This window comes from Hyperolius riggenbachi, chromosome 1 (assembly GCF_040937935.1).
Source record: "Hyperolius riggenbachi isolate aHypRig1 chromosome 1, aHypRig1.pri, whole genome shotgun sequence".
NCBI lineage: Eukaryota > Metazoa > Chordata > Amphibia > Anura > Hyperoliidae > Hyperolius > Hyperolius riggenbachi.
In genome coordinates this window covers 441,735,419-441,857,314 of record NC_090646.1, presented here as the reverse complement: position 1 = coordinate 441,857,314, position 121,896 = coordinate 441,735,419, and the positions used below count along the sequence as shown (strand labels likewise).

Sequence of the window (121,896 nt, the reverse complement as noted above, 5' to 3'; positions counted from 1 at the left end):
TTTGCATCACTTACAATTCAGCCCTTGTAATATTAGTAGAAAAGGTTTAGCTCAGCAAGACTGGAATTTTATTTTTTTTATAAAATTGGAATCACAGATGAGATCGCAAATTTTGCCTTGCTTTTTCCATAAAAAAAATAGTTTCATTCCCATCATGCTGCCTTTTGGTGGATTTGAAATGCCCAGTCATGTTTCCAATACAGTTTGACCAAGTTTTGTGTTAAAGCGGACCCAAACCAAACATTTTTTTAATTAAAAATATTTAGTTGCACCACTCTGACACATACAAAGATAAATAAACACTCCTATGAGCATTTCAGTGCATGCGTTTCACCCTTCTCTTTTCATAGCTAGGGTTATACTGGGGGCAGCCATTAGCAATTCCTCCATTGCTGGACACCTCCTACTCCACCAGTTTGCCGGAAAAATCCCGGCAATTTGAAAGGAAGGGAGGGGTTCCTCCAATAAATGTAAAATATTTTATATTTGTCATCATGCAGCTGTAAAAAGGCTGCTATTTATTATTGTAAATTAGAAAATAGATTTTATTTCTGAAATCTTGTATTTTTAGTGTGGGTCCACTTTAATGAGCCAATGTGGCCGCTTCCTCTCTCCTCTTATTCCCTGGCTGCTGTTTCTGACCCCCTCCTTTCACCCTGCTCATTCCCCTTTGTTTACATGCATGCACACTTTCCAAGATTTTCTAGCACTTCCACCGAGCACTGTGCTCCAATATGAGGAAATGGAAGTGAAGCTGCATGTTGTTTGGGTTATTTGAACTATTGCTGTGAAAATGACAGCTAGGTTGATAGATTTGGTTTTTTTTTTTAATTTTTAATTTTTTTTACAAGAAAATCAGCAATGGCATCTTCCACATTTTTCCCAGGACGTGACTTCTTTCATTATGCTTTTTAAAATAACCCAGAGTTAAATCATATACCAGTAACTGTATTTGGGAATACTATTTATTCATGGGATAAACAAAAATAACAGTGCACAATAACATAATCTTAATATTTTACAAAGAAGCTGGCAGAGGTTTGTGGAGAGCAGTCCCACAGCACAAGACCACACGGATGTGGTACCTCCACAAATGAAATCCGTAACGGACAGTGAAGGAAATGTTATTCATTTTTCAGCAACCTCCTCTCAGGGCAAGGACCAGATGTAGCACTGAACCTCCTTGGATTTTATAGTCTGAAGCAGTCTTCTCATCATTCCTGTGAGGAAAGCACAGTGAATAATGCAGTTTAGGTATAGTTGTCATAATGGGAGCCAAATATGTTGCAAAGACAGTTAAAAATAAGGAAACTTTTACTATTAACCTTAAAGCAAATATGTGAGATTGTACAGAGAGAAATTCAGATACTTCAGAAAGTGCCGGCTGCTTACCTGGTAGCAGTGATCCGGCAAGTCCTCCAGGACGGCCCTCCTGAGATTGTGTTAGTCTCCCCTCTCAAATTGGAAACACCTTTAAAGAAATTAAACAATTAGCTCAGTATAAAGCCCACCCCCACACAATCTCCCTCAGTTTATTAAAAGAGAAGACTGTACAGTTTATAACCCCTTTATATATATTCCATCAATAGGGCCGGGAACTAGGCGGCCGTCCTGGAGGACTTGCCGGAACACTGCTACCAGGTAAGCAGCCGGCACTTCCTCCCTGCGTCCTCCAGGACGGCCCTCCTGAGATTCAGCGAGAAAAATTTACCTTGGGGTGGGATAACTGCCTGCAGAACCTTACGCCCAAAAGCCTGGTCCTGGCTGGAGAGGAGTTCCACTCTATAATGTTTTATGAACGTTGAGTGTCTGGACCAGGTTGCCGCCGTACAAATCTGTTTCAGTGAGGCTCCTGATCTTTCCGCCCAGGAAGTAGAGAGCGACCTCGTTGAGTGTGCAGTGACCTGAGCTGGCAACTCTATCTGGGCTTCCCTATAAGGTAGATTAATTACTTCCTTAATCCACCTAGAAATAGTGGATTTTGTCACTTGAACTCCCCTATTCGAACCACCAAAGGCTACTAGCAGACTGCTAGACTTCCTCCAGTCCCTGGTTCTATCTAAATAAATTAATACTGCTCGTCTCACATCTAGTGTATTCAATTTCCTTTCCTTCTCATTCTGTGGGTTGGAAACGAACGAGGGCAGGATGATCTCTTGGGACCTATGAAAGGAAGTGGAAACCTTGGGTAGATAGGAAGGGTCTAATCTAAAAACAATCCTATCTGCGTGGATGACCATAAATGGGTCCTTAATTGACAAAGCCTGTATGTCACTCACTCTACGGGCTGATGTTATGGCAATAAGGAACGTTACCTTGAGTGTAAGGAACTTTATTGCCACTGAATCTAATGGTTCGAATTCCCCTGTGGTTAGAAAATCTAAAACCAAAGATAAGTCCCATGGAGGAACCAACTTCTGCCAGACCGGCTGAGAGCATTCCACTGACCTTAAAAAATTTCTTATATGGGTATCTGTTGATAAAGGTCTACCTAGAAATACAGAAAGTGCCCACACCTGAGCTCTTAAAGTACTTGCTGTTAGTCCCAGATGAACTCCTTGCTGCAAAAATTCCAGTATGGAGCAAATATCTGACCGGGAAGCATCCTTTTGCTTCCAGGATGAGAAAGTATACCATACCTTGTTATACTTCCTTCTAGTGCTAGGTTTTCTACAGGCTAATAACGTCTTAACCACTGGATCAGAAAACCCTTTACCCTTTAACATCTGCTCCTCAGGATCCATGCAGTTAGTCTCAGGAATTGAGGATTCGGATGGTACTGCCCACTCTGTATCAAGAGATCCGGCCTGACTTGTAGGTGCCAGGGTCCCCTGACTGCTAGGTATTGAATCAGCGGGAACCATGCCCGCTTCGGCCACCAAGGTGCAATGAATATCACATGAGCCCTCTCCGATTGGATCTTTTTTAGAACCCTCGGAATTAACTTGAACGGGGGGGAACGCATAAAGCAAGCCCTCCGGCCAAGGTACTGACAGCGCATCTAGGCGATTCATTGAACAAGAAGGATCCAGGGTACAGAAAATCGTCCACCTTTGCGTTTTCTGGCGTGGCGAACAGATCCAGAGTGGGAACCCCCCAATTGGATGCTATTTCCTCTAAAACTTCCGGATTAAGTTCCCATTCTGATTCCTGACCCCAATTCCGACTTAGTGCGTCCGCACGGTTATTGCAGATCCCCTGAATGTGGATCGCTGAAATGGATTCCAGATTCAGCTCTGACCATGCTAAAATTTGAGATGTTAGCTCTTGGGAGTTCCTGCACCCTGGTTCCTCCCTGCTTTCTGACATAGCACACAGACACAAAATTGTCCGAAAGCACCAGAACCTCTGAGTTGGCAATGACTGGATGTAATGCCTGCAGTGCTAGAAAGATTGCACTGAGTTCCCTGAAGTTTGACGACTTCTGAGACATCTCCAGATTCCATCTGTCTTGGACCTGATGTCCCAGACAATGAGCCCCCCAACCCCATGCACTGGCATCCGTGTAAAGCTTTAGGGGTAACTCCTGGGCCCACTTGCGACCCAAACTGAGATTGAATGGAAGCATCCACCAATCCAGACTCCCTGATATCTGGACCGGTAGATCTACTCGTGTGTCCAAAGAGTGATGACTCCTGTTCCAAATAGACAGGAACCATGCCTGAAGTTCTCGCGAATGAGCCTGAGCCCATTCTACTGCTGGGAAGGCTGACGACATCAGCCCCAGAAGCGATACTATCTTCCGTAGCGGAATCCGTGAACTGATCCTGACTGAACTGACTTCCGAAATTATCCTTTCTACTTTCACGTCCGGTAAGAAGACACGCCTCACCGTCGTGTCCCACCGGAGCCCCAGGAATACCAGACTTTGTGCTGGGTTCAACTGTGATTTTTCCTTGCTCACAATCCAACCCAGTCTGGATAGTACCTGGAGAGAAAAATTGAGCCACTCGCGTAAAATCTCCAGCGTCTCTCCTACAAACAGAAAATCGTCCAAGTAAGGGAGAACTCTTACATTGTGGAGATGAAGGAAAGACATAACCTCTGCAATTACTTTTGTGAAAATCCGCGGGGCTGACGAAATCCCAAACGGAAGGGCTCGATATTGAAAATGGCATACCGAGTCCCCCGACCGAATCGCAAATCTCAGAAACTGCTGAAAGATCGGATGGATGGGAACATGGAGGTTAGCATCCTCCAAGTCGACCGTCGCTAAAAAACTGCCCGGAAGAAGCAAGTTCCGGACCGAGGCTATGCTTTCCATTCTGAACTTCTTCTCCACAATGTAAGGGTTCAATGGCTTCAGATTCAAAATCATACGAAACTTTCCTGATTGTTTCTGAATCAGGAAAACCCTGGAGTAGAATCCCCTGTTCCGTTCCAGAACTGGAACCGGACAGATTACCTTCTTTTGAAGGAGAGAAGAGACCGAATCCATCAGTGCTCTTGCTCTGATTGGCTCCCTGGGTAAGGTTGTTATTACAAACTGGGAGGGGGGCACGGATAAGAATTCTATCCTGTAACCGTATTGTATTAGATTCAAAATAAAAGGGTTTTGCGTGATCTCCTTCCAAAACTGAAGAAAATAAATTAGTCTCCCCCCTACCGGTATCAACGAGTCATTTTGTGGGCTTAGTTGTGGTGGTAGGTTGGGGCCTATTGAAGAGAAACGGCCGTCCTCTTTCTGCATTATAAGTCCATCTTTTATTTTGTGCTTGTTTTCTGCGGTCCTGACTCGGTCTAAAGAAGGGCTTTTTACTCTGAAAGGGCTGTTTTGCTTTCTTACGTTTATCTGGAAATTTCTTAGCCTTATTTGAAGATCTTTCCAAAACTGTTTCAAGGTCCCTACCAAACAGTAGGTTCCCCTGAAACTCCATGCCACAGAGCTTTTGTTTTGATGTCACATCCCCTTCCCATGTATTAAACCAAACTGCCCTGCGAGCTGAATTTATCAACGCCACAGTTTTAGCTGCTGCTCTTAAAGATTCTGTAGCAGCATCAGCCAAAAAGGCAACAGATTTTAGAATCACCGGTAGGTTCTGTAAAATTTTAATATGTGCTGTGCCTGATTCTAAATGAGTCTGTAGACCTCTGACCCATTTATCCAAATTGCGAGCAATGCACATAGACGATGTCGCCGGTTTAAAAGAGAACGATGTTGAGTCCCAAGCCCGCTTCAACAGAACGTCTACTTTTTTATCCATGGGATCCTTTAGTGCTCCCATGTCTTCAAAGGATAGGTCAGTATCCTTGGAATACTGGGAGAGGGGTGCGTCTAGTCTCGGACATTTGAATAAAGCTTCCTGTTCATCTAAATCAAAAGGGAACCTTCGTTTAAATGATCTAGGAATAAAGAGCTTAGTCTCTGGATCCTTCCATTGAGCAGTTATAATACTTTTAATGGCTCTATGCACCGGAAATACTCTGGGCCCCTGATCCTCTAAACCCCTATAAATCTCATCCTGAGGGGTAGTAGTAGATTTGGGCACCTCAATCTGTTCTGAGTCATAGACTGCTTTAAGAAGCTCTGAGGTGTCTTCGGCACTAAATAAATACCTAGGCACTTTACCCGCAGATTGAGGTACTGATGAATCTGAGTAGACCTCCCCGTCCTCTGATTCATCTGATATTTCCTCCAAGGATAAAGGCGCAGAATCCTCACCCGCACCCACATGGGAGGGACCGTGCAACGGTAAAGGAGGGTCCCTTAATGCACTTGGAGGTACCGACCCCTCTGACGTGCTAGTCTGGGGTACCTGAGCCTGAGTTGTAATTACCTGCTGTATTACAGGAGAAGCGGTTAATTGGGCCTGTGGTTCTAGCTGAACTACCGGGGCAGATTGAACCGGACAACTAGGAAAGGCTGACCTAAGTGCCGTAAATGTAGTAGCCAATTCCTGTTTCATGGATCTCATCAGATCCAATAAAGCCACTGTGGTACTCTTAGGATTAGCTGTGGAAGAGGTTGATCTGCTAGACCTACTAGCCTTATCACAATCCCCACATACTGTCTTACTAGACCCCTCAGGTAGCCTGACACCACACTTAGCACACTTTTTTGATTTTGAGGTGCTCTTAGCTGGTTTCTGTAAAGATAAACAAGATACAGGCCCACTAGTGTATTACTATATATGTAAATATAAAGACTTGCTAAATACAATATAGCAATAATGCCTCTTACCGCTAGTTGAGATCACGGCTGCTCAGGGTTACCAGCTGGAGGCGGCTCCTGTATCTCTGAGGCGGGCTCCATAGACTGCTGCATAGCCCCCTAGAGACTCCGGAGTTAGTGCAAGGCGTGCTGCAAGTGCGTCCAAACTAACCGCACTGCCTCCTTCCGGGATGGCTCTTATCCCCGCCTGCACGCGCTGTACCGTACACGTGACGTTGACGCATGCAAATTCTGCCAATGCGTCACATGATACGCGTCGCTTCCAATGACGCGTACAATACGTCTCATCCGGCGCCACCCGGAAATGTCAGTAGCGTCTATCGGTACAGCCGCCAGAGCCAGAAAAGCGGTGAACCGAGCAGGGTCTCTCCGAACCTCCTCCGATCCACAAGGAGTCCAGGTACCTCTGTCCATACCTCCATGTGCAGGTCGCACCACCATGCTGACCTAAACCGCCTCCCATTACAAACCAAACCAGTACTAACAAACACATGTAGGTGCCAACAGGCTCCCCTACAGCAGTACAATCCAGGTGCTTCCATGGAGTCTGGGAAACAAACTAAAAACGTAGGGAGATTGTGTGGGGGTGGGCTTTATACTGAGCTAATTGTTTAATTTCTTTAAAGGTGTTTCCAATTTGAGAGGGGAGACTAACACAATCTCAAGAGGGCCGTCCTGGAGGACGCAGGGAGGAAAGGAAGTCTAAGGGTCCTCCAGAGTCTTACCCTGCCCCCCACCTCACTTTTCCAGCACTGGGACCCACTGAAACCCGTGGCTATGCTCCCGTACATGAACAGGCGTAGATGCACTGTGCAGAGCAGGATGGCTAACGCCTGCACTGTAGCATGAAGCTGGCGCTCAAGGGAGAAAAGTAACCAGTTTGGCTCCATGCAGCCGTGCTGTTGACAAGGAGTCATTGATGAGTTTCGGAGAGAGGGTCCCAGCGCTTCAAGAGCAAGGGTGACGAGGGAAGTCTCTGGCATCCCTCTGAGGTAAGTACCCCAAATTGGACATTTTTCCCCCTCTCCTCCGGGTACACTTTACACCTTTGCTAAAAAATGGTTATAAACCTGGCAGAGCTGCAAAAATGATTTAGCAATTTAATGTTAGTAAAAATTACATTTCAATGTACAGCTAGCTAATAATTTCCAAACAGTATGGTTAACTCAAGTTGCATTAATTTTCTAGTCAGCAATCTTTGCACTAGTATTCTCTACAGACAGCGTAGGTATTTTTCCTTCATGAATGGGAAGCTGCACAGAGCAGAACTTTTCCCCTTGCTAGTCTTCTTCCATCAAAGTTGTTTTCCACTGTTCATGTATAGGCAATCCCTTCAGCCTTAAATATTGTTAGGATTAATGACTCATTATTTCAGATTGCTCATGTAAAAGGGATACAAATACTCAACTACTCCACTTTGATTATAACAGACTGTTCAGACTGGAAGGGTTGATGATTCCTGTCAGTCACTCATTTTGTGTAGAAAAACAGCCAAAAAAACCTTCAAACTAATTTGCTTTTGCTGTAGGTAGCACTAAAGGTGCCTCACCCATTAACCCCTGTGTTTCCTTCCCTATTGTTTCCTACCCACTACCTTCTAGATCAGGCATGGGCAAACTTGGCCCTCCAGCTGTTAACCATTTAATGGCAATGTATCGTATTAAAATGTCATGCTTTTGCCTGTTAATGGCAACATGACGTTTTAATACGTCGCGGGAACGTGTGCACGCCGCTACCGCCGCCATTACCGTCGGGATCCTGTGCTGAGTGATTGGGGAAGAGGACCGAGTGGTCCTCTACCCAATCACACTGCCTGGAGTGAATGGACGCGACCGCAAACAACGGCCGCGTCCATTCATAAAAACAGGAAATGTTACAGTTTAATAAAGAGTAAAAAAAAAAAAAAAAAAAAAAAAAAAAAAAAAAAAGTGATCACTTCCTATATGGGAGAGTTTTCACTAGCGCCATCTTGTGGCCAAAAAGTATATTACACACACACACACACACACACACACACACACACACACACACACACACACACACACACACACACACACACACACACACACACACACACACACACACACACAATTAATAAAATAACACTTCCAACCCCCCCCCCCCCAAAAAAAAAAAAACACTTGTAAATAAAAATCAGCTTAAAATAAATAAATAGTTGCCTTAGGGACTCAGCTTTTTTTAATCTATATTTTATGGGGGAAAATTAATTTTAATTTATTATATAGGGGCTGATAATTCTGGCCAGAACAAAAAAAACAAAACAGAAAAATAACACCTATATTTCAAAATAATATATTGTCGCCATACATTGTGATAGGGACATAATTTAAGCGGTTTAATAATCGGGACAACTGGGCAAATAAACGGTGTTTGTTTTAACCACACGAGAATGTTTAATTTTAAAACTATAATGTCTGAAAACGGAGAAATAATTATTTTCATTTTTTTTGTTTTTTTCCCATTAAAACGCATTTAGGATAAAAAAATTCTTAGCAAAATGTACTACCCACAGAAAGCCTAATTGGTGGCGAAAAAAACGAGGTATAGATCATTTTCTTGTGATAAGTAGTAATAAAGTTATTAGGGAATAAAAGGGAGGAGCACTGACAAGTGAAAATTGCTCTGGTCCGTTAGAGTAAAAACCCTTGGGGGTGAACTGGTTAAGGAACTACAAGTCCCACAATGCATTGCAGGAGTCTGACAGCCACAGTTATGACTCAAAGGCAAATGCATTGTGGGACTTGTAGTTCCTTAACAGCTGGAGGGCCGAGTTTGCCCACGTCTGTTCTAGATTGTAAGTTCACAAGGGCAGGGACCTCCTCCTAGTGATTCTCATACTGCTGTAAATTACCATATGAACATGCACCAACTTTAGAGATCTCAAACTACCTATTAACTATGTATGTATTTGTACTATTGAATGTCATGACAGTACAGTGTCTTGAATTTCCCCAATATTTGCTTTGTACTATGTACAGCGCTACAGAAGAAGTTGGCGCTATATAAATAATATGTATCTCCAATTTTAAAAATAAGGGGAATACATTGCAGCAGCAAAAGTAACTGGTTTTTGATTGGTTTATTACCGTATTTTTCAAACCATAAGATGCTCCAGACCATAAGACCCCCCCCCTAGGTTTAGAGAAAAAAAACAAAAAAATAAAATCATATACTAACCCTGGTGCAGGGGCATCTTATGTATTTCTTCTTCCCAGTTATCTCCCTCTTGTGTCCTGCTGAGTTCCTCCTGTGTCCCCCCCTTGTACTCATTGTGTCCTCCTGTGCCTCCTGTTGTGCACCCTCATGTATCCCATTTGCCGTGTTGTGCCATTTGTGCAATGACCCTGGCAAGCCTCCCTCCCTCCGATATGCATAGTGCTGCAGTCTGCACTCTCTCCGATATACCCAGTGCTGCTGTCTGCAGCGATCGTTACTTGCTCACTCACGCTCTGTCCGGGAGAGCAGCTGCTCTGCTCGCTATACCCAGAGAGTTCTTCCATACTCTGGCTTAGGGTCCCTTGATAACCTCATCAAGCGAGGAACGCTTCAAGCCAGAGTGCGCAAGAACACTCCGGATATAGCGAGCAGAGCCACTGCTCTCTCGGACAGAGCGTGAATGAGCGAGAAACGCTGGTCGCTGCAGGCAGCAGCACTGGGTATATCAGAGGGAGGGAGAGAGTGCAGACTGCAGCACTATGCACATCGGAGGGAGAGAAAGGAGGCTTGCCGGTGTCATTGCACAAATTGTACAACACAGCAAATGGGACACAACAGGGGACAGAGGATCAACACGACATACACTAGACTACCAGGGATTTAGGGGAGGCAGGTCTGTGGTGGCACATGCAGACCATAAGATGCGCCAACATTTTTCCCCTCTTTTGATGGGGAAAAAGTGCGTCTTATGGCCCAAAAAATATGGTATTTCATTTTTGTGAACTAAGCACTGCTATTTCTGTATATACAAATTATATATGGTGACTATTATCTGAGACAGAGCGTATTTGATAAGATTTTTTTTCTTTTAATTACAGTTAAAATTTTTGTTAGGGTTTGGAACATTTTTTACGACGCCAGGTACCCAAAAATTCCTGCATAGCACTGCTCCGCACTCCTAGAAACCACTCAGGAGAATAATAAAAGGACACTATTATCATGGTGAAACACTATAGTGAGGGAATACTATAAATGGGGGCATTGTATGAGGATGTTATAGTAGTGAAGTTAGAAACAAGAGCGCAATAAAAAAGCATAAAAAAAAAAAAAAAAAAAAAAAAAAAATTACGCACGCACGCACGCACGCACGCACGCACGCACGCACGCACGCACGCACGCACGCACGCACACACACACACACACACACACACACACACACACACACACACACACACACACACACACACACACACACACACACACACACACACACACACACACACACACACACACAATCTTCTCAAAAAATTAGCATATTGTGATGAAGTTCATTATTTTCTGTAATGTACTGATAAACAAAGAGGGACAGGCCCTATAGGTACTAGAAAGCACAGATAAGTCGCTTAATATCTAAAAGAGCTATTTGCTCAAGAGGAGGGAACAAACGTATCAGGTTACTCCTCAGTAGGTTAGAACACTTCTCATAAGTGCAGAGACCAATATATAATGTGGAGGTCTTTGCTAATCCCCCACAAAAACGATTGTGGTGTAGCTATTCCACATAGAGGTCGCATGTAAACCTACTACACTATACAGAATATACACAAGGTAAGCTCAGATGCAGGCTTGATAACCTGCTTAGGGAGCTCCTTAGTAGTATGGTATATGCTGCAAAGTGAAAACACTGGAGAGATTGCAGAGTGGATATGAGGTGCTATTTACAAAAGTGCTGTAATATGGAACTCTAACATGTTTCACCCTACGGCTTTTTCAAAGAGATACATATATACAGTAGTTATTTACAAAGTGCAAGCCCCCCACCAGTAGCAATTCCCCCAGCAACTGCCCAAGTCTTAATAAGATGCATGGCTTGTATCTACCCTGTAACGAGCATGAATGTAATGCGTGCAAACACCCAGTCTGGGCGTTTCCCCCACCAGTCTTCAGTATAAAAACCTGTGCCTCACAAGGCAATTCAGCTCTGACTTGGGCAGTTGCTGGGGGAATTGCTACTGGTGGGGGGCTTGCACTTTGTAAATAACTACTGTATATATGTATAGCACTCTTTGAAAAAGCCGTAGGGTGAAACATGTTAGAGTTCCATATTACAGCACTTTTGTAAATAGCACCTCATATCCACTCTGCAATCTCTCCAGTGTTTTCACTTTGCAGCATATACCATACTACTAAGGAGCTCCCTAAGCAGGTTATCAAGCCTGCATCTGAGCTTACCTTGTGTATATTCTGTATAGTGTAGTAGGTTTACATGCGACCTCTATGTGGAATAGCTACACCACAATCGTTTTTGTGGGGGATTAGCAAAGACCTCCACATTATATATTGGTCTCTGCACTTATGAGAAGTGTTCTAACCTACTGAGGAGTAACCTGATACGTTTGTTCCCTCCTCTTGAGCAAATAGCTCTTTTAGATATTAAGCGACTTATCTGTGCTTTCTAGTACCTATAGGGCCTGTCCCTCTTGGACTTAGTGTTTGTTATATATTTCCTGGTACAAAATTTTCTCGGTCTGTGTTTGAAATGTACTGATAAACATTAGACTTTCATATATTTTAGATTCATTACACACAACTGAAGTAGTTCAAGCCTTTTATTGTTTTTCTTATTGATGATTTTGGCATACAGCTCATGAAAACCCAAATTTCCTATCTCAAAAAATTAGCATATTTCATCCGACCAATAAAAGAAAAGTGTTTTTAAAACAAAAAAAGTAAACTTTCAAATAATTATGTACAGTTATGCACTCAATACTTGGTCGGGAATCCTTTTGCAGAAATGACTGCTTCAATGCGGCGTGGCATGGAGGCAATCAGCCTGTGGCACTGCTCAGGTGTTATGGAGGCCCAGGATGCTTCGATAGCAGCCTTAAGCTCATCCAGAGTGTTGGGTCTTGCGTCTCAACTTTCTCTTCACAATATCCCACCGATTCTCTATGGGGTTCAGGTCAGGAGAGTTGGCAGGCCAATTGAGCACAGTAATACCTTGGTCAGTAAACAATTTACCAGTGGTTTTGGCACTGTGAGCAGGTGCCAAGTCGTGCTGAAAAATGAAATCTTCATCTCCATAAAGCTTTTCAGCAGATGGAAGCATGAAGTGCTCCAAAATCTCCTGATAGCTAGCTGCATTGACCCTGCCCTTGATAAAACACAGTGGACCAACACCAGCAGCTGACATGGCACCCCAGACCATCACTGACTGTGGGTACTTGACACTGGACTTCAGGCATTTTGGCATTTCCCTCTCCCCAGTCTTCCTCCAGACTCTGGCACCTTGATTTCCGAATGACATGCAAAAGTTGCTTTCATCCGAAAAAAGTACTTTGGACCACCGAGCAACAGTCCAGTGCTGCTTCTCTGTAGCCCAGGTTAGGCGCTACTGCCGCTGTTTCTGGTTCAAAAGTGGGTTCATGCTTCCATCTGCTGAAAAGCTTTATGGAGATGAAGATTTCATTTTTCAGCATGACCTGGCACCTGCTCACAGTGCCAAAACCACTGGTAAATGGTTTACTGACCATGGTATTACTGTGCTCAATTGGCCTGCCAACTCTCCTGACCTGAACCCCATAGAGAATCTGTGGAATATTGTGAAGAGAAAGTTGAGAGACGCAAGACCCAACACTCTGGATGAGCTTAATGCTACGTACACACATACGACAACGATCGTTCGTATCACACGACGAACGATGGTTTAATAAGACATAATTAAACGGTCGTTGAAAGAAGGTTTACACGGGAACAACGATAAGATCGTTTGAAAACGAACGATACGGAAATGACGTACGAATTTACATATTGTGAACGATCTCATCATTATTCAGAACGGAACACACGTTTAAATGAATGGCCTGTAGACTGAAGGAAGTAACGTAACTAAAACGAGCGTTCCATACTGTACGCTACAAATTTGCATACTGTACCAACTTGGAAGTTTAATGTCATTTTTATTCAGCACTAACTAAACTTTAAATATCCTATCCTGTTACAATTACAATCATTGTTTAATGTGACACATTATAAAACATGGGACACAATCATTGAACAAACGTTCCATCATGGCAAGTACAGTCATATAGATTTGAAGCGATGTGCGCATGTCCAGCCTAGTACGAACGACCGTTTGCTAACGATGTACTATTTTTTCAAACGATCGTCGTTTAGAAAAATCCGCCACGGCCGAACTTTCGTTTACAACGAACTGGCTCGGGCGTCGGAGTTAATTGTCGTTGGCTTCTTTTTTGTAACGATCGTCGTTTGAAATGATCGGGGAACGATCGTTTCAAACGACTATAGTCGCACGTGTGTACGCACCATAAGGCCGCTATTGAAGCATCCTGGGCCTCCATAACACCTGAGCAGTGCCACAGGCTGATTGCCTCCATGCCACGCCGCATTGAAGCAGTCATTTCTGCAAAAGGATTCCCGACCAAGTATTGAGTGCATACTGAACATAATTATTTGAAGGTTGACTTTTTTTGTTTTAAAAACACTTTTCTTTTATTGGTTGGATGAAATATGCTAATTTTTTGAGATAGGAAATTTGGGTTTTCATGAGCTGTATGCCAAAATCATCAATAAGAAAAATAAAAGGCTTGAACTACTTCAGTTGTGTGTAATGAATCTAAAATATATGAAAGTCTAAAGTTTATCAGTACATTACAGAAAATAATGAACTTCATCACAATATGCTAATTTTTTGAGAAAAAAATAAATAAAAAATAATATATATATATATATATATATATATATAAAGCGGAGTATAACCCTGCATTTCAACTTTGCTCTAAAACATTATTTACAGTATATTATATGCAACCAGCATTTTTCTTTTTACTAGACCAGCATTGGAAGGGTTACACAGGGCTTTAAAGTTCCTGGAGATTTCTGCAGACGCATCCGAAGCTGAAATAGATATATTTTGTTTACATAAATGTATCTGAGGCCTAGTGCACACCAGAGCGGTTCGGCTGCAGTTTGCGATCCGCTTGCGGGTGCGGATCCGCTAGGGTAATGTATTTCAATGGGCTGGTGCACACCAGAGCGGGAGGCGTTTTGCAGAAACGCATACTCCCGGGCTGCTGCAGATTTTGGATTGCGGATGCGTTTCTGCCTCAATGTTAAGTATAGGAAAAACGCAAACCGCTCTGAAAAACGGCACTTCAGAGCGGTTTGCCGGGCGTTTTTGTTACAGTAGCTGTTCAGTAACAGCTTTACTGTAACAATACATGAAATCTACTACACCAAAAACGCTTCACAAAACCGCAAAACGCTAGCTGAAACGCTGCAGAAAAATAAGAAAAAGCGTTTCAAAATCTGCTAGCATTTTGCGGATCTGCTAGCGGTTTTTGGTGTGCACTAGGCCTAAGTGTTGAATGTGACTCACTCTCTCTCTGACTGAGAAGGAACTTGGAGGACAGCCAAAGAGTGTGTAACATTTATCAATAGATACATATAACTAGATAGAATGTAACAATCTGAACTTCTGCATATCTCTCCACAGAACTTTAAACCTCTGTGTTTAACCCTTCCAATGCTGGTCTAGTAAAAAAAATGCTTTTTGCATATAATATGCTGTAAATAATATTTTAGAGCAAAGTTGAAATGTAGGGTTATATTCCGCTTTAAGCCATGCCTGATAACCACTAGCAGTAGTCAATGAGTTGCTAATACTCCAGGGTCGATTCAAATTCTGTGTAAAATGGACCAATCAAATGCAGCATATTGTATCTGCTGATTATACTGTGTTTTATGGGATTACATTTGGTGATACTATTTAAACACAATAAATGTTCATAATTTATCCACTGTCAACTTACTGAGCAGTAGGTGGGTATATCTTGGCTTGTCCTATTCAGTAAGCCAGCACCTATTTAATAAGGCGTTCTTGGGAAAGACTCCCTAACATGGCTACTGTAAAGTACAATATTTCCTTAATCCAAAAAGGTATTTACAGTTAATCATCTTAAACGCAAATCCAAAATTAGGGCATTTACAGTGTGCAGGGAATTTGCTTCTCACATGTTTGGAGAAGTTTCACTCATTTTGCGTTGGAGTGTACCAAGAGGATATTTCAAGCTGGGTCCCTCACTAATAAGCTCTGTACACCTACACCACAACTGTGGTATGTACAAATGAGAAAATCAAATTGAATAGCTTACATTTGCTTCCCACTATAAATCAGCCTTTGCTGTTGTGGTGGAATACCCTCCTTTTCTTCTACACGTTCTTTAATCCTCTCGACCTGTGAAATATTGAAATATATATGAATGTAGATATATTGTAGCATTCACACATATGTACACACAGGCCATGGAACATTAAGCCGACACCGTACCTTGTCAGTTGGCTCAATATCGATTTCTATCTCCTTTCCAGTCAGCGTCTGAAAATGAAAAAACAGAAATAAGATTCACTCGCATTTAAGCTAAACAATTCAAAACTTAGGCCTTGTTCAGATTATAGGCGTTTTTGTAAAAATGTAAGCCTGGGCGATTTTCAAAATCGCCCTGAAACCGCTTGTGCAATGATTCTCTATGAGAGAGTTCATATCTGAACGGTTTGTTTGCGATTCGCTTTTCTAAGCGGTGCTTGAGCCATTTTTGAGGCGATTCGCCTCAATGGAAGGTATAGGAAAAATGCAAACCGTTCACAAAATCGCTTTGGCAAGCGATTGCGTGAGCGGTTTTTATAGAGACACTGAAGCGAGAATAATTCTCGCTTCAGAGCTCATAGTTAGCAGGGGCGCGTGTGCCCCTGCTAAAACGCTGCCATCCCGCGGCTAAACGGGGGTCCCTTCACCCCCAAACCCCCCCCTGCAAAATAAACGACCAAAATGGTCGTAAATTTTGCTTTTCCTGGAGGCAGGGCTAACGGCTGCAGCCCTGCCTCTCAGCGCGTCTATCAGACGCGCATCGCCGCCTCTCCCCCGCCCCTCTCAGTGAAGGAAGACTGAGAGGGGCGGGGGAGAGGCGGAGGTACGCGTCTGATAGACGCGCGGGAGGCAGGGCTGCGGCGGTTAGCCCTGCCCCAATGCGGAAGAGATTCCGTGATGTACGGAGGGGATTTGGGGTGAAGGGACCCCCGTTAAGCCGCGAGATAGCGGCGTTTTAGCAGTGGCACACATGCCCCTGCTAACTATGAGGTCTGAAGCGAGATTTATTCTCGCTTCAGACTCTCTTTAAAAAAAAATACATTTATTGTTTCCAGATTTTTTTCTGGATCAAAAGACGGAAGCGCTCTGCAAAAGCGCTTACAAAAATGCCCACAAAAACAAGCGGACGCGCAGAAAATCGCCGGAAACTGCTTTAAGGCTACTTACACACCAGGACGTTGCGTTTAGGGGACGTTATAGGGCACATAACGTGACCCTAACGCAACGCCTAGTGGTGTTGGAGCAGGACGCTACCAAGAGCCGCGTTACAAGCAGCTCTTGGTGCGCCTGCTCTGCCGGAGGCACTACGGAGACCACGTGAGCGGAGCTCTCCGCATCACGTGGTCCTGCCAGCCAATCCACGGCCGCTCCAGGATATAAACACTGCAAGTGCAGTAAATAATAAGTAGCCATGTGCCTGGCTATGTAGTGGCCTCTCCCCGCCTCCTCTCCGCCCATAAAATGAAAAAAAAAAACCCTACTGAGCATGTGCAAACAGTCTAACGCGGCTTAGCCGCGTGTAAAGTACTGCATGCAGTGCGTTATGTAGACGTGCTGCGTTACAATGTAACGCAACGTGGGCACTGTGAACAGCCCATTAATTTTTCATTGCTGTGCGTTACAGGCTGCTCTAACGTGCTCCTGTAACGTCCCACTGTGAAAGCAGCCTAAAAAAAAAAAAAAAAACGCTGGAAAAAACGGACACGCGAGCCGAACGCAATGTGAACAAGGCCTCAAACAAGTCAGTGTTTTAACACCAGTTGTGCAATTAAGTTGTATACATAATTTCAAAGCAATTTGTGTACCTGGGGAAACAGAGTTCTCCTGCAAAGACAATATACTTGTTCTTTGGGTGGTTATAATATATGATATTCTTGATCTTGCTGACTGCACTTACATGAGTAAATTATTGTTCTTATGTAAGACTTTCACAATGCAATGTTTATGACTGTACTAAGTGAGAGAACAATCTTTTTCTTGTGCTACCGGAATAAAGAATTGTTTGAAAAAAAGAGACATGTTTTTAATGGTGATGTGCACTTCAGAATATCTCTGATTTTCCTCAGTTCTGTCTGCTTGTATGTGAGAATCATTTAGTGTTCATCTTGGCCATTTAAACTACGTTTACATTTTGGCACCATACACAATAAAAGCCCCATATAAAACTTATCCTACATTCCTTTGTCCAAAACTGAATGTGATCAGTGTCATAAGACTCCCTCCCCCCCCTCAGTTCACAGTGCAGGGAGTAACAACCGCATGTGTATGCGATACCCAGTTCGTTCAAGAATCTTGTCTGTGAGAGAAATTAGCACGATTCTGTTTACAATCAGTGAAGCCTACACATATTAATTCTTTGCAGTTTTTGGTTTAGTATTATTATCTTCAACGCCAAACTATGTATGGGAGTACAGTAATCAAATTCACAACTACTTAAGCGGAATCAAGATTCAAGTTGAAGCTTAATGATGTCGCCTGTGGGTTTAGGGGTGGTGGCAGAGCCCGGGGTCCCCTTCTGTCATGCGCACCAGTTAGGTTTTTAACATGGACCTTGGATGTTGGCTGGGGATAGAATCAAACCTTTTTTTTCTATGCTTCAGGACATATTCACAGTGGGACGTTGCGTTGTAATGCAACGTTCAAGTCGCAACACAGCATTACAATGCAATGCAAAAAAGATGTGGTAATGCACATTAACACTGTTACTATGGCATACAGTAGATACAGTGGAACATACAGGTAATGAAAAGTATGCCTCTCTGTAACTGTTTAATGTCTGCGTTTAGAGGTAACGCACTACAAGCAGTGAGTTACCATAACTCAACATTTACAACACATAGGCTTAACATTACATTGCGTTAACCACTTCACAACTGAGGGTTTTATCCCTTGAGCACCAGAGCAATTTTCACCTTTCAGCACTCCTTCCATGCATTCACCAATATCCCTACTTATCACAATGAAATTAACTATATCTTGTTTTTTTTTCACCACCAATTTGGCTTTCCTTAAAGAGAACCTGTACCGAGTAAAAATATTTAAAATAAACGCATGAGGTAACTTCAAATGAACATTGCATAGTTACCTTGTCATCAGTTATTCTCAGAAGCTCACCATTTTCTTCTGACAATATTTCCTTCCAGTTCTGACAATATTTTGTCAGATCTGAAATATATCAGTTGCTGTCAGTAAAATATCAGTTGCTGTCAGTTATATAGCTGAGAGGAAAACTGATGTACCAGGTAATGTCCATGTTTCCCTATGGCTTAAAGGATACCTGAACTGAAAATTAAAAGTCAAAATAAGCATACACAAGTCATACTTACCTTCCATGTAGTCTACTCTGCAATCTCTCTCTCCTGTCCTGCGTCCTGTTTGTTCACTGTGATCAAGGGAATTTTCCGTCCTCCATTTTGAAAATGGCCATTACCCATAACAGCTTTCTGGTCAGCACACAGTTAAACTGTAACATCGCCCACTTGAGCCATAGGGAAACATGGACATTACCTGGTACATCAGTTTCCCTCTCAGCTATAACTGACAGTAGCTGATATATAACTGACAGCAACTGATATATTTCAGTTCTGACAAAATGTTGTCAGAACTGGAAGGGATTATTGTCAGAAGAAAATGGTAAGCTTCTGAGAGGAACTGATGGCGAGGTAACTATGTAATGTTCATTTGAAGTTACCTCGTATGTTTATTTTAAATATTTTTACTCAGTATAGGTTCTCTTTAAGTGGGCGATGTTACATTTTAACTGTGTGCTGACCAGAAAGCCGTTATGGGTAATGGCCATTTTCAAAATGGAGGACGGAAAATTCCCTTGATCACAGTGAACAAATACGACACGAGAAAAGGGAGACCGAGAGCCCAATATAGTGTAGTATGTTGTATAAATAGAGAAAAATGTTAAAAGTAAGTATTATACTTACAAACCTGGGTTGCTCTAAGGCAACCACTGTATACGCAGGTGGGGAGATTAAGCCTGACCCCACTCAGGACTAAGATGTCGCTCTCTGTAGATAGGAAAAGAGGGTATATCACCCTTCCACCAAGGGTGGACAACTTAATATGCAAGGATACAGAGGCGCCAGTAGGATAAAACAAGATAAAAGGTTTAAAACGGTTTAGGTGGCGGTGGTGGACCGTCCACACACAAACAGACGAAAAATCGCTGTTGATTGTAGAAAAAAAATTCACAATTTATTCACATACTCCTACATAAAAGTGCAACGCGTTTCACGGGCAAACATCCCGCTTCATCAGGCAATAAACGAACGGAGTATCTCACAGCTGTGAGCTGTGAGATACTCCGTTCGTTTATTGCCTGATGAAGCGGGATGTTTGCCCGTGAAACGCGTTGCACTTTTATGTAGGAGTATGTGAATAAATTGTGAATTTTTTTTCTACAATCAACAGCGATTTTTTGTCTGTTTGTGTGTGGACGGTCCACCACCGCCACCTAAACCGTTTTAAACCTTTTATCTTGTTTTATCCTACTGGCGCCTCTGTATCCTTGCAAATACGACACGGGACAAGAGAAAGACACTGAGGAGTAGACTACATGGAAGGCAAGTATGACTTGTGTATGTTTATTTTGACTTTTAATTTTCAGTTCAGGTTTTCTTTAAGTGGTACAATATGCCAAGAATTATTTTATTTTACATTTTTTTAATAGCAAAATAAGAAAAAAAATTGAAAACATTTTTCAGGTTTCGGACATTATAGTTATTAAATAATGCATGCTACTGTAATTAAAATCCACATAATTGATTTGCGCATTTGTCCCGGTTATTACACCATTTAAATTATGTCCCTTTCACAATGTCTGGCACCAATATTTTATTTGGAAATAAAAGGTGCATTTTTTATTTACTTTTTGGTTTTGCGTCCATCACTATTCACAATCCCATAATTTATAAGGTAACAATAATATACCCTATTGACATACATCAGTGTTCTCCCCAGGCTCTTTTAGCCGGGTGCTCCACCCGGCTAGATTTGGTGACCACCCGGCTGTCATCGGCTCATCTCTTCACCTCCTCCTATGCTGTAAGCAGAGTTGCCCTGCATTTTCATCTCGACCCACCCGGCTACTTTTTCATGCCACCCGGCTGGAAAAAAATTCTGGGGAGAACACTGTACATATTATTATTATTTATTTATAAAGCGCCAACATATTCCGTGGCGCTGTACAATGTAAGAAAACAAACAAGGGATACATAATGATACAGACAATGATATACATCAAATATGAACACTGATACAAGATACAGCACTGCTGATTACAATTTGATTTAACATGATGACTAAAATGCAGGGCTGTGGAGTCGGTCCAAAAATCCACCGACTCAGACTCCTCAGTTTAGGATTCCACCGACTCCGACTCCACGACTCCGACTCCTCTAATTTGCATATTACAATTTTGTTGATTAAAAGTATGTAACATGAAATTCGTCTCTTAACTGCCAACGCTTAGGAATTTTACAAGACAACTGAAGTTAGAAGGATATGTAGACTACTATATTTATTCCCTTTAGACTAAAACTAGTCCTTGGTAAGAGTACTTGTAAAAAGGTACAAACCGGAACAAAGAACATCTATCAGGCCCTAGGCAATGTAAGTGTGGGTACATGTAAGAATGATGTGCAGGTACTCTGCAGGGGAATGAGGAGATTCTTCCTCTATTACACATTCTTCATGCACAATCTGTACATGGATCAGGCCCTAGGCAATGTAAGTGTGGGTACATGTAAGAGTGGTGTGCAGGTACTCTGCAGGGGAATGAGGAGATGTAAACAGACAACACCTCTGTGTTCAATGTGCACAACATTCTCAGTGGATTCCCTGCAGCTCTGTGGGGAGTGCATATGTAGAGTATAGTACTACTGTGTAACAAAGTAAACCTGAGACAGATGAAATTAAAGTTTTATACATACCTGGGGCTTCCTCCAGCCGCCTTTAGGATAATCAGTCCCTCGTTGTCCTCCTCCACCACCTGGATCTTCTGCTATGAGTCCAGGTACTTGAGCCAGTCAGGCGTAGTGCGCATGCACACACTCCGCCGCCAGGAGCATTCTACACCTGTGCAGCACTATTGCGCAGGTGCAGAATGTTCCTGGCTGTGGGAGCGGCATGTGGCCGGACAGCGCTGACTGGCTGAATTACCAGGACTCATAGCAGAAGATCCGGGTGGTGGAAGACAGTGAGGGACTGATTAGCCTGAAGAAGGCTGGAGGAAGCCCCAGGTATGTATAAAACTTTACTTTTCATCCATCTCAGTTTCCCTTTAATTTGTAGTCACCAAACCAAATTTTAATAACATATCAAATTATTTGATTTCATCAGCAAAGGGAGTGCATACATTTGCATAAATCAGCATCAATGCAGAATTATTTCCATCTCATTGACCATCTCTATTAGTGACATGGTTACACATCAGGCTTTATACTTACAGCATAGATGTTATTTAGTATATATGAGATTCCGGTGTACACATCATATATACAGTCACAATCAGATATGTATATCTGACCTTAAAAATACGGGGACTGCTTTATTGAAGCAGCACAAGTAACTAATTTTGATTGGTTTATTTCATTTTTGTGGACTGAGCACAGCTATTACTGTATATATAGTGTATATATACATTATTTTTAATGACTTATCTGAGAAATAGAACATTTTATCATATTTTCTATTTTAATTACAGTTACAAATTCATTAGGAGTCGGAGTCGGTGCATTTTTTCCCGACTCCGACTCCAGGCACCAAAAATTGCCCGACTCCGACTCCACGACTCCACAGCCCTGCTAAAATGTATAAATGTCTAACAGTGTGCAAGCAATTAAATTAATAACAGTCCATGACACAAAAGGGTGAGAGCCCTGCCCTTGCGAGCTTACAATCTAAAGGAATGGGGTGGAAACAAGAGGTGGGGGAAGTATACAGTATATGTACAGGCAGTGCGTAATTAGGTTATTTAGTGGGTGCATGGCCTAAGCTAGAGAATATGCTTGTCGGAAAAGGTGGGTTTTGAGGGAACGTTTAAAGATTTCGAAGGTGGGAGAGTGGCGGATGTGTTGTGGAAGGGCATTCCAGAGGAGGGGTGAGGCACGTGAGAAGTCTTGTACACGTGAATGTGAGGAGGTAATTGTAGAAGAGGATAGAAGAAGCTCGTGTGCAGATCTGAGATTGCGGTTGGGTTGGTATCTGGAGACTAGTGAGGAGATGTACAGGGGAAAGAGATTGTGGAGAGCTTTGTAGGTTATGGTTAAGAGTTTGAACTGAATCCTCTCAATAATTGGTAGCCAGTGAAGACCTTGACAGAGAGGGTCAGCAGAGGAAGAGCGAGAGGAGAGATGAATGAGTCGAGCAGCAGAGTTCAGTACATATTTAAAAAGTTCAGTCCCTAAGGTAACTACTTATGTATTATTTTTTTTAATTGCCAATTTTTTTTTTAAATTATAAAAAAAAAAATGTTTGGGTAGCTTGGGGAGAGTGTGGGAGGGAAATGGTTAACAGTAAATGTAAAAAATGCTTTAAATGAGAAAAAAAATATTTTTTTATTTTACTATTTGGCCACAAGTTGGCCTCAGTTATTTTTTTGGTAACACGGCCTGAAAGTGTACTATGTACACACTTACAGGAAATGTTCTGAGGATGGGAAACTTTTTCTCATAACAATCGCACGGCTTCTCATACGGGGACTAAAGGTGCGTACACACATGCGACTATAGTCGTTTGAAACGATCGCTCCCCGATCATTTCAAACGACGATCGTTTAAAAAAAAAAAGCAGCCAACGACCATTAAGTCTAACGACGGACAAGCTAGATCGTTAAAAACCAACAATCTAGCTTGGCAGATTTTTGCCAACGACGATCGTTTGCAAAAGTAGTACATCATTCGAAAATGGTCGTTCGTACTAGGCTTGACATGCGCATTTCACTATTTCTCCATGGAACTTTTAGTTTTTATGCGCAAACGCAATAGTTGCTTTACGTGATGTAACGTTCGTTCTAAAGATCAGATCGTTACACACCTTTAAAAGCTATATTTACGTAGGTCGTTCTTTCGTCAATTAAAAGTTCGTTTGTCGTTCACAACGAACGACCATTGTCATATGTGTGTACGTAGCTTTAGATCAATGAATGGGAACTGTGTTCCCATTCACTGATCTCCGGGCGAGCAGAACGAGCTCGGGAGCGGGAGAGCAGACAGCGGCTGTGGAGGTACCTATATCTACGCCCCGGGGGGGGGGGGGGAGTAAAGTTTAGAGGGGCATAGATATAATGTACTGGGGCGGGGAAGTGGTTAAAGGGAACCAGAGATGAAGCATAGCTAAAAAAATGGAAAAAGATTTTATACATACCTGGGGCTTCCTCCAGCCCCATAAGCCTGGATCACTCCCACGCCACCATCCTCCGCTGCCTCTATCGCCGGTACTGGGTCCCGTCACTTCCGCCGGACGCGACCAGTTGTACGCATGTGCAGGGGCTCCCTCCAGCTTTGTACGCATGCGCCTGCGCAATACAGAGGGAGCGCACTGCACTTGCGTCGACTGGCGGAAATTACGGGACTCAGTACCAGCGGACAGAGGCATCAGAGGACAGCGGCGTGGGAGCGATCCAGGCTTATGGAACTGGAGGAACCCCCAGGTATGTATAAATCTATTTCTTCTACGTCTCTGATTCTCTTTAACCTGCGTTATGACTTTATAACGCAGGATACTAATGTCCCACTGTGAATGCGCCCTCTATCCTCTAACCTTGAAACGTGAAAATACTGAAATTCACATTAATTGTAAGTCTTGCGTCTTGTAAAAGTTGCTTTACATGGTCAATAATAAAATGCATCAAAAATAATTTTGTATACAAAGTGTTACAAGTATTGGCAACGTTTATTTTCATTCCATCTGACTTTTTGTTGGGAAGAGCAGTACTTGTGTAAATTTGTTACTTCTGCTACTGCACATACTGCTGCATAACTGTTATTTAGGTGGGCTTGCTGCACAACCATATCATTTGGGTGGGCATGCTGCACAACCGTGTTGTTCGGGTGGGCATGCTGCACAACCGTGTTGTTTGGGTAACTTACAACTGCTACATTTGTTATTTGGGGGAGTTGTCATATGTTCTAATTAGGAAAGGTGGTACTTATCCGTTAGCCGGGCACATCCGGCAGGTGGCGCTAGCTACTATTCCTCCTTCAGGCTGACATGGATAGTAGGGAAAGATGTAACTCTGGTGGAGTTTTGTCGCCACCTGCCGGATGCGCTCGGCTAACGGATAAGTACCAGAAAAGATTATAACTAATGTAGGATTATACTCTTATGACTAACCCAAGCAGATTCTACATTACCTTTACTTTGTCAGCACTTCTGGGGCTCAGAAAAGGTCACCACAGGCTGTTTTAGTAAATGTGCAATTTTCAACTGCACCCCCTTGTTATGGCCACAGCCACTTTTTGCTGGGGGGGGGGCGCAATTTGTGTTTTATACAGGGGCCCACTATTGGCTTTGTCCGCCACTACATCCTAGTCTGTTTTTACAGGAGATGAGATGTGGCAATGGAGGATATAATGAATGAGGCATCATCAGGGTGGCAGGCCTGTCTCAAAGCTCTAAATACTCAATGGGCTCTATTCTCAAAGACTTCCCGCATGCGGTAAAGTACATGCGGGAAGTTTGCACCCAAAATACCGGCAAGTTGGGATTCTCAAAATGTTCCGCATGTTTTTTCCGCATGCGGAAAAAGTGTGATAAAAGTGCGGGATTCATGCGGTAAAATTTCCACAAAAGTCGGTATTTTCCGCAATAAAAGATCAATTCTCAAAGATGTTCAGGCGCATCATTTCTTCGTTAATTACCGAATTTTTATCACCTACAAGTAGTAGGTGATATATTCCGCATCCCATTGACTTTAATGAAGTGTGGAGGCTTAAGGGCTGTGCTTGGTGGACTTTAACTTTTTTTTTTTAAACACTTTTTCATGCGACCTTTTTACCGCATGATTCCCGCATGAATAATGCCTGTTTCCGCATCTTTTTTCCCGCATGCGGAAAACATGCGGAAAATGTTAGTGAATGCTGAAAAAATGCGGAGTTTACCGCTGGCGGGAATTTAGCGCTAAAATTTTGCGGTACTTTTGGCTCTTTGAGAATAGAGCCCATTGATGCATCCATCCATGCTCGCGTACGTGACACACAGTATACTATGCTACGACATATACAGAATATGATACGATAGAGCTTTTCCTATTGCAGCCTTGCTGTAGTGCGGCGCTCTCCGCAATCTATCCCACAATAATGCTTTACGGCAAGCAGAAGCATCGGCATCACATAGTTACGCCAACAGACACGCTGTTATCACCCGGGCGCTGCTCACCTTCACTTTGATAAGCATGCTGTCGGTGTATGCTACTCTCCAGCCCCGGCAAAATGTTCACTGCCTCTCTCCAGCTCCTAGTCACTTCCGGCGCGGCGCTCAGGAAGTAGGAAGCCGCCAGTGACAGGCCGCGTGACGTCACTTCTCTCTTTACCGAACTAGCCTAAGTAAGGTTATTACGTAGAAAAGGTGTGTATGTGTATAGCACGTTGCCATGGCTCGCTTTATAGTCTTCATCTGTTGCTGCCATAGCAGTCTCTGTTGTCCTTCTTCAGCTGCCTTTCTGCTTCATTTTCATCCATTCATCTTGCAGAGGTCATCTGTCTCCTCGGCGTCTCCTGTCATCACTGCTGTCACTTGTCCTCTTCTCTGCCCGGCTGCCTCTGCATAGCTGCACTTGTCATTCTTCTGACTGTCAGTGTCTTCTTCACGCTTTGCTAGTGTTGCAGAAATTTCCTCCTTTTTCTGTCAGTTCCTAGGGCTCATTAGTGCATCTTTTCTGCCTGGAGCATTGCTGGACAGTTTCAAAATAGATTTTTCATGATAACGACCTTCTAAAAGTTGGCCATACAGTATACATAGTTTTATATTCCCCTTTAAAGCCCTATAAGAGCAACATTGATAATTATACATATAAACGAGAAAAGTGGAAACGTGTTTTTTTATGTTGCTGTCCCTGTCTTCATTTTGCATTATTTTATGAGACAATTAAATGACATATATCTCTGGGTGTGGTAACATACAATTACATTACATGCATACATCACCTAGACACCAAGTGGGTCGTCACTTCCACCCCTACTAATTCAGTTTTATGGTTTAATGCAGAGATGTCCAAACGTTTAGGCCAAGGGCCATATCACCATTCTGGACAGTGCTAGGGGGCTGAACTGGCGAAGTTAAACACAATTTTTACTGATTGCCGTGAGATACACTATGCCTGTGACATTTTCACAAATAAAACATTTCCACAGGAAATAACACACATACCGTGTGCTGTTAGCATAGTTGTGGCTGCTAATCAATGGCTGCTACTGCTACAGTAATGGCTGATAACCTACAGGAGGGCAAAGGGGGAGGCATGCGGGCTGCATGGAATAAACAACTGTAGAGAACTTTGGGGGCCACCAGAAAAGGCTTGGCTGGCTGCATTTGGCCCCCGAGCTGGCCTTTGGACATGCCTGGTGTAGTGGATTTTAGCATAAGTAGTGGTCAATATTATGCTAATAATGCTATCTTGCATGTAAATTTAATGACATTTTTTTATTTGGCTTGAAACTGGACCACATAAAGTTTACATTACTATGAAAATCTTATGTGACGGAACTACTGTCCAGTGGATAAGTGTGTGCTGCCAGCCGAGGCTTTATGGCATTATCTGGGGGTATGTGCATGCATGTGTGGTATTGCACAACAGAAACAAAAGCAGTAGTACCCAGGCTCAACCGCTAAAATTCGGTACCAGGGAGTCAACCAGTAAGCACTCTGGTCCACCAAGAGTGCAAGGAAGTACCACAAGGAAAAAAGGATAACTGGGTCTCCAGCTGGATTTATGCAAGAATTGCGTGTATCTTTTATTCCACCATAGTAGCAAAAAAAACAACCCTTCAGCTGAAACGTTGTGTTTTTTGCTTCTATGGTGGAATAAAAGATACAAGCAATTCTTGCATAAATCCAAGTGGAGACCTGGTATGGCACAACACTCTGTATGGGCAATGTGTAGTGGCAAACAAATGCTGGTGTCTATTTTAAAACCTTCATTCTGATCTTCAGTGAGGCCATGGGTCATCATCTATAAAAATGCGAAGGCCAAACGCTCTACTCCAGAGCCTGTGCAGACATGGGCAGGACCATCAAATGAGATACATGGTGCCCTCTTCTCCACATCCACAAAAACAGTGGTAATCTGAGTTACCATAGACATTAGCTAGCCTGGAAGAGACCATGTACAGTACAATCAAGTCAAAACTTTGTATGCCGATCCTAGCGCATAGACATTGGTTGAGCACCTGGCCACCCTGCTCGAACAGTTGATCCAGTGTTTTCTCTCCCTCTGGGCACTCAGTTCACCTTTCCAGCCACGTACATAATTATGTATTAATTATCTATGAATCGCTATGAATCTGACTGCTAGTCTGGACCTGGAGAGTGGTGCCCGAGGCATGATTCTCTTTACTCTTTCTCTTGATCTTCATGGTATTATGACCTGACAACTAAGAATATATATCTCCAGGTAGTTAAATAGATTCTTAGACTAGCCTTCCTTTTATTTCCCTTACAAATGTCTGTGATGTCCCCAATATATGGGTTTCACAACTGCACAATTAGCACAATCCACGTGATTTTAGCAATGCACACATTACCTTTTGTGCTCTGCTATGAATACTCCATTGCAGTCTACTCATTCATTTCTTTCACTTCTCCCGTGTCCTGTTTGCCCACTGTATAGAATTAGAATTCTTCATCCTCCATTTTAAAAATGGCAATGACCTCGAAACAGCTTCCGGGTCAGCACACTGTTAAACTGTAATATCGCCAACTTGAGCCATAGGGAAACATGCACATTACCTTGCACATCAGTTGTCCTTTCAGTTATAGCTGACAGCAACTATATATAACTGACAGCAACTGATATATTTCAGTTCTGACAAAATATAGAAGGAATTGTTGTTAGAAGAAAATGGTGAGCTTCTAAGAGGAACTGACGGCAGGGTAAGTATGTGATATTTATTTGCAGGTACATCATTGTTTATTTTAAATATTTGTACTTGGTTCAGGTTCACTTTAAGACTTCTCAATCTATCCCTGTTAAATCCAAGTGGTGGCTTCCATGATCATAAGTTTATATAGCAGGCAATGCAGCTTTATAACTATTGATTTTATATAGAAGATCTTTCTTTACACTGTGTTGAAGCTAATAAATTTACCGTAATGATCGAGCATGTTTTTCCTTGAGATTTCCTGAGTAAATCTGTCTAGCTCTGTCCTATTAGGATTAATTCTTGTTTCCTGTCAAGACTAATTTTTTTTATGCCTTTGACCCTTTTTCTTTTTTAGGACAGAATGCCTCGGATAGACAATGACATCAAACTTGATTTTAAAGATGTGTTACTTAGACCAAAGAGGAGCACACTTAAATCTCGCAGTGAGGTAAGCATTATCCACGGTGCAACTTCAAGACAGATTTGGGGAATGCTTCACTGCAATACTGCAGCTGTGTGAGGCAGACTTTGCTCTGGGGGTCATTTTAAGAGCAAATAAATCTTGGTTAATATTCGGGTATATGTGGTAACTGACATTTCCCCAAAATTCAAATAAAAGGGGTAAATCATTAGTGCCTTATTTTACATGTAGGCAGTGATACACTTGTTTTAATTTTGGTTCTTTTTTCTGTATTTACAGTGTTGTTGCATAAATATCAGGAAAAACTGCATACAGTATAAATCATGAAGCAGCTTGTACTCTTCCTGCTTACTAACATACCTGTTTTGTGTTGCAGGTGGAACTGATGCGTACATTTACTTTCAGGAACTCTGGGCAGAGCTACCAGGGGATTCCAATAATTGCTGCTAATATGGATACCGTGGGGACTTTTGAGATGGCAAGAGCCTTGTGCAAAGTGAGAAAAAAAATCTTGTGTCACTGAGCAGAGCCTTTTCTTGGTTTTGCTAAATCTAAAAATGAAAAATGAAATGTTTCACTTATCCCAGTGCTCTGACTCCACTTAATTCATACTTAATGCATACAATTTTTTTGTGCAGGACCACCTCCCGTTACAGGAGAATTCTATTTTCCCTCCACACATGATAAGACGTGTGAATCAAACTCATTGGTGTCAGCTGCAGCTGTAATTACTTTAGCCAATCACCTCTGTGAGATTTCAAGGATAGACTGACTTCTGAAGACTTATGAAGTTACTACTCGCTACTAAATCAAAACACCATTTTGCGATTAGCAGTCAAATCAGTTTTACACACAGAGGGATCTACTTATAGAAGACTGAGAATGACTTGTGTCCTTTTATTTCTTTTTTCTTACTTGTCTAATACTTAATACTATTTTTTTAATTCATCAAACCAAGACATTATTGAACCAGATATGTAGCATTACAAATTATGCGATAAAAAGGAATTCAAAATGTAAGCATATTACATAGGTTATATGCGCTTGAGAATAGTACATTAAACTGTCCAAGCAAGTACGGGAAAAGACGTGGTGAGTATTAAAATTGCATTGAAAGTATAAACCATTCACATTCATATGAAGTAGTAAACAGTTCAAGCATTGGAGATCATCATATCTATGATCACCATACAAATAGACAATCTAGAATTCCTGTTTGTTTTTTCGATAAAAAAGCGATCAGTTGAATAGAAAGATTAAGGCTGGTTTCACAGTGGGACGTTACAGGCGCACGTTAGAGCAGCCTGTAACGCACCCCACCGCACAGCAATGAAAAATCAATGGGCTGTTCACAGTGCCCACGTTGCGTTACTTAGTAACGATGCGCCATAAGACAACGTACTGCATGCAGTAGTTTATAAGCGGCAGAGCCGCGTTAGACTGTCTGCACATGCTCAGTAATGTTGGGGAGGAGCGGAGAGCGGCCAGGCACATGGCTAATTAATATTCACTGCACTCAGTGACGTGCATTGTTTACTTCCTGGAGCGGCCGCTCTGTGCGGCGATTGGCCGGACGGGACCACGTGATGCCGCATGCGTCCAAGAGTACGCATCATGGACGTCAGAGTGAGCTGCACAACGCGGCTCACTCTGACGTCCACATCAGAGAGCATCAGGCGTTGCGTTAGGGGCACGTTATGCGACCATAATGTCCCCTAAAACACAACGTCCTACTGTGAAACCAGCCTAAATGTCTTTTTTTTTTTTTTTGATTGAGAAATGTGTTTGAGTTTTTTTCGTTTTTTTTTCGTTTTTTTTTTTTATATATATATTTTTCGCTCGGCTGTGATGTAAATTTCTGAGCATTTTTTCAAAAATTAAATGGTGTAAGATAGATGTGAATTTCTTTATTTATAGACCCAAGTAATTTTGTTTTGTTGTTTTTGATCATTCTTTTCATAATCGGGAAAATATTTAGCACATGAGTGTTATACATTGGGCAAATGTTTCACAGGTGTAAGCCAATTGGAAAAATTGAACGTAATTCTAGAATAAATATCACAGACAGGTCATCATCTGCAAGGAGTTTGTATGTTCTCCCCATGTCTGCGTGGGTTTCCTCCGCGTACTCTGGTTTCCTCCCACATCCCAAAAACATACAGATAAGTTAATTGGCTTCCCACTAAAAAAAAAGTTTCTCTTGCCCACCGCGGGTCAGTTTAGTTTCCTGTCCACGCGTCTCCTTGTACGCGTTCCTGTCGTCAAGCGTTTCCTGTGCAGGCGCAGTAAGTAAACTCTCATACGTCCCAAAATGAAACTAACCTACAGCAGGGGAATGAAAAATAGTCGAGGAACGGCAAGCACACAGGACAGCTGCAGGGGGCTTGGGGTAGCCCCAGGTAAGTTTTAGGACAGTTAGGCCCCGTTCACATCACAAACGCGGATGGCCATGCGTGCGGAACGCAACGCATGCGAACGCACGCCATCCGCGTTTGTGTGCGTTGCGTGGCTGATCCCATCACTGAAAAGTGAATGGGACAGCCACGCGGTTTTACAAAAAATGCATGCAGCATGCGTCCGGAACGCATGCAGTGTGAACATCAGACAGTGCACTCTATGCACTGTCTGATGTCGAGCGTGTCTGCCTCCTGCACGCGTTTCCAAAACGCGGCTGGAAACGCGTGCAGTGTGAACGGGGCCTAAAGGTTCCCTTTAAGTTGTAATAAACAACGTCTCCAGCGAAAACAGTTTGTGTGCAAGTACCTGCTGTTTTAAGAAGGCAAACCACATTGAGAGAACTGTGTAATATATAGCTTTGAATACAGTGGTTAGTGTTACATGAGTTTATCTAACAAAAAGAAAGCAGATTCTAGAAGCAACTAACATTGCACCAGCTGCCCTATGTTCTAGTGATTTCCTGCGTAGATACATTTTTTCCTTGTAGGAGAGAACTGAAGTGGTTTTATCTTTGTGTGAAGTCAGGAGATAACCAATCAAATTGAAGCAGAAAATGAAACGTCATAATTCATTGGATCAGCATAAGTTTTAAAATTAAAAAGGTTTTTTTTAGATTCTAAACTTTAATGTTTGTTTTGTTAACTTACAAACTTTCAAAAATAGAAATTTAAGTATAGATAACAGTATTAAAGTGACGCTGAAGCTAAAAAAAAGGTATGATATAATGAATTGTATGTGTAGTACGGATAATTAAGATAACATTAGTAGCAAAGAAAAGAGTCTCATATTTTTATTTTCAGTTGTATATTTTTTTTATAACATTGCATCATTCTTTAACCACTTTACCTCCCTTGCTACGCTTATCTACTCCCCACAAAACTTTACTTGAATCTCAGGGGAGTAGATAGGCGTACTTGTGGTAAACAGTGTGCTGTATGCCCAATAAGCTATCTGATTATGTATATAGGGTATCATTTTAACCGTGACAAGTGAGAGAATAGATTTTGTGGTGTTTGACAACTGAGGGATAAGTCATGTGATTTTTTTTACCGGAAAACTGAATGAAAAGCAATAAAACTGTTATTTACATGTACTCTATACCCCTAAATAAATACTAGTAAAAAAAAACAAAAGTGACAGCATTGAAAAGAGAATACATAGTTACCCTAGGGACTTAGCTTTTAAAATATGTATGCCATGAGAGTGTATTACTGTTAATCATGAAGATAAGGGCTTTTTAATTACTGATAGAGTACAATGAGAAAACAAAAAACACAAACCAGAAACTAATATATTATCGCCATACATTGTACTAGGAACATTATTTAAATGTTGAGATAACCAGGACAAATTAGCAAATACAATGTGTGGGTTTTACCTATGGTAACATTGTTTATTTGAAAACTATAGTGCATGGAAATGGAGAAATAGTGTATTTTTTCTTTTTTTTCTCATTTTTCCCTTTAAAATGCACAGATAATAGCATAATTACTAAAAGCAAATATCACCCTCACAAAGCATAATTTGTGGCAAAAAAAACAAGATATAGATCATTTACATCTGATGAGTAGCAATAAAGTTATTGGTGAATGAATGGGAGGAGCGCTGAAATGTGAAAATTGCTCTGGATTTTAAGCAAAAAACCCTGTGGAGCTGAAGTGGTTAATATTTGCAGTTTACAAACTACACTCTGCATTTTAAATTATGAATCAGAGCAGAGCTAATGACCTTTTGAACTCCTCTGTAGTAAAATTGTATCTTAGGTTGTCTTTTATTGCTTCTTTAATATATAAGTGCTTCAGAAAACAGCACTGCTCTCTGACTAAATTAGTCAGAGAGCTCAGAGAAGTTCTTTTGCATAGATAACAAATAAAGTTGCTTAACTCTTCCTGTACTGAAAATAATATGATTCTCATATCTGTGCTACTAATGTTCTATTTCTTAGCTGTACTACACATACAATTCATTATATTGTAAGTTTATTTTCAGTTCAGATTCCCTTTAAAGTGGTCTGAAACTCCGACATAACATTCAATAAAAATGTGTTTTCCTACTTTTTATTACTCATACCGTTATCATATTTTGCTTTTGTACATATGGTTTCCAAAGTGTAGTTTATTCATTGTACCCTGAAAGCTGGCATTGCATTTTATTCAAACTGCTTTTTATTACGTTTTAACATCTTCTAATGAGATTTTCTGAACTGTGTGTGTGCCTGAAGCACAGAGAGTTCCTTTTCACTTGTTAGACTGTGTTTACAAACGTAACAACATTGGAATGTAAACAAATATACTGTTATCTACAGTTTGGATGCGGATTGAAGTTGAATAACAGGCGGAAGTGCTTTTGTTTAACCATTTCAGTGATGTTCTGCTACAATTTTTTTCTGGGATAGTAGCTTTCAAGCTGTGAGGAATCTTTTTGAGCAAAGTAGAAATGCTAGCTTTCGGACCACTTTAAGGAATGCTACAACATCTTTGCAGTGTGTTCACATCCTTAGGGCCAAACTAGCTACAGTAGAATCCCTTTGTAGTAAACTCCAAAGGACCAGGAAAAGTAGTTAACTATATCAGAAGTTTACTATATCAGAATTGGTCCTACATAGTATATTTATACAGATGCATTTGCTGAGACTGAGTTTACTATATGAGAGTTTACTATAACGAGATTCTGCTGTATTTTTAATTATAGTTACTCATTTCTCCAATCATGCAATCAGTAATTTAGCATGTTTTTCCTTTCCATCCTGCATTGTGTCATTACATAAGAGACTATGGCCCGTATGCAATTAACTTTTTCTCCTAAGTTATCTCATTGGAGATAATTTTCATCTTCTCTTTAAAATAACTTTTAAGCATTTTACGCTTGAAAAAGTACCACAAAGTAGGTGAAAAAATTACTATGAAAATAATGTTTATTATTTTCTTGCTTGCTGGTGGTTTAAAAGACATTTTATGACAAGGTGTGAAAATATCACATAAGAGAGAAGTCAGGAGAAAAAGTGAATTGCATATGGCCCTATGGATCTGATCCAATTCATTTTTTCTCCTAGGAGAAGTTTTGTCAGTGATATTTTCACATATAAATAAAACTAGCCATTAGGCCCATTCATAAACGGACACTTGGTTGTACAGTGCCTCCTGCCGTACTGTGCATGTGCAGGGTCGCAGTCTCAGCCCCACACACAATCATGGCCCCTGCTCATACGCGGCCCTGCACCTGTGCAGTATGGCGCCAGCACACACGGATGTAGGTGGACGCAGACATCGGTGGTTTTATTAGGTAGGATGCCTTTTTAAGCCACTACCAAGCATGAAAATGCTCAGAATAACTTTGACAGTACTTTTTTCCCCTACGTTTTGGTACTCTTTCAATTACAGAGTGTTGAAAAGTTATTTTAAACAGAAAAAAAAAAATATCTAGTTGGAGAAAAAGTAAATTGGATCAGGCCCTATGGCCTTCATTCAATTCACTTTTTCTCTAAAGTTTTCTCCTACAAGATAATTGTTGTCTTATGTTTAAAATAACTTTTCAGGGGGGGGCGGAGCTAAGCATGGCCGCGTGAGGACGTGAAGAAGAAGAGCTCCCGGCCACATGCAGCTTAATCCGCACTAATACCTCGGATAACTTACCCTATTTCTGCCCGGAATGGTATGGCAAATCGCTCTAAAGGCAGACTATCCCGCAGCAAGACCCCAAGGAGAGCAAAAGAGACGCTAGATAGCTATTTCTCTCCCAGAGCTACCCGCAGCAAGACATCCAAGATGGCGGACACGCCGGCCTCGGGCACTTCCCCGGCAAGCTCTCCTGGCTCAACAGGGAAAGCACGAGCAATGGAGGAACTATGGGCATACTTAAGGGAGATGCCCACTAAGGCCGACATGCAGCAGCAGACGGAACAAATTGTCAGCTCTACAAAAGAAGAGATTTCCGCGCTGAGGGCAGATATAACCTCTGCGACACAGAGGGTAAGCAGCCTGGAGGCAGACGTAGTAGCACTTAAGTCTGAAATCGCAGCGCTAAAAGAAAGCAGAGAGAAGATGGAGCTCCGGCAAAGTCAGACACGCTCTCAGATGGAGGATCTACAAAATAGGAGCCGGAGGAACAATGTGCGGATACGGGGGCTTCCTGAGGCCACCAGAGCAGACGATCTCTCAGCCACTCTACAAGGTATCTTTAATGGGCTGCTTGATAGACCAGTGGGCACTCCAGTGAAGATGGACAGAGCCCACCGCGCGCTGCGCGCAATGCCCAAAGGAACCGAACCCCCGCAGGATGTAATATGCAGGATCCATGACTATCCCCTCAAAGAGGCTATCATGTCCGCAGCCAGATCGGTAGGGTCCTATGATTTCGATGGTGCCACTGTAACCTTCTACCAAGACCTCGCCCCCTCCACACTGGCACAAAGAAGGGCGCTGAAACCAATCCTACAGGCGCTACACCAGGCTGGAGCAGAGTACAAATGGGGCTTTCCGTTCCAACTTTATGTGACACTAGGCTCCAAATCAGCTACCCTCAAGCACCCAAGGGATCTACCTGACTTTTTTAAAACCCTGGGGATCGCAACGGTTGCAGCGCCGGAATGGGAGCCGGATTCGGTGGAGTTTGCCCGCCCTCAGCGAGAAAGAAGGCCGAGAAGCTCCACTTCCAGGGACACCTGAGAGAAGTACTCTTAATACAACTTTATTTTTCCTAAGAGGTGACATTTGACTTTTTCTGAGGCGATCCTGATGTGGCCCCCCCCCCCCTCCCTCCCCACCCTACTTAGCGGTCACTTGAATCCCCCCCCCCCCCCCCGCATGCACATTTCTTATGCATAAAGCAAATCAGGGGGTATGCAGATCACGATCTATTGCTCGAAATGTACTGGGATCCTCATCCCCACAGGACGGCCACCTGAACGTTAATCACTCCCGCCTGAATACAGTGTTGCGGGGGTGGGAATACTATGGGTCTGTTGGGCTGGGTGGGAGTGGGCTGGGTGGCGGGGCTGGTGGGTCATAGGATACAAAACATGTTATGCCTTGGTCAGATGTCATTGTATACTTGCATTATATTAGATTGTATTAGCCTAGCGTTATGGTCCTAAACTACCAACGGGTTAGAAAATGGGGTTGAAATGTTGTTGTTTTCTGATTGAAGTGTGTAATGTAAGAGCCGGGAGTTCTAGGAGGTTACGGTTCATGTTTTGGCTTCTTTCCCTCTCCCTCATGGGCCAGTGCACTGGTAATTTCCCCCTCTCTTCAAGCTTGAATGAGAGGGCTGGCCTAACTGGAGTGGTGTGCCCCGGGGGAGCTTTCCCCCGGGAGTCACACCAATGGAAGTTTGTTCTTCCTTTTCTTTTTCTCTTACTTTGTTTTGTTTTTTCTCTATTTCTCTCTCACTCTCCTCTTTCTTGTTTTCCTCCTACGGGGTCTGGTGTGGGGTGCTGGGCTGAGGGGCTAGGTTCGCCTAGCTTTCACACTATGATAGATGGCATCACTTAATGTCAGAACACTCAACATCAGGGGGCTGAACAAGCCGGAGAAGAGGTCGTCGCTGCTGGCTGAGCTAAAAAGATCTAATGTGCATGTAGCGCTCCTTCAGGAAACCCACCTTAAGGGAGCTGACCACCCCAGAATGGATAATAAGCACTTTCCCATAGCATATTATAGTAATGCTCCAGATTCAAAAACAAAGGGGGTTGCTATCTTGTTTTCTAAGAGGGTGCACATGACCCAAATTCAGCATATGTCTGATACAGAAGGACGCTATCTCCTTGTTAAAGGTCTGATTAATAATCAAATGTACACTTTCGGTACTTACTACGCACCTAATATGGGCCAGCACACCTTCCTTGAAAAATTCTTAAACGAATTAGACGCCTTTGCAGAAGGGTCATTGATCCTGGGTGGTGACCTGAATGTGGCACTCGAGCCTCCTCTCGACACCTCTTCAGGTAGATCAGCAATTCCCCACAGAATCCTCCTGAAATGCAAATTGGCACTGAGAGCTAGGCAGCTTGTGGATATCTGGCGGATACGTGATCCGACAGGCAGAGAGTACACATACTTTTCAGCAGTACACGGAAATTATTCCCGCATCGACCATATCTTCATTTCGCATAACTTGATCCCACGAACATCTAGAGCTGAGATACACCCGGGTGTGCTATCAGACCACTCTGCGGTCTCTGCATCCCTTGAGATATTGGAGGGCAGGCGGGGTCCCTTCTCATGGCGGCTAAACACCTCTCTACTAAAGGACAAGGTGGTGGAGGGAAGGGTGAGGAGGGCGCTGGAAAACTATTTTGAGGACAATGAGGTTGAGGGGGTCTCCCCAATGTCTATATGGGCTGCCCACAAGTGTGTCATCCGAGGGGTTCTGATTAAAGAAGGTAGCAGAATTAAACGAGAGCGAAATGAGGCCATTGAGAATTCACTAAGCGAGATACATAGACTACAACTATTACATAAGGGTACACTGCTGGATTCGGACCTCGTGGGACTTACTGCTGAGCGTGAAAAACTCAAAGCTCTGCTGTTCTTTAAAGCTCGCTATGCAGCCTCTAGATGCCAGCGCCATTATTATGAATATGGCAATAAGTGTGGACGCCTCTTGGCACGAGCACTTCGAGTTCAGCAGGCTACAAATTATATCCCATATATTAATGATACCAGCGCTAGGAAACACTATGATACTCCAGCAATAGCACGCATATTCAAGAGCTTCTATGAAAAGCTATATGACGTACATAATCACTCCCATAAACAAGCAGACCCCTCTCTACCCCAATGTATAAGGGAGTACATTCAAAAATCAGGAATGCCCACTATTCCTGAGGCAGAGCTGGAGAAGCTGGGTGAGCCTATTTCATTGTCTGAATTACAATTAGCCTTCTCGCAGATGCCCACTGGCAAGGCCCCGGGGCCTGACGGTTTTACTCTTGACTACTATAAATTATACCTACCGACACTTCAAACTCCCCTGCTTAAGGCACTGAATTCTATTGCGGACCCTGACAACCCAACGACTTTCCCAGACGACATGCTGTCCTCTCATGTCTCTGTACTTCCAAAACCTGGAAAGGACATCTCCTCCTGTGCAAACTATAGACCCATCTCACTGCTTAACATTGATCTTAAGGCCTATGCTAAAATACTGGCGAATCGTTTATCCCCCTTCATTTCTCAATTAGTACACTACGATCAAGTAGGCTTTATTCCAACGAGAGAGGCCAGGGACAATACCCTGAGGACTCTGATGGCAATCCACTGGGCACGGTCGAAGGCCTCACCGATGATGCTATTATCTACAGATGCAGAGAAGGCCTTTGATCGTGTCCGGTGGGAATTCATAGAGGGCACACTATGGCCTCAATTCACTAAACTTATCTCCTGTCTTTAATAACTCTTCTAGAGTTGTTACCATGGTGATAAGGCATGTAGTATTCAGGAAACATTTTACCTCAGGCAAGCCTAAAGTTAACTCTTCTGTCTTTAAATTAACTCTTCAATCCTTAAAATAACTCCAGAGTTAAAGACAGGCTGTTAATTAGCTGCATGTGAAAATAACTACAGAGGAGGTAAATTAACTACAGAGGAGGTAAATTAACTACAGAGGAGGTAAATTAACTACAGGAGAGGTAACTTAAGGAATGAAGAGGTAAGATAACTCTCTCACGTGTGGAGGTAAATTTTCTCTTGCCTTATTATCTCTAGCATGATCTTAGTGAATTGAGGCCAATGTCATGTCGGGCTCCCCCGATGCCTACTAACTCACATCATGGCATTATACGGGGCACCAACTGCCAAGATTAAGATAAATGGGGAACTTTCTGAGCCTTTACGCATCTATAATGGCACACGTCAGGGGTGCCCTCTGTCCCCATTTATATTCGCCCTCTCGTTGGAGCCACTTTTATGCACCATCCGGGCCAACCCAGACATCATGGGCCTACAATTACCTACATCACAGCATAAGATTGCAGCTTATGCTGATGACCTTCTTTTCTTTATCACCAATCCCCATATTACGGTCCCTAACCTAGTGCAAGATTTTGCTACATATGGTGATCTGGCTGGCCTTAAGATCAACTATGAGAAATGTGAGGCGCTGAACGTAGGTCTGACCCCCCTTCAACAATCATTAATAGAAAATAACTTTGCATTTAAGTGGGCCCCTAAGGCTATCACATACTTAGGAACTAAGATCTCAAGTGACCCGGCGGAACTCTTCTCCCTCAACTATACCCCCCTACTAACTAAGATTAAATTGGACCTCAAAAGGTGGGATGTGGCCAAATTTACTTGGTTTGGTAGAGTCAATATTATCAAAATGAATGTGCTCCCCCGGCTCCTCTATATCTTCCAAACACTACCTATCCTAGCCCCCGCATCTTACTTTAAGAAAATAAGATCATGCTTCAGGAGGTTCATTTGGCGAGGCAAGCCGCCTAGGCTTAAACATGCCCTGATAATACAACCAAAGAATTTGGGGGGTATGGCAGTGCCGGACATGGCATTATATCATGCTGCTGCGGTACTATTACGAATAGTGGATTGGCACCGTCATGTCCAATACAAAAGGTGGGTGGAAATGGAGGGAGACTTGGTTGGCTCTCAATTAATGCACTTGCCATGGGCTGGGAAACCAACTGCTCCCCAGGGTACAGTGCATCCTATGATTGGTGATACTCTAAAACTTTTTCATAGACTTAATGGGTCCCTCCACCTCTCCCCATGGCCCTCTCCAATGACTCCACTATTAGATAATCCCGGATTTCCCCCAGGAACACGAAAAGAGGCATACAGTCAGTGGAGGAAATCCCCCCCATTAAGGGCATACCATCTACTAAATAACGGCGAGTGGAAGGACATCTCTACTTTACGCACTCTCTTACAAGCCCCAACTCTAGACCACTGGTCGTATTTGCAATTTAAACATTATCTTCTTAGCCTAGCCCCCAGGAGCTCCTTGAGCAGGAACCTAACTCAATCCGAAAAATTATGCAATGGGGAGGGATTTGTATCTAAAGGAATTTCCCAGCTGTACTCTCTGCTTGTTGTTGATCCAGATCTGTCTGACTCCCTAAAGCTTAAGTGGGAGCAGGCTCTGCATAAAACCTTCTCCAACGAACAGTGGCGAAAGATTCTTATATTATCACAAAAAGCCTCTATCTCAGCAAAATTGCAAGAATCTGGCTACAAGATACTCACGCAGTGGTATTACACACCTGACAGGCTACAAAAAATGTTCCCATCTTCCAATCCCAATTGTTGGCGCTGCTCGACACAGAGGGGCACCCTAGTACATGTCCTTTGGGAATGCTCTAAATTGGCCCCTTTTTGGGACAGAATTAAAGCCATAATCTCAAAAATTACGGGTGTGAGTTCCTCTGACGACCCCTCATACTATCTTTTACACAACACTCCAAGACGGCTTGGAAAATATAAGAAGTCTCTCTCTAAACACTTGATTAATGCAGCAAGGTTGCTGATCGCACGTCACTGGAAATCTACCCAGATACCCCCTGTGACTGAATGGATCAGGGAGATCCAACAAATTAAATTGATGGAAAATTTAACCCACACAATGCATAAGAGAGAAGAACAATCCAGCCGTACTTGGGCGCCGTGGCATGAATATGAGGAGTCTGAGGAGTTTAAACAGCTGATGGCCTAGTCTCATAAACATGAGTATTTCCTAGACCTCCCCCCTGATGTGAGTGTAGTGAGGCCATAACACATTGCACCATGGGGAGGACAGTAGTCCTTCCCATGCATTTGCAACCCTCGAGCTCAGTCCCCTGAAGACCGGTCCCAGATCCCTTTCTTTCCTTCCCACCTATTGCTCTTCTACCTGTTTTGTTTCTCTTCTTTCTCTCCCTTTCTGTCTCCTATGCCCTTTTAGGGCACAGTAATCATAATAGGTATCTAGGGAACTAGCGGTTTCTTGGGAACATCCCAGATTAGGTTTTACATAATTGCCCCCAGATTGTACTATAATCTTTTCCATGGCGTTGGAACTCAGGGAAATGATCCCTCTGGGCCCTAAATCCCCCCTCCTTATCACCACCACCATAGGCTACAATCTGGACTTCAGCACAAGGTCTTAACCTGATCATCTTGAGCCTTCTAATCATACTACTGCAAATAGACTAAAATGCTAATACGCTAACCCATGATTCTGATCATGGGTAAATGGTATGTACAAGATGTCCCAGAGGAACCGCTATTGTCGTCCCTGTAATTAGCTTCACTAGCAGAAATAGACGTTCTTCCACGGTACTGGCTGACCGTGTAATATGTTTATATGCTGTTTGTTCTCTTTGTATATATGGAACGTTTGTAATGTGCAGAAAAGATACTGTAAACAGCTATTACTATTTGTTATCTTTTTGAAAAATTCAAAAATAAAGAATCTTTAAAAAAAAAAAAAAATAACTTTTCAGCACTCTGTAGGTATAAAATATTTGGAGCATTTTCTTGCTTGCTTGTGGCTAAATCCCTGGCGTTCAATTTCTTCTGGATTCCTGTGCATGAAATGTGTGCCTGTAACTTACAAAAATGTGTTAAGCAAGGGTCTAGTATGCTGTATATACTCGCATATAAGCTGACCCGCATATAAGCCGAAGTACCCACTTTTCCTTTGAAAAACTGAAAAAAGTGATTGACTAGCATATAAGCCCCCCTCCCCCAGTATAGCCCCCTCCACGGTATAAATAGAAAGGAAGTTCTGAGTTCAGTACCATTTCAACCCTTCATATGATAAAAACGAGGATCTGGCTAGCAGTATAGGGATAGGGACAACACATCTGGACTGGCAGGCTGGCATGACAAGGACATGGACAACAAGTTCAGACTGGATTGGCTGGCTGGAAAGTTAGGGAGGAAAACACGTGGACTGGCATGGCTGGACTGGTAGGCTGGTATGGCAGGGACAACAATAACAAGAGTGGACTGGAGTGTCTGGCTAGCAGGATAATGGATAAGGACAACACATGTCACTGGACTGACTGACTGACTGGCCGGCTGGCATGACATGTATAACCACCAGCACACGGGGACTGACTTGTATAAGGGATCGTGCAATGATCCCACACATGTGCTGGCCTGCTCCCCCTCTCTCTTATGTCCCTGCACCCCAGCGGCAACATAGAGTGTAACCCAGCACTACAACTGACCTGTGTCCCTGATCATTTGTAGCAGAGAGCAAGACATCGTCACTGCCCCACAGACGCACCTTCAAAACCAAGTTGCGGCTTCCTCCAGGGCTCCCCGCTGTGTCCATTTCCGTGGTAGCTCAGAAGCAGTGTGTGTATCAGAGTCACGTGCAGCTCTGGGGATTCCCTTGCCTCTCTGTCCAGTTCGCTGTGTCTCATATGACGCTATCTAGTGGTGCCTTGAGAAACAGCGAGCGGGGTAGAGAGACAAGGGAATTCCCAGAGCTGCACGTGACTCTGATACACTCACTGCTTCTGAGCTACCATGGACATGGACACAGCGGGGAGCTCTGGAGGAAGCGGCAACTCTGTTTTAAACTGTGCGCCCGTGGAGCAGTGACGATGTCCCTCTCTCTTAGCTACAACTTACCCAGGGGACACAGGTCAGCTTATATGCGAGTATATACGGTACATTTTAAGTATAATAAAAGTTTCAAACACAAAATAACGTAAAAAAATAAATTTAATTTAATTGTCCCTTTCTGCCAGGCCACAATTTCCCCACTCTTCAGCTGTGTGGCTGAAAATGTGCAGTTTTTCTAATTAAAATTTGCGTTTGTGTGCACAATATTGCTTTCAGCATTTACATGCAAATGCAAATTTTAAAGCAAATGAAAAACGCATATAAAATACCAAAACTCTGCCTTAGAACTGCTGGATGAGCCTGACTCGCCCGTACCATTTTCATCTATTGTTCCCTGGACGAGTCAGGCTCATTCATACTGCCAGCGAGGCTATAAGGCATTTTATTGATGCCTTGTAAAAAAAATCAACTAGGAGAAAAAGTGAATTGAATAGGTGCCTGTGTGTATACAGAATGGTAGTAAGAAAATATTACGCAACCTGGTATTACACTGTCGGACACAGAAGGTTTTGAAAAAAAATAAATATATAAAAGAAACTTACCAAACCTGCAAGCCTTGAACAGCCTTTACCATAGAGCAAAGAAGGAACTAGCCTCCTAGTAACCTAAAGATAAAGGATACCTTGTAGAGAGAGGAAGATGAATGTACTCCGATATTTAACCTGAAGTATCACCTCAAAAATGAAATAAGAACATAAAGCAGAAATAAAGCTTGCACCTTCTGACTACCTGCTAGGTATATATGATAGCTGAGAGAAAAAGCTAGTGAAATTTGCTTCATCATTGGGGTCCTGCAAGGGGTTAGGTGGATATGTTGGATGGAACCATTGGTTATCTACCATATCTACACCTTGTCGCCATCACTGGATATTGATGCCTAACACTTCATCTATCTTAGGCCATTCCAGAGTATAGAAAATGGCTGGGTGGCCATTATTTAGCATATTAAAATGGACAAAAGTAGACACTGCATTTTATCACCATTGTTTGTCCCACATCGAACACTGACCATTTCCATGCAGCTTGATGTTCTTGTGACAACAGATGCACATATAAATAATTTTAAGTTCCGTAGGGCTGTAGCATTTCTTCTTGCATGTGGCCACCACAGTAAAACTGAACTCATGAATGGGCAGAAGGGTAGGGAGAATGGTAGACAAAAACATAAGTACAATTTACAAAGGGATACAAGTGAACTTCTTCTTCTTCACTGATATTTTGTTCTAAGCTTTCAATCATGCAGTTGTCCCTCCAATATTGAAGAAATCTTCCATTAACCCCTCAATACTCTCTAGCTATTCACTTTTTTTCACCTGAGTTTTCTCCTAGGTGATCATTTTACACTAGTCAATAAAATGCGTTTTAAGCCACCAGAATGCAAGAAAATACTCAAAATAATTTTGATCGTTCTTTTTCACCTACTTTCTGGTACATTTTTAGTTGAAAAGTGCTGGAAAGTTATTTTAAATCGAAGATGAAAAATTATCTCCTAGGAGAAAACTCAGGTGAAAAAGTGAATTGCGTATGTGCCCTTGTTTACAAAAGACTACCAGAATGTCTCAACTTCAACTAGCTATCTGGGGTTGGCTTTCAACCCGCACAGTCAACTGAAACCACTTTTGAGGTGGCCTGTAACCTCCTCGAAGCCAAGTCAATAGTCAACTTTTTTTCTCCTCCCTCTCTTTTCTCTATTTCTTTTGACTCTGTTGAGCAGATCTGCACTTTGTCACCATTGGTGACTCTGCCTTGTTTTGTTTCCTTTTTTTCCAACCTAGGATTCCAAATCTGTCAGTAGTAATCCTTCCTCTCACACTCCTCTTCTTTTTTGGGGTTCTCCAAGTCTCATTCCTTGAACCTGTACCATCATCTCTCTACACCTTATTCCTTAGTAAATTCATATGCTCATTTAGCCTACAATACCATTTGTATGTAGATGACATCCAGCTTTACCTGTCCACCCATTACTTGTTTACCACTATTCTGGATAAAATTCAGGCTGCTTGTCATTTTGTTTCATGACAAAGAGCTAACAGGTACCTTAAACTCGACTTGTATAAAACAGATCTAATTGCTCCACTGATCATGTCCCACCTATATTTCCATCCTTATACATAAATACACCCACCCTGTCCACTCTTCCAATGACCTCCCAACAAGTCCCTCACTCATTAACTCATGCATTAGGCCTTATTCTACCTCTAACACGTTTAAACAAACCCTTATGTGGTGATATATTGGTGTGCTGATGATGTTAGGGAATACAGGAACATATTTGTGTCATTTTTCTGTCTACTATGTCTGTTAAAAGCTAGTCTGGCTCTTGAAGGTGCCACCTGGCCCCAGGAAACGGTTAATGGGAGCCTGTATGTACATGTAAATTCTGTATGTAAATGTACATTACCTCTGCCCTCATTGTCCAGCAGGGGAAGAGGTGTCTACTGCTAATTAGCTGCCAATTGAGGAAGAATACAGTGATGTGAAAAACTATTTGCCCCCTTCCTGATTTCTTATTCTTTTGCATGTTTGCCACACTTAGGCCCGGTTCACATTAGCGGTGGCCGTCCGGAATCGCCGTGCCGGAGCCGGACCGCTTGCAGAACGGACGGAACGGACGCACGGCAATAGCAATGAAAGCCTATGCGTCCGTTCACATGCGTCCGTTCTGCCGGACCGGAGCCGGACCGGATCCGGACTCCGGCGTCCGTTCCAACATGCGCTATTTTTTGGTCCGGCTCCTCCGGCAGCCGTATCCGGAGCGGAGCCGGACTGCACCATCCGGCCAATACAAAGCAATGAGAGCCGGAGAGCGCACAACACACTGGCTACAAAAACCGGACGTTCTACCCCACTTCCTATGCATTTTGGATGGGGACCACATGGGCCCAGCGAAGAGTGGGGCAGCAGCGATTTCATGCTGGAGCTCTTTTTGCCAGCAACATGTCTGATATGTCTGAAGGAGGCGAACAACAGAGAGAATTCCCAGGTTTACGAGTAAAAAATGCCTGGATCCATGGTCCCAACTGCAGTCTCTGTATCCACGGATGGTCTCCACACGTCCACCTGTCTCCAACAATGACCCCAGACCCTTCTGCTGACCTCCCAGACCCCAGGTATTTACAGGATGGTATCTCCTTAAGAAACCGGATCCGGACCGCAACCGTGTTCACACCGCACGGAAACCGGATGCAAACGGACCGGATCCGGACCGGATCCGGATAGGAACCGTACGGATCAGGTCCGGTCCGGCTCCGGTGCGGTCCGGACATCCGGTGCGGTTTTGACAAAACCGCAAGTGTGAACGGGGCCTTAAATGTTTCTGCTCATCAAAAACCGTTAACTATTAGTCAAAGATAACATAATTGAACACAAAATGCAGTTTTAAATGATGGTATTTATTATTTAGTGAATAAAAAACTGAAAATCTACATGGCCCTGTGTGAAAAAGTGATTGCCCCCCTTGTTAAAAAAATAACTGTGGTTTATCACACCTGACTTCAATTTCTGTAGTCACCCCCAGGCAATCAAGAAATCAGTTAAATAGGAGCTATCTGACACAGAGAAGTAGACCAAAAGCACCTCAAAAGCTAGACATCATGCCAAGATCCAAAGAAATTCAGGAACAAATGAGAACAAAAGTACTGTAATTGAGATCTATCAGTCTGGTAAAGGTTATAAAGCCATTTTAAAAGCTTTGGGACTCCAGCGAACCACAGTGAGAGCCATTATCCACAAATGGCAAAAACATGGAACAGTGATGAACCTTCCCAGGAGTGGCCGGCCGACCAAAATTACCCCAAGAGCGCAGAGAAAACTTATCCGAGAGGCCACAAAAGACCCCAGGACAACATCTAAAGAACTGCAGGCCTCACTTGCCTCGATTAAGGTCAGTGTTCACGACTCCACCATAAGAAAGAGACTGGGCAAAAACGGTCTGCATGGCAGATATCCAAGGCGCAAACCACTTTTAAGCAAAAAGAACATTAAGGCTCGTCTCAATTTTGCTAAAAAAAATCTCAATGATTGCCAAGACTTTTGGGAAAATACCTTGTGTACCGACGAGACAAAAGTTGAACTTTTTGGAAGTTGCGTGTCCCGTTACATCTGGCGTAGAAGTAACACAGCATTTCAGCAAAAGAACATCATACCAACAGTAAAATGTGGTGGTGGTAGTGTGATGGTCTGGGGTTGTTTTGCTGCTTCAGGGCCTGGAAGGCTTGCTGTGATAGATGGAACCATGAATTCTACTGTCTACCAAAAAATCCTAAAGGAGAATGTCCGGCCATCTGTTAGTCAACTCAAGCTGAAGCGATCTTGGGTGCTGCAGCAGGACAATGACCCAAAACACACCAGCAAATCCACCTCTGAATGGCTAACGAAAAACAAAATGAAGACTTTGGAGTGGCCTAGTCAAAGTCCTGACCTGAATCCTATTGAGATGTTGTGGCATGACCTTAAAATGGTGGTTCATGCTAGAAAACCCTCAAATAAAGCTGAATTACAACAATTCTGCAAAGATGAGTAGGCCAAAATTCCTCCAGAGCACTGTAAAAGATTTGTTGCAAGTTATCGCAAACACTTGATTGCAGTTATTGCTGCTAAGGGTGGCCCAACCAGTTATTAGGTTCAGGGGGCAATTTCTTTTTCACACAGGGCCATGTAGGTTTTGAGTTTTTTTTCTCACTAAATAATAAATACCATCATTTAAACTGCATTTTGTGTTAAATCATGTTATCTTTGACTAATAGTTAACAGTTTTTGATGAGCAGAAACATTTAAGTGTGACAAACATGCAAAAGAATAAGAAATCGGGAAGGGGGCAAATAGTTTTTCACACCACTGTAAGCTGGTCGGCCTGGCTTTTGAACTCTAGAGTCAGCCATTTTCTCATTATACAAAGCAAGACTACCAGAGTCTTGGGGACAGGAGAAGTTGACACCTGAAGGTGAAATTTACATGACAGCCGGCTGGAAGGGGTTGGAAATCTCTGTAGACTTTAAAAACAGAGACAGGAAAACTTTGATGCTAGGAAATAATGTTGAGGAAGCCTTTTTATGTCTGTTAGGATTCAATCTTGCCTGTTAAATTTTGCAACCTTCAAAAAGCTAAAACAGGAACCCTTTAAAGTTCGCATATCACAGGAAGACTAGGACAAGCGTTCGGTGATGACACAAACGGGGAAATTGCATTAGTTCCTGGGGGCTGGACATTAAATGCCCCAGGGGACACTTCAGACTATTTAAGTTGGTCCAGGACAGTCACAGGGATCTCCTGGAGGTAGCGCATAGCTAGGGATGATCTCGACTCCTGGTCGAACAAACGGCGTCCTCCCGTCAAACAACGTTCTAACCTAAGCTGGTAATGTTCTCTTTTTCCCCCGTTTATTTTTACGCAAATATCCTTGTGTGTATTTTTGTAACTTTAATCTTGTAACTTTTTTACTTTGTTTTTGTACATCTTTTGTATATATTAAATTCTGCATTGTTCCATGTTTTTTCTGGAATATTAAATTGTTATTTAAATAAGTTTGACTTCTGCTGTACTAAACTAACATAGCCTAGAAGAGACTGAAGTGCAACTGTGTATAAATCCATGCCTAATTGTACATTTGAGCAACCCTACCGTATGAGTTTGTAATTGCATTGTGTGTGGGGGCGTTTGTCATACGTTGGCCTAAAGCGTGCAGCTGACCCAATGTACGAAAACGCCAGTGCGAGTAGCTCGACAGCAGAGTGACTAACAGTATCGTTCGGAACGACTGTTAGTGGTTTTGCTTCACTACAGTGTAAGATTGCAACTGCGCGTGTGTGTGCGTGGTGTTCCCGTATTGGGCCTAAAGCGCAAAGCTGACCCGAATACGAAAACGCGGATTGCGTGCTGAGCACTCGACAGCCGAGTGGACGTGTCTAGCAAACCGCTAGTGGTGGCAGTAAGAAGCTTTTTAGGGGTCACAGCCTTGTTTGTAGCTCGAATAAGGCTGCTCCCCGCTTGACCTGGTCAAACCCGCAGTCGGGAACCGTATACGAAGGCGTGCCGCGGGCCGGTTCCTGACACCTTAAAGAGAATCTGTATTGTTAAAATCGCACAAAAGTAAACATACCAGTGCGTTAGGGGACATCTCCTATTCCCCTCTGTCACAATTTCGCCGCTCCCCGCAGCATTAAAAGTGGTTAAAAACAGTTTTAAAAAGTCTGTTTATAAACAAACAAAATGGCCACCAAAACAGGAAGTAGGTTGATGTACAGTATGTCCACACATAGAAAATACATCCATACACAAGCAGGCTGTATACAGCCTTCCTTTTGAATCTCAAGAGATCATTTGTGTGTTTCTTTCCCCCCTGAGGGGGGAGTGCATAGCAGAACCACAACACTGAAGAACTTGGCAGCCTTCCAGACACAGGCTGACAAGTCTGACAAGGGAAAGATACATTGATTTATTACAGAGACTGTGATAGTACAAAGTGCTGCAGTAAGCCAGAACACATTAGAATAGCTTTTGGAACTTGTAGGATGATAAAAAACAGGATGCAATTTTTGTTACGGAGTCTCTTTAAATCCAACTTCTCTTAACATACCTCTCCATCTTCCTCTCTCTTAACCTCTTATCAGCCACAGTTCCTTTTTTTCCTACCTATTGTATACTATGTTCCCTCCAACTTTTGAAAGCTCAGGTTGGCAGGATAGTGTTCTCTTCTTGTGTCATACTTTGTACTTGTTGTGATGCATGTTAATTATCTGCACCAATTGTACAGGACTGCATAATGTTACTTACTTGTTTTAGGACTTGTTATAGTAGGACATGAATATGTTAAAGTGGACCTGAGCTCTTGCACAGGACAGAAGGATAACATAGAAATGCACCCTGTATGTATTTAGAGAGTTTATCCTGTCTAACCCCCCCTCATCTGTGACTAATCACCACTGTAATTTGATCCCATAGCTGTGTCAGCACAGTTATATCCTAATCCTCTGCCATAACAGAGCAGCTAATTTGTAAACACAGGATGTTAATATATCTGCTTCCATGAAAGCAGGACGTAGCCACACTGCAGATTTATTGCAAGATTTGTATCAACTGTAACAAAGAAATGTTTTCTTTAAAGGTTATTATGCTGTTGTGTATCTTTTAGAGCAGAGAGAAAGTTCTGAGTTCAGGTCCACTTTAAATATTAGTATGTTCTTAACTATTTCATTAATTATAGTAATTTCTGTTTGTTTTGTTAATGTATTTATTTAGCACATATAAACCCCACCTATCTGCAAATGTCAGAATATCCAAAAGTAATTGTGTACTTTCTCTTTTCAGTTTTGTCTTTTTACAGCAATACATAAACATTATTCAGTTCAGGAATGGAAGCAGTTTGCAGCCACATATCCAGAATGTATAGATGTGAGTGACACCTTGTGTTCTCTTTTAGTACTGCGTCTTGCATTGCACCCCTATTCACAATTGTTTCTGATTGCATTACTCTTCATGTTCCTCAGAATGTGGCTGTGAGTTCCGGGACTGGGCAGTCTGATTTCCAGCAAGTGGAGGACATTTTAGCTGCTGTTCCTCAAGTTCGATACATCTGTCTAGATGTGGCTAATGGCTATTCGGAACAGTTTGTACAGTATGTAAAGGATGTAAGAGCTAGGTTTCCCAAGCACACCATCATGGTGAGAAAATATTCTTTTTGTCATGCAGTCTTGCTTTATTTCACTGGGGATATTGTGTATTACTTTTCCCATCCATCTTCTCACTCATGGTGCATTCTATCCTCAGGCTGGAAACGTTGTTACGGGGGAAATGGTGGAGGAATTGATCCTTTCAGGTGCAGATATTATCAAAGTTGGAATAGGGCCAGGTACTACTTACTTTAACTTTATCACCTTTTTAGTTTGCAAGAATATTACAATTGGAAGCATTAAAAGACCACTATTGTGAAAAATTAAAAAATGTAAAATACTTGTAAACACATACAAATCAGAAGTATGTTTCTTCCAGAGTAAATTGAGCAATAAATTACTTTTCTGCTATGTTGCTGTCACTTACAGTAGGTAGTAGAAATGTGACAGACCTAACAGGATTTGAACTAGTCCATCTCTTCATGGGGGTTTCCCAGCAAGGCTTTTATTCTGTATAAAGACATTCCCTGAAAATAATTTATACAAAGATGTTTGCCAGCATCCCTGCTCGCTGCACACTTTTCTGGCAGTTGGACAGAGACACTGCCATTCACTAGTAATTTTGAAACTGAACAAAACCCTGAGAATCCCCCATGAGCAGATGTGCTATTCCAAAACCTGTCGGTTCTGTCAGATTTCTACTACCTACTGTAATTGACAGCAACCTAGGAGAAAAGTACTGTAATTTGTGGCTCATTTTACTCAGGAAGAAATGTACTTCTTATTTGTATGTGTTTACTTATATTTTAAATGTTACTATTTTCGTGATAGTGGTCCTTTAAGGAGGCAAAGAGCCCATAGCAACCAATCAGAATCTTCAGCTCTTGTGTTATGGCTGCACACATGTGGCTGTTTTTAATGGTTTTAATTATTTTGATATTTTTAACACTGGAAGTCATCACTGTCAATATTGTTTTATTGCTTGTTATGAAAATTATCAGAATTATTCCACCCATAATTTTCTGCTCTAATTCAACTAAATACAGTCAGAAATGATGTTTCTTAGCTGTCATATTTGCAAAGACAGGAGTGAAGTAGACTGCTTTCTTTTTTGTTTTGTTTTTCTGTTCCTTTTGGATGGATATAAAGTGATTTAATCCCTCTGCTGATAACAATAATAATCTCCTCAGCTCAGATTTATGCTTAAAAGTTTATCAAAAAACGTACCAGTCACTTGTATTGCAAGTGGCCAGGGCAGGGAAGGATTAATTACTTAGTCATCAAAATGGCAAACAATATACATATATTTGTGAGAAATTGTTGTTTTAAAAAGTGCATTAGCATTTAATTACTATAAACAATACAAATAAAACCATACATTGTGAACTCTTTACTGCACACATTGCAATTATATCAATTCGCTACTTATTATAAGGTAATAGATTAGAAAATCAACTTGACTGGTATTACACATAGTCATGTAGCAGTGGGATGTCGAAACCCTGCTTTGTCCTAAAGCTGGGATGATGCAAGAAGGAGCTACATGATACAGTCAACAATAAAATGTATTTGCTATAATGACAATACGATCATAAAATCAAGCAAATATAATGGAACACTTTTATTGCAGTCTATGCATTGTTTCTTTTGTATATGTGTCTTGCATTTGCAGCCCATACCAATTATCTAATTTACTAGTCTACCAATCTGACTGATTTATACTAAAATCTGATTGCTTGCTGTGGATTGCTATATTTAGTTCTTTGTACCAACTCATTGAATAACTGCCTTTATTCTTGAAATCATTTTAAGGCTCACTGCTAATATTCAGATGCAGGATTCGTTTTATGTATCAGTGATACCTCATGAAACAGCTTAGGTAGCATGTGACAACTTGCATAGATTTTTAAATGTTACATTTCTGTAAAACAGTATCATGTTAAATTGCAGTACTGCAGACTGGTCTCAGCCAATAAAACAAGCACTAATTTGTTCCTGCTTCCTAATAGCTGTATGAGCTTCCATGTTCCCCCCTCCCCTTCTAGCTGCCCATTATTTATCCAGAGGGAAGGTGTGAAGATAGCATCTGTTCCCCCTCCCGCTGATGAAAACTTCTGCTAATGTGTGCAATAAAATAAATACATCAAATACAAATATATCTGCCTGAAATTTCTGCAGTCGGGCAGGCCATGGAAGTTGGGTAAAAAGCCTCTGCTAGACTTTTAAGTGTAAAATGAAGAGGTAAAACTGAAGTTATTTTTAGTACTGAGCCACCTTATTAGCATGCATTTTAATGTGCTATTGTTATTCCCTGGGTGCTAAAAATGGTCTTGGTTCACTTTAACATCACACCCTTCTTTGAATGGGCATGTGCAGTAAACTACTTCACACTCTCCAAAGTCACTTTTCTCATGTCCTTCAGCAGAAAACATTACATTACATTTGTAGCATTGCACCTGAAAAGATTAGAACGTTTACCTAAATCACCAGGATGGGCAAAATTTAATGTTATGTTGTTGGTTTATATGAATTACTGACTTGTTGCATGCCCGGTATCATAACATATAAGACTTATTCCAATTCTGATTCCCTCTTCCCTCCAACATATGCCTCTGTTATTTTGTATTCTGCTTTTATCACTTAGGTTCTGTCTGCACCACCCGAAAGAAGACAGGTGTTGGATATCCACAGCTAAGTGCAGTCATTGAATGTGCAGATGCAGCACACGGACTAAATGGTCATATTATATCAGTCAGTATTACCAGATTTACTTATTATGGACTTTTATCTTTTTTCTTTTTTTCAATTTTTTTTTTTTTTAAAACAAAGGATATGAAAACTTAAAAATGTAAGATCACCCATCATTCTATCCCCTAAAACTAGCCCAAATAGTAAATTGCAAGCCCTACCTAAAATGTGTTCATAAGAAGATACTAAAGACACCTGTTAGGCATTACAGAACACTTCCCCCACACAGCTGCCCCTAGGCATACCATACTAAGCATCATAAGATAAGTGGGGCAGGGGTTGCATCATCAACCTCAGTGGTGCTTTGTGGGGAGACTTTTGGATGGAAACCCTGTCTCTTTGCCAATGGTACGGGATTGGTTGACATGGGTAGAGTACCTGGGATGGTGGAGAAACACAGTAGGCTGATGCCTTCCAATGTTATGAGAATATGTAAATTGTACATTGCAATTTACTTTTTGGCTAATCTCGGGGAGATGGATAGTTGAACTGTTTACTTATCAAGTAAGCTTGCAGCGATCAACTGCAAATTAAATGCGTTCTTTGTTATCAATAATTTTAGTAATATTGATATGTTTTTATATTTTGTTATAAGTATTACTGTTATAAAAATTTCCACTCTCGTGTTTTTTTCAGGATGGTGGATGTACTTGTCCAGGAGATGTAGCAAAAGCATTTGGTAAGTTCTTTATAAACATTGGTCAACATTGTAAGACCTAAAGGACTCCATTAATTCTACACCTGGATTAAATATCAGTACATATCAAACTGACTGAGGTACCTTTCCTGATTAAGCCCTTTAGGACTGGCCGCAGTTAAAACTGCCACCCACTGCCTAATCCTGATGCTGTGTAGTTTCAGCGTGCCCGATCCCATGCACAGGACACAATAGTGCATCCCCACCAGTACAGATCCCTGCTTTGTTATTCGTTACCAGAGTAGTAAAGATTGCTAGTCGCCGCTGCCCCCCGATCCATTTTCACATGGGTACTTAGCTTATATTTGAATGTTGACTGTTACAGCCAGTAACAGTCATCATTCGTGCAAACAAGTAGCAATGCTAGGTAAATAGTAAGGCTTTGTTGAAAAGCGTGTGCGATTCTGAGCATAAAATCACAGCGCTCAAACTATTCCTATAGACTGCTAGCAGGTACTGGTAGTCTGTGGTGGACAACCCATGTGCAACAACGTGCAACGGATGCGAAACATTTTCCATGGGAAAACGCAGGGTTTTTTTTCCACAGAAATAATTGTGGCCACTCTCTAACTGTGCCTCTCTCACAGTAGTTCTGCATTACCTCAGATCTGTGTTCTGAGGTGACAGGAGCTGCTGTGAGGGGTCCTGCAAATTTGGGCGCAGTGTGCGCTGATAAATTTGGGTGCTGCCATAGGCACCCATGTAAAACGCCGCTAATATCGATTATAACAGTATACTTGGATGCCAGAGTCGACCCATAAAAAAAGCGTCCGACTGGACCACCCACTATAGAAATTGCTGCTATAATTATAGCGGCTATAAATATAAAAATAGCTGCAGTTTCCATTGTGGGCGGTCCCGGGGCCAATTATTTTTTCGGGCGACTCCATTCCCAGATTTACTGCTATAGCCTCTATTAGCGGAGATTTACATGGGCACCTATGGCTGCCCCACTGTTGGTTAGGTATAGATTAGGGAGGATTAGTGTTAAGTGTCTGTGGGGTGGCTAGGGCTAGGCAAAGACGGGAGAGTTAGTGTTAAGCATAGATGGGGCATATCTATAACAGCGCTGTAAATAAAATTGGATGCGAAAATGATAGTAATGGGCACAAAATAACGGTAATAGAATATTAGTAATTTTACCGATATTCTATTATACACTATAGTATAATATTGGCAGCACGGTGGCGTAGTGGTTAGCGCTCTCGCCTTGCGCCCGGTTTGAATCCCAGCCAGGTCAACATCTGCAAGGAGTTTGTATGTTCTCCCCGTGTCTGTGTGCATTTCCTCCCACAACCCAAAAACATACAGATACGTTAATTGGCTTCCCCCTAAAATTGGCCCTAGACTACAATACATACAATACATACATAGACGAAAGCAGGGGCGGACTGAACATTAAGGCACTCGGGCACGGACCGAGGGCCCGTGGTCAGGGGGGGGGGGCCCGCCACCCGCCAGAGAACCCTGAGCAGGAGGGGAGACAGCCAGTGAAGGAGGGCGATGGGCATAGCAATGGAGAAGGGGGGAAGTTCCCCCCCCCCTTCTATCACCTTGGGGCCCCCCTTCCTGGCTCTCCCCTCCGTAATCTACAAAGTGTCGGACAGCTGGAAGCGGCTGACAGCGGGCGGAGACTTACCGCTGTTCAGCCACCGGAGGGAGCGCTGATCTGTGTGCCGCTAGTGTGGGCTTGAGAAGCCCGGCTGCATATACTGGGGGCACTTACAGACCTGGCGATACTGGGGAGACCTATACACCTGGCTACATATACTGGGGAGACCTATACACCTGGCTATACTGGGGAGACATATACACCTGGCTGCATATACTGGGGGCACCTATACACCTGGCTGCATATACTGGGGGCACCTATACACCTGGCTGCATATACTGGGGGCACCTATACACCTAGCTGCATATACTGGGGGCACCTATACACCGGGCTACATATACTGGGGAGACCTATACACCTGGCTGCATATACTGGGGGCACTTACAGACCTGGCTATACTGGGAAGACCTATACACCTGGCTGCATATACTGGGGGCACCTATAGACCTGGCTGTATATACTGGGGACACCTATAGACCTGGCTATACTGGGGACACCTTTACACCTGGCTACATATACTGGGGACACCTAAAGACTTGGCTATCTATACAGGAGACACCTATAGACCTGGCTATCTGTACTGGGGACACCTATAGGCCTGGCTACCTATTCTGGAGACACCTGTAGACCTGGCTACCTATACTGGAGACACCTATAGACCTGGCTATCTTAACTGGGGACATCTATAGACCTGGTTATCTATTCTGGGGACACCTGTAGATTAGGCTACTTATACTGGGGACACCTATAGACCTGGACACGTGCACTGGGAAAACCTATAGACTTGGATACTTCCACTGGGGATACCTTTTGACCTGGTTACCTATACTGGGGGCACCTATTTTGGGGAAACTGCTGCCAGATTAACTATTTTTGGGGAACTGCTGCTGCCAGATTAAGTGTATTTTGAGAAACAGCTGCCAGATTATGTGTATTTTTGGGGAACCGCTGCCAGATTGTGTATAATGGGGGGACTGCTGCTTCCAGATTCTGTGTATTTTGGGGGAACCACTGCTGCTACATGTATTTTTGGTGATCCGCTGCCAAAATATGTGTATTTGGGAAACCGCTGCTGCCAGATAACGTCTATTTTGGGGGGAACGACTGCCATATTATCTGTATTTTGGAGGAACCTCTGCCAAATTGCATGGATTTTTGGTGAAATGCTGTCAGATTACATGTATTTTGGGGGGAAACACTATGGCAGAGTTCAAACTTCCCCGGCAGACCTTTTACACCACTGCTAAGGTCATGTATATTTTGCCCCACCCATGACCACGCCCACATTCTGTTGCGTGACCACACCCATTTTTTGGCGCTACGCGCGGCGCAGGGGTTTTTGTCAGTGTACAATATCACAATATAACATATTTACTGTTGTCAATAAATTATTATATCTTAGTCTGTAAAAATATAACGTGAAAGGTGGGAAACACTGGTATGGGGGCCCCATAATCTCCTATTGCCCAGGGGCCCCATGAGTTGTCAGTCTGCCCCTGGACGAAAAACTATGGTAGGGATTAGATTGTGAGCTCCTCCGAGGGACAGTTAGTGACAAGACTATATATACTCTGTACAGCGCTGCGGAAGATGATGGTGCTATATAAATACTAAAATAATAATAATAATATTGGTGATTTAACAGACATTTTACTATAACCCACCATACCCTAACTCACACCTGAACCCTCTGCAAACAATGCCTATCCCTAACCACCTCTCAACTACTCCTAACCACCCACCGCCTACTCTTGACACTAACCAGCGAAGCAGGTTGTTTTGGTGCTCAGCACCGGACGCTTAAACTAGGCACCCCATAGCAGCAATAATATGTTGCTCAGGGCGAGTAAGAGTAATTTGGGGCTCTAGCGATCGCCGGACCCTGAATTACAACTCCCTCCGAGTTGCGACAACTCGTAGGGTAATAGTATTAAATGCCGCAGGGGAGTTTAGTGGCAACAGGGAGAGGCGTCATTCGGCTCGCCAGTGGCCAGAGTATATCTATGCCTAACCAGCCCCTATCTGAATAAACTGCAAAAAAGCCATAGGCACATCTTGAGAATAATACATTGCTTTGCATTCAGTTGTTCTCAAATGATGTATATGCGACCTAATTTTAATCATAATGAGTTGAAAAATAAATGTTGATGTGTCTTATAGCTTGGACCCCTTTCACATAAAAAATAGGTAGGGACAAATTCAATCTATCATGAAATAAAATGTCATTTTTAAAGTTATGATCAAATTTGGGAATGTTTCAGCAAAACTACACGAGTTGGTAGCTTACAAACACCCACTTTTGAATAGCCCTGGTTGTTAGCTTTCCATAATGATGACATTTGTGGCCTTTTTCTGATGTCCTAACTCTTCTGGGGCTATGCAAACAAAGAATAGTGCTGTAATCATTAGTGCAAAAAAAAAAATGGCCTGCAAAAAAAGCCATAGACACACATTTAGAATAATTGATTGCTGTGTATCCAGTTTGTTATCAAATTACATATATGTGACTTCATTTTAATCATAACGAGTTATAGAATACATTTTGATGCATCTTATAGCTTGGACCAGGTCATATAAAAATAGGTTGGGACAAACTCAATTCATCATTCAAAAATAATGTCATTTTCAAAATTATGATCAAACATGGGAAAGTTTCAGCAAAACTACAAGAGTCGTTAGCTTACAAAACACCCACTTTTGAATAGCCCTGGTTGTTAGCTTACCATAATGGTGTAATTTGTGGGTTTTGTTCTGCTGTCCAGACTCTTCTGAGGGTATGCAAACAAAGTATGGCGCTAAAATATTTTGTGGAAAAAAATTGGCCTATACAAAACCATATGCACACTTCAGAGTTAAAGGGCTGCTAGATGCCCTACTAGCTATCAACTGAGAGATATGTGGTATTATGTTAACTATGAAAAGCTGTGGAATAGATTTTTTTGGTGGTTTTAGGGTTGAGGCCTATGTCTTGTGAATTCTTTTTAGTGACAAACTGAATCAAAAGAATAAAATGTTTGTTTTTATATATTTAGTACCAAAGTAAATACATAAACTCTTGGGGACTCAGCTTTTCAAAAATGTATGTCATAAGGGTATAATACTGTTATTTTTGCGAAGAAGTGCTTGCGATTATTGCTAAGGTACAATGAGAAAACGAAAATCACAATATAGAAAAAATACACCTTTATTTCCAAATAATATATTATCCCCATAAATTGCACTAGGGACATAATTTAAATGTTGGGATAACCAGGTCAAATGGTCAAATCAAATGTATGGGTTTTGCTTATGGTGTAATTGTTTATTTTAAATCTGTAGTGAATGGTAAAAGAAAAAAATAGTGCATTTTTTATTTTTTTTATCACCCACAAAAAGCCTAATTTGTGGTGAAACAAAAAATATATATGTACATCATTTAGGTGTGATGAATGAATGGGAGAAGCGCTGAAATGTAAAAATTGCTTACGTCCATAAGGTGACAACAACCGCGCGGTAACTTGAATCTGATGAAAACGTCACTTTCGTTGCATCGTGCCGTACCGTGTCAGTATGAAAGTCTCTATAGACTTTCATTGCCCTGCAGTGATCTGCAGTAAAATTACCACACCACCCCGGTGTGAAAGGGCCCTGAGAGCTAAAGGGGTTAAGGTCCATACCCATGGCAATGTTTCATTTGTAATTTTAACAGATGACCTCTTGCCATGGGTATGGACCCTAACACAAAAAAAAGCTGTAAACGCTGGTTACAGACGGCTGATATACGCCGGTGCTTGTACTTTTTGAAAGATTGTCATGACAGAAAAGATTGGATTAGTTTGTTCAGTGTCCCTTGTGTGTACAGATGTTTAAACGATCTGTCTATAAAATTGTATGGAATTTTCCCCTGCATCCATTCTTGTCTAATGGTCCTATCAGTGACAATCTACTAGCAGTCTATGGCTTTTGTCCACATCCCATAGCTAAAGATTTTTGGTGTAAAGATGGTGGAAACTTTTGAAAGCTATAGGCTTGCTATACACCAGCGGTTCTGGATGCTTGCCTTGCTTACAAGAGCGAAAAGGGATAATTTGCAAAATCAGTAGTGGAGCATTGTGGGTAACCACAAATGTTCACTTATAGCTGAATTATTGCAAATTTCCTTCTGTTTTAAGAAGGCAAATTTCACGAAACTTAGTTTGTCAGCAGTTTCCAGCGATTGAGTTTTCACTTGGGTACTTAGCTTTAGTCTTCCAAATCTGATTAGTCCCATGCTAAGTTCTTGTTCATCCCAGGAAAGGGAACACTCATTGTAGAGCAAAAGTACAAATTCCTTGTTAAAATCCCGAAACTGTCTAAAGGTAGCCATACACTTTTTGATTTTTCCAATCAATATCCACCAAATTTGATCACTTTGATCAAATCTGATAGAAATCCTTGAATAGTGCGATGCTGAGGTTGGATAAATTTTTAATAGATTTCATGATGAAGTTAAAAAGCTATACCTAGTGTGTGGCCACGTTAATGAGAGTGTCCTGCATCATCTGTAGTGTGTAATAATAACAATAATAACATGATCAGAAGAATATTTTGATTTGTTTAAATAATAATCAATTCAATCTCAAATGTAAATGTTCTAAATTATTATAATTACAACCCATAGATAAGTGTTGCCTATCAGGAATAATATGCTATACTGTAGCTCAGTTCTTGGGGTTGTTGCATTTTTATCCTGAATAAAATATAATAATGAAACTCACAAACTTTAAAAAAAACTCTATCAATGTATTTGGTATATGTTTCTGTAGATGTGTACGCGTGGAGGTCAATGTTACCAGGCTTAAAAAAACATAAGACTAGAAAACCATATAAGGCGTAGCTCATTGTGGGAATGTAGTGCATAGATAAAGGATTTTTATTTTAGTTTAGAACACTTGTTTGATCAGCTTTAGTTTGAGTCTTCTAAAATGTCTGCTATTACTTCACACTGGCTTCAAAGAGGTTTGGAGTAAAGCATACAGATTATCTGCCATGATAGGGGGGAAAAATCATCTCCATGTTGAACAAAGAAACAGATACTGATAACATATGAAAAATATTGTGTTTATCCAGTTTTTATTAAGCTTCTATGATTCTAGTCAGACTTTTATCATTCAATACCGTCCAGATTCAATTCATGTGCTGAGAATCGATTCGCCAAAATGTCAGATTTAATGATTTTTTTTTATCGATTTTGACTAAAAATCTATCAAAGTATTGAACGGACAGAATTAAAAATTTGGGGGTGGGGCAAAAGTATTGGCAGGTTGATGGCCTATATCAGCCTTTCTCAACCTTTTTACCCTGGAGGAACCCTGCAAATAACTTTTGGGTCTCAAGGAACCCCTGCAAACAATTTTTTAATCTCGAGGAACCCCTGCATTTATTTTTCCAGAGGCAAGTAAATTTCCCTAACTCCTATTACACTGCCACTCATTCTACTGTGCTCATGATTATGCTGATCCCCAATTGAGTGCATCTTTTTACAGTACCCCCTATTATAATGTGCTCTATCATACTTCCCCCACGATGGGGGAAAATGCCAGGTAACCCCTGCAGAGTCCTCAAGGAACCCTGGGGTTCCAGGGAACCCTGGTTGAGAAAGCCTGCCCTATAGCTTTGCACTTCAATAGTGCAACTCTGCAGGTCGATCAATTTTCAATACATTCCCTGCTGGAATCTATTGAAATTTGATGTGCAGTGTATGGTAGGGATCAGTTCCTTCTAAATTAACTTTTTTGGAATCAATCGTTTTGTAACATTGGGTGGAAATCTATAAGTGAAACCTTTGTGAGAGGGAGATGCCTTCAGCTCTTGTATGTAAAAGTGTTCCCAAGTTCTGTTGCACTTTAATAAGTGCAAGTTCAGTCTTCCCTATTGGCTACATTCTGCATAATTCTTCATTATTCAGTATGTTTCAAGATAAGTTCATTATGAGCTGCCAGTTGCTTGCACGCTTTTTTTTAAATGTGTTATCTAGGACATCATAAGTAATTTCTAATGAATATAGGCAGAAACCCATGAAAGTTGAACTGGTGAAATAAAGTTTGTTTGCCGCAGGTCTGTGTTTGCTACATTATTATCAGTGCAACATTCCTGGACCACCTCTGCTACCCACTGTGTGGAACATTGTCACACATATGTGACAATTAATTTCAAATATTGGTACTGGAAGTGCTTCAGGGTTGAAGACAGCAGGTCTATGCCACAGAAGTGAATGCCCATCTCTCTGCTGAACTTAGACATTAAGATTTTTGCCAAAATCTTGGCTTCAAGGCTGATCCCAATTTTGGAAGAAAGAATCCTACCAGACCAAGTAGGCTTTCTTCCAGGAAGAGAAGCAAGAGATGGGACAATGAGGGCAGTGGGCATCCAGTCCTGGCTTACTCGGCAGTCCGTAGGGGGTTGTTTCCTCTCCACGGACGCCGAGAAGGCCTTCGATAGAGTGGCCTGGGACTTTGTCCAGGCCTCATTCCAACACATGCAGATGGGACAACAAATGCTAGATTGGATCATGCTCCTATATCGAAATCCCTCTGCCCGAATAAAGGCCAATGGGTTGCTTTCAGACCCCTTCAATCTGGCTAATGGGACCAGGCAGGGGTGTCCCCTTTCCCCTTTAATCTTTATCACCATCCTTGAGCCCTTCCTAAACTTAATTAGGACTGATCCCTTGATTAGGGGAGTCACAATTAATGGACACGAGCACAAGGTTTCAGCTTTCGCTGATGACCTTCTGTTCTTCCTAACAGAACCGGAGACATCCCTGCCTGCCCTCATAGAAAAGCTAAAAGACTTTGGTTTTCTTTCATACTACAAAATCAATTTTTCCAAATCAAGCGCCCTTAATATCTCATTAGATACAACCACAGTGACCAAACTTGCCTCCCACTTCCCCTTTGCTTGGGCAGACCAATCGATTTAATATCTTGGGATCAACCTCCCTTTAAACCAAAGCCTGCTCTACCAACTAAACTTCCTGCCATTAATTTCCAGCTTCACTAAAGACACCAAAAATTGGTTACTTAAACCACACCTGTCTTGGTTTGGTAGGTTAGCCTCCATCAAGATGAATCTCCTACCTAGGTTCTTATACATTTCCCAAACCATACCTATATCGCTGCCCAACTCATTCTTCACTAGCATCCAATCCATCCTCTCTAATTTCCTCTGGGGACACAAACATCCAAGAATTAAATCTACCACACTTACCCTACCAAAGGCAGAAGGAGGAATCGCCCTTCCAAGCCTAAAAGCCTACCATCAGTCAGCTTCTCTCAGCAGAATCTTAGACTGGTGCTCCCCCTCCTCAGATAAAAGATGGATACAAGTAGAACAAGCCTTCACAGATACTGAGCTGAGAACTCTCCCATGGTCAACCTCCCTAAGTAAGAAAAGTGAGAACTGTACCCACCCCCTTATAACCGCGTCCCTGAAAACTTTCTCAACATTATGCAAATCGAAAAAACTCTCCTCATCCCCAAGCCCCTTAACACCCTTAATCAATAACCCCCAGTTTCCCCCAGGCAACAACCCCTCCTTCTTACCTAACCTTCGTTCCAGAAACATCACCTTAAAAGAGGTCTCTTCCAAGGGACATTGCAAATCGAGGGATGATCTCTCCCACCTAACTTTAGATGGTAACCTTCCCCTATGGGCATTCTTCCAAATCCGTAGCTTCGTGAACTCGATGTCCAGAAAAACAGACCTGTCTAAACCGCTCTCCCACTTTGAAATGAAGGCCACAGCGCAATCCAAGCATAGACATTCAGTCTCTTTCTTATACAACCTCATCACTTCTTCAAGCGCATCCGCAGAGCCAGAACCCTTTCAACAAAAATGGGAATCTCCTGCAAAAAAGTCTATCACAAGAAACTTGGCAAAAAATCTATCACTTCACACACAAAGCCTCTCTCAATGTGAACATTCAAGAACAAGGATATAAAATCCTTTCCCACTGGTACAGAACCCCAGCTTTCCTCCACAAAGCTAATTTACTCCCTTCCAGCGAGTGCTGGAGATGCCATATCCAAGGGGGAGATCTACTACACATATTTTGGGCCTGCCCGGCTCTAACTGCCTTTTGGCAAAAAGTCCACTCTCTGTCTGAACACCTTTCCTCCATGTCAATCCCCTTTCTACCTGAGCTCTTCTTACTCCATGCAACCCCATCTCCAACTTACATACACAAAAACTCTATACTCCGCCACCTAATAAATGCAGCAAGAAGCACTATTCCAATGCTTTGGAAATCTACTGAACCTCCATCTATCAAAATGTGGCTTTTCAAAATTAACCAGATCTATGACATGGAGGAAATAATTGCTTCAGCTCAGGGCAGATCTACCCAATTTCTCAGTACCTGGATGTCTTGGGTGGATTTTAAGGCTTCCACCACTTATTCCCAACTAGTACAAGCCTCTTAAATTGGACCACCACCTACTTAAACCCCTGTCTCTCGGTACCTCACCCACCGCCAACCAATGCCAACTTCTTATCATCCTGTCTGGCATATTTAACTTACCCTATCTACACTGCCCAACTACAACCCACCTTCCTATTACAGATCAGCTTTTTAAGTGCACACAAGTGCTTCTTGGTTCCCCTAGCTTGATGACTCTGGCTTAAGCTTAATGTGGACAGACTAATTTTGCTTTATATATAACCCGCGTGGTTTATTTATCTTTATCCAATCCCTCCCAACCAATCGGATTTAGCTAAACCTATCCACTCACTATTCGCTCCTTATGTAGTGGATATTTTCATCCGTTTGTTATATTGGAACACTTGTGTTCGTTTTTGCTTGTTTCTATTACTTATACATTCTCTGCTTAATACACTGCCTTTGTATATGTAAGTGCTACCTGTTTATCTAAATAAAAATCTTTTAAAGTGAAAAAAGAAGTGAATGCCATTAATAACCAACAAAGTTAACCACATTTTTGGAGTATTCTTTTTGGCTTTCTCTGACCCCATTGTCTTAAGCTGCAACTGGAAAAAAAATCCTTATCAAGCATTTCATTCTCCATTGGGCCTTTGGGATATGCCAAAAACTTATACACCAGTGCCGTATGTTTCTGCAGTGCTCCTGATCCCTCTGGCAGGGGGAGATCTTGCCCAGCATTCCAGTTTGGTTCTGGTACTACAGACTTTAGAGTAATTGGGAGGAAGGCTGCACCATTTCAATTATTTGTTATCTTTGCTTGACAGGTGTAAGTACCCAGAATACTTGTATTGTTTTCCATTAGCTGTTAAATACAGTAATACGTACCCTTTGCCTGTAATTTTTATATTGGGGGAACTGCTCCAAGAAGTAGCTATACTACCTTCTATGATCCACTTGTTTTGAAAATCAAGACTGCAGAAAGCTGTAAATGGATCTGATTTTTACCTTCTCTGCTTCACTCGTTTTGAAAATCAAGACTGCAGAAAGTTGTAAACAGATCTGATGTTTAGTTTTTAAAACAAGTACAGCAGAGAGAGTGGTTTAGTTGCATTAGAAGATTGCTGATTGCTACGAGGATCTAATGACATGGCTTATCATTGTTTTGATGCAGGAGCTGGAGCGGATTTTGTCATGCTAGGGGGAATGCTAGCTGGGCACACAGAGTCTGGAGGAGAAATTATTGAGAAGGGTGGAAAGAAATATAAGCTGTTCTATGGCATGAGTTCAGAAACTGCCATGAAAAAACATGCTGGTGGAGTTGCAGAATACAGGTGACTATATAAGCCATGTAACACCCTTTTCTGTACGTATGAAATATGTTACAAACTAATTATATAACTTGTTATCTCATAGAGCTTCTGAAGGGAAAACTGTAGAAGTTCCTTATCGGGGTGACGTAGATGAAACCATTAAGGACGTACTTGGAGGAATTCGTTCTACCTGTACATATGTAGGGGCAGGTAAACTGAAGGAGCTGAGTCGCAGAACAACCTTTATTAGAGTGACCCAACAACTTAACCCTGTGTTCACCAATCCTTGATCATCATCATGGTTAAGTGTTCTTAATTTATCCCTGTTAAGCCAAAGTTCAGAAATCCACATAACAGTGACATTCTTTGTACCTCCTCTCACCCCTGCATTCCATTACTCACCTATTGCTCCATTCCATTCAGGCTCTGCCCCTGGCGTAGTGACTAGCAGAAATGTGTTCCAATTACTTGTAACATTCCTGTGCTTGGACCAGTCTCTTCTGGACTATGTTAATTTATGTGCAGATGAACACATTTTCAATAAAAATTTTAACCATAACAGGCTATTTCTTGTTCAAAAAGCAAGCAGAATATCTGAGGTTTGAAATTTGTTCTGTTTTCATTATAGTTACTACACTGGAAAAAATCAGTTTGGAGATTTTAGCAAATATTGTTTGTAGAATATTGCACAGCTGTAAGGAAAGACATAGGGTTGGAATGTCAGAGTAATAAAATTGAGCTAAGATATATGTTAAAGGACCACTATATTGTAACAAGTAAGTAGGTAAAATCTGAAAGAACCGACAGGTTTAAGACTAGTTCATCTCCTTATGGGGGATTCTCAGGCTTTTCTTTGTTTTAAAAAGCATTTCCTGAACAGCAGTTGCTAAGTCTAACTGCCATACTAGTAAGATACCATTCTGCCTACTCGAACACTATTTTGGCAGTTAAACTAAGCAACTGCCATTCAGGGAATTCTTTTGAAAACAAATAAAATCCTGAGAATCCCCCATGTAGGGATAATGGGACCTTTTACCACTGGCTGTCTCCGATGTCTTCTCTCCTGGTGGTGGTCTGGGGATTGTGGCGTCTGGTCTTGCCCGCCCCCTCCGGCGGCGGTTCGGGCGGGGGGGCGGGGCTTGGCGGACGCGCCGTGATGGTTGCCTTTGCGCCGTCTCGGTGTGTCTGCCTGCTCCGCCCCGCTGCCCGGCGTGTGTTTGGGCGGGTGGGCGTGGCCGTGCTGACGCATCGGGTGTGTGGCAGATATGCCGCCCCGCTGTGTCGGCCGGCCCCGCCCTCCCGCCCGTCATTGGCTGCGGGAGGGCAGGGGCAAATCCAGGATTTCCAAGGGGGGGGGTTCCTGAAAGCGGCGTGTGGGCGTGGCCAAAACATGGTGTGGGTGGAGCCAAATACTAGCAGTTTCTAGGCTAAATTGCATCCGGGGTGAGGGTGTAAAATGTGCCCCCAACGTAGAGACAGGTATAGGTGCCCGCAGTATAGGTAGCCAGCTATAGGTCCCCCCCAGAATAGGTAGCCCATATAGTTGCACCCAGTATAGGTTAGATAAGTATATGCCCCCAGTATAGATTAGATAGGTATATGCCCAGTATAGATTAGATAGGTATATGCCCCCAGTATAGATTAGATAAGTATATGTCCGCAGTATAGATTAGACAGGTATATGTCTGCAGTATAGATTAGATAGGTATATGTCCCCCAGTATAGATTAGATAAGTATATGCCCAGTATAGATTAGATAGGTATATGCCCCCACTATAGGTTAGATAGGTATATGCCCTCAGTATAGGCTATAGGTATATGCCCCCAGTATAGATTAGATTGGTATATGCCCCCCAGTATAGATTAGATAGGTATATGCCCCCCAGTATAGATCAGATAGGTATATGCCCAGTATAGATTAGATAGGTATATGCCCCCAGTATAGATTAGATTGGTATATGCCCCCCAGTATAGATTAGATAGGTATAAGCCCCCCAGTATAGATCAGATAGGTATATGCCCAGTATAGATTAGATAGGTATATGCCCCCAGTATAGATTAGATAGGTATATGCCCAGTATAGATTAGATAGGTATATGCCCCCAGTATAGATTAGATAGGTATATGCCCAGTATAGATTAGATAGGTATATGCCCCCAGTATAGATTAGATAGGTATATGTCCGCAGTATAGATTAGACAGGTATATGTCCTCAGTATAGATGAGATAGGTATATGCCCAGTATAGATTAGATAGGTATATGCCCAGTATAGATTAGATAGGTATATGCCCCAGTATAGATTAGATAGGTATATGTCCGCAGTATAGATTCGACAGGTATATGCCCCCAGTATAGATTAGATAGGTATATGCCCAGTATAGATTAGATAGGTATATGCCCCCAGTATAGATTAGATAGGTATATGCCCCCAGTATAGATTAGATAGGTATATGCCTCCAGTATAGATTAGATAGGTATATGCCCCCAGTATAAGTTAGATAGGTTTATGCCCCCAGTACACATTAGATAAGTATATGTCCCCCAGTATAAATTATATAGGTATATGCCCAGTATACATTAGTTAGGTTAGGCGGGGGGAGCGGGAAGAGAGGAGTTTCCACTTACCTGTCTTCATCCTGCACGCAGCTTCTATCTTCATCCTCTCCCGGCGAGCGTCGCATCGGTAAGAGCTCCCCCTGTGATGACATGCGGTTACGTCATCACAGGGGGCGCTGTTACCATAACGACAGACGCCGGCCGGGACAGGATGTAGATAGAAGCTGGCAGGATCGAGGAAGGTAAGTGGAAAGTCTTCTCCCCGCAGCGCTAGTGCCCGTACGCCTGCTCCCCGCCGCCAGCAGCAAGCGAGGCCCCCCGCAGCGTGAGGCCTCGGGTGCCCCTACTCGTGCTGCCAGTCAGATGGTACTATCCACCGCACACACAAACGGCAGCCCCACTTCCGGTCTCGGTGCAGGGGGGTGTTTCAGACACCCAGAACCCCCCCTTCCGTGCGCCACTGGGAGGGGGCGGGCGTGGCTTGGGCCATACTCCCCGCCCGATGGGGGGAATAAATTGGAGACAACACAGTGAACTGACGTGTCTCCAGAGGAAGCCGGAGGTCCGGCGAAACCGGTCGAGGGTACGCATGTGCTGCGTCCCGACCTGAACCTTCCCCCATTGTGGACCTGCCTAACCATTTGGCCTCCATCAAGGCATACCGCTCTCCCAGGAGATCCACAGGGCTGTTAGCCCCACCAGCTGGACACCAGCACTTACCGGACATCCAACTCAGCAGCAGGAGACGTAAGCAGCCCTCTGGGCACAAATTATGAAAGACTTCCGATGCCACACGCACAAAAAGACTGATCATGTGAGATATAATCATGCTGGCTGTATGGATGCTTATGCTGCAATGAGCCATTGAGGTTACGATTACTATGCATAAGGTGGCCACTTTTATGATACTGTGTGGGCTTCATCGCATGGCTTGCTGTACTGCGGGGCTGCTTGGAGAGAGGCTCTCTGCTCTCATATTGGCTGCTGACTAACCGTTAAGCTTTCCTGGCTTGTTGCAATCGCTGAACTGTGTCCATTTCCTCTGAATTGCATGCATCTGTGGAACTTTTTGAATCAGTGCTCATTGAGATCTAATGCTCCTCATGGATCATATTGCATACTGACGAACTGCATACAGTCTGTTGGTCCACTATACATATATATTTTTTCACCCTGAGCTCAGGTGGACGTTAATATCTGCAACTTGTTGCAGAGTGTTATATGCATATGCTATATCCTTCTGTGCAATCCTTTGGGGCCTGGTGGGCAGACAGGGGGTGGAGGGGGGAGTGGGGTGGTCCTTTATTGGTGAGGGAGGCAGGTGGGACAGGGGCACATTTTTAATGTGAATTTTATCTAACAATATTTGATTAATAAAGATTTAGTATAGATATGTTCTGAATAAGGTTGTTGGTGTTTGTCCATTCGGATCATACCCACTTAAGTATATCTCGCAATGTTTACTGGAAAAAATCACTTTGGAGATTTTAGCAAATATTGTTTGTAGATTATAGCACAGCTGTAAGGAAAGACATAGGGTTGGAATGTCAGAGTAATAAAATTGAGCTAAGATATATGTTAAACGACCACTATATTGTAACAAGTAAGTAGGTAAAATCTGAAAGAACTGACAGGTTTTAGACTAGTTCATCTCCTTATGGGGGATTCTCAGGCATTTCTTTGTTTTAAAAAGCATTTCCTGAACAGCAGTTGCTAAGTCTAACTGCCATACTAGTAAGATACCATTCTGCCTACTCGAACACTATTTTGGCAGTTAAACTAAGCAACTGCCATTCAGGGAATTCTTTTGAAAACAAATAAAATCCTGAGAATTCCCCATGAAGAGATGGACTAGTCCAAAACCTGTCTGTTCTATCAGATTTTTAACTGCTTAATTTTTTCGCTGTAGTGGTCCTTTAAGAAAACTGTTTGACATGTTTTCTAAACCAGCCAGCAATGGGATGTTACTGTTGGTGTACAAGTCAAAAAGGGAAAGCAATTATCTAAATACTGTAGTTGCTTTGGGTGGCACTTTTTTTGTCCACATTTTAAGAACTTGGTTTGAATGCTATGTGACACTTACCATAGATTCAATTTAAACTCCAGGGTTGCAAAATAGAATGTTATTCTACATATCACTTCTATTTAGGCACACTCTCCATTTACGGCTTTTAACATCACATTTCCATGGCCTCAAGAACTCTTTAAAAGTGTTGATGATAATGCAGGAGATTGTCTTTCCAAAAGGTTTTGGCAAGAGGACATGCAGAGACACAGCTCAACTAGCATGCAAGTGGTAATCTGAGCCTGAGACTCATAACAGCCCTACAAAAAAAAAACAGCTTTCAAAAGGTCTTATCTTATGTCCATAGCATAGTCTAGGATGAATTTTGTAATGAAGCCAAGGCCTTCTGACACTAAGGCATGGTTGTGTACCATAGTGAAGATGTGTAGTGGATGACCAATTTTGAACGGCACAGTATCTTTTATTGTTCTATGTGCTACGGCACAACACAACCCTGCACATGTTTTCTGTTCTGTGGAAAACTTTGGCATTCAGCAGGATGAACAGCCTGCTTCCACCCGAGACCACAGTGGAATTTGTGCTGGAGACCATTGCATTATGTTCACCATTATATCTCAGGAAAAGGTGGTTAAATGCACTAACCTTTAGGTTTTTAAAAGGCTTTCTGACACTTTTTGGGGGAATTATTTTTAATGTTACTATTTATTTCTGTCAGCCTTTCTGCTGCGTTGATAGGCTTCACAATTCTGCCAGTTTTGTTTTTTTTAAGCCTGAAATTGTTTTATGGCTATGTGTGAAAAAAAGCGTTGGAAAATGGTCATTCAGTCTATGGAACCAATAGTGTACTTGTAAAAATTTGTGTGCATCGGATCTTTAATGGGATTCATCATGATCAAGCAGGACAAGCTTCGTTCCAAAATAGCAATATCACAGAGACCATGGGGTAAACCTCAAATAGCAGTTTTGTAATTCTTATAGTAAATGCTCAGGAGTAGCTGTGTCGAATATCTAATCGATATCTGCCTTAAAGGGACACTATGGCGAATTTTTTTTAAATTTAAAACATGTGCAAACATATACATATAAGAAGTATGTTTTTCTAGAGTAAAATGAGCTATAAATGACTTTTCTCCTATGTTGCTGTCATTTACAGTAGGTAGTAGAAATCTAACAGAAGTGACAGGTTTAGGGCTAGTCCATCTCTTCATAGGAGATTCTCAGGGATTAATTTATTTTCAAAAGCACTTAGTGAATGGCAGTTGCTCTTTCCAACTGCCAAAAAAGTGTGTACGAAGCAGGGAAGCTGGCCAGCATCATTGCTTAAATCCTTTTTAGGGGATATCTTTATAAAGACTCAAAGCCTTGCTGAGAATCCCCTATGAAGAGATGGACTAGTCCAAAACCTGTCACTTCTGTCAGATTTATACCACCTACTGTAAGTGACAGCAACTCTGGAAAATATGAATTTTTATTTATCTATGTTTGCACATATTTTAAATTTTTCGCCGTAGTACCCCTTTAAATGATTATCAACTACTTAAAGGGCAAGCCTATAAAGTCGTCATAATCAAGATTAATTAGTAGTGGGTGCATAGCTCACTATAAACAGAATATTTATAGGATAACAGGTTTACCTCTGGAAAAAAATATGCAACACTCATCTGAATTTTATAAAATTATATTGATATAAAAAAAAATAGATAAAGCATATATACAGGAATATACAGTTCTCCGGTTGTTGTCCATCATCCAAAATACATTGTCAAAGTTCCTTTTAGTGAAACAAGTCCATATCAATATAGCAACTCTTCTGCTGTAGATTTTATCCTCCATCTATAATTGTTATCTCGAGATTGTACAATGTATGGTACACACAAATATAGCTTTAGCCTTAAAAAATGGTATATAGAGTTCTATTCTTGTATAAAGAACTTTAAGTAGATAAATCTTCATCAAGCAAAGCTGGGTAGTTCTCCCTGAGCTTGCAATTGCATTTAAATAGTAATGCTTACTGATTGTTTATGAAATATAGCATAAAAAAAGTTATCTAAAAAACTTAAAACTGCTGAAGTTTGAAATGACAATTCTTTAGCGTCTATATAAGCTATTGTCAATAAATTCACCAAGAATAATGCACATTACCTCTCTTGTGTTCTAGAATCACAGAGGAAGGTAGAGTCTCTAGGCCTCAGTCGATCTCAGTAGAGTTTCAGGCTTAATGATGAAATATGGCAACCTGCCAGGGCTTTTTATTGTAAAGTTTCTAAGATGGCGTCTGTTAGGGGATTTTATGGTGACGCACAAATTTCAAACTTATTTTTAACTGGTACATTCTGACATTTTGTGACATTTTAAACTAGCGGGTTATCTGAGCAGGTGCGTACATGTATGACACTACTTGGCTTATTAACGTAAGCAATCTACGTCTTTTCTAATCAAAATTACATCAATAACATTTCAATGTTTCTATAACATAACATTTTAATTAGATGTTTTGACCCGAGTGATGTCCTTATGACATCTTTCTGGATCTGATGGAGGCCAAGATATATGCGTATGTTCTTAGCTTATTCTAGAAAATTGGCATGTTCTTTGGTACATCATTAACCTCCTTGGCTGTAACCCCGTGTGTGACACGGGGTAAGCCGCCGGAGGGTGCCACTCAGGCCCTGCTGGGCCGATTTACATAATTGTTTTTTCAAACACGCAGCTAGCACTTTGCTAGTTGCTTGTTTGGTCAGTACGCCGCCGCTGATTCGCCGCTACCCGCCGCGATACATGCCTCCCCTGCATACCCCTTGCGCAGCCTGGCCAATCGCCACCAGGCTGCGCTATGGGGTGGATCGGGATTTCCTGTGACATCACGACGTCGATGACGTCACTCCGTTCGTTGCCATGGCAACGGGGGAAGCCCTCAAGGAAATCCCGTTCAGAACAAGATTTGCTTATGGGCAAGCGGCGCCGGCGGCGATCGGTGAGTACGGGGGGATGCCGCAGGGAGGGGGGAAGCATGTAGCTAGCGCTAGGCTAGCTACATGCTAAAAAAAAAGTTGAAAAAACCCTCCCGCGGCCGCGCAGCCGCACATATCATACCGCCAGGGAGGTTAATTAACAGGGATTTCTGAACACCCCCTGTGGTCACAGGTTGTACTGTTGTGATCACATGGCTTATTGTTTTGCTTTTATATTCAGAACAAGCAGCCATCTGTTTCTAATACATGTTAAATTCTATAGAAAGCAAACTTATTTACCTTAATGTATAGGTCTATTATTGATCATTAATTAATAACTCTATAATCTCTATACATGATTAATATATCAGCGTATAGCAGGCTTAGCTTCTGCGGTTTATATCTCTCTGATGGGCAAGCCTTGCTAAGCAGGCATTACAGCCAGATCTGAATAAAATCAGAACATTTCTCTAGTGCTATCTTAATATAAACATAACCTTGTACAGGGAACAGACAGCTTACTGCAGAAAACGACACTAAGGGTTACTCTAACCAACAATCTAACTCTGATTAAAGAATAACTTAATGCAGAGAATAATTTCTCTGCATTAATATGAGTTTTTCTGACAGCTGTGTAACATTAGCCTCACACAGCTCTACAAACGTGTCGGGCATTAGAACACCTTTAGTGTTGGCCTTGCGTTTCAATAAAGACAATCGATCAATCATATGTCTTGTGAAAAATTAAGACAAAAACAGCTTCTCCAAAAAAGTATTAAATAGAAACAGAGTTTAGATTGTAAGCTCACGGGGTTGCTCTACCTGCTGTTTCTTATAGTTTGTTTTTTAAGTCATGTGGCCCAATTCAAATCTCTTTTTGTCTTAGGAGATTTTTTTTATCTTCTGTTTAAAATAACTTTTCAGCACCCTGCAATCGAAAAAGTCCCAAAAAGTAGGGAAAAAAAAGTCCTGTCTGAATTATTCAGAGTATTTTCTTGCTTGCTGGTGGCCTAAAAGGTATTTTATTGATAAAGTGGGAAAATATCACTTAGGAGAAAAAGTAAATTGAAGTAGGGCCATGGCGTGTATTAATCACTAGCCCACTTCTTGTATGTGTTCCTTATTTTGTACAGAACCACGGAAGATATATATCATCATCATCAATAATAACAATAATAGAAATACCACAGTAATTCCTGTTTTCTCTCAATTTTTTGTTGTTTCCATCCTTTTGTTTCAGTTTGGTTAGTTTATCCAAATGAGAAATGAATGCAAGTTACACAACTGAAAGTGCTGTTTTTTAATCGAATCTAATGATATAAAACAATTGTATCACATTAAAAAGTAAAAATGTCAAAAATTGCACCCACCAGAATTCTTTTACAGGTCTAGAAACCCCTATTTTCTTATAAGAATGGCTGAGATTTGAACCCCAGTACACATCCAGCCAGATTAAGGGGAAGACATCTACATATATTTTATTATGATCTGATTGGAATGCTGAAATGTGAAAAATACACAGACTGAAATAGGTGTTTCCATTTCAGCATGTCTATACTGCTTAGCTTTCCAGATAGTAGAATCATATTTGTAAGGGATGTGTTCTTAAGGTCAGACTTGCATGTTAAATCTTTCAGCTGACAAAGAGCCTGCAGAATTCTTTTACATTTATGTGGTATTTATTTACCCTACTTCCACATTTTGTCTATGTTGACCCTGTTTCCATTCCACAGCTTCTTGTTATGTTTACATAATTACCTCCCTAAAATACAGTCCCATTATCTGGAATGGCAAGAATGTTACAACAGATATGAATTATAATGATACCATTTAGTTGTATATAGCAGTGTGTTATCTGTGGATAGTAACCGTACTACGTGTGATGGTGTTCTAGAATCAGCAGGGTTTTATGAAGTAGAACCTCTAGTACAGTATAACTTATTATGATGGGGTGGGGTCAGGGCCATGCAAATAATTGATTTCTCTTTGGGCTCCAGCAAATGCATTCACAACTGCTGTTTTTGTCACACTTGTGGTCCTCAATTACATAGAATCACAAATTCAACTTGCATACAGCTGCATTAAAGTGTACCTGTCAGGCATAAAATCAAAAATCAATTCTTTATTTTTATCTGGTAATTAAATAATGAGGATGCTAACCAGGCAATCCAAAAGTTAAAATCACTATTACTTTTCTTGTTAATAAATGATCATTCCCCAGTTTACCTGACTTATTTGGTACACAAAAAGGAAGTTGCAAGGCATGATGGGTTGTCCTTTTTTGCTTCTGTGCTTCCCCTCAGACTTAACTAATGCAGCCTGATTGGTTGAAGGCTCTTTCCCTCCTGTTTTCCCCTCCCACACCTCTGTTCCTCTCTGACCAATATTTCTCATGCTGAGACAATAGCTTTCTATAGTGAAGGGCGGGCAAATCAGGCAGAGGAGAGAAAGGGAGGAAATTACATCAGGATTGGATTCAAAATAGCCACAATTAAAATGGGAAATGCTGAGAAGGATTTTCTCTTTTTTTACTGTAGAAAAATCACTAAAATCAAACAGTGGACAGTGTAATACATCTGTTATGTAAGTAGAGCAAGTATTTATCTACTTATACTGTATATGTTTTTTTTTCTGAGATAGTATGGCTAACAGCTCCTCTTTAAGGTAAAGTTGGGATTGGAATGGAATTCCACATTTGTGTGGGGATTGGTTTGATAGCAATGTGATTATTTAAGTTGACATTATTGAAATTTCTTAAACAATTGTCATGTATGAGGGCAACATTAAAGTGAATCTGAAGTCAAAATAAACTATTGAGATAAACAATTGAGTCTATATGCCCAATCCTAAATAGGACTTTCCTGTAATCCCATATTCTTACTTTGATAATAAGGGTTAAAATCTTGTTGAAGATTTAAAGGGACCCTGAGCAGTAGATAAAAATGAAATCGGTACTTACCTGGGGCTTCCTCCAGCTCACCGTAGGCCGAGAGGTCCCCCAGCATCGCCCTGCCTCCTCTCCCGGTCCTGCTGGTGACTTCTTTACCAGCGACACCTGGGCTGAGTGTCGGCCCGACACTTCCTGAACGGTGATGCTCCGCGTCATCATGGCGGCCGGCATGACAGTCCTGCACATACGCAGTTTTCTAACTCTGAACCGCACATGCGCAGGACTATCGTAGCGGTCGGCGTAATGAGGCGGAGTGTCACAGTTCAGCAGGTGTTGGGCCGACACTCGGCCCGGGTGTTGCCAGTAATGATGTCGCCAGCGGGACCGGGAGAGGAGCCAGGAGGACGTCGGGGGACCTTGTGGCCTACGGTGGGCTGGAGGAAGCCCCAGGTAAGTACTGATTTCATTTTTATTGACTGTTCGGTGTCCCTTTAACCACTTGAGGACCCACCCTTTACCCCCCCCCCCCCCTTAAAGAGAACCCGAGGTGGGTTTGAAGAATGTTATCTGCATACAGAGGCTGGATCTGCCTATACAGCCCAGCCTCTGTTGCTATCCCAAACCCCCCTAAGGTCCCCCTGCACTCTGCAATCCCTCATAAATCACAGCCACGCTGCTGACAAACAGCTTGTCAGAGCTGGCTGTGTTTATCTCTATAGTGTGAGTCTGCTGCTCTCCCTGCCTCCTGCAGAACTCCAGTCCCCGCGTGCATCCCTTTCCTCCCTGCTGATTGGAGAGAAGGGACGGGGGCAGGGACCGGAGCTATGCAGGAGGCGGGGGAGCAGCTGAGACTGACACTACAGATGTAAACACAGCCTCACAGCACGGCTGTGATTTATGGGAGATTGCAGAGTGTAGGGGGACCTTAGTGGGGTTTGGGATAGCAACAGAGGCTGGGCTGTATAGGCAGATCCAGCCTCTGTATGCAGATAACATTCTTTAAACACACCTCGGGTTCTCTTTAAGGACCAGCGCTGTTTTAGCTGATCTGTGCTGGGTGGGCTGTGCAGCCCCCAGCACAGATCAGGGTGCAGGCAGAGCGACCAGATTGCCCCCCTTTTTTCCCCACTAGGGGGATGATGTGCTGGGGGGGTCTGATCGCTCCTGCCTGCCTGGGTGTTGCGGGAGGGCACCTCAAGGCCCCCCTCCGCGGCGAAATTCCCCCCCTCCCTCTCCTCCCTCCCTTCCCCGGAGATCCGAGGCTGCACAGGAACGGATCTGTCCTGTGCAGCCTCTAACATGCTCCTGCCTGTCATGTGACAGCGATCCCCGGCCGCTGATTGGCCGGGGATCGCTGATCTGGTACAACGCTGCTACTGTTAGCAGCGTTGTACGAATGTAAACAAAGCGGATTATTTCCGCTTGTGTTTACATTTAGCCTGCGAGCCGCGATCGGCGGCCCGCAGGCTATTCACGGAGCCCCCCGCCGTGAATTGACAGGAAGCAGCCGCTCGCGCGAGCGGCTGCTTCCTGATTAATTAGCCTGCAGCCGGCGACGCAGCACTGCGTCGCTGGTCCTGCAGCTGCCACTTTGCCGACGCACAGTATGAGTGCGCGGTCGGCAAGTGGTAAAGCAGAATTACAGTCTGTTATCACACTCAATAAAAACTTACCTACCCTTTATTGCCCTTGCAGTTATCTACTTGCTACTACTCTGCCTGCTCCCATCCTCCTTTTCAACGATACATTATAGATTATTTTAATAATCTCAATAATATTATAAATGCAAAAGTTTGGATGTTTGTTACTCAATCACGCAACAATGGCTGAACGGATTTGAATGAAATTTGACACACACATAGTACATTACCTGGAATAACATATAGGATACTTTTTATCCCCATAACCCAAAAGTGGGCGGAGACAAAAAAAAAATTCACTTTCCAGGGGGGTCATCTACAGCTCATATGTGTGCCCCAAATGGTGTCATAAAAGCTTGATTGGAAACACACATTTCCAGTAGGAGGTAATGTTACAGGTATGGTGTTCCACTCTGAAGGTGCGCTGCAGAGCCTCACACAGTTCTGATGTCCTTCCAGGATATGCACTTCAGTGGCCAGTGAAGGGGCATGTGTTTCAAATCTCAGCAGATGTGGGCAGGGCCTATGGTGCTTCCAGTTTTCCTTATATAGGGTTCACTTTACTATCCTACATGAAAACTGCTGTACAGACAGCCCACTGCAATTTTACCAGTACTTATGCAGCTCATGATATGCAATCATCACGGTACATGGGTAACACTCGTGTTGCTACAGTAATGTGCATTGCATTACTTACAGAAAGCGCACAGCAGTTTTACAATAAGACAACTGTACACACAATTATATATGAGCTATATTCATGCTTGACCAGCAAGGAATGATTTGCATGGCACTGCTTAATGTCCTGAAGAAACATTTAAGAATGTTTTTAAAGGTTTCAATGGTTCGTACTTGGTGGGGGTTTTCTAGAATGAGTGAGGAATTTGAGAAGTCCTGACTGTGAGAGGGTGAAAAGTTGACTGTGTGAGAGAGGTCATGTGCAGACCAGAGGTTTTGGCAGGTGTCTGGAAGTCTGTGCAAAAATGCGAGGGACAAGGCTTGAAATAGCTTTGTAAGGTGTTAGAAGTGTAAAGCATTTTAGCACATTCATGTTATAAGTGGGAGATAAAAAAAAAAAAAATAACATAAGGACAAAGCCAGTTATTATTTTACACATCTATCAGTCCATTATCATGCTAGTTGATTTACCTTAAAAAAGCAAATGTTGTGCTACTTTAAATGAAACAGCAGGTGGTGACAAATCATGCAATGACTTCCACTTGGAGAGCTACGCACCTGTGTGTCAGATTCCTGCGGGTGGAAATTGCTGCAATCTCCAACATGTCTGAGTGGCTTAATGAAATGTGTCATGTTTTGTAGTAGTGTTTATGTTGTATCCAGGTAACATCCTTCCTGGCCAGGATTTGGTTTATTTTATGGCTTACAAGTTTGTCTATGTTGACGTTCGTGTTTCATCATTATCAGTACAAAGCTGAGCATGTTAACTGCATTGTCATGGGATGTAAAAAAATTGGCAAAGAGAACAGATGGTGAGAGGGTGAGATTGTTTTATGAAAGAACTGAGAATACTTTAAATTACTCAGAATGGCTCAGTCACAAAAATGAGCTGTGTGTATGTGGGAGAAGCTGAAGAGTCAACCCATGTCCTCCCACATAGCTTGCATCACTAGCATGAGACATTACTGGGTTTGGTACTTTGGAATAATGATTACAATTAAGCAAGACACCTTGACTACAGGTGTGGTCACTGTGAAGTCATTTAACAGGGAGGATAAGCAACAATTTATTTCAGGGATGTCATGTAATAAATCTTTAGTAGAATGATTAACCCATGTTGTCATACATATGCAGTATGTTAATAAAATACATTCTTCTGGCCAGCATATCTGAGTACCTGCCTTTTCTTAATAGATAACCCATTTGCTCAGAAAGGGCCATTCCAATCCAGTTTTCCCACTAGCTGCAGGTATCCCTGACTGATAATATTTAGCATACCGAAAATGTAATCTCTTGGTGAGATCGTACAGCCAGTGGATTAACATAATTGTGTTAGCCTACTTATATTGAAGGCAGCTTAAAATGTATTATAATGAGGCCGTACTGCATAATTCAATATACCCTACCATCCCTCCCCCACCCAGTCATGCGTCTAACATCTTATTATTTTTCTTCTTTTTTGTTTGTTTGCGCTGCATATCTCTATGCAACTCTTCAATCAATCAGCAATGCAACTCATACTGACTACATACTGGACAAATGATGACTTTTTCATAAGCTGAATACTGTGCCACATGCCTGTATTTTATCATAAAGCTAAACTCAGATATGAAGATATGTTGCATTTTTTATCAGGACCTCATTTTAGCCACACGCAAGTGTAAGTACAAAATACTTTAATCATGTGCTCAGGGCAGTTTCTAGGCCAGTGGCGTCTTAAGGGGGTAGCTCTGGGAGCGGACCACCCTGGGTCTCAGCATGTGGGGAGGGGGGGGGGTGACAACCGGCCAGAGTCAGGACAAGGTCCTCCAGCGCCCAAGGCTGAGACACCAAAGTGCACCTCTCCATCCCTCCCACCCCAGCCGTCACACACTGATTGCTAGGCCCCCAACCCCCTAATCTCTAGTTATCTGGCTTGCAGTCAATGCCATGTATCCCTTTTTCTTATTTCTCTCTGCTTCAAACACAATAGGGGAATGATAACTGTGAGTTGTGCGCCCCCTCCTACACTGTGCCTTGAGGCTGGAGCCTCCCTCGGCCCGGCCCTGCAACTGCCCCCCTGCACCTACAATGTCGTGGCCGGCGTGCGGAGTATAGCGCGCAGCTGGAAGACGTGCCGCTATCTCATGTCAGACTTCCTGTCAACCCTAAGCTCTCCCCCATGTGCTGCACTCGCATAATCACGTAATGCAGGAAGAGGCACCAGGCAGTAGGGGAGAGCTGAACGGTAACAGGAAGCCTGACAGATATGGACTTCGCAGTGGAGCAGGTAAGATAAAAGCAAGTCTTCCAGCTGAGATATAGTCTGCATGACCAGCTATACTGGGAGCAACTATTCCAGGCCAGCTATACTGGGGGCAACTATTCCAGGCTACCTATACTGGGGCAACTATTCCAGGTTAGCTATAGTGAGAGCAACTACACCTGGCTACCTATGCTGGGGGCAATGACACCTGACTACCTATGCTGGGGGCAACTATTCCAGGCTACCTATAATGGAGCAAATATTCCAGCTACCTGTACTGGGGGCAATTCTAGTAGGATACCTATACTGGGGGCACCTATGTCCGGCTAACTTACACTTGAGGCACCTATAATTGGGTACCTATACTGGAGGCAACTATACCAAGCTACCTATACTGGGGGCACCTATACCTGACATTACCCGCTGTGGCGAGCTTAGCACGCCACACTCACTCCTTTCCCTTTTTTGGGTGGGGGAGGGGGGATTATTTAATACCCAGCACTGGGTGTCAAATGCCCTAGGTACACCACTGTTTTAGGCTACATAGCTACCAGGGCAAAGGTTGTAAAAATTGCGCTCCACCCCCTTCCCCGTAGATTCGAGTACACTGTTGCAGTATTAGGTAGCCAGATGCAGACGCCTCCCCCCAGCATAGGTAGCCAGAGGGATCCCACCTCTTTCAGTTTAGGAAGCCAAATATAGGTAGCCAGGGAGTCCCTTCCCTTTGACAGTATGGGAAAGCCATTAAAAAAATCCAGAGGTAATAGCCTTAAGTGAATGGGAACCGCATTTAAAAAAAAAATGAAGCAAATACTTACCTAAGGAGAGGGAAGGCTCTGGGTCGTATAGAGCCTTCCGTCTCCTCTCTCGGTGCTCTCTATCCTGTGCTGACTCCCCCCTGTTTCAATCCCCCGTCGAAAGAGTATTTGGAAGTGTTCGGGAGCCGCGTCCTCCCAAAGAGGTGCGGCTCCATACTGCACAGGCGTTAGCGTGCAAGAGAGCGTGCTTGCACAGGCGCAGTACAGAGCCGCCCTTCTTCAGGACAGCACTCGGGCTCCCTGAAGACTTCTGAGGCCTCCTTGACTAATTTAGTCAAATACTGCTACCGGGCGAGCCAGCACTGGGTCGAGGGGACCAGGAGAGGAGCCGGAAGGCTCTATAGGACCCAGAGCCTTCCATCTCCTTGGGTAAGAATCTGTCTCATTTTTTTTACATGCGGTTCCCATTCACTTTAATGAGGTTTACAGGCGGAAAACGCAATTGCAAATGTGGACGCAGATCCACAGAAACCTGGGCATTTCAGGGAAAAACACCCATACAAATGTGTTCCCTGCCTCAGCCTATTTGCAAAAAATAAAAGGTGTATTTTCCTGCTATACAGTTTCTGTTTGATATTTAGGAATAGAAATGAGGGACTTCTGCTTGTACAGTATACCATAACTCTTGTTAAAACAGTTGACAAAATATTTAGCATAGCTGGAAAATGCAAAAATTACAGGGTTGATAAGAATCAAGCGCAAACAGTTTAAGAGCAGAGCAGTTTGATTTATAACCTCTCTCTTGGCAGAGATAAGAAGGCTTCTTACAGGTTAAGTATGTATGTGTAAAATCTCTTTATAAACCCATAGATGTGCACAGAACCATCACTGTAGATTGGAGGCTCAGGACTTACAAAGGCACAAAATAAAATGCAAATCCTTTACTGCTTAAAGGGTATATGAACTGACATGAGGCATAGATAAAAGTAACTACGGATATATTTACGTATATATATAGTCTTATTAAGCAGAGCCGGGACAAGGTCTACCAGGCCAGCACCCATGGTTGAGACACCAAAGTGAGCCCCGACATTCCTCCCATCCCAGCCATCACACACTGATTGCTATTAGGCTAAAGCTGGCCATACACTAGCCGATTACCCGCTGATCGACAGCAGATTCGATCACTGGGATCGAATCTGCTGTCACATCGTTCACGCTAAACGCTAAATTTCGATCTATTTCATCTCGAAATAGATCGATCCCGTCGATCGCTCCGTGCGGGAAATTACCGTCGATCGCCCACGCGTAGGGAGCGCGTCGCTAGCAGCGTACAATCGACGCAGGTATATATTACCTGAAGCTGGTTATAGTTATACGTGGATGTCATGATGCGGAAGGTGATGGGAGAAGATGCCAGCCGGGAGCCAATGCAGAGAAGATGCCCGGGACCAGACTTCAGGTAATGTATGCGGGGGGGGGGGAGGCGGCAGGCGACAGCTCAGCAGATGGTGAATCGGTTTCAGGCTGAAATCGATTCACAATCTGTTTGCAGTAAAGGCAGCCATACGATCCCTCTCTGATCAGATTCGATCAGAGAGGGATCTATCTGTTCGTCGAATCTGATGGCAAATCGACCAGTGTATGGCTACCTTTAGAGGCAACATCTTAATCTCTCGTTATCTGGCTCGCAGTCACTGCCATGTATCCCCTTTTCTTATTTCTCTCTGCTTTAAACACAATAGAGGAATGATAGCTGAGTGAGTTGTGCGCCCGTCTTACACTGTGCCCTGAGGCTGGAGCCTCTCCCGTCTGAAGTCCCTTTCTGTTTTCCTGTACAGCAAGTGTTAAAAAAACTAGCTTTGTTCTTTGCAAAGGACAGAATCAAACAAGAAGGTTGAATTTACCCCTTGTCCTCAAAAGTAAATAGAAGAACTGTTTTGTCTGGCTGAAGAAACAATGCTGATACGATTTTAGTGCTAAATCAAAGGGTTGCGTAATATGTTGGCGCTTAATAAATAAAGGGTTATGCCTTCTGTTTTGCAACTGAATGTCATTCCTGCTGTTTAAAAGTCTTGAAATTTCGGACCTTAAAGTGAAAATAAGAATATGAGCCTCTGCTGTAAGTAATTAATGTTCTATTTACCATGAATACTACATTTAAAATTAAATATCTCGTACATTTATATTCAGTTCAGGTTTGCACTAAAGGCTAACTAAAATCAGAACTGAACAAGGCCGATTCTGAAAGCAATGTTTATTAGTGTAAATGAAACTACAGTATAACTTTAAAAACTGATCGTTTCAGATGTAAAAACCCTTTGTTTAACTGTGCACTGATCCATTGAGATTTAGGGTCCTTTCACACTACTGTACATCTGTTTTGGCGCATTAGACAATATAATTGCATTACAGCGTGATACGATTATATTGCAATAGTGCTTTCACACTTGTGTGTTAGCAGTGTGGATGGAATTGCGTGCAGCATGTTTTGCGTTGCTGGATGAGGCTTGCTAACAATTGCGGTGTAAGCATACATCTACGGACAGTATGCTCCACTTTATGCATCACATTAGACTGCTAACATGCAATGCGACTATATAAAAGGAACCAAGCATCTCAGGTTCCATACTCACCTGGGGCTTCCTTAACCACCCTGGCGTTCTATTAAGATCGCCAGGGTGGCTGCGGGAGGGTTTTTTTTAAATTAAAAAAAAACTATTTCATGCAGCCAACTGAAAGTTGGCTGCATGAAAGCCCACTAGAGGGCGCTCCGGAGGTGTTCTTCTGATCGGCCAAAAGTAACACGGAAGGCCGCAATGAGCGGCCTTCCGTGTTTTGCTTACCTCGTCGCCATGGCGACGAGCAGGGTGACATCATGGACGTCAGCCGCCTCCGATCCAGCCCTTAGCGCTGGCCGGAACTATTTGTTCCGGCTGCGCAGGGCTCAGGCGGCTGGGGGGACCCTCTTTCGCCGCTGCTCGCGGCGGATCGCCGCAGAGCGGCGGCGATCAGGCAGCACATGCGGCTGGCAAAGTGCCGGCTGCGTGTGCTGCACTTTATTTCATTAAAATCGGCCCAGCAGGGCCTGAGCGGCACCCTCTGGCGGTAGTGGACGAGCTGAGCTCGTCCATACCGCTAAGGTGGTTAAGCCCCTTCGAGGCCGCTCATCCCTCACGGTCTTCCCGGGTGGCTCCTGTCCCCCACAGTTCAGCCTAAAAGCTTGGCCAAGTCGTGCTTCATCGTACCGGGGCGGCTCTTCCGTCGTGCTCCAGCGGCTGGGAACGTTCTGCACTTGCACAGTAGTTCTGAGCAGGTGCAGTACGCTCCCGGCTATGGATGCGTGTTCACGGCCAAGCCACACATGCGCTATGAAGCACAACTTAACCAAGGTTTTAAGCCGAATTGCGAGGGACAAGAGCCACCCGGGGAGATGGCAAGGGACGAGCGACCTCAAGGGGGCTTAAGGAAGCCCAAGGTAAGTATAGAACCTGAGATGCTTCTTGTCTCAGGTTCCCTTTAAATAGTCGCACTGCATGTTAGCAGTGTAATACAATGCATGCAGTGGAGCACACGCCACAGGCACAGTTGTGGCACTCCAAAGGAACAGTTGTAATCACGTGGGTGCAGCACAGCCATGTTTGTGCATAAAGAGGAGCGTGGCGGCTATTGCTCATCCAGTTTTAAAGGAAACCTGAGACGAAGTGAATAAAAGCATTGATACTTAACTGGGCTTCCTCAAGCCCCCTTCAGGCCGTGGGCTCCCTCACCATCCCCCCGGACTGTACATATCGTTCGTTAGCTAGGCTAAAGGCGCGTACACACGCCGTATTTTTACAAGCGACGGGTCCATCAGACCTTCCCGCCGTGCGAATCAGTCAAAAACAGTCTTATCAGTCTGCCGACAGCTTGTACGCACGTGCTACTGTCGGCAGAACGACAGCTCATCGGACGGGTCTAACGGACCCCTCGCTTGTAAAAATATGGCGTGTGTACACGCCTTAACTTCTTCAGTCACGCTTTTTTGATGTCCAACAAAGTGCAACTAAGAAAGTTAGCCTGGCTGCCTGCCCCATGGCCTGCTCCTGCACAGTAGTAGTAATAGTACTGCCCAGGTGTACCTTTAACAATTAATGCTGTTTTGACAACAGGGGTAGTCACACCCAAATATTGGCTGGATTTTTTTCTTCTGTTTGCTCACTTTACTCTGATTTCATTAGAATAAATAAGTAGATTTTACATTAATTTCTTACTTTACAGCACTCTTCTCACACCTTCCTAAAATGTTTGCACAGTACTGTATGTGCTTGATATATTCATGTATGTGCATGTGCCATGGATTTGTCCTAATTAAATATTGAATCATCAGAGAAATATTGTTAAACAGAGTTCAAACATTGTGAGTCTAAAACCTACCCTGGGCTGGATTTTCCATAAGGCACTGTAGACTCCTGCCACCAGGTGCCTTATGTGGGAGAGACGGCCCCCTCCCCAAATGTTCCCACAGCGTCACATGAGGCATCACTGCTGCACTCACCTCCTTCTGATATAGATGGCCCCAAGCTCTGCTCCTCCCTCCCTCCTTCCAATGAATGGTGCAGTAAGTGGACCACTCACTATCAGTCCTGCTATAGCGGCACTCTGATCTGCATTAACACATGCACGTTAGCCCACTAGACTGCCAGACTACCTTCCTGTGCCACTAACTACCCTCAGGGGCTTACAATCTAATCCCTACCTAATATCAGTCTCCTCAGGAGCTTACAATCTAATTCCTGCCTCATATCACTAGGGCTACTTATCTCACTAATATTATAAATGAGAAAGTTTGGATGTTTGTTACTAAATCATGCAACAATGGCTGAATGGATTTGAATGAAATTTGGCACACACATAGTACATTACCTGGAATAACATACAGGGTACTTTTTATCCCCATACCCAAAAAGTGGGCGGAAACAAATACACATTTCACTGGAAAAATGTAAACTGCAGCCATTCTTACACTGTTAATGGCAGGGTTCTCAAACTTTGCATAGTTGGTCACTGGATGACTGTGATTAATATTCAGAAACGTGGGTGGAGCCTACAAAAGCCAATCAAAATTCACCTATTGCTTTTCAAGGGGAATATTTAATTGCTGCCATTCTTGCACTGTTAATGGCACAAGCCTCAAACTTGGAACAGTTGGTCATTGGGTGACTGGGGTTTAAATTCAGAAAAGAGGGTGCAGCCACAAACATCCAATCAGATTTGTTTCATTTCAATGCATATTATTGATGCCAAAGACCGCAAAGCTCACAAACTTAGTCATTGAATAATTGTGTGTTAGGGTTAGAAAAAGTGAGCGAAGCCAACACCAACCAAATATATACCCGGGCAATGCCTGGTCATCAGTGGGTGGAGACAAATACAAATTTCACTGGGAAAATGTTAAAGAGACACTGAAGCGAAAAAAAAAAATATGATATAGTGAATTGGTTGTGTACTATGAATAATTACTAGAAGATTAGCAGCAAAGAAAATATTCTCATACTTTTATTTTCAGGTATATAGTGTTTTTTCTAACATTGCATCATTCTATAATATGTGCAGATTACACAACACTCAGCATTCAAAATGAGTCTTTCAGAGCAGTCTGTGAAGTAATGACCTCTCCTCTAGCAGAGGAAAAGTTAATAGTCCAGGAACAGTTGAGATAATAAAAGTCAGATAACAGCCCTCTCCACGACTAACTTAGTCGGAGAGCTTAATGGCTTGTTTGCATAGAGATAACAACTGGAGTTTCTCAACTCTTCCTGTACTGGAAACAATTAGACTGATGTATCTGATCTTAATGTTTTATTTCTTAGCTGTACTACACATACAAATCATAATATCATAATTTTTTTTCCGCTTCAGTGTCTCTTTAACTGCAGCCATTCTTACACTGTTTATGATAGGGTTCTCAAACTTTGCACAGTTGGTCACTGGGTGACTGGCATTCATATTCATAAAAGTGGATGGAGCCTACAAAAGCCAATAAAAATTCACCTATTGATTTCTAAGGGGACTAATTAATTGCTGCCATTCTTGCACTGTTAATGGCACAAGCCTCAAACCTGGTACAGTTGGTCATTGGGTGACTGAGGTTCAAATTCAGAAAAGGGGGTGGAGCCACAAACAGCCAACCAGATTTGTTTCATTTCAATGCAATTTATTCATGCCAAAGACCGCAAAGCTCACAAACTTGGTCATTGAGTAATTGTGTGCAAGGGTTAGAAAAAGTGGGCGGAGCCAACACCAGCCAAATAAACACCCGGGCAATGCCGGGCCATCAGATAGTATATATACAGTATATATACAGTGTGTGTGTGTGTGTGTATATATATATATATATATATATATATATATATATATATATATATACAGCAAAGACTGAACTGTAAGCTCCTGAGGACAGTGGTATCAGTCAGGGAATAGACTGTAAGCTCTCAGGCAGGGAATAGATTGTAAGCTCAGGAGCTTAAAGTCTATTCTGTGCCTGATATCACTGAACTCTGAAGCTTACACTCATCACTAGGGATGACACGAGACAGTGATTAGATTGTAAGATTCTGTGGACAGTTAGTAACATAAGGCAGGGATTAGAGTTCAGAATATTTTTGCTTGGGGGTGTGGCCTGTGTTGAGGGCGAGTTTAGGGCACCAAAATGCCTTCCCGGTCTTCCTAACCCCCTCCTGTTTGCTGCTGAGACCCTTTTTACAATATTCAACATTAATGTTAAGCTCTGAGTTGCTTATCATTTGTGATTGTATTTGCATTAAAAATGTAAGACTCGCACTTTCCATACTTTTGCTTTTGGCTAATGCCTAGGCAACTGGAGGAGGTTAGTTGGATGAGTGGTAACCACAGTGCTTTATAACTTTAAAACTGTTCATGTGATCAATCCTTTAAGAGTCTGTATCTGAGAAAAGTGTGTATGTTTGCTTCAAGAATGCAGATCAAACTCCCAGACATACGGATAAATGCACTTAACCCTCCTGGCGGTTAATTTTTTTTGCCAAAATGGCAAAAATCCTTTTTTTTTTAATTTTTTTTTTTGTGTTTCATGTAAAGCTACCAGAGTGGTAGCTACATGAAACACCACTAGAGGGCGCATGTGTCCCTCTAGTGCGATCGTCGCCGGCATCAATAGCAAACAGGGGAACGCGTATATAACGCGCTCCCCTGTTTGGCTTCTCCTGTCGCCATGGCGACGATCGGAATGACGTCATGGACGTCAGCCGACGTCCTGACGTCAGACACCTCCGATCCAGCCCATAGCGCTGCCCGGAACTCATTGGTCCGGGCAGCGCAGGGCTCTGGCGGGGGGGGGGGCCCTCTTGCGCCGCTGCGTACGGGCGATCGCCGCAGAGCGGCGGCGATCAAGCTGTACGCGCGGCTAGCAAAGTGCTAGCTGCGCGTACAGCATTTTAAATGGAGCAAATCGCTCCATCAGGGGCTGAGATATCTTCCTGCGCGGCATAGCCCGAGCTCAGCTCGGGCTTACCGCCAGGCAGCCCTAGTTCAGAACATTTTGTAATACATTAACAATGTATCAGTGAAAATAGGCATTTGAAACAGTTTAGTTTTCTTAAATGCTCCATTTTACGTAGTAACTGCTGGGGTGGGATTTGGAGGGGGCAGGGCAGGATCCAGGTGTGAATGATGCAGCCGTCACACCTCCCTATTGATATATGATCTATATCAGGGGCCCATTCACACTAGGGTGATTAGCAGGTGATTCCCGCTAATCGCTGATGCGCTAGCGCTTCTTAAAGCGCTAGTTTAACTGTAACCATACGGCAGTGATCTCACTGCCGTGATTGCCGCCGATCACAGGCATTTCGCGATTAACAGCAATCGCAAAATGTGTTGCCTGCAGCATTTTCTCGCAATTCTGAAGCAATCGCAATACAGTGCTTAAAAAAGTGATGATCGTCGGGAATCTCGAGAGTGTACAGTGATTTTACTGCGCTAATCGCGGTAAAATCACCCGCACAAAATGTTTTTTCCCACTTTCAAGTGTGAATGGGCCCTTAACCGCTTATCAACAGACTGCCAGGAAAGATGTGAAGAAAACCAAGTATGCCAGTGGTAAGGGCTGGAGATGGTCAATGAGATGCTCATAATTTCTGCATGCATGCAAATTTAACACAATCTGTATGCACTTCCTGTCCATTCTGATTGGCCCATTTCCAAGCTGCTTGTTATATGCATGAAAACTGGAATTCTTTACATCTCATTGACCATCTCGGGTGAGGACATGGCCATCTGTGATCTGCTGCCACAAGTACATTCATTTTAAGGTTTTGCAAATTACCGTAGTTTTAACGCCCTTAAGAGTAAATCCATTAAAAATGAACATGATCTAGAGGTTGATCCTGCTGGATAAAGCATGCAAATAAAAAAAGTATCAGTTCAGTGAATAATATAAAATATTTATTGAAACAATAAAATAAACATAAGAAATTAAAAGTGCAAATAAAAATCCAACATTTTTCTTTTTTCTGATCACAGTATGCCTCCCAGTAATAGTACAGCTTTGGTGGGTAGGCCAGAGTTTGTGCTTTCCCACTGAATATTCAGATACACAGGGTTCATGTACAGTAGTATGCAGTGATCATTAATCTCAACAACAACGTCTGTAAAGTGCCTTTCACCCATAGCACTCAAAGCACATAGCATGTCTCAGACTAGTAATGGTGAGGTGGATTATGTTACAAAGGAAAAGGCTACAAGGCTGTACATGCCAGACTAAACAAGTGGCATTTTAGCCTGGGTTTAAATACCTCTAGGGGTGGAGTAGCTGACTTGATGGAGTGTAGTAAGGAGTTCCAAAAAGAAGGAGCAGCATGACAGAAGGCTCTGTCCTGTAAGGTTTAAAAGGTGATGATCACGTTATCATATCCTGCAGATCTGAGGTTGTGGGATTTGTGGTGCAGCTGCAGCAAATCCTTCAGATAGCCAGGGACTTAATTGCGTAAGGATTTAAATGTTAGAAGGAAAATCTAGAAGATGATTCTTTATTTTATAGGTATCCAGTGGAGTGAGGAAAGAACCTTTCTTACCTATTTATAAAAAAACACTTTTGACTGTATATGATATACAGTATGTCTATGCATAAATCAACAATTATTTATTTCTGAAGTCAACAGGATAATTGGCCATGCAATGGTATACGGTTAGTCGCAACATGGAGATTATTTGGATGGACTGAAAAATATTTGGTATGAATTCTGTTAGTTACCATGTGTTACAGGGACCGACATGGGTTATTATTGTTACTTTCATTTGTTAACAATATAGTTAATTTAAATTTTTAAAAATACTTAGTAACTCTGTAAGGTTCACAGTTAAACATGAATATACTACATATTCTGCCATACCTTGTATGCCCAAATGGATCTGTACAGTTTATTTACAGACAGTAATTTTAACTTCTGGTTACACAACTTATGGTGCTATTTTCAATAATCAACTTCATTCAGCAAGAACATTTCTCGATGATAAGTATCTCTCTCTGCAAGATGCACTTGCTGCAGGTCAACTGATAAACTATGTCAGCAGTGGATGTCTTTCCAGACTGTGATAATGCTGTGCAGTGCAGAGGCTGTTAGTGTGGCCTCAAGGCAAAATGCACAGCCGTTAGCGTACACAGTGTCCCAAGTGCAGCTTTCTGAGAACATCAGACTTGCTTCGTATGACATCTTCTAGGATGGGACATATATCTTTTTGCTTTACTCCCGTCAATTATTAGATGTCAAATTTGTAAGGTCACATTGAATGCTGGAATGCCTTTGGATACGTTTTTGTTTTCAATAAAGGGGGTCATTCAGCATTTTTTGTTCAGTCTGTGGTTGTCCTCCCATGTCATCCAATAATACTGAATGCATAATGCAGGCTTGCACTGGAGGTAGAAAATTACTGTTCTCGCACCATGACTTCAGTAACTCCGTGCACTTGACTAATCTCATTGCTCTCTAAACTGGCCACAAGCTGACGTAATCCGGGACGCCGAGGTGTGAACTGTTCGGTAATGGAGACTGTCTTCAAAGGCCCAATATCTCTGCAGAAAAGAAAATTTGTGTGATGAGTTACAGACTGAGAGAGGTTAATACTATGCAGCCACTCTCGCATGCATACACTGGTGGCGGTGTCTTGACACCCTGGAGAAAAATGACACAGGAGACAAAAGAACAAGAGCCAAATAGTGCAGTATGTCTGTCTCAGTCGAGTTAATGAATGAAATATACAGAAGTAGGTTGCAGAGGGGCAACCAACCACAGGAAGCAGGTGGAGACAATAAACCCAACTCCACTCAGGGTGGCCCAACCGGACGTGGGTGTGGTCGCTCTCCTTGGTAAAACTGACAGGTCATCACAATGGTAGAGACCATATGTGGTCTGTCTAGACCTCTCCAACGGGATACGTTGGGGGGGGGGGGTAATTGAGCACAAATTTGGGAAAGAAAGGCACCCCGGTATGAATAAAATTGGATTAAAAACCAATTAAATGAAAAAAGTGAGGTGGCTTACCTCAATAATGAGATCTTTGCGTGAACAAAGAAATGTATATTAAGCACAGGCAACACGTTTCACGGGTCTAAGCCAGCTTCCTCAGGCCAATGACAGTGCCAGTTTGCATTTCTTTGTTCACGCACAGATCTCTTCATACACTTTTTCATTTTATTAAATTGTGAGCTCTTTCACTGTAAGCAAGTTACAGAAAGAGATGGTTATTTCAATTAAAAATATCAATGTGACACGCAACAAAATAAGATGTAATTAGGCTAATGTATGTAATGTAATTAGGGCTCACTTACCCAACTCGCACAATCTTTGGCCTCTGCAGACCAGGTCCTTCCACATGGAAACATGCATTGTGCAGTACTTGCTGAAGAGGGTTTTGGAAGATGATTTCTGCCACAATTTGTTGACCAACTACAGCTTCACCATGTACCTGCAATGGAGATATCTCATTAAACACTTTGGACAGAGTGTAATTGAAAGGTACATTAGTATCAGTTTCTTAGTATTGTCCTTCAAACATAACTGTGTGGGGTCATCCAAGGGGAACCTTTGATACACCTGGCTCAGAGGAACGTATCATAAATGCTCCTCTGTGACTCCTGGCAGCTGTAATGTTGCTACTGCCTTACCACCTACCAGAAACATTTCATGAGCATGTCAGACTCTGAGAAAAGATTCCTGCCACAATATCCATAGGGCAGTGTTCTTACCAATAGGTGATAGGAATGTGTGTTTATGGTTAGCTTGTCTTATATACTGTATGTTGAATTCATTCACTCAGCATTCGGCTGTGAGTGGTTTACTAAAGCCAGCCCTCCACTATGTGGCACTGGCTGATCCAGCAGATGATCAAGAAGTAGTGCTTTTTTCACCAGCTTGCTCCACTTGATTTTTAGTCTGTTCAATCCAGATCCATGAAGTTTTTTAGCTGCCACTGAAGCCATGGCAAATCATATCACTAAGGCCTCTTGCACACTACATACAATTCCGATTTTTATATGATCCGATTTTTTTAACGCGATTAAAAAAGTACTGTATGCTGCTATGTTTTTTAATTGGAATAAAAAATCGGATCGTATAAAAAAAAATCAGAATCGCATGCCTTAGGCAACACTAGTGAAGTTATACTAAAGAATTCACACCTCCACACCCTTGTGTCAGTCCAGGTCTCCTGGAGCTGAGTGCCGGTGCTGGTCTCTCACAGGTACACCGCTCCTGTGCTGAGCCAATGCCAAGAAACAAACACAGAGACCGCACTCAGAGTAGTGAAGTTATGGTGTGCAGATGTGTGGCGTCAAGTCTTACTGACCTCAGCTATCCCACTTCATACAAAGCAAATAGTGACCACAAAATCGGCACAATTATTAATTAATCTGCTCTTTGTTTTGTCTTTCAGGGGGCTAAGTGCTGCCTAAAATAAGGAGGTTACTGAAATCCTCATGGTTTGTTAGGTCCACAAACATCTGAAACTACTGTATATTCCAGCAATGTAGTGCATAGGAATCAAATGAAAATATATGTTTTATTATTCCAGATTGCTGTGCAAAAATTGTACAGCTGCCTTTAGGAAGTCTAGCTTTTCAATGATTTGAACCCTTTAAAGGTAAACAGTAACCATTTGGTCTCTTTCTAACTATATTTGCATAGTCTTTCTAGACAGGCTGTCATTTATAGTCATGAATGGTAGAAGCACAGAAAATTGTATGCAGCAGCTTGTTGTGTGCTGCACTGGAGCAAGTGTGAAATGACCCATTTATAACAATGAGTTCATTCTACAATGTCCACCGTGCGCTGTGCTGTTGTACACTCATGTGTGTAGTGTGAAAGGAGCCTCAGGCAAGCCAGGCCTCAGTTTGATGGTCAACTCATTATATATAATCCCATGGTAGCTATAATAAGGACTCACATTTCAGGTATGCTGTATAGTGTATAGGGTCTGCAATGTATTTTAGCAAAAAATTGCAGTGCCCGTTGCGCAATTAGTGTAACATGCATTGCCTACTTAACACTCGCTAGGCAAGTAGCGTAATGTGTGTTACCCTAACAATGCGAACATTACCTAGGTAACACAGGTTGCACTAATTGTTCAATGCACCGTTTCTCCTCTCCCTGCACACCACCACTTTACTGAAGTTTAGTAAATATGGCCCATAGTAAAAGCAATATCAATTTGACAGTCTAAATGAATGAAAACTGTTATTATTGTAGACCTGTCAAGCTCAGAACATGAGTGTTGCCTGTGCTAACTTCTTGTTAGAATAATTTGTGGCTGTTATGTGGATGGCTATACTACTTGCGGAGTCATCACAGGCTCACTTTAAGCAGACCTCCACCCAGTACCAATAAGGAATCTGTTAATACCTTGATGACAAGATCCGGGCTTCTTAATCTAAATGTATGCTGCTTGGCTAATTTCTGTCCAGATTCTTGCACTATTCCAGATGCTGTTAACATCATGGCTGATTGATCCACCAGCTCAGAACTATACTCGCTGTAACGTAACACCATACCGGTTGACTTAGCTGTTAATGAAAAGAAAGGCGATTATAAACAACAGTTAATTGAATGAGAAGCTCATCAGTTTTCATAGAACAAATTATTTTCAAAGAAAAGTGGTGAACTTTTAGACCAAAAACCTTCATCACATGTTAAGCTACACCTTACTGCAGACAAAACATTTTTTTTTTATGACATCGCCAGCAAGATGGCAGCTTCCGTGCTTATTAAAAATAAAAAAAACAGGCAGCAGAAAACCACTATTAGAAAGATAAAAGTATTGGGTGTCTTGGCACCTTAAAAAAGAACAGAGACAACGGGAGCCCAAATAGCGCAATATGTAAAGATCAGATGATGTGAAATAAATGTAATATAAAACTATTAACAAAGGTGGGTTGCATAAGGGGCAACCGACCACTTATAGCAAGTGGAGATTTTAGGCCCGACTCCACTCAGTGTGTCCGACAGGACTGGTTGTAGTCGCTCTCTTGAAGAAAAGACAATTGCTCGCCTCCACACTGGTCAACACTATGTGGGGTTTGGAAGTACCCCTCCAAACTGGAAGGTTGGGGGTGTAAACAGAAGAATAGGGGGAAGAGGCACCCAGGGATGTATAAAACTGGTTTAAAAACACTTAAAATCGAAAAGGGGGAGGTGGCTTACCTCAGTAACGACAGTCACATATGTCAGTAAAATGTATTGGCACAGGCAACGTGTTTTATGGGTCTAAGCCCACTTCCTCAGGCCAATACAGTGCCGTGCCAAAGGATTCACAGCCAGATTACTGAGGCACTCACTGCTCTGGCTGTGAATCCATTAGCACTGTATTGGCTTGAAGAAGTGGGCTTATACACATGAAACGCGTTGCCGTGCTAATACATTTTACTGACTATATGTGGCTGTCGTAATTGAGGTAAGCCATCTCCCACTTTTCGATTTTAAGTGTTTTTAACCTAGTTTTATACATACCTGGGTGCCTCTTTTCCCTAATGTACTACTGGAAAGAGGTAATAAAGGTATTATATTATAAAGGTATTATAATGTGGCAAACATGTCTGTGACTTCAAGGTGCAGATAATGTCATCTTTAACCACTTTATCCACCACTACAGTATATCTACGTCCTCTGTGACTTCATCTAAGCCACGAGTCAGTAGATATATGTCTTGTAGCAGAAGCAGTGCTGTGCAGGATTGGGCTTGCTCCTGTGCACATTTCTGGCACTATCTGATGCAGTAGTAATTGGTGAACGGGAATATGTTTCCTGAGCTATTGAGATTGATTTTTACCATTAAAAATACTTTTATTTTCTCAGTTCATAGTGAAAAATACACTCTGTAGCATTATTTTAGAATCAAATATCTTCACCATAAATGGTGACAGAAACACAATCTAAGTTTTGTGATAAGCGGTAAGAATAGCCAAACAAAATTTGTGTTTTTTTATGTACAGTAGCACTTTTTATTTTTAAACTGGAATTGGTAAAACTGAGAAATAATGTGTTTTTTTCTATTTCTTTCCTTGTTTTCCCATTAAAGGGAAAATAGCGAAAATAGCGAAAACTAAAAGGCATAGGGCAGTGGTTTATATATCATTGTAAAGAGGAGAAAGAGAGCTTTAAAATGATATGCATCTTTCCATAGTTTCTGCACTGCTCGGAGTCCCTTTAAGATTCATAGACAACACAATTGTTCGAAGGGAAAAATGGCATACAATGAAAGCCTAGTTTGTCTTAAAAAAAAATACATATTTCATTTCTGTGTCATAAGTAGGGATAAAGTTATTTCTGATTAACCTTTTCAGGACCACGTGCATGAGATCCTACGCCACACTTGTGGCTGTTCTAGCCTGATGCGGCGTAGGTTCTACGCCGGCCCGCCGTTTCTGCTCCCGACGCGATCATGTGCACCGGGAGGGGGAGATTAAGCTGTCATATGACAGCTGACATCTCCCCCGAGTGATCAGCAGCCATCGCGTATGGCTGCTGATCACGTGATCACTATGGTCGCCGTCGGATCGTAGTGATCACTTTGACACCGGCGGCGGCAGGGGGGAAAAGAAGAGGATCCACTCACCTCCCTGCCGTTCCAGCGACGATCGGCGCCCCCCTCTGTTCTGGCCGGCATTTCCGCTTCTAATGCCGCTCAGTTCCGGGTCCCGGCTTGATGACGTCAAGCCGCGACCCGGAACTGAGCGGCATTAGGATCTGAGATCCGGAGAAGAGGGGGCTACTGCGGCTCATCGCTGGAGCCTGGAAGATGAGTAATGGCTGCTGGCAAAAGGGGGTACACCTGCCACCATGGGGGGGGGGGGACAATGCACAGCCAGCCACAGAGGGGATCCGGCCTCCTGACCCCCCGAAATGCGCCCCCCCCCCGTCCCCGCAAAATGCCTGGTCCTTAAAGGGGGTTAGGCGGCCGGTCCCGAAAACGTTAAACTGTCAAAATGGCTCTGGTCCATAAGTGGGAAACAAGGTCTGGATGCGAAGTGGTTAATTGTAGTAGGCATAAAGTAAAGGTCTACTTTAAATAACAATTCTAACTACTGATGTCATGCTAGTTGTGCCCTTAATAATATATATGTAAATAAATGATAATTACTAACCATTGCTTTGATTATAAATACCATTATACATGTGAAGAAAACAAAAATGCAACGAAACTCGTACAGCTCATGTCATGCAGTAATTATTGTGTGATATCATGTTCATAAAATGACAGATGTGTCACAAACATAAAGAATGGTGGTTATAATAAAGAAGTACACATTAAACCACAGGAATGTTATAACAGACATGCCATAAAGGTTAGAGATTTTAGTAGCAGTGATCGCAATCTGACATTTTATTAGTCTGTATGTGACTACATATAACTGTCACCCATCTATACATGCCATCCATGTAGTGTAACCTGCATTAGTCACAAAAACGATACCCTACTTAATGAGTCACAATAATTGCAGAGAATACGCCTTCTAAATAGAAACTATTCCAATACTTATGCATATGTACATCAACATTCCTAATGGGTACCATTTACGATACTGATGAAAATATGGGCTTGAATTAAGCTTGGCACAAGATGCTGGTGCGGTTTTCATTAGCGGGCATGTGAAGACAACTCAGGGCCCTTTCACACTGGGGCGTTACCGTGCGGGATCCGCAGGTTTTTTTTTTTTAAAAGTCGACGTCACGACGTACGCTTCCGTGCACTTCAGCATACCCCGAAACAGGAAGTGAACGCAAGCGCACATCACTTCTTGCTTGGCTGGTAGCCACACAGGGAACACTGTGTACTAACATGGTGTTCCCTGAAGGCCTGTTTCTGGCAGTGTTATGTGGTGCGGCAGGCACGACGCACCGTATCGCTGACGCCAGTGTGAAACCTGCCTAAAGGTTTAGATCAAACAAAACTAAAATGTTGTACCATCTGGAAAAATATACCACATAACCATTTCTTATAACTCTCTAAAATTGTGCCGGTAAAGAAGTTATGAGCAAACCTCACTCCCACCATTAGATGTCTATTCTTGCCTTATGGTTGAAGGAAGTTAGAAATACCCTGAAATGATGGCATGGCTATTCCCTCTATGGGGTATATTCAAGAGATATGCCTCCACCTACACTGAGATATATTATTAATATTTTAAGTGGACTCAACCTTCATGTTCTAAGATACATCATATCCCTATATAATCAATATTAGTCTCTAGACTCTGGAAGTCAGTGGAAGAAGGCTGAGCTGTGTCTGTGAGATTGAGAAGGACACATGCTTTGACACTTCACAGTCTTTGATTAACTCTTTTTCAATATGGCAAACGACCAAATGAATGACAAAAAAAAGCATTGTTCCTCTGCAAACATTTCTTATCCTGCCTCTGCCAGCCAGGTCCAGGGACTCACCATAACACTATAACAGGGGTAGGGAACCTATGGCTCGGGAGCCAGATGTGGCTCTTTTGATGACTGCATCTGGCTTACAGACAAATCAGTAGGGGTTGATTCACTAAGCTACACTGCTCAAGCAGCGCAGCTTAGTGTGGCAGCTTACTGCTGTAGCATGCACTACTAACTTACTCTTGCTTCCCCCGAAACTACCAGCTGCTCCAATTGTCCCACTCTGTACCCTGTCAGGTCCAGTGACTTTGTTGGACGAGATCTCCACATTTTAATTGGCCCAATAGACTGACTGTCACTTGACATGCAGCCTATTGGGACAAAGTGCAGGGATCTCGTCCTACAAAGTGAATCAAATTGCTGATGTTGCTGAAACCCAAAAGAAACTGAAGACGTGTCTGACACTTCCGCTGCCCGGCGGATCAACTGTATACACATCACCATAGCAACAGGGACGTGAGACCTCTGCTACGCATGCGCACTGTCCCAGTTTGAAACAGGAAAATACATTTAAAAATATGTGGCATTTATGGCACTCTCAGCCAAAAAGGTTCCTGACCCCTGCACTATAAGAAGCAATAACACAGCAGAAAGCTTCCCTGTCAGCAGCATTTTTTATACCCTTCCCCTCATCTTCACCAACCAGTACTAATGTCCTGCTGCCAAGGGTCTCCCTCATTTGCTACGTTTATAAAGGCCATTATTGTAAAGTATATGGAAAAGTTAGTAACTTACTTTCTCCAGGGTTCAGAGCCACAACACAGGATTCATTCTTGAATGACTCTTTGCAGACTCCGTTGTAGAACATCACAGCGACTGTCATAGATAAGGACACCGTACGGCGACCACTGCTGCCGTTTTTCAGCAAGACTCTGACATTTATGTCACTACCCATACTGACACCATCCTGAGATTCAATAGTAAGTGACACATCACATGATTCATCTGTGTCCACCTCTGCCAGTGGCTTGTTACCGTATTGGGCAGCGGTCTGCACTGATTTCCGTTCCTCTGCAGAGCCTGAAAATAGCAAAGAAAAGGTCACAAAAACAGTTTAGTACAAAAATAATCTTAAGAGCTATAACAAACTTTGTTATCAAACTGTCAGGATCTCTCCTGTAGCATGTTCTGTCCCTTGCAGTGGAGCTGCAACTGGGCAGTTCTGACTTGTCTGCTTGCATTCAGTTGCGCATTCGCAGTGAGTCTTATTGTCATTTGCAATCACTCTGCAGTTCAGAGCAGTTCAGGATGCTGTCAGGATTCCTCCTATGGTTTGCTGCAGTTGAACTGCAGCCAGATAGCCCTGGATTTTCTACATGCATGTTGTTGCATAGTACTGCATGTATTTATTATGATAGTCTTTCAGCTAGCAAATGGTAATCAAGCCAGCTCAGGATTGAATGATTACCACTCAGCTGTGTGGAAATTTGCATACCTGCATCCATTGGCTGATGCCGGCATAAAAGTCTGCCTCCCATTTCAGACTCTGCCCGACATAGCGGTCAGTACGCTGGTCTGTTGGGCACTTTGTCACTCTGTAATAGATCTGTTATTGTAGTTCAATCCGACCTTATTACTTGTGCTTTAGCTAGTTCTTGATAAATATATATGCAGACTTGCTAATATATATTTATCCGTTAGTTGAGCCATTTGTTATTTTTCTGTATTATTGTTTATTGCCTTGTTTCCATGCCTGATGGACGTTCGCTGCATCCGCGGTGGGCCAGTGAAGTCCACTATCCTGATAGCTTGGATTCTGCCATCACCCTGTTAGTGACTGGTAGTATTCCTGCTGCTCTAGTTTCTGGGAACGTAACTATAGGCTGTGGTTGCTATTAGTTATCTTCTTTCCTGCAGTCTTGCCTTTGTGGATGCTTGCTGGTGACTGGTTGTTAACCTGCTTGCTCTGCTTCAGTGGATGTGACTGTGAGCTGCGGTTGCTACTAGTTACGCTCCAATCTATAGTTCTGTCTTGTACCTGAATGCTTGCTATCGCTAGGGCAGCGCTTAGTCTTGCAAGCGTTCTGTCTGTCTTTCTTGTATCTGTTTTGTTACTTATCCAGAGGCTCAGACAGGATCCGCCCTGGGCAACAGTCAGTCAGTCTGTCTGTTCGTTCTTTGTCTGGTTACTCAGACCATAGGCAGTGCAGCATCGCCACTGCGCTGCCAAGTCAATAAGGTGACTGGGAATTCTCCACATTTGGAGTTAAAGCACAATTGTGGTAACCAAGGTCTAACAGCTGTAAAATGTTGCTACTGTTCTACATAATCTATCCTGGTATTGCATGTCTAGCGAAAGGTGAGACATATGTTATGCCTTGCCTCTGTCACAATATTTTAGAAGATGACAATATTATATCAAATCAGTTAATGTTCTTCTTACCCTCCGGATACTTGTATAGGTAAGTGATGTCCTCCCTTGCATTGGACCCCACAGCTTTAGTGCTGATGCAGTGACCAACTGCTCGTTCTTCCACATGGACCTTCTTAAACTTGCCATTTGGCATTCTTTGATAGAAGACTTTGTCACTGTTCACCTGCAGGGAAGGCAGACGTTTAATGTATTTATTCCACTCAGTAATGTAACAGTTACAGAATCTTGCCCTTCTGGTTTCAGTTATATTCTGCGTACCAACATTCAGGCAGGGGTCACACTTGTCTTTCAGTTTCTACAATTTTCAAAAAACTGAAAGACAAGTGTGACCCCTGCCTTACAGCAGCTAATGTAATTTATAGAGAAAACTGACAAATTGCGCAAGATGATAGTTTTTTTTTCTGCATGCGAAATCTGCATTAAAGTGTGACCTTGCTTATTGATTAACATGAGTTCTCAGTTGAAGTCAGTTTTTCTGTGCAGAAAACGCGTACGAAAGCCGATAAGTGTGACCCCTGCCTCACAGCTGAAATGCTGAAGTAGAACATATGGTTGTGCTAAACAAATCTGCTTACCTCAGCAAAAATGAATCCAGTGTCATATTTAATATTTACTAAGCCGTTCTTAATGGCAAGGACAGGGGATGGGCCGCAGCAATATATACCTGAAAAAGAGATAGTGACAAAAATAAGCATACAGTATATAACAAATCATATTAGCATATAAATCTTAATTTAACATAACTTAACAGAACAAATGAATATTTGACTATTCAAATGGTATCCGCTACCATCATAGCTCCCAACTGTCCCTCTTTTGGAGGGACCGTCCCTCTTTATCCCTCATTTGTCCCTCTTTCAGGACTGATATACAGATCTATGTAATTATATGTGTGTCTGGGGCATGGTTAGAGGTGTGGCAGGGGTGTGGCTTAAGTCTCCCTCTTTCTGATCTTAAAAAGTTGGAAGGTATAGTTACCATTGCTGGTTTCTTGAGGTGTGGCATCAATGGCTTGCCATCCATTATATCCTGCCGGCAGATCTGGCCGTGTCATCCAGCAGTCATTCCAGCAATGATAATTCCTGGGGAGGAAAAAGCACATTGTCATTATACAGATACTTAATGTATTAATACCTAAATGTGAGAGTAGAGTGTAATACTGTCCCTCTCCTCTCCCTGTATAACGGGGGGAGGGGAGGGGGTGGAGAGAAGGAACATTCCAGAAGAACTTTTTCTTCCCTGCATAAATGAGTACATACAACAGCTAATTTATTATCAGTAAAGACCCAGAGCAAAAGCTAACTCTGTACATGCAGGCAGTGCCAGGCTTATGTCTGAATATTGGGCTAATACAAGAAAACTGCATTGTTGATCAGACACCAAATATAAGAAATTTTGAGCACCCATAAGTTCACTAACAACCTTCATCTCTTGTACACATATAATAAGAAATGTCCAAAACTTACCAAACTGAGTCACTGTTTTTGTCTTCCAGTGGTTTCATGTTTTCATCAAAATACACATCGAAAATAAGGTTGCCATCTGTGTCATGAGCTGAGGCAAAGTTGGTGATGGTACGTCCAGGGATTCCAACACAGCGCAGCACTGAAATGATGAAAGCAATAAGGTAAGCTGCGTTCATATCATTAAATTCTAGCCATATCATGTGCATTTTTCAGCCGTGTAAAGAAGGCTTAGGCAGGGGGGACACTTGTCTTTCAGTTTTCCGCATGCGTTTTATTGCATGCGTTATGTGCAGGAAAATGTGCCTGTTTTTTTCACAGCAGCTAATGAAATTGAAAGTGAAAACTGACAAAATGTGCAGAATTGGGCTAGTTCACACTTGCACTTGTGTTTTTCGCATGCAGAAAAAAAACTGACATCCTGAAGGATATCCCAAAGGAGGATAGGGGAAGCCTCATTAGGATCCAGAGGCTTCCCCCTTCCAAGGTAAGTATACCCCAGGAAGGATTTTTTCTGACAGATTTTCTTTAGTTGTGCATTTCACGTGACTCTGAAGAAGCAAACATTGGAGCCACGTGAAACGAGCCTTGAAGCACAAGTCAGTGAACTCGCTCTGATCCTGTCCACTTGTACGGTACTGAAATGGTGCTGAAGTGTGGGGTTTTAGGAGTATTTAGGTGTTCCAAATTCAATATGCCGAATCTGAAACTCCAACACTATTATCCATGATATCCCTTTCCCTAGCACCTCTCTAACAGCTCATTGCCAATAACATTATATTTTCAGGATCCAGTTCCACTTCCTTACCTGTGGTTGTGACAGCTGCAAATACCCAGCACTGTCCATATTTCACAGAGTTTCCAGTCTGGTGGTATCGGAGCAGGATGTCCACACTGCCGACCCAGGACACGGGATTCACTCCATCAGCATAATCACCGGACCAGGAACCGGCTACGACTCCGTTATCATCCATAGAATTCACCTGATGAAAGAATGGAGAAAGAACTGTTGAAGAGAGTGCCAAGTATTTATTTCAGAAGAGAAGGTACAAAAACATAGTAACCTGAAGCTAAATCTAGACTCTGGATGGTAGTCAGATGTACAAAGTACATTCAGCTACCATCTGTTTATCTGATGACTGATGTACATTTCCACCAGCATTGCTGAACTCAGCTGCTTCTGCCTGTTTATTTCTATGGAGGAAAGAGGGGGTAGGATGTAATGAACTTTTTTGCTGCATGGAAAAAATAGTAGTGATCTGCAATCAGACACATAAGTGTTGCTCAAGCCTGTGATATACAAGTGGACCAGGCAGTGAAAGTTACCCTGAAGCACATTTGTACAGTATTGACTGAGCATACGAAGATAATCTCTGAAACCAAAGACCTGCAGCATTTCTTATGTAAATGAAACTAAGTGAGATGAGCTTCCCTGTTTGTCAATGAGGCCATCCCTAAAATTAATGGACCAATAAACAGGTCTTCGTGATCCTCATAGTAAGTTTTACTTCTCTTGGGTAGAGTTTTGTTGAGACATAAACATCCTTTTATCATGCAGTTTTCACTGAAGGTAGCCTCTGATGATGTATTTTGTCATCATATGCCCAATTCATATTCCTCAGATTTACTTTAGGGTTTCTTTTACGCAACTGGTCAGCTAAAATCTGTGTGGCCCTTAACCTCTTGAGGACTGCAGGGCTAAACCCCCCTAGTGACCAGGCATTTTTTAGCTAAAATGGCCACTGCAGCTTTAAGGCCAAGCTGCAGGGCCGCATAACTCAGCACACAAGTGATTCCCCCCCCCTTTTCTCCCCACCAACAGAGCTCTCTGTTGGTGGGGTCTGATCGCTCCCCCCATGTTTATTTTTTTTTTAATAAATATTATTGTTTGTTTTTTTTAAAAAAAAACCCTGTTTCTTTAACTCCCTTCCCTCCCTCCCTCCCTCCCTCCCCACAGCCGGCCAAATATGGCGATCGGCTGTCATAGGCTTCTGCCTATGAGAGCCGATCGCTCTCTTGTCCCCCATGGGGACAGCCGTGTCACACGGCTGTCCCCAGTGCAGCGCTGCTGCTGATCGCAGCGCTGCACAAAGTAAATAGACGGCGATCACGCCGTCTACCGGTCTCCCGAGCGGCAATAGCCGCTCGGAGACTGAAGGCGGGGCGGAGCTCCGCCCCCCAAGCAGGAGATGCGCGCGCAGCCTGCGCGCGATCTCCTGCAAAACAGAGCCCCAGGACTTTACGCCAATTGGCGTTAGGCGGTCCTGGGGCTGCCGCCGCGGCCACGCCTACTGGCGTGACGCGGTCGGCAAGAAGTTAAACAATGATCGATATCAATGCAAATTTTAACAGCACACAAGGTCGGCCATGGTGTATTTAGCAATTTTCTTATCTCAAAATCCTACAGAACCGGTTTGATAATTCTGTGTGAAGAAACGGTTGGCTAAAGGCTTCCTAAGTACTTTGCACTCCTCTGTTTAGGACTACACATAAATCAATCTCTTACAACAATTTCTCCGGCAGAGAATTAATAGTTCAATGTATTAATTTGTTTGGCTTACCACAATATGTCTTCCTTCTGCTTCCTGTTTTAGCCAGCACAGGAAACACAAGGGAGACATGGTCACATAATTGTGACAACCCATTCAGAAACGTACAGAAATTAAGTTGCATTCACTATAAACATCCCGTTAGGTGCAGGGGAGTGTGCATATGGCTGAAGATTTAAAGTGAACACCTATTAATTTCAATGTCCACCACCCTTAGTAATCACAAGCGCAATGTGTTCAAGTTATGTGCCAAACTATTATAGCTAGTGAGTCATTGGAGTTTAGAAAGTAATGGTAAATGATGATGTTTTCCACCTTCATTCATAACCTTACATTTATAAGTCAGACTTACCATGGCTGATATAACTCGAGAGACATTTATGGGATCACCTCTTGAAGCTGGTGCAAGACCTCCACGATCCAGTATAAACATTACAGAATCCAGAACCCCTCTGTCAAACTATGGGTTAAAGAGAGAATATCTGTGTGATTAGTGATGTTTGACCGACAAAATGAACACAGTTAAAAATGTATTTTCCTGTTGTTTTTATAAAAAAAAAAAAAAAAAAATACAAGTATGCATTGATGTACTGGTTCTATTCCAGGGACAAGTTTGTAGAAGCTGTTAGCAGTTGAATTTTGGCTTCATGAGCCATCAATGGATTTCTGAGAATAAAAATCTGCAGCCGGGGCTTCCCATTGGTCCACTGTCTGAGCCATTTTATTGGTTCAGACAGCGGACCAATGGGGAGCCCCAGCTGCAGATTCAAAGATGCTTTGCCCGGGCTCCTATGTGGACAGTAATTACAGTGTTAGATACACTGTAATTACGCAATGGAATCTGCAGCAAGAGGCGTTGGGTGATTAGCGGCGGTATGTATGTTTACAGGGGAGCCCGGCAGAGCTACGTGGGGGGCTTCTAATGTGTGCGGCGACCCGATGGGGAGCTCTGGGGGTCTCCTTATTAAAGGAGACCCCCAGATGCTGTGGTGACGACGAGCGTTAACTGGTTTAGACCTGCTTTTTGCAGGTCTAAGCTAACTCTCATGTCTGCCGGGAAGCATCGCTTCCCAGAGACATGAAAAGGGTAAGTGGATACCGTGTTAAGCACTCGCTGGGCGACTATATTGCCCACGCGAGTTCTTTTCCGCCTGGGAGGGGTCTAAAGTTTAATAAGATTAGGCGATGCCCCCATCCCCTAAGTTAAGAACTCGCTAAGCACTGGCGAGTTCAGCAATAGGATATGGCTCGTAGAGTGTGTATGGAGCTTTAGTCATAGCCTAATCATGTAAGACACTCATAATTAACATATCTAGGTGGGAGGTAGAGAAAGCTAGCTCCGGGATCAGACATTTGATACAACAGAAGTCCGCTCCAGAGTGGAACAATGCATGCAAGACATATAAAAACATTACACATAAAGTAAAAAAGCATATACAAAAAGCATATCCATTTACATTTAACAAAACATCACATCTATATTGACAACTTCTCTCAGTTTACAGATGAACTCTTAATGCTAAGAAAGAGACCACATTTATAGTATACACAATTCAAGTTATTACATATACAAAAATTACAGTAAATCCAAAATCCAGCCAAGAGATTCCACATAATGTACACTGTGTCTTTGATTGGATTTTCAATTTATTGTAATTTCAGTGTATTTAATAATAAATATGACATAACTTGTGAAGACTAAATATTGTTGTTCTTTTCATTGCTTTGAGTTTTGGTGATATATCGACCAAGTCCTGCACAGTTTTTGAGCAGTGCACTCTTAGGTTTTTACAATACATAAAAGTTAACTTTTGAAACATTTAAAGAATCATACCTGTCCATAGTTCCAACTGCGCTCGCCAATTTGGTGCTCGGTACCATAGTAAACCCTTCCAATCTCATTAAGGACATATTCCTGTCTCCATGCCTCATTATCCATGAATACAGAATCCACTAGAATAGAGAGCATTTTATATTTCAGTGACAGAACTGGTGGGCAGTGGACTAGCACAGTGAGCTGAAGAAAGCTCATGGATGAAAACAGAGTGGTAATAAATGTTTGCATACTCACAGCGACACCAGGCATTGAACAGGACGTAGACCTTTAAGCTGGGGTCACTACACATTCCTCCACTGCTTTTAACACTGAGCTGGTATCTCCCAATTGGAGCCTGAGCAGAAGTATTTACCCAAAACGTGGCACTCTGGCCAGAGACTTCTGCGACTTGACATCCCCATTTACCCTCATCAAACTCCTTTACTAAGGGAAGGTTGAATGCCTGGGAGTTTCCTGCAGGGGACAAGATGATAACCACTTAATAAACATTCATACCATAATAAGCTGGCTTCAAATGTCATGCATTGATGATCAGAGTAGTTAATCTAAGAAAAAAAAGAAATCTTATTGTGCTTAGGTAACAAATTGTTTTCTCTGCCCAGTTACAGTGGCCATATAATGCAATGAGCATATATAAGCCTACCCTAGTGCTAACCAAGTTGTTGGTGCCAAGATGTAACACCTGACTGATGGCACTGACCTTCATGCTTCATATTCGCACGTTCTGCTTTGTTTGGCATTTCCAAGTAAAACCTGTAATCACACTGCAGGAAAATTCCATTCCAATATTTCCAGTGGTAGAGCTCTTTATGTTAATTTCAGCATATATAAAATGCTCATATGGTCTGTACACAATGTGCATGCAAAACCCAATAATGATGGATATTTACCATCAGGTTCAGTTTGACCTTACTGAACAGTCAGTTACATCACTTTGCCACTAGTTTGCATCAGTTTCAGTTCAGTAGTCCGTTCATAGATATACCCTGGATGTTTCAAACTGAATGCAAGCAATTAAAAAATCCCTTTGTATAGAAGCACCAGGGCATTAGAAAAGCAATACTAAAAAAGGTGATTAGAAATGAATGTAAACATATTTTTCCAAAAGAAAACTATGTTTTATTTTACTATGAAAACTTATTTGAGTATGAGATTGTATCTATTGTCCTAATCCTAAATAGTCTCCAATAGTCTTATTTTGGTTTTAAATGTAACAAAAAAAAAACTGTCCTCATGTACTACTGACAATGAAAACTTTAAACTTAGAGTTTCCATGTTTATTCCCCTCCCATACAGACAGGTCTTAAACTTTTGAACTTTATACTTGTTATTAGATGTCTTTGAGGGTTATGCAATGTGCGAAACACGCTTATATATACAATGTGTGCGTTGCGTGTGTAACATGCGTTACGCAAATAGTGTAACTCACATCAAACAAGCAACACACACGTCGTGTGTATAATTGTTATGGAAATAGCATAACACTTATTACGTAATTTGTGTAACTTCTGCTGAAATTAATGTGTGTTATCTACACAGGTCTACCCTTTAAAAATTTGAAATAGTAGAACTACTTCCTATGGCCATCATATCTTGTTTTATTTTCACAACAGGAAGTAATGAAACCTGTTTCTGCTGCTATGGACAATAGCCATAACCGCTATAACGGTTTTCTAAAACCATAGATGAAAGTTTAAGTAGTTGTTGGACTTATTGTGCTACTGCGATAAGAACATGAAAGACAATAGATTTCAATGGCTTTAAACTCAAATTAAGCAAATGGCAGATTAAATCTTTTTTATTCTGACACAAATTATTAGTAAAATTTTTGACAGTCCTCTCACTTACCTAGCTGTAGCACAACACAGATTTTATCATCTTTGCAAAATGCTCTTTGGAATTTGATACAGATCTGGAAAGGCTGTCCCCTTCTGACAATTAGTTCATCATATTCATACTCATCAGTGTGATGAGATCGACGATTTTCACTACTTCTAGATTTGAGAAGATCCACACTCTTAATCAGCAAAGGTCCTCCTGGAAATTAAAAAACAATATACATCTTCAGATTAGGTGTAGACGGACTGGCAAAAGGAATATTAAGTTAGCTATGGAGTACAGTTAAAGGAAATAACCCAGAAGCTGAGTAGATCCTGGAACATAGTGCAGCATTAGCTGATAATGATTTGGTATCATGTAACAGGGGACTGTAGAGAGTCTCTAAAGTTTAGATTTGAAGAAGACTGAGAAGAAAAGTTCAGTAGCTGAGCATGGATTCCCCACCTGATGATACAGGCAAGTCATCTATATTGATCCCTGGTCTTTCACCATCACGAACTGGTTTATGATCATCATCTCCAGATCTTGGCCTATCATCTCCAGATCTTGGCCCATCATCTCCAGATCTTGGCCCATCATCTCCAGATACTGGACTATCATTTCCAGATCTTGGCCCAGATCTTGGCCTATCTTCAAGATCTCCAGTGCTTGACCTGTCATCATAACCATCCTCAGATCCTGGCCTGTCGTCTCCTCCAGGCCAGCATGAATTTCCTCCTGCACCTCCTGGATTTCCGCTAGGTCTCCCTCCTTGATTTCCGATAGGTCTCCCCCCTGGATTTCTGATAGGTCTCCCTCCTGGTCCACAATCCTCTTCGTCTCCTCTGGAACAGCATGAGCAACAACTATACCACCACGGTTTCTTTCTTTCTACTCCCCGCGACATAGTTTAGGAGTCTGCATAGAGAAAAGACAATGAGCATAAATAGCAAGAAACAGCAGTTGATTGAGTAAAAATCAAGATATGCAACGCTGCTTGTTCAGACTGCCTATTTCAAGCTCTCAGGGCTGTGTCTACATAATATATTTGTGCTGCCACAATATTGCACATCATTTTGTGTAGTTTCACTGTCGTATTGCTCAACCCTGCCTGTGGTACCACTTCCAGTTCCTCTGCTGTTGTTTGTTCAGTTCATCAGGTACACCCTACCTAAACCTGTCGTATCTTGGTTAATGAGTAGCCAGGTTACTTGAGCTGTCTCTTATAAAGCCGTCACATCTTAACTGCCTTAACACAAAGCATTCCTGTGTTCATAAAAATGCAATCAAAATCAGTAGAAGGCAGAAAGGTTCTACTCAATGTAAATAAAAAATTCAGTGCAGTTATGTGCAATAAAAAAAGAGTTCAGTGCCAGTGAACGTCAAGTAGGAGAGTTTTCATCTTCCGACATGATATCTTGTCACAGCATACCATCTAAGCCACAGAAAAGGGTAAAAGAAACTGAAGTGTTGTTTGTCTAGTCATCTGTTAGCAAGCAGTCTCACGTGATTAGGACGCAGTCACAAGTACCAGAAGTTCTCTTTCACAGCAGCAGCAGTACTTCTTCTTAAGTCGTTTTCTCGTAGAAGTCTTAAATAGTAGTCAGATGCTATGAGCCCCACACTTCCCTCCTTTGTTATCGTGAACTTTTAACATTCTATTTCTAAGAAAAACACCCACCCATCATTTGATGACGTCTGGTATCCTGTGCTGGTCCTCTTAGTTCAGAAACCAAGAAATGAAATAAAAAAAAGGAAGTTTGCCAAAAACGAACCCAACCCCTTTCTCTGCAATCTCCTTATCCTCTACTTTCAAATCTCTTATTACGCACTCAGCACAGAGTTCCCCTGAACACAGAATGCTGCACTGTTAGCTTCACTTTCTCATCTGCATTCTATGTGAGGGTTCTTCAATCTTCATACCATATGCTGACACTCCCTGTCTCCCAATATATTTAGCAAAATCAAGCTGAGCCCCGTGTGCAGTTATACAAAAATAACAAAATACATTTATAAAGTAAAGCACAAAATGAAATATAATATGACCTGTTGATCTCATGGCCGCAGTGCTGAGCTGTACAATAAAGACCTGTTTGTGGGTGTACTCATACAGCAATAAACCCCCACAAGGATTACAGTGTTGAAGCTGAATTGCAGCCAGCATGCATAGTCGTGATAGCACCAATCATAAAAGTGGCTGTAAATTCTTTTTCAGCTAGGGAAATTGCAGTCATTCTGTGATGATCAGCCATCTATGCCATGTAGAAGGGTGTGTGTCTCGAACTGGCAGGATGCGGGACCTTGTCCAGTTATTTTACACCAAACTAGAAGAAGAGCGCTGTGGTCACCTTTTTGGTGCCATTTTTGCTTTTAAAATTATGTACAGCTTTCTTTTGTGACTGGAACACATATCCTATATGAGGATCAGATTCTGCAGTTTTGTGATTTCAATGTTGATTTGAATGCAGCTTTTAAAGGAAACCTGAAGCAAGAACTATATGGAGACTGACATACCTATTTCCTTATAAAGAATACCAGGTGCCTGCCAGGTCTGCTGATCTGTTTGGCTGCAGTAGTGTCTGAATCACACCACGAACAACAAGCATGCAGCTAATCTTGTCAGATCTGACAATAATGTCAGAAACATCTGATCTGCTGCATGCTTGTTCAGAGTCTATGCTTTAGAGGCAGAGGATCAGCAGGATAGCTAGGCAACTGGTATTGCTTAAAAGGAAATATATCCATATCCCTCTCACATCAGCATTCAAAGATCAAAAGTAAAGGAATTACTGCATAGCCCACTGATAGCAGATTTGCTGTATCCACATTACCTTATAAAAGAGAGTTGCTCATGTTTACTGAAACACGTGATTTGTTTGATCAGGTGATAGACTTGTAAGGCTGCAATTTGCAGTTCACTTGCTGCTTTAACACATGATGACAAAAGCAAATCAGAGACTTTCAAATGTATCACCTAATGGAATCGACCACGTGTCTCCATGAGGTCTGCTACACATGAACAATGCTATTAACTACCTTAATAACAAGTAGAAAATGATGGTCACATGATCTTTCCTCCCTGTTCAGCACACAGAGAAAGCACTTCACACACTTCCCCAGAACAAGACAGTTGGGGTGTGGCTGACTATTCCTGTGAATTCCTCCAGCAGGCGAAATTGTAGTCAGAGAGGACAGTCTCATTTGACTGACAGGCTATGCATAAGTAATATGGAAGATATTACATTTCTGTGATGGTTATGGTGGAGATAATGATGCTCTAGAATGTTCAATATCATTTATACAGTATAATAATAGCATTGCTTGGAAAGCCTCTTTAAGTGCAGAAGGCAGCATAGAACAGCATCTAAACAGAGTCCACTTTAGGACTATGGCCCACTTGAGCGCTTTTAGCTGGACGATCACCAGCGGTTCCAAAAGCACTAGGCTAATGCAAGTGGATGGAGCTGAGACCACAGGAGCGATTGCGATTTGCCAAAATCGTAATTGCGAGTTGTGCATGATTATCGGAGTGAATTAATAGAGGACAGTGTGAGCCCAAAAGCGCTTTACTCTAAATCGCTCTGGAATCGCTTAGTTTAAAGTTGCAAAATTACTCTGAGCATTTTGAGAGTCATTTTGCAATCGCAAGTGGGTGCCCAGCCCAACTGCAGTCCGAGCTGTACAACATGGATTCTGACTGGCTGCTGCGTATAAAAGTTTGCACTAATCTCCAAGCAGTATTTTATTGAATAAGTCTTATAATTTGCCACATCAAAAAATCGCTATTGATTGCTGTGCATGTATAGGTTTGAATGTAATACCGCTAAACTATTGATTTTAAAACAATTGCAAAATAACCTAATTCAATAATTTTACATGTTACAGTTTTAACATGATTTATTTAATACTATTATGGCTATTTTTTTTCCTCTCATACTTAATAAAAGATCTCATTTGATAAAAAAAACAAAAAACAATTGCAATAAAACAGTTGCAATGCTCATACATTTTTAGTTTAGTTATAAGTAGATGCAATCTTTTTATTGAATTCAAAGTTCCATTGAACCATTGCAATTGAATCATCATGACACACATTTACCACACCTCCAGTCATATCTACACCATACCTCCTGTCATATGTTTACCATGCATCCAGTCAAACCTACACCAAGGCCTCGATTCATCAAGACTTATCCAATCAATTACCGACCGCTCGTTAAAATACCAAACTCGATAAGTTGATTTCAGGATTCATCAAAGTTAGCTACAGCTGTTAGCGAGCATTCGGTAATCATTCGGTAATGATGCCATAAAACAGAAGAAAGTGCAAGTCATGAAAATGAAAGTGGGCGTGGTTTAGCGTTAAATTTTGGATTAGTTATCTCCTTCACTGCTCTGTCGTTATTCCTGTCAGATCATTGCTGACAGAGAAGATGGAGCCATTTGAAGTGGTTATGTATCAGCTGAGAGTGATTCAAAAGCGCAGAAGGGCAAGAATAAGGTCTAGAACTATATCAATTTGCAAGAGAATGGATTTATTTGCTGTACCAGGACATCTGAATTTCTTTTGAATCATCTTGCAAGAGAACACAGGCAGTGCCAGGGTTAGCTAAATTGCTAGCTGCACTACATTTTTTCAGAAAAGGCTCCTATCAAGCCATAGCGAAATTGTGGGATTGTTCCAAGCCACTTCCAGAATCCTGGTCCAGGTGTTAAGCCTTATTCGGAATGTTGCTATGTGCTGTTCAAAGGACTGCCTTTTTACCCACAATTCCATGGGAATCTTATGGCCTTGTGTTAAATTACAGCTGTAAAATGGAAATATCGACACGTTACCGAATGGTTACCGCATTCGTATCGATATTTTAATCGAAGTCACACCGAATGCGGAAAAACCTTGATAAATACAACTAGAAATCGATAAACTTTGAATTCGGTAATTTAACGAACTGGAAAAAGTTATCGCAAAGACAATGATGTATCGAGGCCCAAATCTCCAGTCGCACTTCCACCATACCTCCAGCTATACGTTTAACATGCCTTCAGTCATACCTACACTACACCTGCAGTCACACCTCCACCATACTTTCAGTTATATCTACACCATACCTCCAGTCATACCTTTACCACACTCTTAGTCATACCTACACTATACTTCCCATCATGTCTACACCATACCTCCAGTAATTCCTCCACAATACTTCCTTTATCTACACCATAACTCCAGTCATATCTAACCATACCTCCAGTAATTCCTTCACCATACCTCCAGTAATTCCTACACCATACTTCACATCACATCTACACCATACCTCCAGTTATATCTACACCATACCTCCAGTCATATCTACACCATACCTCCAGTAATTCCTACACCATACTTCCCATCACATCTACACCATACTTCCCATCACATCTACACCATGCCTCCAGTAATATCTTCACCATACCTCCAGTCATATATACACCATACCTCCAGTCATATATACACCATACCTCCAGTAATTCCTACACCATACTTCCCATCACATCTACACCATACTTCCCATCACATCTACACCATACCTCCAGTCATATCTACACCATACCTCCAGTAATTTTTTACACCATACGTCCAGTAATTCCTACACCATAATTCCCATCACATCTACACCATACTTCCCTTCAAATCTACACCATACCTCCAGTCATATCTACACCATACCTCCAGTCATATCTACACCATACCTCCAGTAATTCCTACACCATACTTTCCATTACATTTACACCATACTTTCCATCACATCTACACCATGCCTCCAGTAATATCTACACCATACCTCCAGTCATATATACACCATACCTCCAGTAATTCCTACACCATACTTCCCATCACATCTACACCATACTTCCCATCACATCTACACCATACCTCCAGTCATATCTACACCATAACTCCAGTAATTCCTACACCATACTTCCCATCACATTTACACTATACTTCCCATCACATCTACACCATACCTCCAGTCATATCTACACCATACCTCCAGTCTTACGTTTTCATCCAAAAGAGGGACATTTGCATGATATCTAGTATATTCCTTAAAGCGGTATCGTCACCATAAAAATCAAATTTCAACAGCAACTGGTCTGAGTGTATTAAGGGATAAAGATGCTAATCCTGCATTCAAAACTTTCAAATCTTTTTCTGCTGTTATAATTTGGAGTTATCACATACTTAAGGAGCACTGTCCCTTTAGTAGTTGTGCCAAAGAATTGCATGCTGGGGGTTCTTTTATCTATAATCTATTCCTCCTCTTCCCTTTGTTTCCCTGCCAGCTGCTTATCTGAAACCTAATCCCCTACTCACTTGTGTTTACAAGCAAGGCTGAGGCGACTCAGCGATTGGAGGAGACAAGAAAAAAAGTAAAGGGCAGAAATGACATCACGAGTTAGCCTTAACTGTGGGCAAAGGACATGGCCCCCACCAGGAACAGAATTCTCGTCATTTACTATATAACATTCACTGAAATCAAAACATGGACAGTATAATACATGTGTTATGTAAGTAGATCAAGTATTTATCTACTTATATATGTGTTTTTTTCCCTGGCATAGTATGGCTGATCCTACTGCTTTAAACACAGAAATCCCAGTAGTATGTATGCTCTGTTTGCACTTTGCACAGCAATGAAATAAATTCCATGTATCCCAACACTGAGTGCAAACAAAGTGCATTTGATTCTCAATAAATTGAGGTGTAACTTAAAAAAACTGAACAAGAGGGTGAGCAGTAAGATTGTTGGTGATACTTCTGGAATGAGCTGCCCTGTTTCAAGCAAATAAAGTAGACACGCGACTCCATATGGATTTCAGTGTAGCTGTGCTCCTTTATTGTATTACATACCAGAGCTTGAAATACAGCATGACATTTCGGTCAATGGACCTTTATCAAATGCTTTCAGTGGTTCAATACTGGGGCAATTTATCACATCCAGCAGCTGAAATATGTCTCCTTTATAACTGAAATATTGAAGTTGCAATGTTCTGTGGTAGGAAGTGGTTTTACATGCTAAAACACTGTGTTCTGTATAAACACACACCAAGTATGTGTTCAACAGCATTTCACCAATTCACATAACCTGTGTAATGCCCACTATAAATCACTCATTATTTCTTGGATGGGGTAAATGATGGAAATTAATAAATAACAGTTGTTTAACTGAGTACTACCATACACCACTTGATATTTTAATATGTCAGCAGACATCCAATGGAAAGTCAAAACTGACCCTTGTCACCACTAACGTTGTACTGCTTGATACAGTATAAAGCAGCAGAACACGTTGTTTAAGTACCGCAATTCCCCTCCCCTCCCCCGCCACCCTCCTGCACTTACCAGCCCAGCTAGTTCTGGATAAGAATGGCCTGTCCTCAAAAAAAATGTTCAATAATATTTTAACCAAATAATGATTGAGATAGCAGTAGATTATAATACATTTGCTAGATTTGTTGTGCAGCAGGTTCCCCACATGCAGCAATAACTCATTTTTTATGTGTCCTCCAAATACAACAACTCTCTTGTTTACTGTATGCCCTATTTGCAACCTTCCTTCACCATTCTACTAGCCCTTTGGGCAGCAGGGGCAGTACATCATGGGATATGTAACCTTTGCATATGTATTGGGTCTGTTTGCGAATGCATGGATATTCATTTGTTCATTACAATACTGGTATACACTACTGAGTACATTATGTGGGTTTTAGTATGTTCTGTATGGCATTTCTGAGTCAGTTTCAGAAGATTCTCGATTCTATTAGACTGTCCATGACAAACAAGGCAACTACCAAGTCCATTTACAACCTTTTTTTCTCTTCTAGAGACTCAGTGGCCTATATGCAATTAACTTTTTCATCTTTTTCAACTTTTTCTCTATGTGATATTTGTCACACCTTGTCAATAAAATTCCTTTTAAACCACCAGCAAGCAAGAAAATACTTGAAATAATTTTGATAGTACTTGTTTAACTACTTTTTGGTACTGTTTCAATCGCAAAGTGCTGAAAAATTATTTTAAAACAAAGATGATACATTATCTCCTAGGAGAAAACTCATTACAAAAAGTGAATTGCATATGGGCCAATACATTTTACTATAAATGGTTTTGTCTCTGAGCTAGACATTTTCAATACAATCCCCCCCCCCCTCCCCGATACTTTGAAAGGCATGGTAATTAAGGTGGCTATGGGAATAAACAGAATGCCGATACAACAACCAGACAAGTGACATTTTTTACAAGGTACTCAGAATAGAATTCTCCACACTGCACTCACCCCAGGATTCTTTTCACCAGAAAACAACCAAACAATTAAATTTTAGTCAAAAAGCTTTGGGAATGAACTCCAGCACAGGTAAAATTAAGTTTAAATTGGTCTTTTACCAAAATGTTTATTTCAAAAGTGAATGAAGGTATTAGAACATACTATATTGAGGTAGCCAACAAAGCTGGTGACAGATATAATAGAGAAGAAAATCATGAAAGTTCAACACAGCCATCAGCAGGATATTTAAACTGCTGATGTCTGCACCAACAGTAATGATCAGCTCAGCAAGTGTTCCTCTGTCCGCGTGAGATAAACAGAAAAGTTAGAATTTTTTCTCTTTACCTGATCGGTGTCCCCCTGACTGTATTGCCTGAGTTCTAAAGCATTGAACCCAATGGAGACATCAGGCAGCTTTTTGCTTAGTTTGCTCTCACATTTCTTTTTTATATCAAAACATAATTCATAATTCCATTGTTCATAATTTCATTGTTTAGGATCAATGGGTAATGGAAAAAATCTTCATAGATCTGTATAGGGCTACGACTGATATTTCGGTCTTTAATTGATTCTAGAAATAAATAATTGATCTGACTGAAGTTCACACCAAGCAATTATTATAATTTGAAGCTTGAAGGGCACAAACAGAAATTAGGAAATTGTCCAGTCATCTTAGGTCTATGAGTTCCTTTAATCCCAATAATAATTCAGATGTTATACAAATATAATGCAATTGTATGCAGCTGGGAATTGGTCCAATCAAGTGCACAACCTGCTGATTTTGGCTGGCCCATTTCCAAAGTACAAACAATTTGCATATAAGTCAGAGTTATTACCATTTTCCCCCTGAAAATAAGACAGTGTCTTATATTGATTTTTGCTCCAAAAGATGTTCTAGGTCTTATTTTCAGGGGATGCCTTATATTTCTATCGTGAAGTGTCTCTCAGCAGAACATTTCCTGTTCCTTTGTGCAGCGCTGTTCCTGTGTGTCCTCCTGCCATCCCCACTGTGCCGCCTCTTCCTCTGCTGGGTCCGAAGGTATGCTACTGTACTGATCAGGCACCTGCCCTGTCATCCTTGCACACAGCTGATAACCTTGCTGCGTGCTGGGATGACAGAATCGGTGCCCGATCGGCCCTGCACCACTGTGTCCCCGCTTGCTGGCCGCCTCTTGTTCCTATGCAATATACTGTTCAGGCACCTGCGCTGTCATCCTTGCAAACAGCTGGTAACCTTTCTGAGTGATGGGATGACAGAACCGGTGCCCAATTAGCACTGCACTGCTGTGTCCCCACTTGCAGGTTGCCTCTTCCTCCTGTGCAGTGTACTGATCAGGCACCTGCGCTGTCATCCCTGCACACACGGTATCCTTGCTGTGTGCTGGGATGACTGGACCGGTGCCCGATCAGCATTGTACCGCTGTGTTCCCACTTGCTGGCCGCCTCTTTCTCCTCTTTAATTGCCGCTATGGCTTCTTTTTAGGGTAGGGCTTACATTTCAAGCATGCTAATTCCAGTTAGGGCTTATTTTCATGGTAGGGTTTATTTTTAGGGAAACATGGTAGCACCTCATTGACCATATCTGCACAGAAAAAACAGCTGTCTCTAGAGTTTGTACTAAGTAAGGAAAGGTAGTTCTGTAAGCTCCAGATTCAATACATGTCCCTGTTCACAGAAAGGAAACCAGCTCCCCTTGCTAGGTAACCACAATACACAATATTTATAAATTACTTCTGTTTGCGTAACAAGAGTACTGTGAAAATAGAAGACACTGGAAAATGTGCTATCAATCTATATACCTGTCTTACTGCTCAGGAGTCAGGACACCGTGACTGCCAGTAACATTACACTGACAAGTAGCACATATCGCAAAGCAAACTACAAAGAAGAGGTGATTGGCTGTGAGGCAGCACATTTTGGTGTTGTTGATTGTTGCAGGTCACTTTGTCTCAGTTTCTTCAGTTCCTCTGGGAGGTCCTGTATGATACTAAGCGCCTGTAAGATCTAGCCCTGAACTGACTGCATTAAAAAGACTGGTGCTAAAAATATGGTGCCAAAAGCCAACAATGCAACTGATAAAGCAGATGTGTGGTGAAAGTCAGCGAAGGAAACCTGTCTTCACTGCAGTCATCTATTCAAGTGCAGCGTTCCGCATCTTTGAACTTCTTTTATTGACACAATTGAAATGACAATAAACGATCAACTGAACAATAATATATATGGTGTGTACAATATGTACACAGTCATAGCTGCTATTGACATAATGCCTGGTACACACCATGCAGTTTGCCATCAGGTAGATGGGTCAAATCAATTATTATTGGAAATTGGACTTGTCGGAAGCTAGCCAGTGTAATGCCTGGGACACACAATGCAATTTCTTGTCAGATTCATGGTCGAATTGATAATTTCCGACAGGTTCGATTTCCTATCGTTTTTCAGATCGATTTTGTATAGAAGTGATTGAAAAATGATCAAAAATCAGATCCGACATGACGAAAGTTATTGATTCAATGGTCAATCTGATGGGAAATTGCACCAACCAGGCATAAAATCACTTACAATCAAACAGGCTTACAATATCTCAGAATGTGTCTGTGGAAAGTAAACATGGTAAATTAACCAGGGTGTATTATTCCAGGAGCAAATGTATCTACTTTTGGGACTAAAGTTTTAAATGAATTAAACCACATAGTCCATATTTTAATCTTTCCAGAAAACCTCTATTTGCATACATTTTCTTTTCCAATAGTTAAGATTTTGAAAATCTTCACGCGAGGCTTTCCTAGACAGTCCAACACATTTCCTTTAGTAAATCGCCTTTAAATATATCACCTGTCACTGTGTATCCCCATTCACTGACAGACTAAAGTTACAGTGCAAGGAAGAACAGGTGAGTGAGACATTCAGTAATAAGCAGAGAAGTTCCTCACTTCTGTAACATCTCCTATAAACAGATTCCTCCTTGTTACAAGCATCGCTTCACATCTGTCTGTCCTTTAGACATCACCTCACCACAGGCTTGCGTATTAAAAGCAAAAATGTACCCCAATGTTTTCATTTCTTTCTATCCAAAAATCATATACGGCAGTGTAAAGTCAAATGACTATGTCCCTCTTTCACATCCTTACTGGATATCAACAATTACAGTATGAAAGAGTGCAGTAGGAGAAAAACCATGTTACTAACCTGTTGCAGCTGCTGTGTGTAAAATGACAGATCCTCTCAGAGTGATTTTGGCTTTAGGGGGTGGCTATAAATCCCGGGGTGGTTCTATGGAATCCACGCCCCATAAGGCAGCCCTTCCCATATCATACAGCAGGAATGTCTGGAATGTGGAGCATGAAACAGTTTATACGCTCATCACCTCACACCCATAGGAGGGCCACAAAAAACCGCACCTGACATTGCTACACAAACACTCTGACTTGTCACTCTGGCTTTGCTTTGTTGACACTTGTCTGCACTCACCCTGCAACTGGGCAACAGCAAAATTACTTAATCTCTATATAGTCTGTTAAACTCCTGTTTACCACAGAGGGTTATTTTCCAAAACTAATCTGTGAGGACCAGTAAAGGTTCATTTTGATCACTTCAATCATCCATCACCTGAAGGGATGTAAATAATACCAAATGAACATCTCTGCACATGACTGGAGGATGTCTGGAGCGAATAAAACAAACTTCTCTGCTGTCTTCCTTGCATTCCTCACGTCATACACTCCTCACAAGTGAAACTGCTACACCATGAAGAAATGCATGTAACCATATGCAAATCACAGTACCAGTAGAAGAGTCATATGCTAATGGTTACGTTTTCGTACATATCAGGCAGCGTGACACCCAGTTTCAGCTGAGACTATATCCTGGAGCTGAGTGACCCAAATTTGTTGATGCATGCAGCAATGTTGGGAATGACGGGAGTACCATCAAGCGATGTGTGACACAAGAGATGCAGGAACATCAGAGAACATGTCCAAGAGGGCAGTGGCATAGCTAGAGATCTTGGGGCCCCATAGCAAAACTTTCATGGGGCCCTCAGATGTAGGCACTCTTAAAGAGAATCTGTACTCTAATATTCTTACACTAAAAAGCATACCATTCTATTCCTTATTTTCTCCAGTGCCCCTCTGTGCTGTTTCTGCCACTCTCTGCTGCAATCCTGGCTTGTAATTTAGGGCTCGTTTCCACTATCGCGAATCTGCATGCGTCCAACGCATGCAGATTCGCACATGTAATGCAAGTGGATGGGCCTGTTTCCACTGTAGCGTTGTTGAGGTGCGTTTTTTTCAGCGGTAAAAAAACGCACAAAAGAGCCAACGAATTCGCCTGCGAGTGGAATGCATGCGAATCGCCGCTAATGTATTTAATAGGAAATTCGCATGCGGCTATGGTATGCGAATTTTCATGCGAATTCGCATAGGTACCAATGTAATTCAAACAGGCAGTGACATGGTTAATTTCGCATATACCCTCACCTATGCGAATTCGCATGCGAATTCGCGGCAAAAAACGCGCAAAAATTCGCATCCGCATGCTAATTCATGGAATTTCAACAGCGGTGGAATCCAGGCGATTCTGCACCGCAATAGTGGAAACGAGCCCTAACAGTTTTAGGCAGTTTTTACAAACAAACTAACCAGCTTGTGATAGGCTCACATAAACAGAGTGTGTGAGTCATACAGAGTGTGCAGGGGGCCTGCAGATGGTGTGTATCACTTCTATCCAATCACAAGCAGCCCTGCACATTCCACATATTCAAGCCTTAGCCCGACAGACACGACAGAGGAAAGGAGATAAGATTTATTACAGAGACAGTGCAATTAGGAAAGGCTGCAGTAAGCCAGAGCACATTAGAACAGGCATAGGAACGTATAGGATAGAAGAACTAAGGCTGAAAAATTTGTTACAGAGTCTCTTTAAGAAATGTGACCTGCCCCTATCCTATGGAAACACGTTAATTGGGCAGTCTACATTCCCATGCAATCAACACTGCACATATTTCATGGGAACTGAGACAAAGTTTGAGGGTGGAGGAGCACAAGAAAGTTAATGGTGAATACATTAAAATGTACCCGAGGGGACATGTGACATGATGAGATAAACAGGTGTATGTAGAGGACAAAGCATATTAGTAACCAGGCTGTTTTACTTGTTTTATTTTACTGCCTGAAAGAGTTAATGTTGGGGAATGTAAGTGACAGCTTCTGTCTTGTTGGGAATATAGTCAACCTCACTGATAAGCAAATTACAGCCATACAAGTTTTCCTGGCAGAATTAAACTTCTTAGTGCAGGGACACTTAATATGCTGCCACTGAGCAGAGACAACAAAACATTCAATCTACTTTGTAAGTGTTTAACCATGGGATATCTAAAAAAAAGTCATTTTTAGGAATAGGAGAATAAATACAATTATTTATCTCATCAGTTTATT

The 121,896-nt window shown here is 42.2% G+C and overlaps 3 protein-coding genes across 4 annotated transcripts; 1 reads left to right on the top strand and 2 right to left on the bottom strand.

Moving 5' to 3' along the window:
- Positions 1-947: 947 nt before the first annotated feature.
- Positions 948-26,012, bottom strand: NEDD8 (NEDD8 ubiquitin like modifier). Its single transcript, XM_068238076.1, has 4 exons — positions 25,905-26,012; positions 15,699-15,746; positions 15,523-15,605; positions 948-1,220 (listed from the first exon to the last, which is right to left on the bottom strand). The coding sequence occupies exons 1-4, from the start codon at positions 25,920-25,922 to the stop codon at positions 1,136-1,138; spliced, it is 234 nt and encodes a 77-aa protein (XP_068094177.1). The 5' UTR covers positions 25,923-26,012; the 3' UTR covers positions 948-1,135.
- On the top strand, positions 25,900-65,988 carry GMPR2 (guanosine monophosphate reductase 2). Of its 2 annotated transcripts, none has more exons than XM_068238063.1 (10): positions 25,900-26,071; positions 28,962-29,054; positions 29,404-29,523; positions 50,360-50,443; positions 50,539-50,712; positions 50,819-50,900; positions 53,306-53,412; positions 54,046-54,088; positions 65,291-65,450; positions 65,533-65,988. In XM_068238063.1, exons 2-10 carry the CDS (start codon positions 28,968-28,970, stop codon positions 65,717-65,719), a joined length of 1,044 nt encoding a protein of 347 aa, XP_068094164.1. In that variant the 5' UTR covers positions 25,900-26,071; positions 28,962-28,967; the 3' UTR covers positions 65,720-65,988. The 2 variants fall into 2 exon arrangements, with proteins under 2 accessions (XP_068094164.1, XP_068094155.1); XM_068238054.1 differs by having other exon boundaries at positions 25,901-26,093.
- Positions 65,989-89,615: 23,627 nt separating this feature from the next.
- TGM1 (transglutaminase 1) lies at positions 89,616-119,756 on the bottom strand. Its single transcript, XM_068238041.1, has 15 exons — positions 119,651-119,756; positions 108,624-109,076; positions 108,189-108,377; positions 106,575-106,793; positions 106,338-106,456; positions 104,856-104,963; positions 102,763-102,937; positions 101,958-102,096; positions 101,470-101,573; positions 101,067-101,155; positions 100,501-100,654; positions 98,853-99,137; positions 94,089-94,249; positions 92,021-92,157; positions 89,616-91,264 (listed from the first exon to the last, which is right to left on the bottom strand). Exons 2-15 carry the CDS (start codon positions 109,063-109,065, stop codon positions 91,120-91,122), a joined length of 2,466 nt encoding a protein of 821 aa, XP_068094142.1. The 5' UTR covers positions 109,066-109,076; positions 119,651-119,756; the 3' UTR covers positions 89,616-91,119.
- Between the last annotated feature and the right edge of the window lie 2,140 nt (positions 119,757-121,896).

What these genes read in the sequence shown, in the direction of transcription:
- TGM1 (XM_068238041.1), bottom strand. Translation starts at nt 109,065, where the DNA reads ATGTCGCGGGGAGTAGAAAGAAAGAAACCGTGGTGGTATAGTTGTTGC. An exon ending in CTCGAGTTATATCAGCCATG is followed by an intron (nt 102,938 to 104,855) that starts GTAAGTCTGACT and finishes TTCTTTCATCAG; the next exon opens with GTGAATTCTATGGATGATAA. An exon ending in CCTATACAAGTATCCGGAGG is followed by an intron (nt 99,138 to 100,500) that starts GTAAGAAGAACA and finishes TGCTATTTTCAG; the next exon opens with GCTCTGCAGAGGAACGGAAA.
- NEDD8 (XM_068238076.1), bottom strand. An exon ending in ATATTGAGCCAACTGACAAG is followed by an intron (nt 15,606 to 15,698) that starts GTACGGTGTCGG and finishes AATATTTCACAG; the next exon opens with GTCGAGAGGATTAAAGAACG. An exon ending in ATTTATAGTGGGAAGCAAAT is followed by an intron (nt 1,221 to 15,522) that starts GTAAGCTATTCA and finishes CTTTCCTCACAG; the next exon opens with GAATGATGAGAAGACTGCTT.
- GMPR2 (XM_068238063.1), top strand. Translation starts at nt 28,968, where the DNA reads ATGCCTCGGATAGACAATGACATCAAACTTGATTTTAAAGATGTGTTA. An exon ending in CACTTAAATCTCGCAGTGAG is followed by an intron (nt 29,055 to 29,403) that starts GTAAGCATTATC and finishes TTTGTGTTGCAG; the next exon opens with GTGGAACTGATGCGTACATT. An exon ending in AGATGTAGCAAAAGCATTTG is followed by an intron (nt 54,089 to 65,290) that starts GTAAGTTCTTTA and finishes GTTTTGATGCAG; the next exon opens with GAGCTGGAGCGGATTTTGTC.